Here is a 143236-nt window from a genome sequence, read left to right as displayed (position 1 = left end):
GGGCCTAGTAAGAGTGGGTCTTGCACACACAGGACAAGGCTGGATCTTTTTAGCATGCATTTCTTGATCATTTATGGGTAATCAGCATTTTTCCTGCCAGTCACTTCACCTGGATGTTACTGACTCTCCTTCCGTCTGTGGCTATGTCAGCAAAGTGAGGCTGGGCAAGCTGTGGCTTTGTGGCCTGGCCAGCCTGCTCCTCCTCATCATGAGACATTGGGTCAACAGATTGGTATGGTACCAGTTCAGCCTCTGCTGAGGACTTGTGGGCACCGTACCCCTAGGAAGAAAGCCTGCGGGTCCCCAGACCCCTGTAGCTTTCCCTTCCGCACTTCAGGGAGTCAGGTTCTGCCACCACTTCTTTTGGAACCTGAATGGTGGTCTCTGTTTCCCTGTGTGCACTCACCTGCCAAATTCATCCTATGCAATTCTCAGAATCTCCAGTTTATCAGTAGCCCTTTATTTTCATTTTTAAAATTTTTATATTTGGAGAACAGGTCTCACTCTGTTATCCAAGCTGAAATGCAGTAATACAATCACAGCTCACTGCAGCCTCGACCTCCCAGGCTCAAATAATCCTCCCATCTCAGCCTCTAAAGTAGCTGGAACTACAGGCACGTGCTACCACTCCCACACTCCCAGCTGATTTTTTTTTTCTTTTTTTTTTTTTATTTTATCAGAAAATGTAATTTCAGCCACATATCCACTGTTAGGACTTTATTTCAGTGCCTAAGGTAGCACATTATATATTGTTGGTTCCTCATGAATATTAATTGCTTGATGAATGTTTACATATTGGTTATCTTCCATACTCAAATTCAGGGGCTCAATTTTGTTTATGAAGAAATAGCCCAGAGATTCTTAAACTGGTCAATATCAGTAATGTTGGAAGACACTGTCTAGAAGATTAGTTTCCAAATTCTACTGTGCATCAGATTTATTTGAGCAGATTAAATACACACAGAAATTCTAAGAGCCTCCAAATTCCAAGATTCTAACTCTAATCTAAGTTAGAATCTGTGGAAGGTAGGGCTTGAGAATTTGTATTTTAGATATGCAAAAATAGCTAAGGGGATATGATTTGGCTATCGATGTCTGGACCAATGTTTGTGAATTGTTGATTCTTCCAGTTCAGGGATCTTTCTTTATTACTATTTTTTTCTTCTTTGACTGTGTTTCTTCTTAGCCAATCCAGAGCATGCTGACTTGTTTTTAAAGCTTTTTTAATTTTTATTATTACAATTATTATTATACTTTAAGTTCTGGGATACATGTGCAGAACGTGCAGGTTTGTTACATAGGTATACACGTACCATGGTGGTTTGCTGCACCCATCAACCCGTCATCTACATTAGGTATTTCTCCTAATGCTATCCGTCCCCTAGCCCCCCACCCCCTGACAGGCCCCAGTGTGTGATGTTCCCCACCCTTTGTCCACGTGTTCTCATTGTTCAACTCCCAGTCATGAGTGAGAACATGCAGTATTTGGTTTTTTGTTCCTGTGTTAGTTTGTTGAGAATGATGGTTTCCAGCTTCATCCCTGTCCCTGCAAAGGACATAAACTCATCCTTTTTTACAGCTACATAGTATTCCATGGTGTATATGTGCCACATTTTCTTTATCCAGTCTATCATTGATGGGCATTTGGGTTGGTTCCAAGTCTTTGGTATTGTGAATAGTGCCACAATAAACATACATGTGCATGTGTCTTTACAGTAGAATGATTTATAATACTTTGTATATATATCCACTAATGGAATTGCTGGGTCAAATGGTATTTCTGGTTCTAGATCTTTGAGGAATCGCCACACTGTCTTCCACAATGGTTGAACTAATTTACACTCCCACCAACAGTGTAAAAGCATTCCTATTTCTCCACATCCTCTTCAGCATCTGTTGTTTCCTGACTTTTTAATGATCACCATTCTAACTGGCATGATATGGTATCTCATTGTGGTTTTGATTTGCATTTCTCTGATGACTAGTGATGATGAGCTTTTTTTCATATGTTTGTTGGTCACATAAATGTCTTCTTTGGAGAAGTGTCTGTTCATATCCTTCACCCACTTTTTGATGAAGTTGTTTGTATTTTTCTTATAACTGTTTAAGTTCCTTACAGGTTCTGGATATTACCCCTTTGTCAGATGAGTAGATTGCAAAAATTTTCTCCCATTCTGTAGGTTGCCCGTTCACTCTGATGATAGTTTATTTTGCTGTGCAGAAGCTCTTTAGTTTAATTAGATCCCATTTGTCAATTTTGGCTTTTGTTGCCATTGCTTTTGGTGTTTTAGTCATGAGGTCTTTTCCCATGCCTATGTCCTGAATGGTATTGCCTAGGTTTTCTTCTAAGATTTTTATGGTTTCAGGTCTTACATTTAAGTCCATCTTGAGTTAATTCTTGTATAAAGTATAAGGAAGGGGTCCAGTTTCAGTTTTCTGCATATGGCTAGCCAGTTTTCTCAACACCATTTATTAAAACAGGAATCCTTTCCCTATTGCTTGTTTTTGTCAGGTTTGTCAAAGATCAGATGGTTGTAGATGTGTGGCATTATTTCTTAGGTCTCTGTTCTGTTCCATTGGTCTATATATCTGTCTTGATTCCAGTACCATGCTCTTTTGGTTACTGTAGCCTTGTAGTATAGTTTGAAGTCAGGTAACGTGATGCCTCCAGCTTTGTTCCTTTTGCTTAAGATTGTCTTGGCTATATTGGCTCTTTTTTGGTTCCACATGAAATTTAAAGTAGTTTTTTTCAAATTCTGTGAAGAAAGTCAATGGTAGCTTGATGGGGATAGCATTGAATCTATAAATTACTTTGAGCAGTATGGCCATTTTCACAATATTGATTCTTCCTATCCATGAGCATGGAATGTTTTTCCATTTGTTTGTGTCCTCTCTTATTTCCTTGAGCAGTGGTTTGTAGTTCTCCTTGAAGAGGCCCCTCACATCCCTTTTAAGTTGTATTCCTAGGTATTTTATTCTCTTTGTAGCAATTGTAAATGGGAGTTCACTCATGATTTGGCTCTCTGTTTATCTATTATTGGTGTATAGGAATGCTTGTGATTTTCACATTAATTTTACATTCTGAGACTTTGCTGAAGTTGCTTATCAGCTTAAAGAGATTTTGGGCTGAGATGATGGGGTTTTCCAAATATACAATCATATCATCTGCAATAAGAGACAATTTGACTTCCTCTCTTCCTATTTGAATATCTTTTATTTTTCTCTTGACTAATTGCCCTGGCCAGAACTTCCAATACTATGTTGAATAGGAGTGGTGAGAGAGGGCATTCTTGTCTTGTGGGTTTTCAAAGGGAATGCTTCCAGCTTTTTCCCATTCAGTATGATATTGGCTGTGGGTTTGTAATAAATAGCTCTTATTGTTTTGAGATATGTTCTATCAATATCTAGTTTATTGAGTGTTTATAGCATGAACGGGTGTTGAATTTTGTTGGAGGCCTTTTCTGCATCTATTGAGATAATCATGTAGTTTTTGTCATTGGTTCTGTTTATGTGATGGATTACGTTTATTGATTTGCGTATGTTGAACCAGACTTGCATCCCAGGGATAAAGCCAACTTGATAGTGGTGGATAAGCTTTTTGATGCACTGCCGGATTCGGTTTGCCAGTATTTTATTGAGGATTTTCACATTGATGCTTATCAGGGATATTGGCCTGAAATTTTCTTTTTGGGTTCTGTCTCTGCCAGGTTTTGACATCAGGATGATGCTGGGCTCCTAAAATGAGTTAGGGAGGATTCCCTCTTTTTCTATTGTTTGGAATAGTTTCAGAAGGAATGGTACCAGCTCCTCTTTGTACCTTTGGTAGAATTTGGCTGTGAATCTGTCTGGTCCTGGGCTTTTTTTGGTTGGTAGGCTATTAATTACTTCCTCAATTTCAGAACTTGTTACTGGTCTATTCAGGGATTCAACTTCTTCCTGGTTTAGGTGTATGTGTCCAGGAATTTATCCATTTCTTCTAGATTTTCTAGTTTATTTGCATATAGGTGTTTATAGTATTCTCTGATGGTAGTTTGTATTTCTGTGGGAACACTGGTGATATCCCCTTTATCATTTGTGTGTGTGTGTTTACTTGATTCTTCTCTCTTTTCTTCTTTATTAGTCTGGCTAGTGGTCTATCTATTTTCTAATCTTTTCAAAAAACCAGCTCCTGGATTCATTGATTTTTTGAAGGTTTTTTTTGTGTCTCTATCTCCTTCAGTTCTGCTCTGATCTTAGTTATTTCTTGTCTTCTGCTAGCCTTTGAATTTGTTTGCTCTTGCTTCTCTAGTTCTTTTCATTGTGATGTTAGGGTGTTAATTTTAGATCTTTCCTGCTTTCTCCTGTGGGCATTTAGTGCTATAAATTCCCCTCTAAACGCTGCTTTAGCTGTGTCCCAGAGATTCTGGTACATTGTGTCTTTGTTCTCATTGGTTTCAAATAACTTATTTATCTCTGCCTTCATTTCGTTATTTACCCAGTAGTCATTCAGCAGCAGGTTGTTCAGTTTCCATGTCGTTCTGTGGTTTTGAGTGAGTTTCTTTTTTTTTTTTTTTTTTTTTTTTTTTTTTTTTTTTTTTTGAGGCGGAGTCTCACTCTGTCGCCCAGGCTGGAGTGCAGTGGCCGGATCTCAGCTCACTGCAAGCTCCGCCTCCCGGGTTTACGCCATTCTCCTGCCTCAGCCTCCCCAGTAGCTGGGACTACAGGCGCCCGCCATCTCGCCCGGCTAGTTTTTGTATTTTTAGTAGAGACGGGGTTTCACCGTGTTAGCCAGGATGGTCTCGATCTCCTGACCTCGTGATCCGCCCATCTCGGCCTCCCAAAGTGCTGGGATTACAGGCTTGAGCCACCGCGCCCGGCCTTGAGTGAGTTTCTTAATCCTGAGTTCTAATTTGATAGAACTGTGGTCTGAGAGACTGTTATGATTTCTGTTCTTTTGCATTTGCTAAGGAGTGTTTTACATCCAATTACATGGTCAATTTTAGAATACGTGCAATGTGGTGCTAAGAAGAATGTATATTCTGTTGATTTGGAGTGGAGAGTTCTGTAGATGTCTATTAGGTCCACTTGGTCCAGAGTTGAGTTCAAGTCCTGAATATCCTTGTTAATTTTCTGTCTTGTCAACCTGTCTAATATTGAGAGTGGGGTGTTAAAATCTCCCACTATTATTGTGTGGGAGGCTGAGTTTCTTCATAGGTCTCTAAGAACTTGCTTTATGAATCTGGGTGCTTCTGTATTGGGTACATATATATTTAGGATAATTAACTCTTTTTGTTGCATTGATCCCTTTACCATTATGTAATGCCTTTCTTTTACTTATTTTTTTTTTTATCTTTGTTGGTTTAAAGTCTGTTTTATCAGAGACTAGGATTGCAATCTCTGCTTTTTTTTTGCTTTCCATTTTCTTGGTAAATGTTCCTCCATCCCTTATTTTGAGTCTATGTGTGTCTTTGCATGTGAGATGGGTCTCCTGAATACAGCACACCAATGAGTCTTGACTCTTTATCCAATTTTCCAGTCTGTGTCTTTTAATTGGGGCATTTAGCCTATTCACATTTAAGGTTAATATTGTTATGTGTGAATTTGATCTTGTCATTATGATGCTAGCTGGTTATTTTGCCCATTAGTTGATGCAGTTTCTTCATAGTGTCAATGGTCTTTACAATTTGGTATGTCTTTGCAGTAGCTGCTACTGGTTTTTCCTTTCCATATTTAGTGCTTCCTTCAGGAGTAGGCCTGGCGGTGACAAAATCTCTTAGCATTTTCTTGTCTGTAAAGGATTTTATTTCTCCTGTGTTTATGAAGCTTGGTTTTGCTGGATATGTAATTCTGGGTTGAAAATTATTTTCTTTAAGAGTGTTGAATATTGACCCCCACTCTCTTCTGGTGTGTAGGGTTTATACAGAGTGATCTGCTGTTAGTCTGATGGGTTTCCCTTTGTGGGTAATCTGGCATTTCTTTCTGGCTGCCGTTAACATTTTTTCCTTCATTTCAACCTTGGTGAATCTGACAATTATGTGTCTTGGGGTTGCTCTTCTTGAGGAGTATCTTTGTGGTGTTCTCTGTATTTCCTGAATTTGAATGTTGGCCTGCGTTGCTAGGTTGGGGAAGTTTTCCTGGATAGTAGCCTGAAGAGTGTTTTCCAACTTGGTTCCATTCTCCCTGTCACTTTCAGATACAACAATCAAACGTAGGTTTGGTCCTTTCACATAGCCCTATATTTCTTGGAGGCTTTGTTCGTTCCTTTTCATTCTTTTTTCTGTAATCTTGTCTTCATGCTTTATTTCATTAAGTTGATCTTCAATCTCTGATATCCTTTCTTCCGCTTGATCGATTCAGCTATTGATATTTTTGTGTGCTTCACAAAGTTCTCATGCTGTGTTTTTCAGCTCCATCAGGTCATTTATGTTCTTCTCTAAACTGGTTATTCTAGTTAGCAATTCCTCTAACTTTTTTTCAAAGTTCTTAGCTTCCATGCATTGGGTTAGTACATGATCCTTTAGCTCAGAGGAGTTTGTTACTACTCACCTTCTGAAGCCTACTTCTGTCAATTCGTCAAACTCATTCTCCATCCAGTTTTGTTCCCTTGCTGGTGAGGAATTGTGATCCTTTGAAAGAGAAGAAGCGTTCTAGGTTTTGGAATTTTTAGCCTTTTTCCACTGCTTTTTCCTCGTCTTCTTGGATTTATCTGCCTTTGGTCTTTGATGTCAGTGACCTCCGATGGGATTTCTGTGTAGACGTCTTTTTTGTTGATGTTGATGCTATTCCTTTCTGTTTATTAGTTTTCCTTCTAACAGTCAGGCCCCTCTGCTGTAGGTCTGCTGGAGTTTGCTGGAGGTCTACTCCAGACCATGTTTGCCTGTGTATCACCAGCAGAGGCTGCAGAAGAGCAAAGATTACTGCCTCTTCCTTCCTCTGGAAGTTTCGTCCCAGAAGGGTACCCACCAGATACCAGCCGGAGCTCTCCTGTATGAGGTGTCTGTCAACCCTTGCTGGGAGGTGTCTCCCAGTCAGGAGGCACAGGGATCAGGGACTCACCTGAGAAGGCAGTCTGTCTCTTAGCAGAGCTCGAGTGCTGTGCTAGGAGATCCGCTCCTTTCTTCAGTGCTGGCAGGCAAGACTGTTTAAGTCTGCTGAAGCTGCACCTACAGCTGCCCCCTCCCCCCCGGTGCTCTGTCCCAAGGAGATGGGAGTTTTATCAATAAGCCCCTGACTGGGGCTGCTGCCTTTCTTTCAGAGATGCCCTGCCCAGAGAGGAGGAATCTAGAGAGGCAGTCTGGCTACAGTCTTTGCCAAGCTGTTGTGGGTTTCACCCAGTTTGAACTTCCTGGTGGCTTTGTTTACACTGTGAGGGGAAAACCAACTACTCAAGCCTCAGTAAAGGCAGATGCTCCTCCCCCCCACCAAGCTCGAGCATCCAAGGTCAACTTCAGACTGCTGTGCTGGCAGTGAGAATTTCAAGCCAGTGGATATTAGCTTTCTGGGATCTGTGGGTGTGGGATCCACTGAGCTAGACCACTTGGCTCCCTGGGGTCAGCCCCCTTTCCAGGGCAGTGAATGGTTCTATTTCACTGGCATTCCAGGTGTCACTGGGGTATGAAAAAAAAAACTCCTGCAGCTAGTTCAGTGTCTGCCCAAATAGCTGCCCAGTTTTGTGCTTGAAACCCAGGGCCCTGGTGGTGTAGGCATCCAAGAGAATCTCCTGGCTTTGTAAAGACTATAGGAAAAGCATAGTATCTGGGCCTGAATGCACTATTCCTCAGGGCATAGTGCCTCACGGCTTCCCATGTCTAGGGGAGGGAGTTGCCTGACCCCTTGTGTTTCCAGGGTAAGGCGACACCCCACCTTGCTTCGGCTCACCCTCCATGGGCTGCTGGTCTAACAGACAATGTGTCTGCTGGTCTAGACACATTGTCTAACCAGTCCCAGTGAGATGAGCCAGGTACCTCAGTTGGAAATGCAGAAATCACCCTCCTTGTGCATTGATCTCATTGGGCCATCTTGCCAGTCCCCCTACTTTTTTTTTTTCTATTTTTTGTAGACACTGGGTTTCATCATGTTGCCCAGGCTGGTCTTGAACTCCTGGGCTCAAGTGATTCACCTGCCTTAGCCTCCCAAAGTGCTAGGATTACGGATGTGAACTGCCACACCCAGCCTATTATCAAGGGCCCTTTAAAGTGAAATTCGATAACTTAGTAGTTACTAAGAATCTACCATGTGACAGGCCCTGATCTAGATGCTGAGGCTGCAAAAATGTGTATGATATGATGCCCTGGGGAGGTTACAACTGTAAAAATCCTCAATAAACAAGAGTTGTTATTGTTCCAGACTCATGTAGTCAACAAAATTTATTCCACTCCTGCTTTGTGCTTAAGGTACTCTGATGAATCCACTCAAGGGAAGGAATCGAGATTTATTGAGGACTTAGAACAAGCTGAGCACTCTGCTGAGTATTTGGTTTGATCTTGTTTAATCTTCAAAATTATTTTACAAATAAAGAACCTGAGGCAGTAGAGGGCAGGAGCAATTGACCCAAGAATGCACAGATAGTGACAGACAGAGACTAGGTTTCTGTCTTGATTTTCCAACTAAACTATACCGCCTGTCCTGCAGCAGCAGAAGATGAAATGATACGATGGGTTCCAGCCTGGGCAATATATCGAGACCACCATCTCCACAGAAAATGTAAAAATTAGCCAGACGTGGTGGCACACACCTATAGTCCTCACTACTCAGGAGGCTGAGGCAGGAGGATCCCTTGAGCCCAGGAGTTCAAGGCTGTAGTGAGCTATAAGCACGTCACTACACTTCAGCCTGGGCAATAGAGCTAGTCTCTAAAAAAAAAGAAAATAAACTAAAATTACAATGAGATATGTGTTATGACACAGAGGAAGGCATCCCCTTCTTGCTCTACTCCTAACCCTCTTTTTTGAGGTCCCCAGCAAATTTCATGAACTTTGATCTCTTCTATCACCTAGCTGGAGATGAGAGGGTTGCACAGGCCCAGGGTGAATCTGGGGCTCAGCTGCTGCTGCTTCCAGGTACCCCTTCATGGTCGTGCTTGGCATTCTGAATTCTTAGATTACTGGTGAAATTATTCACCAGTTGGTCAGTATGTCATGGAAAGAGATTAGGTCATATCAGCCTGCTGGGAAACGCTTGGCTTTCTAAGCCTGGTTAGCACTTTTTCCCTTTGAATTGTTTATACATTCATTGCATTTCATCTTTATTTGTTCTTTCAGATTTGGCAAGTTACCAACTATATAATCTGCAGCTTCTACCATTACCCATAAAGTTAAAATTTTGAACAATTCTCCCTTGGCACAGCTAAACCCACCTCAGAGAACCCAAGCTGGCTAATTTATGTTGGTGTTATCTTGTGCATTTAGTATGGATCTCCATTTGGCCTATGATTCTAGACATCTCTGGAGGAAATTTGTAGCCAGAAGATTGCTCAACCTAAGTAAAGGGGGATAGATGGATCTTTCCATTTGTAAAATCAGCCTGGTTATGTGACCAGACATCAGAGTTTCCCATATTTGGCCATTATTGAAGAGTGTATGTTTTACAAGTGATTTTTTAAGCACTCATATAAATACTATTTTTTATACTGTCAGAATCCCATTTAAAATTTTTCTACCATTAAATGGCAAATGCAGTCTTGCATTCCTTTTGGGTACCTCCAGAAGGTTTCAATTATTTATCCAAGGGTCAAACAAGCTCTGGAATTAAATGGAATCAATCCTTAACAAAGTGATGAGTAACTTGCTGCTTGAAACATTTGTTTCTTTCCTTTTCAGGATTGAAAGGAGAAGAAAAATGACAGCCAGAGAGTAGAGATCACCCAGAGTCATAAAAGCCCATGGTCTGTTTTTGTAGCCCTTGGAATTACACGTTCAGATCATGACTCCTAAAGTTAAAAACACCGGCCAGTTTTTCAATCCAGGATCCAAAACTTCCCAGCTTCCTCCGACGCTTGAAGGTCAGCCCATGGTGACCAGCACTGAGCACACCAGCCACCCAGGTGGTCCTGTGGAGGGTGGCCTACAGCCCTGGAAATGCACTCCTGCTATCTGATTCTCTCAGGATTACCGGGAGTACTTCCCCCGGGACCTTGTTGGGCAGAGCACATTGTGAAGATGGGGTACAGAGAAGCCCTTTTCTCCATGGGTGCTGCCGGTGCCCAAAGCCTGGCCTTCAAGGAGAATAAACTTTCTTTCTCTTTTCTCTTCTTTTCTTTTTTCTTTTCTCCTTCCTTCTTTGCTTCCCTCCCTCCCTCCCTCCTGCTCTCTCTCTTTCTTTCTTTCTTTTTTTTTTTTTTTTTTTCTGGTTTTGCTCTGTTGCCCAGGCTGGAGTACAGTGGCAGAATCTTGGCTCATTGCAACCTCTGCCTCCTGTCTCCCAGGTTCAAATGATTCCCGTGCCTCAGCCTCATGAATAGCTGGGATTACAGGCATGAACCACCATGCCCAGCTAATTTTTGTATTTTAAATAGAGTCAGGGTTTCACCATGTTGGCCAGGCTGGTCTCCAACTCTTGACCTCGTAATCTGCCCGTCTCAGCCTCCCAAAGTGCTGGTATTACAGGTATGAGCCACCATACCTAGCCAAGGAGAACTTTCTTAATTTCCCTGTTCTCATAGCACAGGCATTCTCGAGCTCATCTTCCTCTTATTGCATATGGAAGCTGTTCCAAACTTTTGTCACTTCCTCAGGTCTCTGAGAAGTTGATGCTTCCTAAATTTCTGTAATTTATTTAATTAACTCATTCATTCAACTACTATTTGAGGTCCTAGGAGATGTCAAGCACTGTGTAGGGCATTAAGGACACAGCAGTGAACGAGCGGACATGGCCCCACGCTTGTTGTGGAGCTTCTAAGCTAGCTCACAGTCCCTTCCAACTCCACTGACTTCCCAGGTCATCCCATCCCTTCTCCAAGCCTTCGGTCACCATCTGTACCCTGAAAACTCCCTCTTTCCTCAGCTGACCCAGAAATCCATCCAACTGGGCCAGAGAGTGTCACATAGGCATCCTGGCTTCTGGCTGGCAATGAGGAAAAGAATCTCCTTACAAAGAGGATGGTTGAACAACCCAGCCAAGACTCATCCCAGAGTGCCTTTATCCTGGGGATACCTGCTCTGATCCCAGCTGAAATCTCCATGCTGGAAACCCTTAGGAAACCATTTCCCCTTCCCACCTGCCTAGGCAGGGATAATAGTCTTCCCTTATATCTCCACAGCAGCACTAAAGCCAGGCTACAGCTTTTAGCAGAATTTTCTTGAAAGTTCCTAGGGAAGAAAATTAATTATCCACCAGGTGGAACTTACAGCTGGATATTGGATATGTTTTCTCCTAGGGTACACTGGCCTGGATGGCTCTCATAGGCTCTCTCTGCCTACCCTGGTCAACTATGTAGAAAAGAAGTCGCCTCCCCTCCCCATCTTATCCCCACCCAGAAATACTTGCAACACACCTAGAGCATGTTCTCAGAGAGGGAGGCCGAGAGCAGTGGCTCATGCCTGTAATCCCAGCACTTCGGGAGACCAAGGTGGGAGGATCACTGAAGCCCAGGAGTTTAAGACTAGCCTGGCCAATATACTGAGACCTCATCTCTATATAACATTTTTTAAAAATTTAGCTGGGTGTGGTGGCAGGTACCTGTAGTTCCAGCTACTCAGGAGGCTAAGGTGGGAGGATAGCTTAAGCTCAGGAGGCTGAGGCTGCAGTGAGCCAAAATCGTACCACTGTACTCCAGCCTGAGAGACAGAGTAAGATTCTCTCTCAATAAAACAGAGAGGGGAAGGAGGCCCCCTTTCTCTGCTGTTTCTGTTTTTTGTTGTTGTTTTTTTTCTTTTTTTGAGTCAGGGTCTCACTCCATTGCCCAGGCTGGAGTACAGTGGTGCCCTCATATCTCACTACAGACTCCCGACTCCTAGGCTGAAGCGATCTTCCTGCCTCAGCCTCCCTAGTAGCTGGGACTGCAGGCACATGCTGCTATGCCCAGATACTTTTTTTGTTTTTTATTTTGGTAGAGATGAGAACTCACAATGTTGCCCAGGCTAGTCTGGGACTCCTGGCCTTAAGCAATCCTCCCACTTCAGCTTCCTGAAGTGCTGGGATTACAGGTGTGAGCCACTGTGTAAGGTCCGCTTTCTAAGACCACAGTTCCCATCCCAGGATTTTCCTCTTCCCAAGAAGGTTGTTCTGACAAAGTCCTCTCCCTGCAGGGGGACTTCTTTCATCCATATAGATTGTGGCCTTTCTGCCTGCTGGACACTACACAGTAGTCTAACTCTGTAGAGAAAGTACACATATTGTGATATGGGGGTGGGCGGGAGGGAAGGAGGTTGAGAAGGATAGTGGCTATTTGCAGAGATACTTTGCACTCAGTATCTATAAAACCAAACTCAACATGTCCTTGTGGTGCCCTCCCCACAAATCTACTCATCTTTTGCTTATTCTTGTCTTAAATAATGGCATCAGCATCCTCAAAGTCATCCAAGTCAGAGTCCTGGGGGTCACCCTGGTGCCTCCCACTCAAGTTTCCACACCTTATTTCTCCTAAATATCTTTCCAACCTGTCATCTCCTCCCCATATCTGTACCTGGGTTCAGGCCTTCTCATCGCTACAGGAACCAGGGCCAAGTCTCCCTCAACTGATCTTCCCGCCTCCAGTTCCCTGCTCCAATCCATCCTCCACACTACAGTCAGGGTGATCCTTCTCAAACTGGAATCCCACCATACATGTAGGATTGTTGTCCTGGAGCCAGACTACCTGTGTTCAAACCTGTATAAGTTTTGTGACCATGGGCAAGTTAATTGACCCCTCTGTGGCTCAGCTTCCTCATCAGTAAAGTGAGGATAATGGTGCCTGCCCCAGAGAGACTGTGGTCAGCTGCTTCTAAAATGGCTTCCAATGAGCCCACCTTCTGGTAGTCATGCCCTGTGTAATACCCTCTCATCATCATCACGATTATGACTTGTTTAGGCACACTACTACGCTAAAAACTCCAAAAGGGTAAGGACGGTTACTGTCTGTTTAGCTGATATATCTCAAGCTCTTAGCATTGTGCTAGGCTCACAATCTTATAGTCAACGATAAAAGAATAAACAGGAAGAAACTGAACTGGGGTCCTCCAGACTCTTACCTCTTGGGCCAGAAAAGGAGCTGCTGAGAGTCGAGGGGCACTCTGAGGGCCCAGGTGCTCCTTCCAGCCAGAAGATGGACCAAGTAAGTAAGGACCACTGAGTGTGAGGTAGACCCAGTTACTTGATTCTAATAACTATAACACAGCAAAATAATGGGTTGGTACTTCCAAGATTAGCTTACGGAAGTCTGACTTCTATCTTGTTTGCGCTCTCTGGCCCTTCTCGCTTGCTCGTGTTGATGAAGCAAGCTGCCGTGTTGTGAGCTGCCCTGTGGAGAGACCTACATGGTAAGGAACCAAGGGTGGCCTCAGCCAGTGAGGAACTGACTCCTGCCAGCAGGTGCATGAGTGGGTTTGGAGCAGATTCTTCCCCGTTTAAGCCTTGAGATAAACCCAGTCCCAGCCAACACCTAGCTTACAGCATCAGGAGAGACCCTGAGCCAGAGGACAAAGCTAAGCTGGGCTGCATTTCTGACTCACAGGAACTGTGAGGTAAAATGCATTTTATTCTAAACCACTGAGTTTGGGGATAATGTATTATTGAGTGATGGATAACTAATACAAGGATTAAATAAAATAATGCAGATGAAGAGTTTAGTACAGTGCCTGATGCATAGTTAATAAATATTAGCTCTCATCATCATCATGACTATGACTTGTTTAAGCACACCACTAGGCTAAAAACTCCAAGACGGTAAGAACGGTGCCTGTCTGCTTAGCTGCTGTATCTCAAGCTCTTAGCATTGTGCTAGGCTCACAATCTTATAGTCAACAATAAAAGAATAAACAGGAAGAAACTGAACTGGGGTCCTCCAGACTCTTACCTCTTGGGCCAGAAAAGGAGCTGCTGAGAGTCGGGGGCCACTGTGAGGGTGCTCCTTCCAGCCAGAAGATGGACCAAGTAAGTAAGGACCCAGCAAGCTGGTGCCCAAGGTCCCTTTTGGTTTCACAGCCTCCTTGAGGCCAGGATGGAGGTTTCTCCAGAGCCCAGGGATCACAAAACTAGCCCTGTGTCTGCATCACATCCCTGGAAGGCACAGAGGAAACAATGAAATCTTCATCACCAACCCCCTCTCCTGGCCTGCCAGATAGATGCTTCTTGTGTTGTGAACAGGGAGGGAAGAGGAGAGGCTGTGTTTTACTTGGCTAGGTAATACCACTTTTCTTGACTGAAGAAATATATGCTAGAGGGACTAAAAGTAGAAAGTAGTTCTCACCCAAGACAGCTTTATTCCCAGAGGCGAGGCCCTACAGTAACATAAAGAAGCTGTATGTATCCTCGATGTGCTAATGGCCCAATTATCTCCCTCCCCACCCTACCCCCAAGATTTTTTCCATCTACACATCACCCACTCCTGCTTCAAGATTCAGCTCAAATGAGTCCTCCTCCAAGACACCTTCCTAGTCTTCCCGGGCAAACATAGGTACCTGTGCCCTAGGCTCCTGTCGTGCCCTTGCCTAATGCCTCCACTACAGCATGCCATAATCGTGGTCTTGGTGGATGCCTTCTTGCAACTGTCAGGGGGCCACCAGGCTGTGAATGAGCTCCTGGAGGGCGAGGACTGTGTGTGTTGCTTTTGTATTCCCACCTCATCAGAGTTCACAAAGTAGGTGCCAACGCTGATTAAATTAGAGTGCTGTTGCATTCTGAATTCAGGAATGGAAGAAATAGACTGGGGCCTGGTGAGGCTCATACCTGTAATCCCGACACTTTCGGAGGTGACAGGACTGCTTGAGCCCTGGAGTTCGAGACCTTCCTGGGCAACATAGCAAGACTTTGTCTCTACAAAAAAAAAAAAAATTTAAACTTAGCTGGGCACACCTGTAGTCCCAGTTACTTGGGAGGCTGAGGTGGGAGGATTGCTTGAGCCCAGAAGGCAGAGGCTTCAGTGAGCTATGATGGCACCACTGCACTCCAGTCTGGGTGACAGAGCAAGACCCTCTCTTAAAAAAGAAAGAAAGAAAGAAAGAAAGAAATGGCAGAAATGAATCTCTAGAAGGGCGTTAAACCCATTTTTGCACAAGAATGTAGGGAAGAGAAGATAGGAGTTATGTGTGGCTTAGAAGGAAAGCTCTCTGGAAGCTCTGTACTCCGTTGCGTAAGGAAGTTAAAACTGCAGGGCACAGCACCATAAGTCTGTGGAATTTAATCTATTTTCATAGGAAACCACCTCCTTCCTCTGTACATTGACAATGACTCTCCCTTATTCGAAGCCAGTAGTTCTCAAAGTATGGTCCCAACCAGCAGCCCGTCATCACTTAGGACCTTGCTAGAAATTCAAATTCTTAAGCCCTAGCCCAGACCTACTGGATCGGAAACTCTGGGGTTAGGCCTAGCCATCTGTGTTTTAACCAGCCCTCCGTGTAATTCTAATACTCACTTGACTTTGAAAACTGAAATTCTAAGTCTACTGAAACTCATGTGAAAAAGACCTTAGAAATACAATCCAGATTGATTTAAGATTAAGATTAAAGGAGAACTCAAGACAATGCCCCTTGCTCTAAAATGCCCAGGATCAATGCAACTTCCCAGTATTTTTCACGAAACTGTTCAACAGGCAATTAAATCAACTCAGCACATTTATTTTAAATGTGCAAAATGAATTTTCATATTCTAAGAGTAACACCAGATGTTTTACCTCTTTTTCCTAATTGATTTTCCAGCCTACAGCAATTCATCTTTATGTTTTCCAGTTGGATCCTAATGCAGCAAGAAGAGTGTGTTCCGGCAGGATTATGAAATGCCACGCATTTTCAAACAAGCGTAACTCGGGCAGCCATGCGTCATCTGAGTGTTTGTCTGCCCATAATATAAAACACACACAGTTATGGGTACCAGGCAGATCAGAGCAACTCAGAAAAGGCCCTTTCAGGGAGTTGGGCCTCCAGGCTCTTGGCTGGTTGCAAAGCGAGTCCTGGGCATTCAGCCCAAGCTTGAGCTCTTCCCCCACTGTGTCCTGCGTTCCCTGGTACCAAAGGATTTGCTAGCTGTAAAACCTACAAATAAACATGCTGTTTGTCAATGGGAAGTTTTGTCTTTAAAATGAAAAAGGAGGCTGCAGGCTGGAGGTGAGTGGGGCCGAGGGACTGAGGAAGGAGTCAGGCAGTTGCTCAAAGCAGGCAGCCTGGATAGACCCCTCTCCCCTCTGCTCCTAGAGGAGCCCAGACAATTCCCTTCTGTTGGTCAACGCACCCACCCAGCTGAACAGGATGTAGTTACTGCCAGCATTAAAGTGGGTGAAAGGTCACTACCAACCAGGTTTTCTTCACTCAACAAAAGCTCTTGGAGTCTGGGTAAAACCAGGAAACAGAAGCCTCAAGCTTTGAAGCAAACAACTTCAAAGCAGACCTTCTCCACCTTTGTCCTGGGAATGGGGAGGAGGGGGAAGGAGAAGGTGGCAACTAACTGCTAGAAACCCAGAAAATGCTGATTCAAAAAAATGAAAACCACACTTCTCAGGCAGCTGGCACTCTCCGCTACCTTCACTGGAAGCTGCTGAGAGCTGGCAGGTTTGAGCCATCATGCCTGCAGCAGGATTTTAATGTGGTCTCCCACTATAAATCAGCCCGTCTGGTTCTAAGAACCATTGCAGCAAAGCTAAGTGTCTGCAATTAGAGCTCATCATGACTGAATCTCAAAAAGTAGCAGCTCCAACTTTAAGAACCACCAAAACATCCAATGTTCTTTCCACAATATGGCCCTTCTCTAAACTTAGAATAAAGCATTCTAGGTTACTTATAAAGACATATTGGGATCAAAGTTTGCTAATTTTAAAAAATCACTTTATCTGAACTCTCCCACTTCTGGAAGCTCCAGCACCAAAGGTAACGACCTACACAATCTCCTGGGGTATTTTGTAAACCCCTTGATGGCCTGAACGAAACCCAGTAAACAGGCTTCCTGATAGCCTGATCCCACACCAATGATTAATTTAAAAGTTACCTAAATTTAAAATGCACAAATGATAACTTTCCAAGACTCAAAGAATAAGCAAAGCCCCATAAAAGACTTAGACACAAGTGTTTTTAAGACACACAGATGAATAAAATCAAGATCTTCATTCTCACCTAATTGAACTAAGTACATAATAGGTCAAGGTTTTTGCACTGGGTGTTGGGTTATCCATTCATTGTCCTCTAGGAATGTGACAGGAACAACCTGGTCTCCCTTGGTCACCCAACCCCCAACCACCAACCCCCAACCCCCACATGCTCCCAAAGGGACTTCATCCTCATTTACTACATTTGCTATAAGGAAAACAGGGTTGGCAAGAAAGGATCTCGCCTAGGAGAATGTCTCCCTTGTCCCAAATTCCCAAGGGTATTTTTACACACTATTAAACCACAAGAGCCATTTTATAAATGTCATCATCATAGTCTTTTAATATTTTACATAAAAAACTGTATACACAGCTTATAGAACTTTTATGTAAACATCATAAGCTCACCATTTTGTCATTTGTCAGTTTATTTAAAAAATAAAAAACAAGACAACAATTTAGTAGAAGTACCACTGGGAAGGAGGGGAGGGGAAGAAAGGATATACAAGGGCAGGTGTATTCTCTGTACAGAGATGCAGAGAAAATTTCACATAGCTTTAGAGAATGCCTTGTGAAGAAAAAAAAAATATAGGCCCCAATACTTGGTACTGCCCTTTATCAAAACTGTGTGCATGACTTGCACAAACGAAATCACAATACCGTGTTGCCACTTTCTTCAAGAAAACAAAGCAAAATTTGGTGGATTTCTTCTCCCTTTCCTTGTTAAAAGTCATTTTTTAAAAACATCAGAAGTAGATGAGGTTACAGCGTACAAGTGTGGTCAGAATGCTACTGTCTTATGCAAATGACGAGTGCATTAAGTGTCAAACAATGAAACAATTGTGCAAAGAATTTTAAAAAAACAAAATTTAGCCTTTAAATAAATCAAATAACATCATTTTCTTGGACTGAACAATTTTCACTTGTAGGACAGGCACAAAGTTCGTTTATGGCAAAAACAATCCCACAGCGCACCCTCCCTCCTCCCGCAGGTGGCTGGAGGTTCGCCGGGGGCTGGCCCAAAGGAGAGGCCGTGCTGGAAGCTGTGTCCTCCCCAAGTCAGTTGCAAATGTCTTCCCCAGGGGTCGGAAAGATGGCCAAGTCCTGTTCATGCTTGGACGGGAGTCTGGCCCAGCCTGGGCCAGAGCGCTCACCCGTCACCACCATTAAATAACACCATCTTAGCTCCGAAAATAAAATTATATCTATACTTACATAACATTCCCCCATCCTCCCCAGCCCTCCCCTCCCCCAGTACCCGGGGTCTATGTTACAGACAAGGGATATCAGGCGCCCTGAACATCTGATGGGGCGCGGCCACACTCCCGCGCCAATCTCGCCCCCGGTGATCAGAGGCGGGGGTGGGGTGAAAATGGGGCGAGGGGAGTCGAACAGACACACAGCCACACACTCTGAGGCCCGGCTCTTCAGAAAAGCATGCTCAGGGGACCCTTGGCACTCAGCGGGGAGCCCAGGCCTGTGCAACACAGCTGGACGCACAGGCACTGGGAAAGGGGCGCCCGGTGCCCACGCCGAATCCTGGCGCGAGCCAGAGGCGCCAGCAGACAGATGCCAGGCAGTCCGGTGAGGTCCTTGTGGGACACGAGTCTCCCCTTCTCCGGGCTCGGGGGGTCCTGGTCCAGGAGGGGGAGCCGCGCAGGCAGGGGCAGGCGCGACGGGCGCGGCCCTCATAGCACCTTGCAGCAGTTGATGCAGCCGTTCTGGGAGCCGTAGCGCTTCTGCAACGCGGCGCGCGTGGCCGTCTCGAAGACCTCGCGCACGCCTTCCTTGGTCTTGGCCGAGCACTCGAGGTAGTCGTAGGCTTGAATGCGCACGGCCATGGCGCGGCCGTCATCCGTGCGCACGGGTTCCTGCTTCATGCGGGCCAGCTCTGTGCGGACATGCTCGTCGCTGCGCAGGTCTTTTTTGTTGGCCACCAGGATGATGGGCACGTTGGGGCAGAAGTGCTTCACCTCGGGCACCCACTTCTCGGGGATGTTCTCCAGCGAGTCCGGGCTGTCCACCGAGAAGCACATGAGGATGACGTCGGTGTCCGGATAAGAGAGTGGCCGCAGGCGGTCGTAGTCCTCCTGGCCCGCTGTGTCCCACAGCGCCAGCTCCACCTGCTTGCCGTCCACCTCGATATCGGCCACATAGTTCTCGAAGACGGTGGGCACGTACACCTCGGGGAACTCGTCCTTACTGAACACGATCAGCAAGCACGTCTTGCCACACGCGCCGTCGCCCACCACCACCAGCTTCTTGCGGATGGCCGCCATGAGCGGGCCGGGCCCGGGCAGCAGGAGGGGGCCCGCGAACGCCTCGCTGCCGTCCCGCTCGCCGCTCACTGCTCACCTCGGGCCGGGCGCAGGGGGCGAGGGTCGCTAGCTGCACTCGGGCCCCGCGGTGGCGCGTTCTCTCACTGAGCTCCGGCTGCCGCGGCGGGGGCGGTGGGGGCGCGGGGGCATAGGGCGCACCGTGCGTCTCGCCGCGTTGTTCCCGAGCGGTGGTCGCTCTGCTAGCCCCGGGCCGGGAGTCGGTGGCTTTGTGCGTAACGCGGGCTCGGGCGGCGGACTCGGCCTAGCTCCCTCCCGGGTCTCCCCCGGCCTCGCCGAGCATACAAGAGAGCGATCAACTCCAAACAGACTGCGGTGGCAGATGAGGGCTGCGGCCCTAGCGCCCGCTATTTAAAGAGTCCGGCCACTTTCTTAATATAGCCGTCCAATGGGAAACGAGCCGGCTGAGCTCATCGCTGCGGAGCTTGGCTCTGATTGGCCGCCCGCTGCAGCCCGAGGGCGGGGCAGGGCCAGCTTGATTGACGGCCCAGGCCGCCGAGCTGGGAGAGGCAGCGACCTGGGAGTCTGCGCCGCTGCTGGCGCTGCGGGGCTCTAGCGGCACCCGGGTCCCCTCCTTCGCCGCAGCGTCTGCGCGCGGATTCCCGGAGCTGGCTGCCTGGAGCCTACAGGGTCTGGGCGAGCGGTTCCGAAACAGGCGGCACTCAGTGGGGCGTTGGCGACTCCCATTCAGAATTGCCCCTCTTCCTGGCAAACTCCCGGCGGGTGGTTGGACCTGTGGGGGAGGGGCGGCTCTTTTAACCTGGTTTTGTTTTTGAATAAACACACACACACCACACACTTTTGTTTCCAAACAAAAGTGTTTTCTCCTTTATTTTGGAGGCGGCCCCTCCTGTGGTCTAGGGCCCCACCCGGATACTCGCCCTGGGCCAGCCTCGGGTTTGGACCCGAGAGGCGACCGGCTGGCTGCAAACTGGCTCTTCCAAGTCCCGCCGCCCCCACCCTTCCCAACCCCCAGCTTAGGTCTCTAGGTGAAGATTAAGGGAAGAGGTGCGGAGCGGCCGAGCTTGACAATGGAAAGGAAAGGTCGAAGCTGGAACACTTGGAGGAAGTTACTGGGCAGGGAGAAGCCCCCTCGGCCCCGCTTTTCACAATGAAGTCTGATCCCGGTTCTTAAAACAGAGAACTGTCTGAGATAAATTGTACAATAGAATATACAGTATTGTACAATAGAATGTACAATATTTTGGGTTCAATAGAATCCAACCACCCCAAGATCCCTGAGCGGGGGAAAAGGCTCCAGGCTGGGGAAGACGGGCGGGGTAAGGGGCTAACAAATGGGGCACAGCGGGTTAGTGGGTGTCCCCTCTAGTGGGACGCCAGATCCCTAGTCTCCTGATGCACACTAGGACTGAACTCATTTATCCTATAGATCCTACGGGAGATGACAGTACCTGTGATCCTGGAAGACCCAAGTCAACCGATTTCTACGGATAAAAGAGGAAGAAGGGGGTAGGGGGACAGGAGGAAAGGCGAGTCGGGGAGAGCTCCCGGGAAGGAGAAACAGCCTGAACACAAGCAGGAAGGTGGGAAAGAGTAGGGCACACTCTAGGAGCTGCGTATGCTGGGGTTCATGAGCGCTAAAGCATTAACAGCAAGGGGTGGGCTCTGTCCATCCATTGCAGGGGAAATGTATGCAGACTGTTTTTTCCTCTGAGGAAGGACCCACCACATCACCCGGAGGTTGTTGCCTCCTGTCTCCGTCTCTGCCTCGCTCTCTGTGAGTTGTTGGAGGGCCAGGATTCTGTCTTATCTCCGCATCTTGAAGACCCAGTACAATGCCTGGCATTTACAAGAATCAGTACATGACTGTGGAGAATTAACCCGAATGCTCAGAAACGCAGGTGGATCTTTCTGGGGGTTTCTTACCTGAGTTCCACACTTTGCTTTAACAATTATCTAACCAAGCCAGGCACAGTAGCTCACGCCTGTGATCCCTGGGCCTGAGACACCCAGGCTGGAGGACTGTTTGAACTCAGGAGTTCACGACCAGCCTGGGCAACATGACAAAACCCCGTCCCTGTCCCTGAGAAAAATAAAATGGGATGGGGTAGGGAGGAGAGTGGTCTGCGCCTATAATCTCAGTTACTCAGGAGGCTGAGGTGGGAGGATTGCTTGAGCCCAGGAGGGCAAGGCTGCGGTGAGCTATGGTTGCAACACCCTACTCCAGCCTGGGTGACAGAGTGAGACGCTGGGTCAAAAAAAATAAAAAATAAAGAACATTAAAGAGAAAATCATCTAAGCAAACCCATGCAGCCAACTGTGACTGAACCCCGGTGTTTTCACATGTAATTCATATGTTAAGAGCTAGGTCCCCGTATGGCTCCACAGATGAAATCAGATCAAATAAGGCAGTAGTGCTGCTAAACCTAGAGCCCTTCCTAGAGGGAACGTCTTATTTAGCCTGGAAGTGCTGTGCTTCCCTCCAACTGGATTTGCATCACTACAACAAGAAGTCAACCAGTTTTTTTTTTTGTTTTTTTTTTTTGGCTGGCGAGGGTGGGGGCGGGGGTGGGGGCGGGGGTGGGGGCGGGGGTGGTGGTTTTTGTTTTTCAGATCTAAGGAACTGATCTGTCAGCAAGTAAATAGTTTTTCTGCTCATTGATTTGGGGATGCAATCTGGAAGCTTTTTTTTTTTTTTTTTTTTTTTTTTTTTGCCTATTAGAAAAATCTTATTTACACAAATTTTTCTTCTTTTAGTCAAAACCTTTTATAGCTGTATTGTTAATGCCGCTTTCCTTGGTCTTAATATAGCTTGGGAATCTTGGCTATGTCCTTAAACTTCAATTACTAAGAAACATGAAACAAAGTTTTGTACCATGTGTTTTTTTCTTTAAAAAACAAAGAATCCGGAAAACGGATTGAACTCATTCGTGTTCTGATTTCCAGGAATATTATATGAGGTGTTCCAAGCTCAAATCTCAATATTGCAATAATTTCTAGAACTATGCAGTTGGTAAGTATGCCAAAGTAAACAAATAGAACGATCTGTATTCTGCAGTAACTTCTTTTCATGGCATTTTTTTTTTTTTTTTTTTGGTCCAGGGTACTTTGACAAGCTCTGCAGGGACTGGCTGCTTCCCAGACTGCCCCACATACAGGATAAACTTTTCCCAACTAGGTGATATGCCAGACAAGCCCCTCCCTGCTCCTCACCCTTCATAATGCACTTCTCTCAGACAGGGATAAAATTTGATTCTTCTGTGAGAACAAGTTATTTTATTTTATTTTTTGAGATGGAGTCCTACTCTGTCACCGAGGCTGGAGTGCAGGGGTATGATCTTGGCTCGCTGTAACCTCCGCCTCCTGGGTTCAAGCAATTCTCCTGCCTCAGACCCCTGAGTAGCTGGGATTACAGGCGTCTGCCACCACGCCTGGCTGATTTTTGTATTTTTAGTAGAGACAGCGTCTTCCCATGTTGGCCAGGCTGGTCTCGAACTCCTGACCTCAAGTGATCCACCCACTTAGACCTCCCCAAATGCTGGGATTACAGGCGTGAGCCACTGCCACCGGCCAAAACCAAGTCATTTTAACCATTAACGTTATTAACATATTCCTCTTATGACATAATATATCCACACCTGTGAGACAGGGAAGTTGTATTTCAGACAAAAGGAGGATATTAATCTATCTCCAATCTTTAACCTAATTTATTTGGTTTTGTTTGCCAAGTGTCTCTTGTAAATCATTCTCCACTCCTCAAAGACCAGACCAGAGTTGGAATTTTCATTAGATTTTAGTGCCACCTTGTGGCAATCTTTATGGGGGTCTTTTACTAAAAAAAAAAAAAAAAAAAAAAAAGTAGAAAACCTTTAGTCAAAAAGTAGGAATTTTATGGATATTTTTATTTTAAAATATTTCAGAGCGTATAAAACTCTGAATATTGTTTTACAAGTAGATTCTTTAGAAATTCTTCATATATATTTATACACATGTAACTTTTTCATGTACACTTTACAAAAATATTAATGAAAATGCCATTCAGTGAATAAAAATTCCTTCCTAGTTAAATAGTAACTTCTAAAAGAAATTAGAAGAGAAAGATAAAGTTTACGGATCTTTACTAACTTACAGACTAAAGGACTTCATTTTTCCTTAATTATAATGTACAGAAATGTAAAACAACTTTAGCCACAAAAATCATTCCATTTTTGCCCCAGTTAGGAAAGGCATCGTTGGATACTCTGGTGTAGTTAGAAGTAATGATAATTCACGTACTACGAACCAGCAATGCAATAGACATTCCTGACAGGCATTTAATTTAAAAACATTTCCTAATTGAGGAGTAGTTTCATGTCTCTAGGAAAATTGTCAATCTTCCATCTCTATGCAATGACCTTAAAAAATGGAAAAGTTGACCTTAAAAAACATGAAAAAATGACCTAAAAAAAAAAAAAAGTCAGGCGTGGTGGCTCACGCCTGTAACCCCAGCACTTTGGGAGGCCGAGGCAGGCAGATCATGAGGTCAGGAGATTGAGACCATCCTGGCTAACATGGTGAAACCCCATCTCTACTAAAAACACAAAAAATTAGCTGGGCGTGGTGGCGGACACCTGTAGTCCCAGCTACTCAGTAGGCTCAGGCAGGAGAATGGCATGAACCGGGGAGGCGGAGCTTGCAAGTGAGCCGAGATCGCACCACTGCGCTCCAGCCTGGGCGACAGAGTGAGACTCCGTCTCAAAAAAAAAAGGGAAAAGTTATACTAGCTATATTATTTCACGTGGAAGAACTGAGGCATTCCCATCTGGCCCATTTGGAATCCGTTCAGTCAGGAGTTACATGGCTGCGGGGCACTCAAGCTGCTTTCTGGGTGGGGTCTCCAGCTAGGAGCAACAGCGGATAAAATATCCTTCTCTTCCCCTCAGAGTGTCCCAGAGCTAAGAAGGAGAAGGCTGCACTCAAAAGAGAACCACCATTGCTAGACTATTAAACTTAGGCACATGGGCATTGAACTCTGATCAAACTCCCACTTGTCCAGCCCAGAGCAAGGCCAAGGGGAACAGGCAATGGGCAGTAGGACCGATCCTGATCTCTCTAAAACTGCAGTCAGTACAGTAGCCAGTAACCACATGTGGCTATTAAGTACTTGAAATGTCACTAATGCCACTGAAGAACTAGGCTTTTAATATTATTTCATTTTAATTACATTTAAAAACTTATTTGATTCAATTTGATGGAAACTTTTAGGTATGTTTGAAACAACTTGGGTATGTAAATCTGCTTTTTCAACTGAAAATTTTATGAAATCTAAATACAGATTCTTTTTGATAAAAATTTAGTGTCCAAATTGAGATGTGCTTTAACTATAAGCTAAACACTAGAATTTAAAGACTTAGATTGAAAAACATGTACAATAGTTTATTTTTACATGTTTATATTAATAACATGTTGAGATGGTAATACTTTGGATATAGCAGATTTTTTTAAATGTATGAGATTTAATATGTTGACCATGTTATTCAAATTAATTTCATCTTTTTAGGTTTTATTATTTTTTTTTTCTTGAGACAGAGTCATTCTGCAACCCAGGCTGGAGGGCAATGGTGTGATCTTGACTCACTGCAGCCTCTGCCTCTCAGGTTCAAGCGATTCTCATGCCTCAGCCTCCAGAGTAGCTGGGATTACAGACGTGCGTCACCACATCGGGCTAATTTTTGTATTTTTAATAGAGACAAGGTTTTGCCATGATGGCCAGGCTGGTCTCGAACTCCTGGGCCCAAGTGATCTGCCCACCTCTGCCTCCCACAGTGCTGGGATTACAGGTGTGAGCCACTACAAGCCACCTTTTTAGCTTTTAACGTGTCAACTAGAAAACTTAAAATTACACACTTGAGTCACATTGTGTTTCTATTTGATAGCACTGGGCTAAAATGTCCACAAGTTCAGATGGTTCCCTGGCTCCTCCTTCAGCCACCATCCTCCCAAGGGAGAGTCACTGCTGACGTGAGTCCCCTAAAATTCGTTCATCTTTCGGCTAGTAAGACTTCTTTTCATTTGTCCTAAGCTCATCACTGGGTTTCAGAGAGGTTCAGACACAGATGAACGCTGCGGTTTGGAGCAATTTGGAGACTGCCCTCTTGCATTGACTGACTGCTTTCTATACCCGCCACCTCTGTCCTTTTCAGCTCCTCCTCTATAGCAACTCCCTCCTCAAGGCTCTCCAACTCATCCCAACACCAGACAGCATTTTCCTGAACAGGAGAGGCTGTTTGGGCCTTTTTGTATGGTGACCTATTTTCCTTTCCAAAAAAGAGAATCAAAATCTAGTCCTTGTTCAATTTTGGTAGAAAAGTGGTGGGTGTGGATTGTTTTCAGGAAGTCTCCTATGAGCCTCAATCCTCTCAATTCAAGTCAGTAAACACAGATGGAGGGGACAGAGTAGACAAGGGGAGCTGAAGAAGGGAATGGTGAGGTCAAGTAGGCACACACACCCCACACCCCACGCTGTGCTACATGATGTTACAAATAAGTAAATGAATAGTGGAGTTGGCGTCTTACTGGACACAACATTTGAATAGGGCCTTAAATAACAAGTAGGATTTTTCCAGAAAGAAAAGCTTTGCTGGGCACAGTGGCTCATGCCTATAATTCCAGCACTTTGGGAGCAGAGGTAGGAGGACTGTTTGAACCCAGGAGTTTGAGACCAGCCTGGGCAACATAGGGAGACTTCATCTCTATAAATAAACAAATAAATAAGCTGGCTATGGGGCACGCACCTGTGGTCCCAGTTACTTGAGAGGCTAAGGTGGGAGGATCACTTGAGCCCAGGAGGTTGAGGCTGCAGGAGTCACAATCACGCCGCCGTACTCCAGCCTGAGCTGCAGAGTAAGGTCTTGTTTCAAAAAAAAAAAAAAAAAAATTCAAAACAAAAGACAAGCCCATTTGTACCATATGAAACATTGACTGTGTGGATTTTATATGGAGAAAGATTCTGCTAGTGCCATTTGATAGAAAGGAGGAACTGTGATGGGCAGAAGTGGAAAAATGATGCTCCTTGTCCATGCATGAGGTTTGCCTGATGACAGCAAAGTGTGAGTTTCCTCCAACCCTGAGAAATGGGAGGGCAGAAAGGAAAGAGGAAGGTTGCAACAACTTCCCATTGGGTAAGTGCTGTCACTACAAAATCTACCCCTGCAAATGCTTGCCAGTTTAGTGGTGTACGCTGAAATTGCACATTTATTAATTTAACAAAAGCTCCAAGAAAGTGGGTATGGAGATGCAGTAAGCAGAAGGGAGGGAGTCTTGTGCCAGGGAGCTGGAGACTTGCTTTTTAGCCTGGCATGTCCTAGCTCCATGGCCTTGAGCAAACCATCCTTTCTAGGTCTCAGTTTCCCCATTTGTAAAATGAGAGGTAAAACCCAGGTGTCCTGCAGGTAACATAACTATGTGTGAGACATCAAGTAGTGGCAGCAATTATGGAGAACTGGAGAACATGGCATAATGCAGTTATAGAAGCTCAGAATTTAAAAATCAACTACTGTGTTGTTCAAACAATGCACAGGTGGGCCAGGAACTGTGGCTCATGACTATAATCCCAACACCTTGAGAGGCCGAGGTGAGAGGATCGCTTGAGCTCAGGAATTCGAGATCGATTCTGGGAAACATAGCCAGACCCTGTCTCTATTTCTTTAAACAAAATATACGAAGAAAGAGAGAGAGAAAGGAAAAGAGAGAAAATGCACAGGCAGCGCAGGCTAGATTTGGCCAACAGAACCAGTTCATAGCTCCTGAACTAGATGAATTTCATTTTCATTTTGAACAGATCAAGGGGTATCTCACCTGCTGAAAATAATACTGTCAGTCCTTTCATAAAGTGAAAAAAAGAACCCTTTAATAAAGCAAACACATTCTTTTATTTAGTTTTGTTATTCAAGACCTTCTTTTATTTTAGTTGGTTAAACTGAAGTCCAAAGGATGAAATATTTCAAAGAATGGAACCTAGAGGAATGTGGTCTTAGTAAGAAGTTGTTATTCCAGCTGAGGGGGGTTACCGCACAGAGGCGTGAAAAATCTTACCCCCAATGCCTACCCAGAGGGGAACAGAACACCCAGTTTTTTCTCTTCCCTTGTTTTAGCCTTGAAACCTAATGATCTAATCGAAGTATATTTACACAAGGATGATTCACTTGTTTTCTCTTATGATGTCAGAATATTGCAATAGGGAGGAGTTTAATTCACAATGGATTTCCACACTCCAGTGTGTTACCACTGAAGATGTGTCTGTAGCTATTTATAGCATGAGACAGAACCTATATTAGGAGCCACTGCTCAGAACCAGGAAATAGGGAAGCAGAGGACGCATTCGTGGGAGGACCCTGTGCTTCTGCTCCAGCCGGGCTGCTCAGCAGAACGTGGCACAGCAAGGGCAACTCTCCTTCCTCAGGGTCCTCAACTGGAAAGGAGAGAACTGAAAATCTCTTTTGTTGACAACTCTTTGATTGACCTGCTTTATTTGTGGACTGTGGGGTAGTGTGATTTCTCCACAGCTTCATCACAATGTATGTTTAAGAAAGCAGTTGATGCATTTTTAAAATTTGTATAAATTTAAGGGGTATGGATGCAGTTTTGTTACATGGATATATTGTGTGTGTAGTGGGGAGGTCTGGGCTTTTAGTGTAACCATCACCTGAATAATGTACATTGTGCCCATTAAGCAATTTTTTATCCCTCACCCACTCCCACCCTTCCAAGTCTCCAATGTTTATTATTCCACAGTCTATGTCTGTATGTACACATTATTTAGCTCCCATTTATAAGTGGAACATGCAGTACCTGACTTTCTTAGTTGTTTCACTTAAAATAATGGCCTCTGGTTCTATGTATGTTGCCTCAAAAGACTTTTTTTTTTTCATGTTAATGGGTGAGTTGTATTCCATTGTGTATGTACACCACCTTTTCTTTATCCCGCCATTCATTGATGACACTTAGGTTGATGCCACATCTTTGCTATTGTGAACAGTGCTATGATAAACTTAAAAGTGCAGGTAACTTTCCTTTGGGTAGATACCCAGTAGCGAGACTGCTGGATCAAATGGTCGTATAGCTTGGAAATCTCAATGATATGCCTAGAAAGTTCACTCATTCATTTATTCATTCCACTAATGCCTGGTAAGTGCCTTCTGTATAGCAGGGACCTAGGTATGGGACAGGCTGCCATGCTTTAAGGAGCTCAGGGACTATGTATAGTTAGCATCTTACAGCTATTGAACGTCCTAAGCCTAAATGAGGTAGAGACAGGGCTTGAACCTGGCAAATACGAAGGAGGTGATGATAGTTGCTGCTCTGATTCAAGCACTCATTCTGCAAACATATTCTGGGTCAGGAATGAGATACTGGGAGAAATTAGGTACAGACCCTGCTCTCAGAAGAACTCCAGTTGGTAAATATGGAGCTCCAGTCCATAAATAGAAGCACAACACTCAACAATTAAACTACTTCAACTGAGTGTGGCAAGCATTGTAATGGGTAAGCACTGGGAAGGGGCTTAAGGATGCCAGAGAAGGCTTGTACTGTGTGGTACATTGCACATTGGTGGCCCTCTATGAGCTGCACCCTCCAGTGTTCATCTGCTTGCATAGTTCTTTCCCGTGATGATCTTGAGCTTGGCCGTGTAACTAGCTTAGCCAGTGGGACATCAGGATTCATTGCATGAATATGCAAGCTGAAGCTTGATAAGTACTTGCACTTTGGGGCTTGCTCTTTTGAAATGCTTGTTCCTGGAGAATATCCACCATGGTTTCAGGAAACTCAATTAGCCATGTGAAGAAACCCATATTGAGAATTGGGCCTCTGACCCACAGCCTCAACTAAGCTATCAGCAGGTGGCCAGCACCAACTGCCACCTCCATGGGTGGGACCATTTGAAGTCTCCACTCTAAAACCCCAGCCAACCCCATGGGAAGAAGAACTGCGTGAGTCAACCTGCAGAATCATAAGAAATAATAAATTGTTGCTGTCTTAAGCCGCCATGTTTTGGGATCACTTGTTTCATGGCAATGAATAACTAAATCTAGCTGAGTTCCTGATGACTGCATGGAAGTTAGTCAGGCGGAAAGAAAAGAGGGCATTCTAGATATGGAGGCTTTAGACTGCATGCATATCCAGGTACTAGGCAGCTCAGTACCATGGGAATGTAGGGTATAAGGTGGCAGTTACTGGAACTGGGGAGGCTCACCTGAAGGTAAATCTGGAGTCCGCAAGACCACCCCTCATTTTGCAGATTTGCTAAAAGGATCATAGAACTCAGCATGTAGCTGTGCTCACAGCTATGATTTATTACAACAAAAGGATCAAGGCAAAATCAGCAAAGGGAAAGGCACACGGGTGAAGTCTGGGGAAAGTCAAGTGCAAGGGAAATTGTTCTTCTCGAGAATCCTGAGTTCTCTCCCAGTGGCATCACACAGGACACGCTAATTATCCCAGCAATGAGTTGTGACAACCCATGTAGAACATTGCCACCAAGAGCACTCGATGCCTAGGATTTTTCTTGGGTGCCTGTGCTGATTACAGTTTTTTTTTTTTTTTTTTTTGAGACAGTGTCTCACTCTGTTGCCCAGGCTGAAGTACAATGGCGTGATCTCAGCACACTGCAACCTCTGCCTCCCAGGTTCAAGCAACTCTCCTGCCTCTGCCTCCCAAGTAGCTGGGATTACAGGCACCCGCCACCACGCCTGGCTAATTTTTTTGTATTTTTAGTAGAGACGGGGTTTCACCATGTTGGCCAGGCTGGTCTCGACCTCCTGACCTCAGGTGATCCACCCACCTCAGCATCCCAAAGTGATGGGATTACAGGTGTGAGCCACTGCGCCCAGCAGTGCTGGTTAATTTTTATGCCTAATTTTTATAACTTTGTTAGGCTATGGTACCCAGTTGTTTAATCAAACACCAGCCTAGATATTGCTATGAAAGTATTTTTTAGATTTGATAAACATTTAAGTTACTCAAATACTTTGAGTAAAGCAGATTATGTTCTATAATGAGGGTGGGCTTCTTCTAATTAGTTGAAGGTCTTGAGAGTAAAGACTCAGGTTTCCCTAAGAAGAAGGGGGTATTCTTCCCAAAACTGCTACGTAGACACCCTGCCTGAGCTTCCAGCTGCAGAATTTGGGCTCAAGGCTGCAACAACAGCTCTGAATTTCCAGCTTGCCAATCTGCCCTATAGATTCTGACCTTGCTAGCTCCCACAACGACGAATCAATTCCTTAAAATAAACCTCTCTCAGCCGGGCACAGTGGCTCATGCTTGTAATCCCAGCACTGTGGGAGGTTGAGGCGGGCAGATCACGAGGTGAGGAGATCAAGACAATCCTGGCCAACATAGTGAAACCCTATCTCTACTAAAAATACAAAAATTAGCTGGACTTGGCGCATGCCTGTGATCCCAGCTACTAGGGAGGCCGAGGCAGGAGAATCGCTTGAACCGGGGAGTCAGAGGTTGCACTGAGCCATGATGGCGCCACTGTACTCCAGCCTGGTGACAGAGCGAGTCTTATGGTCTTTTGAGACAGAGTGTCTCAAAAATAAAAAATTAAAAAATAAACCTCTCTCTCTCTCTCTGGTCTGGAGAACCTTGACTAATTCAGGGGTGGTCAAATAGGTAACTTCTGCCTGGCATGTACCCAAATTCCAGACTTTCAGAAGGAAGGCAGGTGTTCAGCATAAACCATATTGTTTAGACAAACAATTTAGGCATAGCGAGCCACTCTTGTCAGTTCCTGGTAAGAACTGTTCCAAACTCCAGGCAAGAACCAATGTGCTTCTTATGAAGCAGGCCTTCCTAAGACCAGGCAGTGAGGCCTACCATGTTTACTCTTTTCTGCAGAGAAGGTAAACAATTTAAATTGAGGGAACAGGGAGTCAGTGAGTTTTTTTACGTAAATATATTCCTCCACTGAAGGTTTTAAGAAGGAGGTGACGTGTTTTGTTCCCTGAGGTGGCAGCGGTGTTGGGGATGGTTCACAGAGGGATGAAGGAGGGAAGCAGGCTTCAGATTAGGAGGCCTAGGCCAGGCGCGCAGTGCCACACATCTATAATCCCAGCACTTTGGGAGGCTGAGGTGGAAGGTTTATTTGAACCCAGGAGTTTGACATCAGCCTGGGCAACATAGGGAGACCCTGCTTCTACCAAAAAAAAAAAATTAAAAATTAAAAAATTAGCCAGGCGTGTGCTTGTAGTCTCAGCTACTGGGGTGGCTGAAGTGAGAGGATCACTTGAGCCTGGCGAGTCGAGGCTGCAGTGAGCCATGATCGAACCACTGCATTCTAGCCTGGGTGACAAAGTGAGAACCTGTCTCAAAAAAAAAAAAAAAGAGTGGCCTGTCCGGCTATCAGGCAGAGCAAGGGTGGAGAGGTGGGGATAGATTTGAGAAAACAACAGGACTCTTGGTAGGAATGTCCCTACCTCCCGAGCAGTCACTTCCTCTGCCATTCAGTGGGAGCCTGGGAGCCTCAGAGAAAGTTCTGTGTGTGTTACGTGTGTTTTGTGTGCTTTGTGTGTGCTGTGTATGTGCTGTGTTGTGTGTGTTTGTGTGTGAGAATGTTGTGTGTGTGGTGTGTGTATTTGTGTGTGTGTGTGTGTGTGTGTGTGTTGGGCCATCTCGAATCTCACTCTCCTCTCCTGGGTTATCAGGTGAGAGATGATGAGGGCACCTGCCATGGCTGACAGAGAGGAGGCGGTTGGGGGGGGGGGCTGCATCTGTATCCATGGTTGAGGTCGGTCAACCACCTGGAGACCTGAAGCCCCCACAGAGCCAGGCCCTTATCCCCTTCCTGCCTCCCATCTCAATCCACATAGGGCTTGTGCTCTCTGGGACCTCAGGGGTACACCTAGAACTTCATAGCTGAAGGGATTTGGTGCAACATTAGGCTTTCATGATTCAAAGTGATGATCCCTGGACCAGCAACACTGGCATTTCTTGGAAGCTTTGTAGAAAAGCAGAATCCAGGCCCCAGCCCAGTCCAGGCCCTACAGGATCAGAATCTGGGTTTTAACAAGATCTCCAGGCAATTCATCTGAACATTAAAGTTTGAGAAACGCCACCCTCCGCTTGTCCTGCTGGGCTGGTGATGATGTGGCTGTGGTGGTTAAATCGAGTGCTGGGTACCATGAAGGCAGACTGCAGCCTCCTGTTTAACTTTTGGCTGATGTTCTTGGAATTATAATAAATTATACTATAAAATAAATAAATACTTAAATACTGCTAGTAGTACTAATGATGATGATTCTAATGGGAATAATCGTAACAATTTGAGGACTTCATGTGTTAGCTCCTGTTAAGGTCTCGATGCATGCAGTATCTCATCTAACTTCATAACATAACTTCATCTAACTCCTGCCCCTAGTGACAGAATGTGTTCATAATGAGCACCTTTTTCAGCAGCCGCCTCCCCCTTGTGCCTCTTCCGGGTGGATTCCAAGTTGGCCTGCCGACCCTTGCCCTTTCTTGTTGTCCTTAGTGGAGAGAAGACTGGAAAGGAGGCTAAAGGCTAAATTGATGCACATTTTTAAAGGGCCTGGAGCTTGTCCCAGAAGCAAGCACCTGGTCCAGAAGGCCAGGAAGGAGTCAAGAGAGAAGTGGAGGGAGAGGAGGGAGCCAGCCCAGCACAGAGATGCAGAAAAGAGAGGAGGAAGATTTGTGGGAGAGGCCACCTTGACAAGCAAGCTCTGGAATGGGGGAAGGAGAATGTTCAGGGAATTTTGTGTTTTGCTCTGTAGCTCTCCTTTGCCACTTCCTTGGAAGAGTTTTTTGTATATATCTACATTTCTTTTCCAAATATTTTTTGAGCTGGAATGATGTGCCTTCTGAATGCAACGTGGAACTGAGCTTGAACCCAAAGTGATCTGACCTTATTTGTGTTACACTCTTAGCTCCACAATTTACAGATAAGGAAGCAAAGGTTAGAGAGTTTAAATAAATTGCCTAGGGTTGCACAGCCAGTAAATGTTGAAACCGGCTTCCCATAAGCAATCTGTGCCGGTGGACAGCAACCATGTGCCAAGTGGTTGGTTCAAATAAGCATTAAACCTCTTGTTACTATTCCCATGGCTATTTTCAGACTCCTCCAAGCGGCGGGTCTTCTTCCTCTTCCTCCTCTTTTTCTTCTTCTTGTTTGTGAGACAGGATCTCACTCTGTTGCCCAGGCTGCAGTGCAGTGGTGCCATCATAGTTCACTGCAGCATCAACCGCCTGGGCTCAAGCAATCCTTCCATGTCAGCCTCTGAAGTAGCTGGGACTACAGGTGTGAGCCTACATACCCAGATACTTTTTGGATATTTTGTACAGATGTGATCTTGCTTGTTGCCCAGGCTGGTCTCAAACTCCTGGGCTCAAGTGATCCTCCCTCCTTGACCTCCCAAAGTGCTGGGATTACAAGTGTGAGCCACCACAGCCAGCCTGGTTGGAGGGTCTTCGAATTGCCAGTTCACACGCAGAAGTGACTCTAGAGCTCTTGGACTGTGAATGTCATTTTGTGCACTCCCTTCCTTGAAGTATGTTTCCCAAATTGTCCCCTCATCTTCCTTTCCCGTCTCAATGAGCCACCCACTCCCTTCCTGAAACAGCCTCTGTATGGGCCTCTCACAGGTGCTGTCTGTCTGAGTGGACATTTCCCGAGGTCTTCATCAAGGTTTGCCCTTGTACCTTAAAGCCAGCAGCTGGGATGGCTGATCAGAAAATGGCGGGCATTTAGAGCACAGTTGGTATAGGAGGTCTTGCCAAAACCATGCACTCCCTTAGCGATTTTTTACTGAGCCCCTACTGGGAAAATAGCCCTCCCTGGAGGCAAAGCTCTCTGCTGCCCCTCTGAAATCCTCTCTGACTTAAAACTCTCTTGTCATTAAATAAAACTAAGTTCACCATGGACCTCTTTCCCCACCAAGGACAGAAGGGCTTCAGGTAGGCAATGTTGAAGAGACTGGACTGCGGAAAAGGTACCTGGCTGGTAAAACGAGGGAAAGGGAAACTTCTATACTTTTTATCCTATAATGACTCAAGTATAAGAAAAATGTAGATAACAATATCAGCCACTCAGCTTTGCCAATCTTCGAATTTCTCACATTTATTTCAAATCACTTAGGTACATGTGAAACTCCTATGTACCTCTCCCCAATCCTATTAAACATGTTATTTAATATCCCTGTGCATATATTTATACCTTTACCACATATGACTATATCAGAAAGAATATCTGGTTGGGTTTTGCATGCTTTTAACTTTTGTGTGGATAGTACTATATATAACTTCTACAACTTGCTGTTTCTACTCAATGGTATGTTACATTGAAATTTAGCAATGCAAATACATGTAGCTCTTGTTTATTTATTTTGCCTGGATAGTATTTCATTTTGTAACACTTATCCATCCTCCCGTGGTTGGACATTTGGACTATTTGCAAGTTTTTTCTGATACGCACAGTGCAAAATGACCAATATTGCAATTGCATATGTGTGTGTATGCAGGTGGAAGACATTCTAGAATATATACATATTCTAGGAAGGAACTTTTCATATGACAAGAATTCTGGATTGCATTTCAAGTTTAGAAATTGTAGCCAAGGGAGTATGAGGTGAGCACAGTGACTGCCTCCAGCTTCCATTTTGGGAGACTCACGTCCTAAGTGAGTGAATGTGGCCATGTTTCAGCAAGAATGTGGTACGTGACAGTGCTCTTATATCCAGACCCTGCAGAGTCACACCTGTAGACCCTGCTGCGAATCATCTGTCTCATCTGTGTTCCTTTTGGATCTACAGTTGGGAACAGTGACAATTTGGAGGGTTCTGATGAGTCACACTGAGTGACAGCGAGAGAGCGGGGGAGAGGGCGTGACTGTTTCGAGGAGGGGAAATGGGTTTATCATGGGGAATTCAGGAGGACTAATGGCCATTAGCCTTTTTTGGGTAATCAACCACCCAGCAAAGATTTCTTATTCTCTTAATTCTGTGGGTTCCTCTGTTGGTCTCTCCTGGGCACTCTTGTGTGGTTAGTTTCAACTGGAGGTTGGCTGAGCAGGAGGGCCCCATAAGGTCTCACTCCCATGTCTAGAAGTTGGTGCTAGTTGTTGGCTGGGTCACTGTGAAGCCACTGCCCGTGGCCTCTCACCCTCCCAGAAGTAAACCCAGCTGCCTTACATGGTGGTCTCAGGGCAGTATTCCAATTGAGCGGAAGCAGATGAAGGCGGGGCCTAAAACTCACATATTAAATAACATCACTTCTACTGGATTCTGTTGGCCCAAGCAAGTCACAAGGCCAGTCCAGATTGAAGGAGAAGACAAGTGGATGTCCCCTCTTGTTGGAAGGAGCAGGAAAGACACATTGCAAAGAAGCATGGGATGAATTGCTTCTGCCATCTTTGAAAACAATCTCCCATGGTTGAGCAATTTGGGCAGAGATGGAACTTTAACATTCACCCTTGAGATTTTAGCTAGAGTCTTCTGTGCCACTTCCTAAATAGATCAGGATGGCTTTCCTGACTGGAAGGTGGTTCACAGGGCTGCTGGTCCTCCTCTTTATTAGAAGCCCAACAAGGCATCTACCTTCGCCTTTGTGAATTCTTAGGATATTTATTTTTTAAGCACTTCTTGTATACAGTGCATTGTGCTCGGTGCCTGGCACACCACAGTGAACAAAACAGGCGTGGTCCTACTCTCTTGGAGCTTTAATTCTGTGGAAGGGAGAGAAGTGTCATACAATTAACTGTATAGTTACATATTTGATGACTGTGATGTTCAGTGCCATGGGATAAGTGAGGTATGTGCAGAGGAAATTTAAGTGGGTGCTCTGACCTGGTGCCATGGGAAACTTCCCAAGGAAGATATGTGAGCTAAATTTTGAAGAATAAATAGACATTATGCAAGCTGAGGGAGTGGGGAGCGTGGTAAAAGGGAATATTTCAGGCAAGAGAAACATTATGTAGTAGGGTCCTAGAGAGGCAAGAAGCCTGCATGTCTGAGGAACTGAGAATTAAACAGAAGAAAGGGGAGAATTGACCAGATGAGATCAGAAAACAGGCAAGTGCCAGGTCGTGCAGGGCTTTATAGACCATGTAAATAAAGGGTTTTTTTCTATCCTGAGAGTAACAGAAATGTGTAGGCACGTGTTATGGACTGAACTGTGTGCCCCCAAATTGATATGTTGAAGCTCTATCTCACAGTGTGACTATATTTGGAGACAGAGCCTTTAAGGAGATAATTAAAGTTAAATGAGGTCATAGGGTGGGGCCCTCACTCAATAGGACTGGTGTTCTCATAAGAAGAGGGATAGACACCTGGACAGCCGCGGCACAGAGGCAAGCCCGTGTGAGGACACAGGGAGAAAACGGCCTTCTGTAAGCCGAGAAGAAAAGCCATAGGATAAACCAACCTGCTGGCACCTTGATCACGGACTTCTAGCCTCTAGGTTATAAGAAAATAAATTTCTGTTGTTTAAGTCACCAAGTCTCAGATAGTTTCTTGAGGCTGCAGAGGCCTCAAGAAACTTATACAATCACGGTGGAAGTATACTTTGTTATGGCAGCCACAGGGGACTAATGCAGCCTGTGAAATACTGAGATTTATGCTCCCAAGAAATCACCCTGGTTGTCTGTTGGGGATGGACCCAAGGAACAAAAATTATCACAGGAAGATAAGCTAGGAGGCCATAGCAAATATCTGTGCAGGAGGAGGGCTGGCCTGCAGCAGGCTGGCTGCAGTGAGGATGGAGAGAATGGAGGCATGACCGAGAGGGGAGGCAGGGACTATTTAGAGGGAGGATGGGGTGGAGGCCTGATTGGAGGAGACACATTGAGGAGTTCTGGGGAGGAATGCCAGTGCTCTTCAGTTTGGCTGCAAAGAGAAGACAGATGGGCAATAGATAGAGGATGAAGTGGAATAGAGTTTTGTTTTCTTATAAAATGAATGACACATAAGAATTTGTTTGTTTTTGAGACAGGGTCTCACTCTCACCCAGACTGGAGTACAATGGTGTGATTATAGCTCCCTGCAGCCTCAAACTCCCGGGCTCAAGTGACCCTCCTGCCTCAGCCTCCCGAGTAGCTAGGAACACAGTTGCACCCAGCTAATTTTTAAAATTTTTTAAATTTTTTAAATTTTTAAAATTTAATCACCACACCCAGCTAATTTTTAAAATTTTTGTAGAGGCAGGGTCTCGCCACGTTGCCCAGGCTGATGTTGAACTCCTGGCCTCAAGCAGTCATCTTGCCCCGACTTCCCAAAGTGCTGGGATTATAGGCATGAGCCACCATGCCCAGCCCCATATAAGCATTTTAAATGCCACTGGAAAGGGTGACTAGAAAGAAGACTTGAATAAAAGTGTTAGGTTCCACCCGGGGAGATAGGAGGGATCAGGTCCAATCTGCATGTGCTTTATGAGGGAGGGAATGAAGGAAAGAAAGTAATGTATAAACAAGAGAATGAATGAATGAATGAAAAGCACCTTCCTGTATGCACTAAACTATATTGTCAGTTAGAGGCTGCAGTGCAGCAGCCATCCATTTTCAGTGTACACCACCTACCCAGTGAACCTATTCATAAAGCAGCTTGGGCTCTTTCCTCCTCCTTCAGCTGGATGTTTCCGATGCCCCACATGGCCATGGGCATGAGCTAAGGGAGCTACTGCCCAGGGATCCTGCTTGCTTGTGCCCTCCGGTCCTGTTCATGCCCAGTTCCAGGGGTGCTTCTTCCATCTCACTATGGCCTGCAGCTGGGCCTGCTCCACTCTGATTTGGTGGTTCTGATATGACTCAGTTCACAATGGGCAGTTTCAGCTTCATGGTCACTTGGTGTCCCATGTTCAGGTGATCAGTCTATTGTAGGGCCAAGAAGCACACCAGTTGTTCAAGAGGCATTTAGTTCTCCACTGCAGAGGCCACGGCCTCATTCCAGTACCCAAGGGTCTGCACTGTGATTCTCCACTGGGACTGGCTGCAAACCTCACACGGCAGCTTTTCCCATCACTGACATCTTCCCCTCCTCCATAGGTCTAGAGGATCACATGCCCCAAGAGGCAGAGGTGCTGGCGGCTGCAGCCGGGCCATGCCCCAGAGCCCTTTCGTGTCGTCCAGTGGATGGGCCTGGCACAGTCCACTCAGCCTTTCCCACCCTTCTGGTGACACATGATTTCCAGATGTCCATGGCCACCAAAAGGGAGTAAATATATAATTTTAACAACCACCCACCCCCACAATGTGTTCAGCCCTCAGAAGCTTGCTAAACACTTTCTTATTCCACCCTTGCAATTTCCCTGGAAGCCCAGGCTTAAGCTTTTTGTCTTTCAGATGAGGAAACTGAGGCCTAGAGAGGTAGAGACTTGTTTATGAATGCTATACAGTGGGAGACAGAACCAGCAAGAAAACCAGGAGCCTTGGACTGAGCAGTAAAATGTTTTAGAAACAGGGAAAGTTGGGTAGAGTGGAGGAGAGCATGGTAGCGGGTGCCCAGGTAGATTAACAGTCAGCTCCAGCCTGCCTGACTGGAGGAAGATATCAGGCTCTAAAAGTTGCCTGATTAAACCAAGGTCATTGTATTGGTCAGTTATCATGCTACTATGAAGAAATACCTGAGACTGGGTAATTTATAAAGAAAAGAGTTTTCATTGACTCACAGCTCCACACGGCTGGCTGCAGAGGCCTCAGGAAACTTATAGAGTCACGGTGGAATGCACCTCTTCACAGGGCAGCAGGAGGGAGAATAAGTGCCGAGCGAAGAGGGGATGCCCCTCATAAAACCATCAGATCTCGTGAGAACTCACTATCATGAGAACAGCATGGGGAAAACCACCCCCATGATTGAATTATCTCCACCTGGTTCCACCATTGACACATGGGGATTATTATAGCTCAAGGTGAGATTTGGGTGTGGATACAGAGCCAGACCGTATCAGTCATCCTTTAGCACATGGAAGTGGATGATGTGGGCTGGGCAATCCTCAAGACTCTGCCGCAACCTTCATCTCCCTCTACACTCCCCCTCACCCCAAAATCCAGGCTATTTAGAAGACCAAGTGCTTGGCACCCACTTACAGATTGATGAAACCAAATTAGGTGCTCAATGAAACCCAAGAATATTCTGATAAAAGATAAGAAAACTAAGTTAAGGACTTTGAGCTCCCTTTTCTCTCCTAACGTTTATTTTAAAAGCAGCAAACTTAACTTTTAGCAGAATCACCTGCAGGGTTTTCTCAAACTCAGATTCTGGGTCTCGCTCCCAGGGTTTCTGATCCAGTAGGTCTGATCAGGGCCCAAGGAAATGTACTTTTCTCACAGGGTCCAAGGTGATGCTGTATTGGTCAGCATCACCAAAGAAGCAGAACCAATAGATGTATATGTGTTATAAGAAATTGGACCCAGTGCTGTGGTTCATGCCTGTAATCCCAGCACTTTGGGAGGCCGAGGCAGGAGGATTTATTGAGCCCAGGAGTTTAAGACCAGCCTGGACAATGTGGCAAAACCCTATCTCTACACAAAAAGATACAAAAATTAGCTGGGCATAGTGATGTGCGCCTGTAGGCCCAGTCACTCAGGAGGCTGAGGTGAGAGAATCGCCTAAGCCCAGAAAGTCAAGGTTGTAGTGAGCCATGATGGCACCACTGCACTCCATCCTGGGCAACAGTGTGAGAACTTGCCTCAAAAAATATATATCTATTTCCTTGGAAAGCCAGGCTTTCCAGAAAAAATTGGCTCACAATTATGGAGGCTGACAAATCCTAAAATCTGCAGTCAGGAAGATGGAGACCCAGGAGAGCTACCGGTGTAGTTCCAGTCTAGAAGTCTGCAGGCTCAAGACCTAGGAGGAGCTGATGTTTCAGTTTGAGTCTGAGAACTTAAACAAAAATGACGTCCCAGCTCAAAGGCAGTCACGCAGGAGGCATTCCCGCTTACTTGCGGCAGGGTCAGCTCTTTGTTCTATTCAGGCCTTCAACTGATTGGATGGGGCCCACCCACACTGGAGAGGACAATTTTTATTCAACCTGCCAATTCAAATGTTAACATCAGCCAGGCGTGGTGGCTCACACCTATGATCCCAGCACTTTGGAAGGCTGAAGAGGCAGATTGCTTGAGGCCAGGAGTTCAAGACCAGCCTGGGCAACATTGTGAAACCTCCTCTACTGAAAATACAAAAAATTAGCTGAGCATGGTAATGTGTGTCTGTAGTCCCAGCTACTCAGCAGGCTGAAGCACAAGAATTGCTTGAACCTGGGAAGTGGAGGTTGCAGTGAGCTGTCTTTAAAAAAAAAAATGTTAACATCATCCAGAAACTCCTTCACAGACATACCTAGAATAACATTTGGCCATATATTCAGGCACCCCATCACCCAGTCAGATTGACTCATAAAATTAATTACACAGATGCTGCTGCTGCTGCTGCTGTGTGGCCAAACTTCGAAAATCACTGCTTGGGAGTGTCTGCCTCTCTTTGAGTTGGGGTTAAATCATTATCCCCCTGTCTCACAATCTACAGGGGGAGCACCTATGATCACCGGACAGGAGTCACAGCAGGATAGGCACAGCCAACCACAGTAGCAAAACTCAACTGGCTGGCAGACTGTCAGGGGCATAGAGTCCTCAGCTGAGTGGCTGGAATCCTGTGTTGCTTGTCATCAGATCCCAAAAGTCACTTCATCTCCCTGGGCTCGAGACTCACTTAGGATCCGTGGATAAAACACAGGACTTAACTAACACTAAAACCTTATTTGCTATTTATCTGAAATTCAAATTTAACCTGCATCCTCTTTCTCTTTTTTCTTTCTTCTTCTTTTTTTGCTAAATTTGGCAACAGGGCAGGCCACTGCTGCTGTCATTAGAAAGACTACTTCCAGCCCAGGCAAGGGGAGGAGAGCAAATCTGGAGATGGTAACCTGCTCCCCTGGGCCAGAGGAAACAGAGACCTTTTCATGAGGACCAGGCGAGCAGAAATGTGAGTCAGCCTGAAGGGAGGGTGGGAGATGTCCGGGCTCACTTAACCACAGAAGGGTGGCCCTCTCAGACCGACGATGACACCAGCAGTAAACAGGAAATGTCCTCCGACCGCAGGCCTCCTGCTCTTCCTGCCAGGGTGGAGAAGATTCTAGTCCAGATTCAGAAGAGGAGCTGACTGGCCTGTGGCAACCCCAAGCTAGATGGCCAGCTACGGAGGCAGAGGTGCCTCAGGTTTCTCAGCCCCCAGGCTGAGGAGGCTCCTACACCCACTTCCCCCATGAAGCTGGGGCCCAGGCCAGAGAGAGAGCCCCAAAGCTGATTTGGGGGCGGGGAGCTTCCTACAGGCCCTGGAGGTGCCAGGAGTGGGTGAGGTGTGGGGTGGGTGGACTCTACAGCCTCGGCACACAGTTTGTCCAGGGGATCTCTTGGTTGCTGCTATGGTGGGGAGGTGTTCTTGTAGCTGCTGCAGGCACCTCTGTTTCCGTGTGAGCTCCATGGATGGGAAGTGGGGTTGTGGAATGTGTGTCTAGAATGTGCCATCTCCAGCTCTGTGCCCATTTCTCCCAGCCCCATAGGCCCCAAGACAAAGCAAGAGAAATGAGAGGAAATCATAGCTGGCTCAAAGCTCTGGGCCACGAGTACCGAGGCAGGTGGTGGCACCCAGAACCCCTCTCCATAGTGCCCGTGAGAGCACAAGCCGGAGGAGAGGATAGACCCCTGGCTTGAGGGGCCAACCACCAGCTTCCCAGCCAGCTCTGTCACTCGCTTGCTGCTTGGCAAGTCACTTAACTGCTCCAAGCCTCAGTTTCCACTTCTGGAAATGGAGATATGGCCCCCTGCCTGCTTCTTCATGCTGGCATAAGAATCAATGACATGGTGACAGGACTTTGTAAATTATAAGTTGGTATTAGTTAGGGCTCTTTAGTCACAAATGTGAGAAACTAGACATTAAATGAGGCAATGTAAAAGGGGGATTCACCAGCTCAGAGGCCCAAGACCCAGGGCAGGGAGAGGAGGCGCTCTTATTCCCTCTCACTCCTGCGGGTCAGTCTCTTCTTCCGCGAGCCTGGAGCCAACTTCACCTCCTAAGAGGAGCTTCTCTGCTCTGTCACTGCCAACTTTAACAACCACGGGGAGGGCCCTGAATTGTGTCACATGTCCACCCATGGTTGTGAGACACTATCTCATGCAGCTTCTTCTGGAAGTCCATACTGCAGAGCTGGGAAGCTGGGTTTTCCCAAAATAAGAGAGGTATTGTTCCCTAGAGCGGGGGAATGTGCTGGGAAGACATCCATTGTCAAGGTACTATTTTATCAATCTTCTGGTTTTGATTGTTGGCATCAGCATTATAAGTCTGCCACATTTTCCTGATTCCCATCATCCTTGGACAAAATAACATAGGGGCTAAGGGCACAGGCTCTGGAACCCAGATTACCTGGATTCAAGTTTTGGTTCTGCCATTTTCTCACTGTGTAACGTTGGGCAAGTTGCTTAACTTCTCTGCACCTCAGTTCATAAGTTTGTGAAAATTAAATGAGTTGATACATGGGAAGTATGAAGAATTGTGCCTGGTGCCCGCCAGGGGTTCAACAAATGCTAATCATTATTACTGTCAGAAAAAAAGGGGCAGTGCCTGGGAATCCCAGGATGAGAGACAGCCTAAAGAAAAACCATCCTCCTCCACCTACTCCTCAACCTTCTTCCGGGGAGCGCTTACAACTGCAGGAGCTACGGCTCAATAAAGATGTACAGAGCTATGCAGTAAGCCCTGAGAATTACAGAAGTTGACAGAGAAAGTCGCTTTTTCTCCAGAAGCTCATTGCCGAGTAAGGGAGACAGAGGCATGAAGAGATCATTTCTGTCCTGTGCTGGGTAGAAGCGTGTTGTAGGTCTCTGTGGGAAGCCACAGTGGGACAACCTGTCCAGAGAGAGCTGCCTGGAAGAAATGACAGCTGAGCTAAGGCTTGGAGCAGGGGCAAGAGCCTGCCAAGCAAGGAAAGGAGGGAGGGTGTTGTGCTGCCCATTGGCTATTGAGTCTCGGCTCCAGATCTCCACCTGTCAGGTTGGCGCCACTAGGGCTTGATCTGTGCAAATTACATGTGCCCTAGGTCAGCTGGTTCTGGCAGGTTCTTCCAATAAGGGGCACTAGGAGACTGAGGTCAGGAGGAGAGAAGGGACTTGCTCTTTCGTGTTTGCTTACTTCTCCCCCAGCAAGCTTTTTGCGGCAGAAGCATCCATTGAAGCCTCCAGCTTTTTTCAGCCTCAGCAGCTGGAAGCCATTTGAAGCAACTGACAAACAGCTGGAGGCTGACATGCCTGCTGTGGGGGGAGCAACAGTTTAAACCAGTGAGCATGTAGCATCAGAAAGCTACATGGATGATATGTAAGGTCAGGTGTGCAGATAGCCTTCCTCTCCAGCACTGGGTACCAGAAAGAGGCAGCTAGGGGCAGGGTCCAGCCCAGGGCAGGTTCAGAACCTAGATCCGATGTTGTGGGAGAATGGGGTCCATCAGGCAGAGCCTGGGCCCAGGGAGCTCTGGTGCAGATGCATGGAACCAAAGCACCCAGAAACTCCTTTGAGTTGCCAGCACGGATGGTGTTTTCAGAGATTACCATGGCTCCCAGCCCTGGGAAGCCAGACTCAGGGCCAGGACTCTGAGTGGGGGGGTAGGAGAGGGGACAGCTCTAAGGATGGAAGTTGGTGGCTGACAGCAAGGGGCTGGCTGTATCCTTTGAGTATCTGGGAGCCATCATGGATCAAGGTCCCACTCCCATATTAGGAAAATTCTTTAAAAATTCCTCCGTGCAGTGCACTCTTGATTCTCCAGTGTGGGATGGGAGCATTGTGCCCCAGATGTGGGAAGTCCTGGGCCGGGCCCCACTTCTCTGGACCAAAAGTGCCGTGTCCCCACAACCCATCAGAGAGCTGGGGAAGTGCCATCCAGGCGAGCCTGAGCAGGTCCCTAGCCTTTCCCAATTCCCACGTGTGCAATGGGAATGCAGCCAGTCAGAAGCAAGGGCCTCTGGCTCTATGCCTCCGCAGGGCAAGGCTGGCCACAAGGACTTGTCAGCCACGGTTCGTGGACCCCTGCCAGTGCTGGCCCTGGCTCCAGGAGAGGAATGTCCCTAAAGAGCTGAGGACCTTCCTCCTAGTGCTGCTCCCGGATGGAGGATTGGGCACAAAGAACACAGCATGGACACGGAGGACCCAGGCTGTGAGCTGTCACCCTCCACTGGGCCTGGGGGTGGTGGAGGGGGAGGATGGATGGAGAGACGGGAGAGGGAAGTGAGGGAAGGAGGAAGGGAGGGAGACAAGGAGGTGGAGGAGAGGAGTCACATTGACGTCCAGGTTACGGACAGAAACAAACAGCTGAGGAGCCCATCGAGGCATAGCAATGCTGCGGAGGCCGAGCACGCGTCCCCTCCCTCGAGCAGCTCCACTTCTTCTTATGGCACCTGGCTTGCACTTCAGTCTCTGTGAGTCCATCCAAGAGTCAGTCCTACACTCCTATTCAGCCCTGGGGGCCACAGCCTGCTCAAAGAGCATCTGAAGCCACCGAGGCAAGCAGCAGACCTGGTGGCCCCGCTGTGAGCGGCTTAGCTCATCTTCCTGGGACCCACAGAGCTGTCGGCCATTCCAAACCATCAGCCTCCTCACTGGTTTCCACCCAGCTGCCCAGGGACTCCCCATGGACTTGGGGGTTGACCTTCCACTGCCTCCAGGTCATGGGGATGGACTTCTGCTCTATAGGCAAGGCAGCACTGCCAACCCCCTGCCACTCCAACAAGAGGGAGCTGTTCTTTTTCACCGTAGGGATTAAAACTTACAACAAAAATACTCAAGAAGCAGGCCAGGCACGGTGGCTCATGCCTGTAATCCCAGCACTTTGGGAGGCCAAGGCAGGCGGATCACCTGAGGTCGGCAGTTCAAGATCAGTCTGACCAACATGGAGAAACCCCGTCTCTACTAAAAATACAAAATTAGCTGGGCACAGTGGCACATGCCTGCACTCCCAGCTACTCAGGAGACTGAGGCAGGAGAATCACTTGAACCTGGGAGGCAGGGGTTGTAGTGAACTGAGATCACGCCATTGCACTCCAGCCTGGACAACAAGAGCAAAACTTCATCTCAAAAAAAAAAAAAAAATACTCAAGAAGCTGCAGCTCCAATGCACCATCAGAGCCTTCCAAAGTCCTTGTTTGTCACCACCTCATGGGGGTGGCTTCCAATGACTACCGAGCAGACCATCAGGCACTTATTCTCTGGTCATTCCAGGCATGTGACACATTGCCAGCCACTGGCATTGCCAAGAAGCTTGGGATGGACTGCTACCATAGTCACCTCGGGGGCATTACAAGCAGATGTGCCCGAAGTACTAAAAAGTTAATATTTATTTATTTATTTACTTATTTTTGAGATGGAGTCTTGCTCTGTCGCATCCAGGCTGGAGTGCAGTAGCACCATCTTGGCTCACTGCAACCTCCCGCTCCAGGGTTCAAGTGATTATCCTGCCTCAGTCTCCCAGGTAGCTGGGATTACAGGCACCTGCCACCATGCCCTGCTAATTTTTTGTATTTTTAGTAGAGACGGGGTTTCACCACATTGGCCAGGCTGGTCTCAAACTTGCGACCTCAGGTGATCCCCCCGGCCTTGGCCTCCCAAAGTGCTGGGATTATAGGTGCTAGCCACTGCGCCTGGCCAAAGTTAATATTTATATTATCCAAAACCAGACGTTCTACAGGAACAAATATTTACTTCCCTTTTTACAGAGCCCCACCTGCTAGGGCAATGTTTAGGTGCACATGACATAAACCAGGCAATGCTAGAGGTACGTGCATATGGTATCTGTGCAGGGGTAAGCGATGGTTTTAACACAGCCCTTGGAGATTTCTATGAGATTGGTCATTTCCTTAAACAGCTTATTTCTGGCATCAAAAACTTCCGTCTTCAACACTCTTACTCCCTCCCATTACTTCAGTTTCTACCTTTACTCCTAAATATGCAGCTAGAGCCTTTACTTGGTTCTTGAGCTCCAGATTTGCAAACTCACCTATCTCCACAGGGAAGCCTCATGGCCTTCCAAGATGAATAAAATGAAACGTCTCTCTTTGCTGTAAGCCCACCTCCTCCTCCCATCTTCCCTGTTCCTGTGAGCCATAACGCATTCACCCAATCACCAAGGGTCACACCCTTAGAATCCTCAGGACAGCTCCTCACCCACAAGCAGGAAGGCTGGGCAGTGAGCCCTCACTGCTTGTCTCAGACCCCTCACATCCCTCATACCTGCTGTCACTGCTCCAGGTCACCTAGAAATCTGCTCTCCTCCCTCCTTTTCTTACAGCACAACAAGCCAGGTTCATCTTCCAAAGCACCGCTGTCCTCTCCAAGCTGCAGTCTCTTGCTCTCTTGCCCTTAGAGTAAGTCCAAATGCCTCACCCAGGCCTCCATGATCCAGCCAAGCTGCCCTTGCAGCCTTTCCTCCCCACACCCCACCGGTATCCTCTGGGCTGCCCAAACAGCTTCCACCAGATTCCCGGGCAGGGGAGCCATGGGGGAGTGTCCAGTGTTGGAGCTGGAAGCCAGGGACGCTGACTTTAGAACTGGCCGGTTGCTGTGGAGCCGCATGGAGTCTTCCCAGGTTTGTCTCCCTGTTTGAGGCTTGCACTCCAGGGGCCGCTCTGGGCAATAATGAACCACCGGGAGTGGTGCCAGGATAGCGACAGAGACGGACTGCCTGGAGCAGGGTCACCAGGACCAAGGCAATAACTCAGGTCTGTCGGCGACTTTGTCCACTTCGTCTGTCTCTCAGGCAATTCCTAGAGCTGTGGGAGGGCCCAGGACATGCCCACACCTAGCCGCAGTGAGGATGAGGCTGGTTACTCCTCACTTCTGTTAAATCAAACTAAATTTGGCCTGAGAAAGCCTCTGTACTCACATACTTGAGTTCTTACTTACGAACAACAAGCTAACTTAGTACCTAAACAAACTGAAAACTCAACTCAGCAGTATGCTTCTGTAACAATAGCTAAGTCTCAGCCAATCACAGGCAGCCAGCTGTTCAGCCCTTGTTCCAATGAGGAAAATGCTGAGCTGTAACTAACCCAGCTGTTTCTGTAGCTCACAATTTCTGTATGTCGCCTTCCTTTTTCTGTCCATAAATCTTATCTGACCACGTAGCAGCCCCAGAGTCTCTGAATCTATTCTGATTCTGGGGGCTATCAAATTCAGAAATCATTTTGGTTGGTTTTTTTTTCTTTTCTTTTTTTTCAATTAAACTCTGTTAAATTTATTATATCTAAAGTTTTTATTTTAACAGATTTGGTGTCAGAAGTGAGAATACAGAATAAAACTTCAGCAACCCCCAGGAACACCAGGGAACCAGACCAGATACCCGTGGAGCCAGCTGTGCCCACTGATCGCTTGTTTGTAACTGGAGGTCATGGTTGAATTTTCTCTCAGATTCCAAGATCCAAGAATTTGTGTTCTCAGCTCTCCAAGTTGGTTTGAGCAATCTTTGGACTGGGCTGGGTTTGATATTGGATTGGATTTGATAATCAACTGGATTAGATTTGGTTAGAGGCTGAGGGCCTCAGGTGGGTTCCTTTTTGATAATGAGTTCATCTCAATTCGAAGAGTCTGGGTCTCCACCTTCTGGGACTCCAGCTACTTTTATGTATAAAATTATAGACCCAGAACATGTGCATTTTCAGAAAAATGGGTTAACCTCACTGAGACAACTTAGAAAAGATAATGGGGAAGTTTTAATTTGGTTAAAATTATTTATTTGCAAGTCATATGAGAAAAAAGGTATCAGAATCCCACACAAAAACAATAATATATATTCTTCAATTAGTATGGGTGGGGGGGGGCATCTAAAAGACTAAACAAATCAAAAATTGCATCCCTAAAAGATTCTTTGCAAAAAGCAAGTGAAAATCTTAAACAACAGACTAAGAACATCATGAAAGAGGACTAAGGCCGAGCACAGTGGCTCACACCTGTAATCCCAGCACTTTGGGAGGTCAAAGTGGGAAAACTGCTTGAGTCCAGGAGTTCAAGACCAGCCTGGGCAACATAATGAGACCTCATCTCTACAAAAAATAGCCAGGCATAGTGGTTTACACCTGTAGTCCTAGTTACTTGGGAGGCTGAGGTGGGAAGATTGCTTGAGCCCAGGAGGTTGAGGCTCAGTGAGCCAAGATTGCACCACTACACTCCAGTCTGAGCAACAGAGTGAGACCCTGAATCAAAATAATGATAAATAGTAATAACAATAAATTATTTTTGTTTTTGTTTTGTTGAGATGGAGTTTTGCTCTTGTGGCCCAGGCTGGATGGAGTGCACTGGCGTGATCTCAGCTCACCACAACCTCTGCCTCCCAGGTTCAAGCAATTCTCCTGCCTCAGCCTCCCAAGGCTGGGATTATAGGTGCACACCACCACACCCGGCTAATTTTGTATTTTTAGTAGAGATAGGTTTCACCATATTGGTCAGGCTGGTCTCAAACTCCCACCCTCAGGTGATCCACCCGCCTCAGCCTCCCAAATTGTTGGGATTACAGGCATGAGCCAATGTGTCCAGCCTATAATAAATTAATTTTTAAAATTTCCACTGGTAAGATACTTTGAAAAAAATAAGGACTATGCTCTTACTGAACTAACCACAACTATTTATTCTCTTTATCCATCCCTAACTAAATATTCTGAGTCCACTAACCTTGCTAAATTACCCTTTCACCCTGAAGACGATTGACAAAAGAGAAGGCAAACAGATGTCTTTACAAAATAAGACCTCCGATCAGCCAGGCCTTCTTGCTGTAACCACTTTAACTCCATGATCTAAAATTGAGCTTAGAGTCATTGTAAAGGACTTCCCTGATGCCAGGAGAAATCCTCAAAAATTTACTGAGGAATTTAGAATCTTTCTAGGAATGTAGGATCCAGGACTCTTTGATCTTTACCAATTTATTCACATGATATTGGGGCCTGGCAAATAGATGCCAGCAACAGAATGGAACACATGAGGAGGATATTAAAGACCCCTCCAAGACCTCCTCATGGGAAGGGCCAAAAGGAGCATGAAAAAATGCTGAACCCCTTCTAGATTCAATTTCTAAGATTTTTCACAGATTTTTGTCTGCTGGTTTGCATGATGGACCAATCACATTCACCGAAAATTGATTGGTCCATGATGCAATCCTGCAGACAAGAAAAAAAAAAAAAAAGATGAACCAGTTTCAGATTATAGAACTCACTTAGAAACACCATTTCAGAAATATTCTGAGCTCAACATATGGCAAGGAGCATTTCCTGCAGAGACTGAAATGGCATTAACTGTTCTATTTATAAACAGACTTTGTCCTGAACTTCACAGTTTAATTAAAAAGCATAAACCTAGATGGGAAGTGACAGATATGACTGAATTGGTGGCTGTAGCTGAACATTTTGAAAGGACTCTACAGGAAGAAAAAACCCAAATGTTAACAAGCCTATGTCCCTTCAACCTTCAAAAAGCTGCAATCTATGAAGCTTTTTCAACCAAGAGGTCCTAAAATAAGAGATTCCAAAGTATCTGCCTTTATTGCAAATGACTAGAAAGAGACACTGGAAAAGAAATTCTCTATTTTTCTGTCAGTCCACCAATAAGCCTCTTTCCTTTAGGCTAGAGAGAGCCCAAGAGATTTTAGCTCTTGTGATAATTGACCAGACTCTAAGAGAGTCCCCTGGTAAAGTGCTGTCCATAACACCTCTAAATAAACATAGAGAAACAAGAGTTAGAATAAAGGAAATCTTGTACAATCCTGGTGGATACCAAAGCCTCCTATCTACCGTAAAGCCACTTTAATAGATCAACACATCACTCAGATAAAAAATTTTTGTTTGTTTGTTTTTGGTGGGGGTTTTGAATGAATTTCAAGAGGTTCTTATGTTTGAACTCGTTCAATTGACTTTGGGGCCATTTTCAGAAAAAACATACTTTTGTACTATGGGATACTGCTCCAGTAAACTTGCTAGGCAAGACTTACTTTCAAAGCTAAAAGAATGCGGGCAAGATGGCCGATAGAAGGCAGGACTAGCTTGCAGCTCCTGCTCCAACTGACAGAGCAGCATGCGGAGACTCACACTGTGAACTTTTTCTCCAAGAACTACTGCAGGAACATACCAGGAAAGCTAACAGAGTCCACAGACGTGTTGAAAGAACTAGATTACTGCTGCAGGGCCCCTGAGACGTTGAAAAACTGTGAGTTTGCTTGCTTGCTTCCTCAATGGGGAAGCTGGTAGTCTAGGGCAAGTTCTCAGCCCTGGTCACCAGCTGCCTGTTAATAGAGTCCGTGATGTTGGGGGGCCACGGTGAGAATGAGACCAGCCTTTAGGACTGCAGGCTGCATGGGAGTGGGGTGAGATCTGTGATTGCTGGCTTTCCCCCACTTCCCTGGCAACCAGTATGACTCAGCAGAAGCAGACATACTCCCCATGGGAATACAACTCCACTGGACTGGGAACCACACCCCCATCTCCCACAGCAGCCACAGCATGCCCCAACCAAGGAGAGTCTGAGATCAGACATGCCTATTCCTGCCCCCACCTGGTGGTCTTTCTCCACCCATGCTGGTAGCAGAAGACAAAGATCATAATCTCTTTGGGAGCTCTGTGGCCCTGCCCACTGCCTGAGAAACCTGAATATTTAACCAGGTGTCTCTAGGGCAATTTTACATCCTCCCTATATGATTGCAGCTGATGTGCTCTTGGAAGCCCCACCTCCTGGCCAACCAACACAAAACCAGTGCACTAAACAGAAATACAAAGAAGAACCTACACAAAGTCCACGTCACTGCCCTGTTACCTCCACTGGAGCAGGTGCTGGTATCTATGGCTGAGAGACCTGAAGGATCACATCACAGGACTCACATCACAGGACTCTCCAGTGCCAGCCTGGAGCCCAGTAGCTCCTCTGGGTGGCTAGAGCCAGAAGAGCAAAAGCAATCACTGCAGTTCAGCTCTCAGGAAGCCCCATTCTTGGGGAAGGGGGAGAACACTGCATCAAGGGGGCACCCCGTGGGACAAAAGAATCTGAACAGCAGCCTTGAGTCCCAGATCTTCCCTCTAACATAGTCAATCCAAATGAAGAGGAACCAGAAAAACAATGCTGGTAATATGACAAAACAAGATTCTTTAGCACCCCCAAAAGATCACACCAGCTCACCAGCAATGGATCCAAACCAAGATGAAATATCTGGATTGCCAGAAAAAGAATTCAGAATGTCAATTATTAAGCTAAACAAGAAGGAACCAAAGAAAGGTGAAGTCCAATTTAAAGAAATCAAAAACATGATACAGGATATAAAATAAAAATTCTTCAATGAAATAGATAGCATACATAAAAAATAATCACAACTTCTGAAAATCAATGACCCACTTAGAGAAATGCAAAATGCACTAGAAAGTCTCAGCAATAGAACTGAGCAAGCAGAAGAAAGAACTTCAGAGCTGAAAGACAAGGCTTTCAAATTAACCCAATCTGTCAAATACAAAAAAAAAAAGAATTTTAAAAAATGAACAAAGCCTCCAAGAATTTTGGGACTATGTTAAATGCCCAAACCTAAGAATAATTGGTGTTCCCAAGGAAGAAGAAAAATCTAAAAGTTTGGAAAACATATTTGAGGGAATAATCAAGGAAAACTCCCCTGGCCTTGCTAGAGATCCAGACACCCAAATACAAGAAGCTCAAAGAACACCTGGGAAATTCATCACAAAAAGATCATCACTAGGCCAGGCGCAGTGGCTCATGCCTGTAATCCTAGCACTTTGGGAGGCCAAGGCGGGTGGATCACCTGAGGTGAAGAGGTCAAGACCAGCCTGGCCAACATGGTGAAACTCTGTCTCTACTAAAAATACAAAAATTAGCTGGACATGATGGCGGGCACCTACAATCCCAACTACTTGGGAGGCTGAGGCAGGAGAATTGCTTGAACCCAGAGAGGAAAGGTTGCAGTAAGCCAAGACTGTGCCACTGCGTTCCAACCTGGGCAAAAGAGTAAAACTCTGTCTACAAAAAAACAAAGAAAAAAAAATCATCACCTAGGCACACAGTCATCAGATTATCTAAAGTCAATATGAAGGAAAGAATCTTAAGAGCTATGAGGCAAAAGCATCAGGTAACCTATAAAGGAAAACCTATCAGATAAATAGCAGATTTCTCAGCAGAAACCCTACAAGCTAGAAGGGATTGGGGTCCCATTTTTAGCTTCCTGAAACAAAATAATTATCAGCCAAGAATTTTATATACAGCAAAACTAAGCTACATTAATGAAGGACAGATATAGTCTTTTCCAGATAAACAAATGCTGAGAAAATTTGCCACTGTCAAGCCAGCACTACAAGAACTGCTAAAAGGAGCTCTAAATCTTGAAACAAATCCTCAAAACACACCAAAATAGAACCTCCTTAAAGCATAAATCTTGCAGACCTATACAAAAATAACAGTGAAACAATAACAATGAAAAAAAACCAAAATATTCAGGCAACAAGTAGCACAATGAAGAGAATAGTACCTCACATCCCAATGCTAATATTGAATGTAAACAGCCTCAATGCTCCACTTAAAAGATACAGAATGGTAGAATGGATAAGAATTTACCAGGTTTCTGCTGTCTTTGGGAGACTCACCTAGCACATAAAGACTCACATAAACTTAAGGTAAAGGGGTGGAAAAAGATATTCCATGCAAATGGACCCCGAAAGTGAGCAGGAGTAGCTATTCTTCTATCAGACAAAAGAAACTTGAAAGCAACGGCAGTTATAAAAGACAAAGAGGGACATTATGTAATGGTAACAGGACTAGTCCAACAGGAAAATATCACAATTCTATGTTTGGTGCATACCAAACACTAAAGCTCCCAAATTTATAAAACAATTACTGCTAGACCTAAGAAATGAGATCGACAGCAACACAATAGTGAGGGGCTTTAATACTCCACTGACAGCACTAGACAGGTCATCAAGACAGAAAGTCAGCAAAGAAACAATGACTTATACTATACCCTACAACAAATGGACTTAACAGATACTTACAGAACATTCTACCCAACAACTGCAGAATATACATTCTATTCATCAGCACATGGAACATTCTCCAAAGCTAAAAGAATGTATATATTCTTGTCAGAAAGAAAAATAATCTTCCAGTTTCCTGACTCTTCTGCACCAGAATTGTTATGTTCTCTATGGGCAGAAATTGATAAGATTAAAAATCAGGACTGTAATGCCCCTGATGTTTCTAAAATACCTGAATGTTTATGGGCCTTTTCCTCAACTGACACAGGAAGGATTGAAAATGTGGAACCCGCAAAAATCCAAACGATTATTCTAAACCTTTCCCTAAATTACTCCAGTAGTCACTAAAACCCAAAGCATTTCAAGGGCCCTCACCAATTGTGGAAGATTTAATTAAACAAGGACTTACAATTGTATGTACTAGTGCTGGTAATTCTACAACCCTACCAGCTGAAAAACCAGAGTCCAGAGCAAGATGGCCCACTAGTATCCCCTAGCACTGGTCTCCTTCATGAAGACAGCCAGAACAACGAATAAACAACTACATGTTAGTGAAAACAACTGAGAGAGAGTGCTGGAGTGCATCAGAGGCACAATAGAAACCCCAGTGAGCTCAGAAACTTGAGGTGGCCACATAAAGAATGGAAGGAGGCCGGGCACGGTGGCTCACGCCTATAATCCCAGCACTTTGGGAGGTCGAAGTGGGCGGATCATGAGGTCAGGGGATCGAGACCATCCTGGCTAACACAGTGAAACCCCGTCTCCACTAAAAATACAAAAAATTAGCCGGGCCTGGTGGTGGGTGCCTGTAATCCCAGCTACTCGGGAGGCTGAGGCAGGAGAATGGCGTGAACCCAGGAGGCGGAGCTTGCAGTGAGCAGAGATCAGGCCACTGCACTCCAGCCTGGGCGACAGAGCAAGAGTCCATCTCAGAAAATAATAATAATAATAATGGAAGGAAATGCCAAACCTCCACCACCGCATCTCCCAGCTGGGGTCAGCTGAAAACCAGGAGGGACTTCTTTGTATGGTGAGGAGTTAAGCATGAGGATCCCAGCGACCCTCATCACCACCTTGGGCACCTGTAGACCTCACCACTGTAGTCCCTTGCATTCCTTACAGGCACTAAGCCCAGCTCAAGGAGCTACCTGGAGTTCACATAGCTGTGCTTCCTCAGAGAGAAGGAGCCGATACTGTGCTCGCCCCTGTGTGGCCCATGCAGCTACTGCACTATGTCATCTTGGAACTGGGACTACAGCTGGAGTATTATGCTGCAGGGCTAAGTACTAGCCACGGCTTCCCTTTATCCCTGAGGCTAAGATGACAATGAACTATCCCTGGCCACTGACCCAACAGCCCCATGCTGAGCTGCAACTGAAAGCAGCTGTTGTGCCCTTCCCAGGAAAGCTAAGCAGAGGTGGAGCTGCTCCACCTACCCCTCCCTCCAGCCCCTTGCGCCAGAATTGAAGCAGTATTCTTCCTGGGAAAACAGTAGCTGGGCCACGCAGAGAAGTCACATCTCCCCAGTGCCTAAGGTAAAGCAGTGTCCCACATCCCAGGAAATGGTGCCCTAGCCACCTGGAGTGGTCACACACCCCAGTACCTAAGCTGAAGTGATACCCTGCATCTCAGGGAAACAGTGCCTAGGCTTTCCAGAACAGTTATGCTCCCATCACCCCAGGCTTGAGCTGAAATCACACATAGTCCCCTGGAGAATATGTGCCTTGGTCAAGCTGAACAGCTGCATATTCCAGGGCTGAGCTGGTGTGGTACCCCACATCCCAGGGAAACAGAGCAGTGGCTGAGCAGAGACACCCTGTTCTACAGGCCAAACAACTTTACTACCCTGTTTTCCTGCAGCGAGACTAGTTCCTTAGAGCCTGAGCTGCTGAGACAGTCCTTTCCCTGAGGAGTGGAGTCATCTCTGTATTGTTCCCTGCCCCTCCAGAGCCCAAATGACAGCTGTGCTTTACCATTCTGGAGCACTTGCTGCCACTGCCCCTGGCCTCACAGAGTCTGGGATGCTGACAAGCCCCACCATCCTAGGGTCTAGAGTCACTACTACATGGTGCTTCATCCTCTGGAACCTGAGTTGTCACTGAGCTCATTGACTCTGGTTCCTGAATTGCAGCCCAGGCCCACACCGCCAGAACAACTCTTCTTCCCTGGAGTCAGGCCAGCACTATACCCTTCCCCCCAGGGGCAGAATCACAGGCATAACTTGCCCACCTGGACCTGAGATGCCAGGGAGTTACTGAAAGTCAGATATCCTGACTCTATGGGCAATCAACATCCAACTCTGCCTCAGAAAACAAACCTGCACCCCAAGACCTGGGTGCCACAATAGGTTTGTGAGACCCAGAGCCTAGAACCCTGATCCCACAGCCACTCAGAGCACATGAACGTAGAACCCAGTGCCTCTGCATCTGCCTGTAGACTATGTCAGACCTGATACTAAGAGTGATCTCCTCAGCTAAGTCTCTCCACTGTGGAGAAAATGAGACTAGGAGGACCCTAAAAGCCCTTGACACCAAGGACATTCACAACCTACACTGCTGCTGCCACAAACTTCTACAGCACAGGTACTAAGGTACCCACAGCTATTGCTGTCGTAAAACACAGCTGAAGAAACTCCACAGAAACTAAACCACTGCACCTATCTAGAACTAGAGTGACCACACCTTTCCCAACTGGCACACTAAAACCCAAAACTGCAAGTGAAAATCCTTCTCTACAAAAACCACACTAGGAAGTTTGGAAGAGCTGATTTTTCCACCAGATGCACAGACGTCAATGTAGGGACACAAGAATCATTATAGGATATAGAAATATGACACCACTAAAGTAACATAACAATCTACCAACAGACCCCAATGAAAAGGAAATCAACAAATTGTTGGAATAAAAGAATCCAAAATAATGATCTTTAGGAAACTCAATGAGATACAAGAAAATATAGATGATTCGATGAAATCAGGAAAACAATTCACAATACACATGAGAAATTCAACAAAGAGATGAAAATCATAAAAAAAAAACAGAAATCTTGCAGCTAAAGAATTCAATGAGTGAAATAAAAAAATACAATAAAGTGTTTCAACAGCAGACTTGATCAAGCAGAAGAAAGAATCTCTTAACTTGAAGATAGGTCATTTGAAATTATCCAGAAAAAGAAGTTACAATGAGAAAGAATGAAGAAAACCTACAAGACTTATACGATAGCATTAAGTGAACAAATATGCGTTTTATGAGAATACCAGAAGGAGAAGATAAAAGATGTAGAAATTTTGTTTAATTAAACAATAGCTGAAAACTTCCCAAGTCTGGGAACAAATATGAACATCCAGACCCAAGAAGCTCAAAGGTCCCCAGATAGATTCAACTTGAAAAGATCCTCTCTAAGGTACATTGTAGTCAAACTATCTTAAGTCAAAGACAAAAAAATTCTAAAAACAGTAAGAGAAAAGTGTCATCATATACAAGACTGAAGCAGATTTCTCTGCAGACAACCTTGTAGGCCAAGAGAGAATGGGATGATATAGTTTCTTTTCTGGCAGAAAAAAACAATTGGCAACAAAGAATACTATACCCAGCAAAGCTATCCTGCAGAAATGAGGAAGAAATAAAGTCTCTCCCAAAAAAGCAAAAACTAAGTGAATTAATCACACTACACTGGCCCTACAATAAATGTTTAAAGGAGTCCTACATCTGGAAATGAAAAAATGATATCTACCATCATGGAAACACACAAAAGTGTGTAAAACTCACTGGTAGAGGAGATGCACAAGTGAGAAAGAGAAAGGAGTCAACTGTTAGAGTCAACTGTTACCACTATAGAAAATCACCAAACTGCAATGAAAATAAGAGGAAGGAACAAAGCATATACAAAACAATCAGAAAACAATATAGAACATGATGAAAATAAATCCTCACCTATCAATAACAACCTTGAATGTAAATGGATTAAATTCCCCACTTAAAAGATACAGACTGGCTGAATAGATTTTTAAAATGATCCAACTATATGCTGCCTACAAAATAAACTCACTTTATCTGCATAGATACATATAGATTGAAAGTGAAGGACTGGAAAAAGGTATTCCATGCAAACAAAAGTCAAAAGCAACCAGGAGTAACTATATCAGAAAAAAACTAACTTTAAATAAAAAACTGTAGAAAGAGACAAGGTCACTATATAATAATAACATAACCAATTCAGTAAGAGAATACAAAACATTTTCCAGGATAGACCACATGTTAGGTCACAAAACAAGTGTCAACAAATTTAAAAGAAGTGAAACGATATTCTTTTTTTGTTTTAAGAGATGGGGTCTTGCTATGTTTCCCAAGCTGGAGTGCAGTTGCCATTCAAAGGCATGATCATAGCACACTTCAAGCTTGAACTCCTGGGCTCAAGTGATCCTCCCACCTTAGCCTCCCAAGCATCTGGAACTTCAAGCACATGCCACTGTGCCTAGTTTTAAGTATCTTTTCTGACCATAATGGAATAAAACTAGAAATTGGTAACAAGAGAAACTTTTGAAATTCTACAAATACATGGAAATTTACATGGAAATTCTACAAATACATGGCTCCTGAAAAACCAATGGGTCAATGAAGAAATTAAGAAGAAAATTTTAAAGTTTATTAAAACAAATGAAAATGAAACATAACATACCAAATCTATTGGATACAGCAAAAGCAAAGCAGTATTAAGAGGGAAGTGTATAGCAATAAATGCCTATATCAAAAAAATAAAGAGGCTTCAAATAAATATCCTAATGATGTATCTCAAGGAACTAGAAAAGCAAGAAGAAAACAAATCAAAAATGAGTAGAAGTTAAAAAAAATAAAGATTAGAGCAGGAATAAACAAAATAGAGACAAAAATACAAAATATCAATGAAATGAAAAGTTGGTTTTTTGAAAAGATAAAATCAACAAACCATTAGCTAGACTATCCAAGATAAAAGAGAAATGACTCAAGTGAATGAAATCAGAAATTAAAAAAAAAAAAAAAAAAAAAACACTGGTCGGGCGCAGTGGCTCATACCTGTAATCCCAGCACTTTGGGAGGCTGAGGTGGGTGGATCCCTTGACCTCAGGAGTTTGAGACCAGCCTGGGCAACAGAGGGGGACCCTGTCTCTACCAAAAATACAAAAATTAGCCCAGCATGGTGGTGCACACTTGTGGTCCCAGCTACTCTAAAGGCTGAGGTGGGAAGATCACTGGAGCCCAGCAAGTTGAAGCTGTACTGAGCCATTATCACACCACTGCACTCAGCCTGGGTGACACTGAGACCCTGTCAAAAAAAAAAAAAAGAAGGGGAGAGAGAGAGAGAGGAAACAGAGAGAGAGAAAGAAAGAGAGACAGAGAAGAGAGAGAGAGAAAAAGAAAGAGAGAGAGAAAGAAAGAAAGAAAGAAAGAAAGAAAGAAAGAAAGAAAGAAAGAAAGAAAGAAAAGAAAGAGAGAGAGAAAGAATCACAACAAATATCACAGAAATACAAAAGATTGTTAGAGACTCATACAACTATATGCCAACAAATTAGAAAACCTAGAAGAAATGAATTAATTCCTGGACACATACAACCTACAAAGATTGAATCAAGAAGAAATAGAAAGTTTAAACAGGCCAATTACAAGTAATGAGGTTGAATCTGTAATAAAACGTCTCCCATTAAAGAAAAAAATCCTGGCTTTCTGATATTCAAGTGGTTGATAAACACAATGACTTTCGTACTCTTAGAAATAGAAGAAACTAGCACCCATTGTTTCACTCCTCTGTTTATTCTATCTAGTTATATAAAATATGACATGCCTACTTATTTAGAAAAAAAGTGTCTACAAAAAGTGCATCGGTAGTGGTAGAGGTCAGGACAGTGGCTATATATGGGTCTGGTTGAAGTATTGACTGAGAAGGAACATGAGGTGACATTCTGGGGTGATGAAAATGTTTTTTTTTTTATTTTAATTTTATTTATTTATTTATGTAACATGGAGATGGAGGTCTCACTAAGTTGCCCAGGCTAGTCTCAAACTCCTAGACTCAAGTGAACCTCCTGTCATGGCCTCCCAAAGTGCTGGGAATACAGGCATGAGCCACCACGCCTGGCTGAAATGTTTCAAATGTTAATGTGGATGGAAAGAGTAGGTGTATATGTAAGTAAAAATTAATTGAGATATTCATATGATTCATGCACTTTATGTACCTCATTGAATGTATTTTATACTAAATTTTTAAAATAATAAATAGAAGGAAATTTAAAACTAAAAAAATTAAAACAACCAATTGGATGAGGTTAGAGATTTGTTGACACTTTACAGGCAATTAACAAACTTGTAATACCAAATTTCCTGTAATTTCAAATCCTAAAACTTTATTATCTAATGTGCCCACTAATTCAATGTGGCTTATGGTAATATACCTTTGATCAACCTTCTTTAGCATTCCAGTTCATAAAGAGAGTCAACTTATTTGCTTTTACTTGGAAAAATCAGCAGTATACCTTCACTATATGAATTTTTCCCAGGCAGTACACCAGAACTCAATGACCCCACAGTTTCCTCAAAATTTTACTTTTTATTCAGTATGTAGATGGCCTGTTGCTATGTTCTCCCACTGAAAAATGACTGCTTTGAAATGGATTCCATTTACCTTTTACAGCAACTCATACATAAAGGTCACAAGGTTTTGATGGAAAACTTCCATTTTCATGAGAAAAAGTCCACTATTTGGGACATGACTTAACTACTGAAGAGTTTCTCTCTCACCTGAGAGAATAAAAACTATTTAAAGTTGTCCTCAGCCTGCAACCAAACGACAATTAGCAGGTTTTCTTGTATTTGCAGGATATTGCAATCCTGGGTTCTGAATTGCTCCTTAATGGCCTCACCATTGTATGAGCTCATTAGAAATGCAGCACCAGATCCTTTACTTTGGGAAGATAGTTGTGAACAGGATTTTAACCAAATGGCATTGACCTCACAACAGTCCCCAAGCTTTAGGACTTCTAGATTACACTAAACCTTTAACCTTGTTCATTTGTCAATGTAGCAATCAGTCATTAGAAGTTCTTACCCAAGAACATGGCAGAGCACATAGGCCTATTGCATATTATAGCCTGCAATTAGATTCAGTAGCTAAGGTATATTTGAATTGTATTAAAACAGTAACAGCAGTCGAGTTGGTGAAAGCTTCATCTGAGCTGGTGAAGGAACTTAATTTGCAAGTCCCATTATGCTGTGGAAAGTCTATTAAATTCCAGCCAAACAATATTTTTCAGCAAATAGGCTAAACTCTTATGAAATTCTTTTCCTGTCTCCTTCTAATCTTGGTATAAAATACTGCTATCTGTTTAACCCTGCTACTCTATTAACTCTGCCTGATGATGGTGAAGATCACAATTGGGCGAGTGTAGCATCAGAAATAGTCACCCCTTGTGCTGACTTACAGGATACTTCATTGGATCATCTTGAGTTAATACTTTTCTTGATGAGTCCTATGCCATAACCTCAGAAGGAAAAGATCAGGCAGGGTATGTCATTACTACTCAAAATGAGTTAATAAAGATGGGATTTCTTCCTCAATTTAAGTCAGTTCAACTTGTAAAGCTTTTTGCTCTCACCCAAGCTTGTCATATAGCTAAGGACAAGTCAGTCAATATTCACACAGATAGCAGATATGCTTTTGAAGTAACACATAGTTTGGGCATGTTCCAGAAACAATGAAAGCTTCTCACTGCTATTAGGACTCCTATCAAAAATGGGCTCCTTTCTGCTATGCTATTACCATTACAGATTGCCATTATTAATATTGAAGCTCAACCTGTAAACCTGAATCTGAATATCAAGGGAATGCCCTAGCAGATTTTTATGCTAAATCAGTGCTGAAATGTTTGAATGTGCAACTTGAATTAACTCTGTAAGATTGATCCAAGTCAATTCCCTTATGAAGACCTATTTAATAAAGAGTGCAGTGCATCTGATTTGGAAAAACAAAATTGGTATCTGAAAGTACATAAGTTCAATTTAAGCATGGAATCACAGAGGGCCTGGACAGCCACCTGGTCCCTCTTGAGTCTTTGAAGTTTCCATTGTTAAAATCTCTGCACTCCAGAACTCATCATGGAACAGAAAAAATGATACAAATTATGAAAAAATATTGGTGGGGTAATTGTTCTAAAATTACTAAAAATGGGTTATAACCAATGTTTGTTTTGTCAGACTCACGATTCTGGGAGAACAAAACTTCAGGCGGTATATTTCTGCTACACGATGGACCATTTGAACATTTAGAGATGGACTTCATTCAGTTGCCACCCTCAGTGGAGTATCAGTACGTTTTTGTAGCAGCTTGTATGTTTTCCAGTTGGTTAGGGGCTTTTCTATGTAGGAAGGCCAAAGCTGTGGCAATAGCTAATAAATTATTAGAAAATGTGTTTCCTTTATGAGGCATTCTTAGAGAAATCTCCAGTGATAGGTAAACTCACTTTATGGGGCAAGTTATTATAATGCAGTTTAAAAAGGTGTTATAGACACATTGGCACTACCATTGTGTCTATCCCACTCAGTCTTCCGGAAAGATTGAAAGAACAAATGGTAGGCCGGGCTCAATGGCTCACACCTGTAATCCCAGCACTTTGGGAGGCCAAAGAGGGCGGATCACAAGGTCAGGAGATCAAGACCATCCTGGCCAACATGGTGAAACCCCATCTCTACTAAAAATACAAAAATTAGCCAGGTGTGGTGGCAGACACCTGTAATCCCAGCTACTTGGGAGGCTGAGGCAGGAGAATCGCTTGAACTCCGGAGGCAGAGGTTGCAGTGAGTAGAGTTTGCACTACTGCACTCCAGTCTGGTGACAGAGTGAGACTGTCTAAAAAAAAAAAAAAATTAAATAAAAAAAAAAGAACAAATGGCATCTCAAAACCGAAACTGGAAAAGTTAACTGAGTCACTTGGCCAAAATGTACTACCATTAGCTTTAATGGCAACCTGATCCACTCCCACTGGAAACCACAAGTTGACCTCCTATGAAATAGTCACTGGAAGGCCTATGCCCCTAATAATAGAACTTCATGCATCTCCCACTCTCCATTTAGTTTGACTAAATAGTGCAAGGCTTTAATGCGTTATGCCAAAGCGTATCTTCCCCAGGTAAAGGAAGATTTTTGTGATCCACTGACTGAGGACAATCAAACCATTCATGATCTAGGACCTGGTGACTGACTGGGTCTTCTGAAAACTACGTCAGAGGAACACCGCTCTCGAACTCCCTTGAAAGGAACCATACCAAGTTCTTCCACCACCCATACTTCAGTGAAACTTTGGGGCTTTGAAACTTGGGTTCACATCTCACAACTCAAAAGAACTGCTTCAGACTTTTAGAACGGTATACCTGTTGAAGACTTTAAGGTAAAGCTATTAATAGAAAAATGTATCCCAAAAGCAGATGACATACTAGACTTGAACAACTTTCCTAAGATAACAGATCAAGACTTTTATGCCATCATGGAAGCTTTATGTTTTTTCTTTTTTCCTCATTTTCTGCTGTCCTAATCCTTTCCTTTTGCCTTCAGGAAAATCCATGGGACCATAAGAAGTGGATGGCTTCAACTCTAGCTTATGCTCTGGCTGGGTACAATGGTGCATGCCTGTAGTCCCAGCTACTCAGGAGGCTGAGACAGGTGGACGCTTGAATCTAGGAGTTTAAGTATAGCCTGGGCAAGACCTTGTTTCCAGAAAAAGGAAAGGAAAGGAAGGGGAGGGGAGGAGTGGGGAGGGGAGGAGAGAAGAGGAGAGGAGAGGAGAGAAGGGGAGAGGAGAAAGGAGAGGGGAGGGGAGGGGAGGGGAGGGGAGAGGAGAGGAGAGGAGGAGGGGAGGGGAGGGGAGAGGAGAGGAGAGGAGAAAAGCCAAGTAATTGTTGGGTTCGTGGGCTAATGCCAAGGAAAGGAGAGGAGAGGAGAGGAGGAGAGAGGAGGGGAGGGGAGGGGAGGGGATGGGAGGGGAGGGGAGGGAAGGAGTCAAGTAAGGGAAGGAAAGGAAAAGAGAAGAAAGGAGAGGAAAGGAGAAGACAGAAGAAAAGCCGAGCAATTGTTGGGTTTGTGGGCTAATGCCAGGGTCAGAAAACAATTCCACTGATGTCAATGCCTCTCCATGTTCCCAATGAGAGTCACCCTGAAATTTCAAAGGAAGAATGGAAAGCTATCCTTGATATTTATTTTAAAGATGACTGCAACTTACTTCACTGCACTTGCTAGAAGCAACACTCTAGGTCAAGCATAGTGGCTCATGCCTGTAATCCCAACACTTTGGGAGGCCAAGCAGGGGTGGATCACTTGAGGCCACGAGTTCGAGACCAGCCTGGCCAACATGGTGAAACCCTGTCTCTACTAAAAATACAAAAATTAGCCAGGTGTGGTGGCACATGCCTGTAATCCCAGCTACTAGGGAGGCTGAGGCAGAAAATCGCTTGAATCCAGGAGGCGGGGGTTGCAGTGAGCTGAAATCCTGCCACTGCACTCCAGTCTGGGAGATGGAGCAAGACTCCGTCAAAAAAAAAAAAAAAAAAGAAAGAAAGAAAACAAAAAGAAAAAGAAACAACACTCTAACTTGAAAAAGAATATTGTGCTTCCAGGTATCATGCACTGAAGACCTGGGAATTACCTGTGTGGGTACAAGTATTGCTTGTATCATGTAACCAGATTAAATTCAGTAGGATCCTTTTTTACTAAAGGTGGTTATACACCCTTACAGCGTGTTATTAAAAGACTACAAAGAAGTGAATTTTTCACAGGAACTTGTGTAGGAGGTATGCGGATTTTGGGGTGAACACATTTAACTGACCCCCGCTCCAGCACAATTAAGTGGCCCTCTTTTCCAATGGCTTGGGGCTTCTACTGGGTCTGGGTGGTATGCTTATTCTGTTCTGCCTGCTCACTGGTTTGGATCTTGCTTTCTGGCTGGCTCCCTTCTGCCTTTCAAATAGTTTCCTCTGAATGTTCCCATAGTAGTTTCTATGATCGAAGGCCAAAATGGTCAATAATCAAAATTAGCACCAACTTTGAAACTGATGAAGATAAGCTAGTTTCCACTGAGAAAAGAGTCCAGTGGGATTCCTGGGGGCCCACTTTCAGCAGTAGTGAGGTACCAGAAGGATGCAATGTAAAGCTAATCCATAAATTAAGAAAAATCTTGAATTTTGCAGTGAATCAGACTTCCTAAGGTTTCAAACAAGTAGAAGCCCCTCTCTGAAAATGAATGATAATGTATGCATTCAGCAAAGCCACTCAATGGAACATCATGTAGCTTAAGTTCCCTTTTTATTTGAGTTGAGGGCTTCTGTTTGCTATTGAGCAACACTGAATGTTCTACCTATTTCTCCCTTGATTTTGTTATTACAGAAAGCTATATTTAAAAGGTGGCTGATACTGCTGTTTTCTTAGATACTGCCACCAGATACATTAAGGAAATCTCTCAAGAGAAAGGAACAGATGATGTGTTTATGGGAGCAACTGACAGGTGGTTTGTAAGCATTCTGAATGGTAAATGGCAAGCTTGCCTTTTTCCAAGGTTTTCTAAAGTACAAATTTCTTCCCTTAGGTCTCTAGGTTATTATGACTTGTGTTTCCAGGTAACAACAAAAATGGCCTTTTAAAATCAGGCCATTTTACAGCGAACTGTGGTTCTTAATCATCAGCAAATCCTGAACGAAGGACTATGATTAATTAGTCAAATATTGTTGAACTGCCTATATTGTCTAAACTTTGACCTGTTTGATTTTGTTAGGTTTGTTGAGTTCACTTCTTAGAATTTGTTGAGGAGTACACTTTGTGTTTGTTTGTTTTTGTTTGTTTGTTTGTTTTAAGAGGTAGTGTCTATGTATGCTGCCCAGGCTGCATTCAAACTTCTGGGCTTAAGAGATCCTCCTGCCTCAGTCTCTCAAGTAACTGGGACTACAGGCTCATACCACGGCAACCAGCTGGTCTTTTCCTATTATTTTCTTGATAGTCATAATAGTCCCCTGATATGATTTGGCTCTGTGTTCCCACCCATATCTCACCTTGAATTGTAATAATCCCCACATGTTGTGGGAAGAACCTGGTGGGAGGTAATTGAATCACAGAGACGAGTTTTTCCCATGCTATTCCCGTGGTAGTGAACGAGTCTCATGTTCTCCCACACAAGCTTTCTTGCCTGCCACCATGTAAGATATCCCTTTGCTCTTCCTTCATCTTCCTACATGTTTGTGAGGCCTCCCCAGCCACGTGGAGCTGTGAGTCCATTAAACTTCTTTCCTTTATAAATTACCCAGTCTTGGGTATGTCCTTATTAGCAGCGTGAGAACAGATGAATATATCCCCCTGGTGCACGGCATCCTCTCAAGTCTTAAAAGTTTTCTAGGCAGCCAGCCACTGAGCATTGAACAGTCCCACCTCAAGTACATCAGCAAGAACATTAAAAACTTGTTTTACTGATGTGATGTTGTGACTTATGAATCCATGCCAAAACCAAATAAGTCATTATGATAGTGACAGGATGGTGTCAATGCCCAGAGTTTTGGTCAATCTCTCAAAATTGAGAGGCTGGCCCAAAGGAGGGTAATTATTAAATCAACCTAAATTCAGCCTGAGAAAGCCACCATATTTGAGTTCTTTTTTCTTTTTTTTTCCGATGAAGTCTCACTCTGTTGCCGAGGCTGGAGTATAGTGGCACGATCTCGGCTAACTGCAACCTCCGCCTTCCAGGTTCAAGCAATTCTCCTGCCTCAGCCTCCCATGTAGCTGGGATTACAGACGTGTACCACCACACCAGGCTAATTTTTGTATTTTTAGTAGAGACGGGGTTTTCCCATGTTGCCCAGGCTGGTCTTGAACTTCTGACTTCAAATAATCCACCCGCCTCAGCCTCCCAAAGTGCTGGGATTACAGGCGTGAGCCACCACACCTGGTCACTTAAGTTCTTATGTATGAATGGCAAACTAACTTAGTATTAAACAAACTGAAAAAGCTAATTTAGGAGTGAGCTTCTGTAACAATAGCTAAGTCTCACCCAATCACAACAGCCATGCATTGGTCAATCACAGGCGGCCATCTGTTCAGAGCGTGTTCAAATAAGGTGAATACTGTGCTATGACCAGTGCACCTGTCTCTCTACCTCACTTTTATTTTCTGTCCTTTGCTTTTCTTCTTCTGCCGTAAATTTATCTGCCCATACAGCAGACCTGAAGTCGCTCTGAATCTGTTCTGATTCTCGGGACTGCCAGATTCATGAATCACTGTTTTTTCTTTTTCTTGCTCAGTTAAACTCTGTTAAATCTAGTTTGTCTAAAGTTTTTCTTTTAACCCTGCCAAGTAGCTCTTTCCATCTGGTTCTTGTCTCACGATCTAAGTGTTTCTGTGCCTTTTCATCTATGAAACAGAGTCACCTGGCATTGGTAACACTCTGTTCTGATCATCTCTAATGGGAAACTAGCTCTAAAGAAGCTGTTTACTATTACAGTCAGAAATTCACATCTTTTACTGTTGTGCTTTTGTGTTGTGTTTTAAAGATAGCATCATGTGGCCTTCTTTCTCAAGAGCCTGAAGGAGCCTTTGGACTAAAGCAATAAAATTCTGACCTTTAAAAATATATAATATCACATAACTTTCTACCTTTAAAAATTGTATAACATTTTTTATTCTAAAATAAAAAGCATAGGTACACAAACCTAAGCTTTATTCCCAAAAAAGATGTTTCCTAAGGGAATATATTCAGGTTACAAAATGCTGTTTTTAGGGAGCTAAATGATAACTTATGGACACAGAGAAGGAAACAACAGATACTGGGGCTTACTCGAGGGGGGAGGGTGGCAGGAGGGAGAGGAGCAGAACAGGTAACTATCAGGTACTGAACTTAATACCTGGATGATGTAATAATATGTATACCAAAACCCCGCGACAGGTGTTTATCTATGTAACAAACCCTCACATGTACCCCTAAACCTAAAATAAAAATGTTGTTTTAAATGCTGTTTTTTTCTTCAATGTATTTAGCTATTTCAGTGATTCCCAAATGATTTATAATCTATTTCTCATTACATGTTAGATTGTCGGGTCAGTGAAAAAAAAAATCAGTTAGAAGCTTCTTCTTTCTTTTTTTTTTTTTTTTTTTTTTTGAGATAAAGTCTCACTCTGTTACCCAGGCTGGAGTGCAGTAGTGTGATCACAGCTCCCTACAACCTCCCCCTCCCAGGTTCAAGTGATTCTCCTGCCTCAGCCTCCCAAGTAGCTGAGACTACAGGTGCCACTATGCCCGGCTAGTTTTTGTAGAGATGCGGCTTCACCATGTTAGCCAGGCTAGTCTAGAACTCCTGGCCTCAAGTGATCCGCCTGCCTCAGCTTCCCAAAGTGCTAGGATTACAGGCGTGAGTCACTGCACCTGGCCTGGAAGATTCATTTCACAAAAATTTTAACTTAGAGTTTATATAATTTTTAAAAATAATTGAAGAGTATCTCTATTCTATAGGCAAATTAACAATTAATAGCGCCCTCAGTATGTGTCACAATAGCTATAGCTTAGATATACCTCACTATATCTAAAGCATATATTTAATTTATAGGAAAGAAAATCATGAAAAATGAATTCAGGAGGAAGACTATAACTTAAAACAAGGTGAACAGTGATGATTCAGGGAAGAAAGAGGATGCCTGTGGTCTGTTCATCACTTTCCTCTATACCAAGAGGGCCCCTTCAGCTTTGCTTATAATAAAGAGAAAACAACCAAATACTTTTGAAGAATAGGCCAATAATACTAAATAATCATTAAAAAGAAGTTATGTGCTAACGTAAAAAGTATCACGTAAAAAGCCCTTCCAGATAAATTGTGGGTTTTGTATTGTTTTTGTAGATTTTTATATTTTTTTTTTGTAGAGAGGTCTCACTATGGTGCCCAGGCTAGTCTTGAACTCCTGGGCTCAAGCTCCAGCGCTGGCCTCCCAAAGTGCTAGGATTATAGGTGTGAGCCACCACACCCAGCCCCAGATAAATTGCTGGGGAATTTTTAGAAAAATCCAGAATACGCCTGTAATCCATCCTGGCCAACATGGAAACAAGGGATCAAAGAGAACCAAAGTCTAAGAAATTTAGGAGGCACACATGGACAGGACTTAATGATGAATTAGATAGGAGAGGTGAGAGAAAGAGAGACGTCAAGGACGGATCTTAGGTTTCTAACTTGGGAAATTGCATGGATGCTGCGCCCTGAGCCATGAGACTCTGGAGAGAAGCAAGATTGGAGGGGAAAAAGGTGAGTTCATTTTTTGAACACATGAGGTTTAGCGCAAGTAAGATATTCAAGTGGAGGTTTCTAGTAAGGAATAGGTCAGGAAGCCAGAGGGTTGAGCAGGAGAAACTGCAGGGACCTGGAAACTAAGGGCATCATGTAAAAAGCCGGAGGTATAGCCCAGGGAATAGCTGAGATTACCCGGAGAGAATGAGTAGAATGTATGGAGAAAGACTGGACAGATTCCTGAGGAATACTAGCAATTAAAGTGCCTGTAGAGAAGTCAGAGTTTACAAAGGAAACTGAGAATAAGCCACTAGAGAAAAGAGTAAAAGATAGACCAAAGGGGCATAATCAGGAAAGTAAAAGTAGAGAACAAAGGGAGGGTTCGTAGTGGGAAACGCCCCCACTACCGTTGAGAGGTCAAGAGACAAAAATCCCGTTGAATAGAGTGTGGTGACTCAGATTCTCACTGCTACTTACTCAGTGACCTTAGACCTGTTATTAATTTTACACTGAGCCTCATCCATAAGTTGGAATGATTGCATTGTATTTAGATTGGCATCTTAATACATGTTCAGTAAATCTTAGCCATTATTATTCAATGGCATGAAAAACTATTAGGGACTTTGTTAATCGGGAAGTGCCAAATTAGAGTGACTTTTAGCTGAAGGGGACAGTGCAATTGAGCACTTGAGAGAGGTTGTTTAAATGCAAAGAAGCAGTTCCAGGAAGGAAGAGATAGAAGATAGAGAAGGCAGGCTTTCAATGGGAATAAAGTAAAGCAACACAGAAGGACAGGCATGGCAAGAAGCCATGTTGTATGTCTCTATAGAAATACAAAAAATTAGCCAGGCGTGGTGGTGCGCACCTATAGTCCCAGCTACTCGGGAGACTGAGGCAAGGGGTGTCACTTGAACCTGGGAGGCAGAGGTTGCAGTGAGCTGAGATCGTGCCATGGCACTCCAGAACCTGGCAACAGAGAGACTCCGTCTCAAAAAAAAAAAAAAGAAAAAGAAAAAGAAAAATCCAGGACATCACCCATTTCTATTTTAAAAGGGCTGTTCTGTGGGCACCAGGGTTATAGGTCGAAGTAATAATCTGGCCTATGGCCATACCACCCTAAATGTGCCTGATCTCGTCTGATCTCAGAAGCTAAGCAGGGTCAGGCCTGGTTAGCACTTGGATGGAAATAGTAATCTGCCTGTTTTTTCTGTGTGTTTGCCTCCTCTCTCAATGGTGCCCCAAGGGCTGAGTGGCAGTGTTTTCTCCTTCAGCCCATGCCTAAGCAGGAACAATGATTTAAAAGCCCTCACTAGAGAAAATTTCCTTTATGCATATTTGTAGAATCAGTTTTTCCTCTCCCAGAGGTAATGTAAGACTGTGCCTGTGGAAAGGAAGAAAAAGGCAGGGTGGTGCCAGATGAAGGGCAGAGAAGATGGATGAGGAATCAACGAAGTGTGAGGGAGGAGACCAGGGAGAGGATGAGCTCCCATCAAGTGTGACTCCATCACTAACTCCTCAGCTGACATCCACCAGCTGGTCAACAGCTCTAGGCACTTGTAAGACTCCTGAACAGAAGAGAAATGAACAGTCGGGATGAACTAACTAGATTATGCTGCAGTAACACCCTCCAACTCTCAGTGGTTTAAAACAATAAAAGAAAACCCTGTATATCTCTACTCACAACATCAGATGTGTGGATTTTCCACACCAAGCAATTCTCCAACTCTCCTGACACCAACTGCATGTCCTGCAATTCAATTCTGATATTATCCACACAGAGTGGGCAGAGATCCCACACATTACAGGCTCAATTACACAAGTCCCGGGCCTCTGGTACTTCTGACCAACTTGACTAAAAATTAGGGGTTTCCACAACCCTCTCCTTGTGTTTGATAATCTGCTTTCGTGACTCACAGAACTCAAGAAAACACCTTACTTATGTGTGCTTTTATTTATTTACTTAAATTTTGTAGAGACAGGGTCTCACTATATCACCCAGGCTAGTCTTGAACTCCTGAACTCAAGGGATCCTTCCACCTCAACCTCATGAGTAGCTGGGACTACAGGTGAGCCTGACCACTCCCAGCTCCTAACTTATGGTTACTGGTTTATTATAAAAGATACAAATGAACAGTCCAGATGAAGAGGTACATAGGGCAAGGTGGGAAAGAGGCATGGAGCTTCCCTGCCCTCTCCAGATACACCACCCTCCCAGCACCTCCATGCGCTCACCAGCCTGGAAGCTCTCCAAACCCCTTCATTTAGGGTTTTTATGGAGTTTCCATTATGTAAACGTGATTGAGTCAACCATTGGCCACTGGTGATCAGGCTCCATTCCCATCCCCCTTCCTCTCCCTGGAGGTGGAGTGCCTGGAGCTGAAAGTTCCAGCTCTCTAATCACATGGTTGCTTCCTCTGGCAACCAGCCCCTCTCCTCCTAGAGTCACCCCATAAGCTCATGGTTGAAAGGGCTTATTATGAATAGAAAAAGATGCTCCTTCTACCAGTACCACTCAGGAAGCTACAAGGGAACTAGGGACTAACACCAAATACATATCTCTTATTACACCATGATATCACAAAAGGTTAATTATGCTCACACTATATGCCCATAAAGGGTTGGCTGGGGGCTAGCTCTCCTCCATGTCATTCATCTTTTGAAGACAGAGTCTCGCTCTGTCACCCAGGCTGGAGTGCAGTGGCGTGATCTTGATTCACTAAAACCTCCACCTCCCAGGTTCAAATGATTCTCCTGCCTGAGCCTCCCAAGTAGCTGGGATTACAGGTTTGTGTGTCACCGTGCCCGGCTAACTTTTGTATTTTTAGTAGAGACGGGGTTTTCACCATGTTGACCAGGCTGGTCTCAAACTCCTGACTTCAGGTGATCCACCAATCTTGTCCCCAAGATTCAGAACACTTTTTTCCAGACCGAAGGCCAGAACCATGACACTTACTATGTCATCCCTGACCTTATAGCAGAGAAATAACTATGGAGACTCTGATCTTGACTTGGGGCAAGAAAGTCCAACATATTAATTCCCTAAGAAGTCTCAGATTTCCATCTGGGATCACTCCCCACTACCATCCTGGGGCCCATGAAAGGGCCAGGGGCAGGACAGGAGCTCAGGGAAGGTGTGCCAGGTAATTTGAGGGGTAAGAAGCTGCCCTCACAGAGCCCTGCCTTACGTACTTTCTTCCACCTTGGTGCTTTCTTCCATCACAAGAGGACTGGGAGTCGAAAGGCAGTTGGTTTGGGGAAGGAGGCAGATTGAATAACAAAGTGAGACTCAGTCTAACAGGTGCATGACCCAGAACCTAGCCTGTGCCTGGTTCAGCCACATGGTCTGCCTCCCACCTCCAGGCATGTGTCCATGATAGTTAGAGAGGACTGCTCAAGACATGGAAGATGTCCTTCCTCCTTAGAGAACCTTCTCAGGACAGCGTCTTGGAGCCAGGGCCATGGGGAAGATGAGCATAAGTGCAAGTCTTAAAAATAGAAATGTGATTCATTCTCTCCTCATTCAACAAATATTTCATTATTTTGATTCACCAAGTATTATTGATTAGCAAGGAGCCCAGATCATGATGGGAACTGAGGGATGTACAAATGAGTCTGAGAACGAGCCCCCATACTCACCAAACCTTCAGCCCAGAGGGCAATAGGACACGCAGCCAAACCCGGCGTCCAGGACCCAGAAAAGCTCACAAACGGCACGGGAGCAGTTTGGTGGGAGGCCAAAGGAAGAAAGGACTAATTCCTGCTGGAGACCCCAGAGCCTTTCCTGGCAAATGTTAAGCCAAATTCATGGCCTCTTTTGAAAGGAGCTGGATAGGACCAGTCTCTCTTGTAATCTTTTTCTCTAAGGCAGGCTGTCCTGCTGGGAGGAGAAGGAATGTGAAGATTTTCCTAGAATTTCACTGGCAGCTGTGTTCTGGGGAACAGGACTAATAAAGTGTTTAAAATTCAGAAGCGTGATGAAACAAAAAATAAGTATTTGGTTTATGTCCCCAGTTCTTGGTACACTGTTCCTAAAACCCTTGGAATCTCCATAATGATAAGAGTGACTTTTGTATGCTAATGAGATGACAGGTGGCTGAGGGCCCCTGGATAGTTTTAGGATGGGGTCTCCTTGCCAGAAAGCCCAAGGCATGATTAGAGGGTTGGGACTTTCAGCCTCATCCCTGAACCTCTGGAGAGGGGAGAGGGGCTGGAAAGTGAGTCCAGCCAATGGCCAATGATTTAGTCAATCATGGTTATGTAATGAAACCTCCATAAAGTCCCTACATTACAGGATTTGGGGAGCTACCAGGTCGGTGAACGCCTTGAGGTGCCAAGAGCGTGGCTACTGGGAAGAGGGCGTGGAAGCTCTGTGCCCTTCCCAAATGCTCTGCCTGGTTCAGCTGTTCCATCTGGCTGTACCTGAGTGGTGTCTTTTGAAATTAACTGGTAATAGTGAGTTAAGTAGTTTCCTGAGACATCTGAGATATTCTTGCAAATTTTCAAACCTGAAGAGGGAAGCTGTGGAAATCCCCATCTTTGTAGCCAAGTCAGACAGAAATGTGGGTAACCTGGGTACCCAATACTTGCAACTGGTGTCTGAAGTGAGCACAGTCTTGTGGGACTCAGTCCCTAAACCTGTGGAGTCTAGAATTGAATTGAATTGTTGGGCATTCAGTTTGTGTCAAAGAAATGGAGAATTCATTGATGTAAGCAAAAAACCTACCAAGACAAAGGTTCAGGAGGCAGGTGTTGCCACGTTTTCCACGTCAATGAGCAAAGCCACGCGCAGGCTGCCCAGGCCCAGTTTTCAGGAGTGTAGATGCTGAACAGTGTCCTCAGTCCCTCTCTTGAGTCACGTCCAGGGATGCACCCAGGAGCTGCACTCCCAGCCTCTTTCTAAGCCCTGTGTCTATCCTCTGCCATCTTCTCCCTGGGGAAGCCAGATTTCTCTACTCCTTTGTCTCTATTTAGTCCCATAACCAGGTTAGCCTTCTGGGGTTAGCTCTAACTTTTCATCCTTTCTTCTAGAAATGTGACTGTCCTCTCTTCTACTCAAAACCGATAACCTCTCCTTCCCAGGGATATGTCTCTTGCTTCTTTCGCTATTCAAACTAATAGGCAGCTTCAAACAGAGACTAAAGTACCATAGTCTCCTCTTATCCAATGTTCCAGTTAGCTGTGATCAACAGAGGTCTGAAAATATTAAATGGAACATTCCAGGAATAAACAATGTATAAGTTTTAAATTGCACACTGATCTGATAGCAAGACAAAATCTCTCACCATACCACCTCATCCCGCCAAGGACATGAACTATCCCTTTGTCCAGTATATCCATCTTGTATATGCTCCCCATGTGGGAGTCACTTAGTAGCCATCTTGGTTAGCAGGTCTAGAAAACATAGTATGTATGGGGTTTGGTACTATCAGTTGTTTCAGGCATCTGCTGGGGGTCTTGGAATGCATTCCAGAAGGATAAACAGAGAACTTCTACTATCGTTTCTTCCTGAACAAGAAGGCTTATCACAGCCAAAATTTTTCTAGTTGCAAGAAATAGGAGCCTGTTCCAATTAACCTGAGTTAAGATGGGAAATTTATTTCAAGGTATCACATTGTGTTAGACAATCAAAAACCAGGAAAGATCATTAGATGACAGTTAGACCATAGAAAAACAGGGACCAGAACTGGAAAACAATCAGAAATCAAAGCCGTTACTTTCTCAAATTTCCTTCCCAGATCCTCGGGATCACAGAATTTCTCAGCACATGTCATTATGAATCTTCTTTCTCCCCGCCACAATGACTTTCTCTACTTCTCTGCCCACAAGATAAAAGATGGCCCCACATAGAGCCTAAGATTGACAATGCTTTAGCTCAAGCAAACATCCAAGCCTGAATCGGACTGTAGAATTCTCATACCCAAATACCAAAGAAGGAAACTTATTCCATGCTGCCCACACAGGCTACAAAAAAACTATGAAAGAACTATGACCCAGAGAGGCCATCATGTAATACCAGCTTGGCTGTGTCGAAGGAAGAGTTCTTAGAGATGGGGAGCACTCTCAGGAGAGGGTAGCCCAGAACTCTATGACAGCTGAGCTATCATAGAGTTACAGCACTAAGTCAACCTACAGAAAACCAGGCAAGGCCACTTGTGTAGGGATAGAGGTGGTTGCAGAAAAGAGGGCAGTGCAGAACCTGTCCAGTCCTTCAGCCAGTATTTTAGTGTCTGGAGCAACTTCCAGGAGCATCTGGAGATGTAGAGTGACCAGTTGCAAACACCTGGGCTGGCACTGGAAGTGGACAAGTGGGAAGTACACCAGGAAGCCACTGAGCAGGAAGAGGAAGACGTACAGGAACTGTCTGGGGATGGTTGATGATGGGCACCGGCAACAGTAGAGATAAGCCAGGAGCGTGATTGTGGGAATGAAGGTGGGAACCTGCAGTGGGCACAGTGGGGATTTGGCCCCTGAGACCTGGATGATGAAGGGGGAACAGGAGGTAGCTTATGGTCCCCAGGCTCTGTCCCTCCTGCCTGCCTTCCTGTTGTTTACACCAGCCGGCAGCTCCTCTCTTCCAGGCCCTGCCTTTAAACTTCGCCTGGACCAGGGGAGCCACCTGCTGGGCTACTAGAGGCTCTCCAGGGAGCAGAGCCTTGGGAGCCAGCATTCTGCTCTCTGTGCTGTGTGAACCCAAGTGTGTACCTGGATTCTCTCTGCATCTGTTTTCCCTCCGAATCCTCAAGAAGAGAAATGAGTCCCTGGCAAGCAAAGTTAATGCCTTGTGATTCAACTGTCCCTCCAGCCCCAGAAAAATATGGAAATTCTCTACCAAATACAAGGATTGTGGCAGCCCCTTACAGTCTTCTTCTTGGCTCTGAAGGAGGCTGTGGCTCAAAGACCTGCCTCATGCAGGAGCGTAGGGTTGGAAAAGTCCAAAGTCTGTCTCAAAGTCTACCTTGTAAGGTCGGGGAAGATTCTTCTTCTTTATCTGCAAGTACAGGAGAGCTGATGGTGGTTCTGCTGATAAGACAGGCTAGGAAAATGTGGGCTGCTCATTACCGGATTCTGCTGTAGGTGGGCTGACCCAGCAGGTGCAAACCTAGGGCAGAGGTGTCAGCTCATCCAGGGCCATTCGGCCACCTCAACTCCCCGATCCATGCAGATCAAGTAGCAAAGGCAGGGTCAGGGCCCTAAGGAAAAGTATGCACTGGAGGTTAACCAGTAGCCTATTCCTCCCTTTGTCTTCAGCATATAGTGGCGTGCACACAAATTCAGTTACCCACATGCCTTCAGATCAGGCCTCTCTGACTTGCCCTGGCTGGATAACGAGGACATTTTCAAAGGGAAGGAGTGTTTGTGTTTCTAAAAAACGAAAACGTGGGCAGGACGCAGTGGCTCATGCCTGTAATCGCAACATTTTGGGAGGCTGAAAAGGAAGGATCACTTGAGCCCAGGAGTTCGTGACCAGCCTGGGCAAGAGGGAGAGACCCTGCCTCTTTAAAATTATCCAAGCGTCATGGTTCATGACTGTAGTTGCAACTACTCAGGAGGCTGGGGTGAGAGGATACCTTGAGCCAGAAGTTCAAATTTGCAGTGAGCTATGATTGCACCATGGCACTCTTGCTTGGGTGACAGAGCAAGAGCCTGTCTCTTTTTTTTTTTTTTTTTTTTTTTTTTGAGATGGAATCTCATTCTGTCACGCAGGCTCACTGTAACTTCCGCCTCCTGGGTTTTGTGATTCTCCTGCCTCAGCCTCCGGAGTAGCTGGGATTACAGGCATGTGCCACCACTCCTGGCTAAATTTTGTATTTTTAGGAGAGACAGGGTTTCACCATGTTGGCCAGGTTGGTCACAAACTTCTGACCTCAAGTGATCCGCCTGCCTCGGCCTCCCAAAATGCTGGGATTACAGGTGTGAGCCACATGCCCGGCAATCCTGTCTCTTAAAGACAGAATAAAGAAAATCTTGGTAGAATCTCAGGGAAGTCTGTGCTCTCTTCAGGGACAGCACGCCCACAGCAGAACCCCCGCAACCACCTATCATTTCCCTCTGGGCTGGTGGCATGGTGACCTGGGCCACTGGGCACCCAGACAGACCCTTTGCTGTGCCCTCCCCAGTGCTTGTAGTTGGGTGACTGACGTAGGTCTGATAAAAACTCCTAACCCTGGAGGCAGTGTCCAGACCAGGTTATCTTTGGAGGCAGTCAATGCTAGGAGATGTTGGGTCCTACTTGGGATGGACCATTCTGTAATCCTCATTCTGCAGAGATATCCTCAGCCACATTCCCCAGTCTCAGCCTTAAGTCCCCCTAAGCTCACTATGGATTTGATTTTGTTCTTACCATATACTGATTTTACTCTTTCTTATAGGAAAAAGATAAAAGAAAAAAACCTTACATGTTACTTATTGTTCTTAAGAGAGTCGCATCCAGCACAGTACAAGCTGTTCCAAATTAATTAGACTACGACAACAAAGAAAGAAAATGGGCAATGCTTAAAAACGTCTTCCAGGCCAGGTGCGGCAGCTCACATCTGTAATCCAGCACTTTGGGAGGCAGAGGTGGGAGGACCACTTGAGCCCAGGAGTTTGAGACCAGCCGGAGCAACATAGGAAGACCTCATCTCTATTTATTTAAAATATGTATATAAATAATAATTTTAAAAACTTCTTCTGAGAACTCCCTCTGCACCCAGACATTACGCTTGCCTGCTGCCCATTGACCCTGCTTCAAATGAGGTTATTATAAACTGGATATCACAATAGCCCATCAATTTCTGCCCTTGAGAAAGTAATAAATGGAGTCAGAACATGGTTATTGTGCCTGCCCAGATTGATTGTGGCTCTGACCTGCATTCCATAGAGATCATGTTAGGCCAGAGTCCAGAATGCAGACCTCCACCACAAAGGAAAAATCGTACCACAGCCAAGGGCTACAGGTAGTGAGAATAATGCCTGAACATCCTTTAAATCATCTTAGCAACAGAATAAAGGAACAAGAAAAAAAGGAAAAATGACAAAGACAGCACAAGCCTTTAATGTGTCTGTCTCTTGGTAAACATATGTCTTACTGAATTTTTAGAAACAGGACAAGAGAGGAGAGAGCCATGTTTAATTTTGGAAACACGACTGGGAGAGCATGGCTGAAATGTAGACGCATGTTCAGGGGACCTGAGCCTGGGCTTGCAGAAGTGTGCATGGATGTGTTTATGTCTGTATGCACATGTGAGTGTGACTGTGTACACATGGGGTCTCCAGAAGTGTGTGTGCATGTTTATGACTACATGTACTACATGTGTGTGTATATGGTGGGAGGGGTCCAGGGGTGTGTATGCATGTGTTTATGTATACGTGCGCGTGTGTGAATGTGTACACATGGGGGCTTCAGATACCTGATGTGGGAGGACTGACTCACTTGCCTTATGAAGTTCACGGTGGTACTGAAACTTCCTGGAATGCCCAGGGCCAAAGCCATGGCCATGGTGAACATCAGGGCTGGAGTTGGTGTGGAACGATAAATATGACCCACGGACAGAATTCAGGGCTAAAAAGCAGAGCTGAGTGTCAAGCAGGCCCCAGGGGAGCCATAGGGAGCATCTCTTCCCCTGTCAAACACTCTGGACACCAGAATGACCAACCTAACAGTTACTTGTCACCACAGCTTCCAGAGGTAGGTCTCTGTGGTTCACCTGGGGTAACCAGATCCAGGGAGGAGAGGACAGGGCAGGTATGGATGGACCATGGAGAGGAATATGGGATTATTGTGGAGACTGTTTTTGTTGTTGTTGTTTGCTTTGTTTTGTTTTGTTTTGTTTTGTTTTTGAGATAGAGTCTTGCTCTGTGGCCCAGGCTGGAGTGCAGTGGCTCAATCTCGGCTCACTGCAACCTCCGCCTCCTGGGTTCAAGCGATTCTCCTGCCTCAGCCTCCTGAGTAGCTGGGATTACAGGCATGTGCCACCATGCCAGGCAAATTTTGTGTTTTAGGTAGAAATGGGGTTTCACCGTGTTGGCCAGGCTGGCCTCGAACTCCTGATCTCGAGCGATCCGTCCGCCTCAGCCTCTCAAAGTGCTGGGATTACAGGCGTGAGCCACCGCGCCCGGCTTAGCACACGGCTTCTGAATGGCCTGAGGGCAGGGCCCAGGCATGGAGCCTCCTGCACCCCCAAGGCTTTTTGGCTGTATTTTATGGTCTTTGGCTTATGCTCAACCCAATTTTACAAGCATGAACTTAGACTTCTCTTTAATATTTCTGTATTTAAAAACCACCTTTGAATTAACTCAAACTTGACAGCAACTAACCTTTTAAAAAAACTTTAAAGAAAATTGAAATCTTCATTCACAAACATGTTCTTTCCTCACTGGCTCCTCCCAGGTTTTATCCTGGGCCCAGCTTGGGTGAGAGACCCGCTGTTTCTTGGGCCTACTTGACATTACGGCTCCCCAGTGGCAGCTTCATCCGGAGCACTGTCTGTGAACGCTGGTTCTGTGACTTGGCAGTCGCCTCCCTGGAGCATCTTTCCAGAGCCAGCATTAGAACCAGAGACCCCCAGGTCCACTCAGTTGTTTCTGCCCCTCATCCTCATCCTGTGAATAGAGAGACAGAAAAGGTGCAGGTTCCTGCTGCTTAGACTCTGCTGTTACCTCTCCATCTAGCTTTTCCTTTCCATCACTGCTGCTTGGCAAAAAAAAAAAAAAAAGTGCTTCTTTTGAAGAACTGGTCATTTTTTGAGTGCCCTCTTCTCAGTTTCATTTAAACTTACACTCAGTAGAGTGTTGGGTAGTCTGCTGACATGGAGTAGAACCTGGATTCTGGCCAAGTAGGCCAGAATCAGAAAGGTGAAGGTGAGTGTGATAGTAGGTAATCTCCTCACCCTAGCACAGGCCCTGAGAGACAGGCAAAGCAGTTTGACGGGATCCAGAGGGGAGGGAAGCACCCCAGCCCTTGGCCTAGCATCAGTGAGTCCTGCCTTCCAAGCCCCCGGAGGCTGATGGCACTGCCTTGTGCCCCTTTTTGCCACCCTTCTCTGCTGTGATTTTAAGCGAAGAGGAGTCAGTAAGCCCATTGAGACCAGCTGCTCCCAAAGCCCAAAGACTCCGGCTCTGTAGGGAAGGGCTAGCGTTGGTCAGGACTCTGCCTACTGAGTAGGCAGGAATGTATTTGAGATTTGGAAGTTCTGTTAATTTGGTGGAGTCAGGTGAATGGATAAGAAGCAGATCGGCAGAAAGCACCAGTGTGGTCCCGAGGCTCCCTCTGTTTTCCTTTCCTTGGAGTCCCCAGCGCCTTGTGCCTGTTTCCATTTCCCTCTTTGAAAAGTAGAAATCAGTGGTTTCTTAACTCCTGAACAGCCTTCTCACTATAGAAGGAGCCTGAGCAGGTCAGAAGACCTAGGAAAGTCCTCAGATACTCCACTCTGTCCAACCCCCTTTCTCATATACAAATATAAATGAATGAGCAGGAAAAGAGGAGGTCTGGACCCACTAAAGTACTTGAAGAAGCACAAGTGTCGTAGATATACCGCCTTTTGCCCTGGGTATTCTAGATCCCATAGAACACGTTTCAGCTGGACTCAGAATCAGACTAGCCAGGAGTTCTTCTGAACAGCTCAGGCCAGACCTCTGAGCTCCTCTGGGGACCCTGGGATGTGAGGCCTTGCAGTTTCCATTCCATTGTCCCCAGGCCTCCTGACCTGGTGACAGAGAATGCCCTGGAAATGTGAGTCTGTTTTTCCCAGTTCCTCTTCATGACCAGGAAATGGCAGCTGGCCGGTTGGGGTCCTGGGGGAAAGGGCTAACCTGGGCTGTTAGGTAGATACTAGGTTTAAAGGTAGACAGGGAGATGTCATCATCAGGGCAGACCAGGCCCACTTCCTGTGACCCCAGACCTTGGCAGGCAGGTCTTGCTGAAACCAGGCATCTCCCTCACACCTGGGGAAAAGTTTAGGGCTACGTGTTGCCTCTTCATCCCATTAATCCTAGAAATCTTCTGGTTAGAGTGGCCCCTTACCCCAAATCTGGCCTAGGTCTGAAGACGGCAGAAGGATAGTCATGATGGGCCCATCCTAGAGCCTGACTAGCTGGGTATGGCGGGGACAGGAGGGCGGGGGGACAGGAGGGCGGGGACAGGAGGGCAGCGGGAAGGGCCTGAGGCCAAAGCCAGTTTTCTGTGCTCCCTTTAGCCCCAGCCTGGCTGGCCAGATCTCCTCTCCTTCAGGGGACCATGGGGCCACCCAAGCCAGTCACCTTCCTCTTCCAAGCTCTACCCCCATGACTGTTGATTTCTGGCACGTGGAGGCAGAGTTATGAATCCACAAATGCTGCAGCCCATACCTCGTAATGTGTCTGTGTCCACTTAGAGCCTCACAACCTGGCTGAGTGTGTGTGTGCATGTGTGTGTAGTATAGTTTGTAGTTGACAATATGTGTATATAATAGCTTGTGTATTTATATGTGAGTACAGAATTAGTGCCTGTGGCGGTTTTCTGTATTTTAAACCCATTGAATTGATTAGTTTTATTTTAGGGAAGTGGGAAAGGGGGAGTGGGGGGAAGTGTAGGAAGAAGGACTCTTAGCAAAATCATTCTCTAGGACTATTAGTCGCAATCTCCCAGTGAGCCGTCATGATGCCCTTTTCAAATAAAGGTTAATGTTGTCACCACATGGCTGTTTGATTTTTTTTTTTTTTTTTTTTTTTTGAGACGGAGTCTCGCTCTGTCGCCCGGGCTGGAGTGCAGTGGCCGGATCTCAGCTCACTGCAAGCTCCGCCTCCCGGGTTTACGCCATTCTCCTGCCTCAGCCTCCCGAGTAGCTGGGACTACAGGCGCCCGCCACCTCGCCCGGCTAGTTTTTTGTATTTTTTAGTAGAGACGGGGTTTCACCGTGTTAGCCAGGATGGTCTCGATCTCCTGACCTTGTGATCTGCCCGTCTTGGCCTCCCAAAGTGCTGGGATTACAGGCTTGAGCCACCGCGCCCAGCCTGTTTGATTTCTTTAAAGCAAATGGTTTGTTTGAGAAGCAAATGCGATCTGAAAATACCAACAGTGTACTACTGACATTTAGCCACCTCCACCAACCATGGCTTTACCTGTCTCAGAGGGAGAAGGTGCGGAGGAAAGGAGGCTACCAAGAAGGAAACCTCAGGCCCAGCATGCCCAGCATGGGAGCATCCTGTTAGGAAGGCCTAGGCCATTATTCATTCTAGCACATTCCATGTAAGCCATACTGGGGACCATCTTGTCTTAAGAATCTGGCTTTCTGGCCAGGTGCAGTGGCTCATGCCTATAATCCCAGCACTTTGGAAGGCCAAGATGGGTGGATCACTTGAGGCCAGGAGTTTGAGACCAGCCTGGCCAACACGGTAAAACCCCATCTCTACTAAAACTACAAAAATTAGCCAGGTGTGGTGGCGGGCGCCTGTACTCCCAGGTACTCGGGAGGTTGAGGTGAGGAAATCACTTGAACCCGGAAGGCAGAGGTTGCAGTGAGCCGAGATTGCACCACTGCACTGCAGCCCGGGAGACAGAGCGAGACCCTGTCTCAAAAACAAAAAAAGAATCTGGCTTTCTGACTCACCACATATCAAAACTACACAGGGAGAATTCCCAATTATTTTTTCATTGTGAACTCCCAGAGCATCAAAATAACAAGGGGTGCATATGTCAGCGCCACACACAGAGGCTTCCCAGCTGGCTTTGCTCCATACTGCACTGGTCTATCTAATGCATTTGACATGTATGTGTGCATCTCTATGTGGTAAGTCTCATGTGAATTGTAAATGCATGTAAATGTGCAAATCTGTGGTCCCAGCATTGTGACAGCACTATGGGGAGATACAAAAGAAACACACACCTGGCTTCTGCCCTTGCAGAGCTTGGAATTTTCCTGAGAGAAGATAGGCACGGATGCAGCAAGGAACTTGCCATCCAAGCCGGACAGCACGCCCTCTAGTGTGGAAGGGGCTGACGGCAGAAACACTGAAAATGAACAGGGCACCCGGCAAAGGGCATCACTTGCCCCACAAAGGTGGACATGAACCTGAATTCATACTGAAAAAGAGAGTTGCATTCAAAATGGTAGGGGAGCCAGGGGCGGTGGCTCACCCCTGTAATCCCAGCGCTTTGGGAGACCGAGGTGGGCAGATCACATGAGGTCAGGATGTTCCAAACCAGTCTGGCCAATATGGTGAAACCCTGTCTCTACTAAAAATACAAAAATTAGCTGGGCATGGTGGCACATGCCTGTAATCCCGGCTATTTGGGAGGTTGAGGCAGGAGAATCACTTGAACCCGGGAGACAAAGGTTACAGTGAGCTGAGATTGCGCCACTGCACTCCAGCCTGGGTGACAGAGCGAGACTTCGCCTCAAAAACAACAACAAAATTGCAGTGGAGGGTGGGGGATTCCAGGCAGAGGGTATAGGAGGATGCGAGGCCTGTGAGGAGACCAGCAAGTGTGAGGCAGCGCCTTCATCTGGGGAGGCTTGGGAAGCAGGGTTTGGTAAAGAGAGAGTGCCCATCTACAAGGGCCCTACCCACCATGCTTAGTAGTTTGGAATTGACAGAAATTGGGGTGGGGGCTCGAGTCTGGGGCTGTGGGGGAAAGCAAGATTTTGTATACACTAATATGAAGAATTCATATATGATGGGCTGGGGAGAGGGCTGGAGACTAGGAGACTGGTTGGTTAGGAAGCTGTTATCAGAGAGGCCTGGGGGAAGTACTAAGGATGAGGAGAAGGGTTGGAGCTGAAACATGTGGGGAGGGAGGAGCTTGGGCATAGGAGAGATCAGAGGGCCTCAGTCAGGGCTTAAGCCCTAGGGCCTGGAAGAAGCAACTGTGTAGAGTATGTTGTATTAAAACAGACGTGTGTCTCCATGAGTGTGTGTGAGACAGACGGTATGTTTGAGCGTATCTGTGAGTAGCCTGGGAGTGCAAATTGGAATTGATACCAACTCTCAGCTCTCACACTTAGCTTCTGTGATGAAAAGATTGTCCATTTTCTCCTTTAATCTTTACAATAACCCTCATACTGGGAAGAGAGGGATAGATGACAGAACTAAATTTTGGAGAAGTTCAGAGACTTGCCTAAGGTCCTATGGATTGCCAGGAGCCGTCAGGACTCAGTTCCCCGGAGACATTACAAAGACTTCTCACATGACAGTCCAGAGCCCTCCCAGGCGTGGGTAGGCCTCAACCTGTACAACTGGCTTTTGGAGGTGGACAGGAGCTGGGGAGCCCCTGAGCGCCCGGGGTCACTCTTGCAGGAATCCTGCCTTTGCACGTGTGCTAGCAGAGCAGTCTCCCACTCAGTGGAGTGTGTGGAAAATACGGCCATCCTGGAGGTGTTGGAGCCACCCTGAGCCTTCACCCAAACTACCTGATCCCTTGAAGATCCATTTGGGGGTAGGGGGAGGAAGCACATTTTCCTTACACGCTCACTACGTCCCGGGAAATATCCTACCGAATGGAAACCACTGTGCTTCTCCAACCCGTGCTGCTGTTATTTGACGGCTACGTATTTTTATTTTATTCACACAGTTTACATTCAAAGTCAGAGACGGATGTGAAATTTGAAAGGTTTTATTCCCTAACTACAGACAGCTTTAAGAGGCTGAATATCTGCCGCGACCACCGCCCCCAGGCTGGGAGGCAGCAAGGCAGGGGAGAGCGAGGGGCTTTGGGGTCGACCTCCCCGGGGAGGGTAGCCCCAGGGCCCCGATGTGCCCTCACTGGCCCTTCTTGTAGGCGTTCTTGATGATGGCGTTTTTGAACAGTGTCACCAGGGGAGTCTGGCTCTTCTCGGAGGTCATGAAGCCGCCATAGCGCTTGTCCTTGGGCGGGCTGCCCCAGCGGAAGTGCTCCATCCTGTAGGGGCCCTCATCCTTCTTCTCGGCCGCCACCAGCAGGCTGTGCTCCAGGTCGTCGGCAGGGCCGTTGGGGCCATCCCCCGCCCGGGGCCGCTGGCCGGTCACCTCCCTCTTGAACTCCAGGGGGAAGGCCTCGGCCGACTCGTCCTCGGCGCCACTGGGGTACACCTTCACCGGGCGCCGCTTCTTGCCCACCGGCTTGCCCCAACGGAAGTGCTCCATGGAGTAGGAGCGCTTGCCCTCGCGCGGGCCCGGCTCGGGGCCGCCCTCAGGTAGCAGGCCGCGGTCTTCGCCAGCCGCGACGTCCTCGCGCTTCTGCGCTGCGCCGCTGCCGCTGCTACTGTTGCGTCGGCCGAATCGGTCCCAGCGGAAGTGGCCCATGACGTACTTCCGGGGGTTCTCGGTCAGAGGCTGCTCGTCGCCATTGCCCGGGAACACTGGAGTCTCGGCCGAGAGGTCGGGCTTGCAGGCCCGGATGCACTCCTGGGGGAAGACGCGAGGGCATGAGGGCAGCCCGTGCCCTGCACCCCTGCCCGGCCACTGTGCGCGTCACTGCACCTAGGCCCTGGCTGCCCTCACCACGTGCCGGGGACACAGGGCGTAGTGTCCGGCGTGTCAAGCGTCCAGGCTTCCCTAAAGAGCAGGTCTGCCCACCTGCTTTCTTGGCACTCGTGGGCATCTAAGATCTTGCCACCGACTCTCTTGTCCCATTCCCTGCATGCTTCTGCCTGGCAACTGCAACAAACTCCCCATCCCATTCCGTGGTTTGTCTAGCCATCTACCCATTCCTAGCTTTTGTGAATAGGACCAAAGTCTTATTGTTATATGCCTGACATAAAGGAGTGGCGCCAGGAAAGGCAGACAGGTGGTAGTTGTTGGCGCTTAATGAATATTGAGGGCAGGGCGCAGTGGCTCATGCCTATAATCCCAACACTTTGGGAGGCCAGGGCAGGCAGATCACCTGAAGTCAGGAGTTCAAGACCAGCATGGCCAATTTATGGTGAAATACCATCTCTAGCATAAATAAATAAATAAGCTGGGTGTGGTGGCGGGCGCCTGTAATCCCAGCTACTCAGGAGCCTGAGTCAGGAGAACCACTTGAACCCGGGAGGTAGAGGCTGCAGTGAGCCAAGATCACACCACTGCACTCCACACTCCAGCCTGGGCAACAGAGCAAGACTCCATCTCATTTAAAAAAAAAAAAAAAGTTGAATAAATACATATGGTTTAATTCAAGTCCAGGAGGGGAGTGGGGCTGAAATTTGGGGGATAATCTCTCCACGTGATAGAAGTCTGGCTACTAAGGCCCATATTTTTAAACATATTTTAAATAATGCCCCAACCTTACCTCAGTGATGGAAAACCTACTTTATGCCCTACCCCAGCTCCATCTCTGCACTAAGCCTCCAAAACTGCACCTTGGTTCTTTCACGACTTCTGAGCTGATCTCTGAGAGATACCCCAGTGAGCTCTGGGGCAAGCTCATTTCCCTGTAATCTCATTCTGACTGGAGGGAGGGGTGGAAAGCTCGGGTTATTTCCACCTATGTGGAACCTGTGTCTCTGCTCCTTGTCCCTGGAGGACTCAATTGTGGTACATATTTGCTTAGGAAAATGGCTGCGTAGGTTGCAGCCTTGAGTTTTCAGTGATAAAAAGATGAAAAGCTCACTGGCTGCTCTCTTACTTGAGAATAACAAAGGAGAAAATAAAAGGATTCTACCCACTCTGTTGAGCTGGACATTGCTGACTCCAGGTGTTTAGAATTACAACTCTGTGGAATGTTAACAATGGAAAAAACTAACTTACACTCCCCTCTCCTGGATGGATAATGAAACAGGAGACTCAGAGAGATGATAGGACCTGGTCAAGGTCCCACAGCTCACGACTGGGACTAGAACCCATGTGTCCTGACTGTGTCCAGTGCGCCCTCCCTGGTGAGCTGTGCAGTGGGTGTCTCAAGTCAAGAGACTCTTGAGTCTTTCTGAACTGGAACTCACAGAATTCCCTGGACTCTTCGTTTCTATTTTATATTACACATGAAAATTGGTCTGTGTCTTTGAGGACCTCATTCTATCTTCACCTTAACTCAGCTTCTGCATTGACAAAATACACAGAATGTAATTATGTACATTCCACCCTCAGCACCTGCCAGGTGATGGTAACAGGATTAAAATCCCAGTCACTGATAATAACAGTGTGGGTTTTTTGTTTGCTTCTTTGTTTTGTTTGTTTTGTTTTGTTTTGTTTGTTTTGAGACAAGGTTCCATTCTGTTACCCAGACTGAAGTACGATGGCATAATCATAGCTTACTGTGACCTCCAACTCCTGGCCTCAGGTGAACCTCCCAAGTAGCTGAGACTACAGGCACATGCCACCACACCTGGCTAACGTTTTTATTTTTTGTAGAAATGGGGGTCTCATTATGTTGCCCAGTCTAGTCTTGAATCCCTGGGCTCAAGCAATCCTCCCACCTTAGCATCCAAAAGTGCTGGGATTACAGCCATGAGCCATCTTGCCTGGTCTCAGTGTGCCTTTTAATCTCTGGATTTGGCATCATTACTCATTTATGCCCCCCACCACACACACACACACACACACACACACACCCCACACACGCAGATACATACACCCTGTGGTGACCTGGAGGGAGCTCCTATCTGACACAACGGGCCTTCACATGCTCTGGAAAGACTGCAGGGGAACATGGGGAAGGCCAGTCCTCCAGAAGTAGCATGAGACATTTGGCACAAATTACAGGAAAAAAAACAAAAAACAAACAAACAAAAAAAACGGTCCCCTGGTTTTTCCTTCTTCCAGAGATGATTTGAAGAACTACCTGGCTGGTTTTGCAACTGGTAGTAGATAAAAGGGTAAGAAATATGGAATGAAAATGGCAAGTGATATGAGCTTCTTAAAAAGGAATAGTTTGGGAAGCTAAAGATTTAAAGTACAGAAGAGATTGAGGGAGCAATTATTGTTCTTATAGCACCATCTCTAGCTTAAGGGGTTCAAGGCTCCATAGAAGATGGGGCAGGAAGTAAGGATAACTAAGCAGAAATTGTGGACTCAACCCCTCTCCCTGAAGCTGCTTCCTTCCCTCATTCCTTCTCCCGTTTCTTACTTCACTGCAAAGTTTCGCTCCTGCCCTGGGTTGAATCACGCCTATCACTGGGAATGAATTTCCTTTTCCCCACACCCCTTTCTTTTGAGCTTTCCCAGCTCCAGTCCCATCTGATGTCTAAGCCAAGATGGCAGTCATGGCCCACGTACCAGCAGGTTGCTTTCCGTGGTGAGGTCCTGACACTGGCTGCTCTCCAGGCACCAGCCACGCACTTCCGTGGAGGCTTGAAGCAGCAAGGCCAGCAACAGGGCCCCCGAGCGGCTGCAGCACGATCTCGGCATCTTCCAGGCAGGCTGAGGCACTGCAGAAGCAAACAAGATTGGTGGGACCCCTGCAAGGAGCAAAACAATGTTGGCCACTCACCAGGAAGGACCTTGAGCCAACATTAACAACACACTCTCTTGTGGAGTTAAAGGCATTTTAAGGACAGGAGCAATGCTGAGAAAGGAGGTGTGTAGTAGGGTGGTGGTGTAAGTTGTGGTAAGGAGGAAGAAATGGACCTGGGTAAACTGTGGCCATTTCCCTGTTGTCTTCTATTAAAATGAGACGCCTAAAAAGGTTAAGGCTGGAAGCTATTTTGGGGATTGCTTGGTTCTGCCCCTCCCATGAGAGATGGGAAAATTGAAGCCCAAAGAGAGACAATTACTTTAATGTTCGTGACAAGGTAAGGCTAAGCTCCTAACAGAGAACTCTCCTATTTCACTACATGAAGCTGTAGTTCTGACATGCCAGATCTAAGGGGTGAAAGCAACTTGGGGAAAACAGAGGACCCTGAAATTCCTGCTCAAGATGGTCTTTTCCCCTTTTATTCCACCAGGATCCTATCATTCCTCTGAAACTCTATTTCCTATGAATATTGGGTTGACAGCAAAGCAAATAAAACCACTGGCCAATTTAGGCAGCATTTCAAGCAACCTGATTTAATGTCCTGCACACAAATTACTCTGGTGATCACTATTATCCAGACTCCAGTAACTTTGGAGAGCTTCATTTATAAAGAAGATCTCAGTTCTTTTAAATCTGGCTCATCTTCTGAATAAATCACATGTCAGATGTCTTGTTCTCTAGATCTCTGAAATGTGGTCTGAAATGGCAGGATTTGAAGAGGATGCAGGTGTGGAGGGGAAAGAGCAACCAGAAGGGAATTACCTCCTGGGGGAACAGCCGCTGCAGATACTTTTGAAGAATCCAGAAAGTGCCTGTGGGCAGAAGCTGAGGTCAAGATACCAGGGGACAGTAAAGAGGGGTCATCCATGATGCCTCTAGTCCCTTGCGCCCACCCCTTTCTCCAGCACTACCCTCGCACTGCCAGATTTCCCTTAACCAGGTGGACACCCTGAAGCCGTCTCGAGGGCTGAGATCAGCTCACCACCAACCCTACAATCATTTTGGATTTCAGAAGATCTTCTCAGCCAGCTGCTAGAAAGAAATGTAATTAGATGAGAAAAGTGATTCACATTAAAGTGTGGATGACTAAGTGTCTTGTCACTCCTAATGAACGCTGGCATTTTAAAATAAGTTTGCCTAAAAGAAATCTCTCATTTGGGGAGGCGTCGGCCAAATCTTTTTTATATAGGGGAGGCTTTGGAAATGAAAGTCCTCCGAAGCGCTCATTGTCTACTTCAGGAGGCCACTTCCTTCTCTCTGCCCCACCCTTGCCCTATTCCCCAGGCGCTGGGCCAGCGCAGGGCTCTCTTCTGAAGCGTTGCCGGGCAAGGCTGAGCATTTTCAGAGCAGCCATTAGATGGCGCTGGCAGCCAGTGACTGGCCCAGGGGCGCTTCTGCCAAAGGGGCAACTGAACGAGCGTTGGTCCTCTCCTGGCTCCAAGAGACAGGCTGTTCCCATTGTAGCCTGCCAATGATCCAGTTAAAGCACACAGTCCGAACTTGGTGGACCAGGCAATTAGATTAAAGCTCCAAGTTGACCATAGCACATTTAGCTCTGAAAAATGCCCAGATGTTACAGTCACAGAAAAACGGTAGTTACATATGTCACCAAATGCAAATGTAAAGTAACATATTAGTAGAGGGAAAAAAATAAAATCATACAGGTCTGATGGTTCCCTCAACTATATTTCAATTGTCGTCAAAGATAACTACTCTGGAGTGATTTCCATTTGCTAGAAGCAATGACTTCAGGCCTTCCTGGAAAGCCCCAGAGAGCATTTCCCCTCCTTATGCCCTGTGGGCTGTGTTGTACAATTTGGTAACATATTCACTCCCACCCTCTCAGAGCTTATATTCTGATGCTCAACCGTTAGATGGTTGCTATTGCTAAAGTTTCAGATTCCTCCCTGAAAGATGGTTTTGTGTTTGCATTGTATATTTTGCTTATGTATATGTGTATTTGCTTATGTGTATTTTCAGTTTTCTACAATGAACAAATATTACCTTTCTGTGTCATTTTTTAAAGCAACAAATTATTAGGGAAATATCAAATGTTGTGCTTTTTAAAGTAGGGCAAGTATTATAATCCAAAAATGGAATACTCTGGAAAAATAGAAACTTGCAATTTGCTCATCCAAAGATTAACTTTATAATAGAACTACACTTATTAGAACTTCATAGGTGTGAGCTCAACAAATCATTTTGTTTGTTACTCTAAAACTGCACGCTAGCCTTGCCCTTCTGTAAAGATTAGAGGAGCACAGGGGCGGAGTTTTGTCCTTACACCATGACATACATGCATCGAGTCCTATAACAAAAGTATCAAAGGAATATTAAGTCATTAAAGTGGCCATATTCTGTGCATAGCTTATAAACTGACAAAAAAAAATCCACACACACTTTTATTTTCCTCGGCTTCTTCCAGCCATTCTGTAAGAACCCTTCCTGCCCCATTTAAACATGAAGAATTTGGGGAATCCAAATGCCAAATGGACTGTCTCTCCTTGACTGGAAACGCCCCTTACCTGAGCCTTGATCATTGCAAATGGCTGCCTGCGCCCTGAACCCAGGGTCTGCTCCATAAACGGTCCACCCCTGGTTCTGTTGAGGGCATCCGAAACTGGACAGTGCGTTTCAGGACCTGGGACAGCTCCCGCCCGGCCACCTGTTTTTAACCCCAGTTAGGTCTTGGAGAGAAGAGACCCAACTATTCTGCATTGTAATTCACCCAGGAATTTATCATAGCGCGGCCACCTCGGGTGCGCTAGGGTGGGCAGGGAAACAGGGATTCAGGAGTCTGAATCCAAAAAACTCTGGAAGGTAGGGCGTTCACTATGACTTTTATCCTTTTTTTTGCTGCCCCGTTTCCAACATTAATTTGTGAGAGCGTGTATGAAATTTGACTTTCAAGAAGTGACATCTATCCTGGAAATTGGGAGCAAGAGATACTAAAAGACCGGGCTGGCCGGGTGCGGTGGCTCACGCCTGTAATCCCAGAACTTTGGGAGGCCAAGGCGGCGGATCATCTGAGGTCGGAAGTTTGAGACCAGCCTGACCAACATGGAGAAACTCCGTATCTACTAAAAATACAAAAATTAGCCGGATGTGGTGGCGCATGTCTGTAATCCCAGTTACTCGGGAGGCTGAAGCAGGAGAATCTCTTGAACCCGGGAGGCAGAGGTTGCAGTGAGCGGAGATCGCCCCTTTGCTCTCCAGCCTGGGCAACAAGAACGAAACTCCGTCTCAAAAAAAATAATAATAATAATAAGACCAGGCTGTCCCAGGACCTCCTAGCAGGCGCTCGGAGCCTCCAGGGCCCTAGCAGCCTGCGATCCCGGTTTCCCCACATGAGCGCCGTGAACCCAGACCGCGACGAGCCCCTGGGGGATCGGAGGCCGCCGGCTCCCTGGAGGCAGCGCCTGCAGCTTCGCGGCCGTTCGCCCAGGGGCCGGACGTGGGCCCTCCAGCTCAGCTGCCTGCAGCTTCTCACGCCGCAGTCGGCACAGAAAGTTTGCGGAGAACTCGGGACCGCGGAGAGCCAGAGGCGCTCAGGTTAGCCTTCGGAGCCGGAGCCGGCCGACTGCATCGCAAGGACGCGGACAGGGAATCCCGGGGAAAGAGCGCGGTTCTCCCCGGCTGCTTCCTTACCTGTCCCGGGAGGCTGGCTGCTCTCTGAGGACGGAGACGCTCGGCGGCCTCTCTCGCTCGCTGCTCTTCTGTCCCTCCTTCGCCGTCTCTTGGTCCCGCGCTCCTCTGTCCTTATATACTTACCGAGCTCTCCTGGCGGGCGCAGGACCTTGACCTTCCCGGCAGCGCACGAGCAACAACCCGGGCCCGGGGAAGGGGGGCCGCGGGGCGTGGGAGGGGGGCTTCCAGACGGGGGACGAGCGCAGGGGAGACGCGCCTGGAAAGGGGCTGGAATTAGCACTGTCCTGCCGAAGGCGCACCTGGCGGCCCGCCCTCAGGAAGAACTTAATTATGGATGGCATTGGGTCTCCGCTTAGGACGGGCGGGAGGCTTAGCACCCCCGTGTGGGGCAGGTTAGGCAGCCTCTGAGGTCATTGAGGAGAGAGTGAAGTTACCTGCGTGCGTGTTGGGGCTGGCATCTGCCTGGTTCTCATTCGGGGGTAAATATCACCGCAGACGGAATGTGTCCGTCTGCACTCGGGAAGGCCTCCGATTTCCCCATTGTTTGGAAACTGTGATGCGGAATTTGTGGGGAATCATATTCTCTCTGTTCCATTTTGGGAGGGGAGGAGGGAGCAGAGGTCAGGAGCCGTCTTGGGGGTGTGAAGGTGAATTGCACTGCTCCCCCCCGGGCCTGCTCTCCAAGGGCCTAGTTTGGGGGAGGCTTCCTTCTGTGCTCCAAGCCTCAAGGAAAAAGTCCTGTTAACCTTAAACCATTAAATGGAGAGAGGGTGATGCTGTGAAGAGCAGCTGAAGTGCTGATAGGGTGGTCTAGGGACTCAGACAATTTTCAGCATCCCCCTTGGCCCTGGTGTTCTGGCTTGGCTTTGGTTCCAAATGTCAGACCAGAGAGAAGAGGACAGCACTCAAACCAAGCCTAAGAGACTCTACCTTAACCTGGAGTAAATACACAAAACCAAATGTGCGATGTGGTGGGTGTGGGAGGGAGTATTGGGACTAAACTGTACTTCAAGTGAAGACACTTGCTTAGTCTGCCAAATGCCAGAACTTTCCTGATTCCGCATGAGATGCTCTTTTAGACTCCAGGACTCTCTTGTGGATTCAGCTTTTCTGGTGACATTGGCTTTACATTCAGCAATCCTTTCCTTTTGGACCACAAGAGAAATCCAAGCTCCTCCACAGTAGACACGGTGCTTCATCACCCAGCCTTGGCCCCTTTCCAGGGCCATTTCCCAGTTCTCCACCTTGCATCCTGGCACTTCAGCATGCACAAACATTCACACTGCTAGAACATGGCTTTCCTGGGTCTCCATTGTCCAAACTGTTTCCCCAACTAGAACATCCTTCCTCTCTCCAGCCATCCAGGAGCTTGACTCACATCAAGATGTAGCCCATCCATCGGTCCCTGTTCTCTGAAGCCCTCTTTGGCCACTTTTCCTACCAGGGGCATGAGGTATGACCTCCTCTGACTTCCACAAAAGTCCATCCCCATCTTGTCAGTGCATGTGGTTGTTTTAGTCAGATATGTATTTCTTGAAATTTGTCTATTTCATCTAAATTATTTAATTTATTGTCTTAAGATTATTTATTATATCTTTTAAGTATCTGGGATCTATAGTTTTGTCCCTTTTCATCTCTGATATTGGTTATTTGTGCTCTCTTTTTCTTGACTAGTTTTTTTTTTTTTTTTTTGAGACAGAGTTTCACTTTTGTTGCCCAGGCCGGAGTGCAATGGCGCCATCTCGGCTCACCACAACCTCCGCCTCCCGGGTTCAAGCAATTCTCCTGCCTCAGCCTCACAAGTAGGTGGGATTACAGGCATGTGCCACCACGCCCGACTAATTTTTTGTATTTTTAGTAGAGATGAGGTTTCTCCATGTCGGTCATTGCTGGTCTCAAACTCCCGACCTCAGGTGATTCACCCGCCTCAGCCTCCCAAAGTGCTGGGATTACAGGCGTGAGCCACGGTGCCTGGACTCCTGATTAGTTTCCTTAGGGGGTTATCCACTTTATTCGTCTTTTTAATAATGCATTTTGTTCTGTTAATTTTCTGTACTATATGTACACTTTTTCATATTTCTGAAATTTTTACTCTTATTATTTCTTGCCTTCTACATCTAATTAGCTATTCTTTTTCTGTACTCATGAGTTGGACATTAAATAAATACTTTTACTTAGATAATTGATATTGAATCTTTTTTCCCTCTTTTTTTTTTTTTTTTTTTTTTTTTTTTTTTTTTTTACATTGCCTGGGCTGGTCTTCAACTCTTGGGCTCAAGTGATCCACCTGAGCCTGCCTAGTAGCTGGGACTGTAGATGCATACCACTGTGCCCAGCTCCTTTATTCTTTTTTTTACATATGTATTTATGGCCATATTTTCTAAGTACAGCTTTTATGCATCCCACAACTTTTGATATGTCACATTTCGATTACCATTTGTTTAAAATATCTTTTTATTTTCACTGAGATGTCTTCTTTGACCTATAGGTTATTAAAATATATTCTGCTTAACTTCTAACCCTTCCAATTCATACCACCAACTTAGAAAAAAAGAAAAAATTTCTAAACCTTGGGGATGTTCCAGTCATGTTTTTAAACTAATTTTTTGCTTAACTCCCTAGTAGTCAGAGAACATGCTCTGTTTGATTTCAGATCTTGAAAATTTTTTGAGGCTTGCTTAACAGATAAACGTAGGGTTCGTTTTGATTAGGGCTTCGTGTGCACTCCAAAAGAAGTGTCTCACTGCGCTGTATTCTGTGACTCTGTATATTCTCAAATATTCTATATCCTTGCTCTACCTATATCCTTGCTGACTATTTGTCATCTTATTATGTTAGGTACTGAGAAAAGCATGCTTTCGAAATCTCTCCACTATTTTTGTGGATTTTTCTATTTGGTCCTGGCATAAAAACAACACAACTCAGCCAGGCACAGTGGCTCACGCCTGTAATCCTAGCACTTTGGGAGGCCAAGGTAGGCGGATGACCTGAGGTCAGGAGTTCCAGATCAGTCTGGCCAACATGGTGAAACTCCATCTCTACTAAAAATACAAAAGTTAGCCAGGCGTGGTGGCACGTGCCTGTAGTCTTAGCTACTCCGGAAGCTGAGGCAGGAGAATTGCTTGAACCCGGGAGGCGGAGGTTGCAGTGAGCCAAGATCGTGCCACTGCACTCCAGCTCGGGTGACAAGAGCAAGACTCTGTTTCAAAAAAACCAAAACTCTATGAATTAAATGGTGAATGTGGGTGGAGGATAATGTAGGATTAAGGATAAAGATGGCAGAAAGGGCCAGGCGTGGTGACTCACGCCTATAATCCCAGCACTTTGGGAGGCCGACATGAGCAGATCACGAGGTCAGGAGTTTGAGACCAGCCTGACCAACATGGTGAAACCCCACGTCTACTAAAAATACAAAAATTAGCCAGGCATGGTGGTGCGTGCCTGTAATCACAGCAACTTGGGAGGCTGAGGCAGGAAAATCACTTGAACCTGGGAGGCGGAGGTTGCAGTGAGACAAGATTGCGCCTCTGCACTCCAGCCTGGGCAACAGAGCAAGGCTCCATCTCAAAAAAGAGGAAGAAGAAGGAGAAGGAGAAGAAGAAAAAGAGAAAAAAAGAAATTCTGAAATCCAGCCTGGCACACGTGACCACGTGACCAGTTCCTTCAGGATGCAGTTCCACTGCCTAGAATGATCCTCCGAAGCTCTTGGTTCCATCCTCTGGGCTCTTGGTTCCATCCTCTGGGCTCTTGGTTCCATCCTCTGGGCTCTTGGTCTATTCTGTGTGTTAACATTCCTTTTCCATAATAGCCAAGATTTGCACCTGAATAATTTTCTTGTTTTTTTTCCTGCCTATGATATTTCAGGGGTTCAAAAGCTTCTTTTTGTTTGTCCAGCTTGACCACTGCTTGTCATATGGATTAAAAGGGGCAATTCATGTAAAGCTCTTAGAGCAGGGCCTGGCCCTAGTTAGTCCTGTACAACTGCTAGCCCTTAACCTTAATACTATGGGAGTGCTGGTGAGAAGGGAGGAGGGAAGAGGAAGGAAGGAAAGAAGGAAGGAAGGAAGGAAGGAAGGAAGGAGGAAGGAAGGAAGGAAGGAAGGAAGGAAGGAAGGAAGGAAAGGAGTGAAGGAGGGAAGGAAAGAAGGCAAGGTTGGAAGGAGGAAGAAAGGGAGGAAGAAGCAAGGAAGGGAGGGAAGGAAGAAATAAAGGAAGGGAGGAGGGAAGGAATGAAGGAAGCAAGGAAGATAAGGAAGGAGAGAGGGAGGGAGGGAGGGAAGAAAGGAAGGAAGGAAGAAATGAAAGAAGGAAAGAGGGAAGAAAGGAGGAAAGGAGGTAAGACAGGAGCAGACACAGGGTCTTTTGGACAGGGTAGCTGATGGGCTCATTGGGAGACCCTGCTTGTGAGGACTCCTGGGGCCAGGGCGATTCACCTGCACCTGGCTGCGGGCGTGCCAGGTGGCTGTAGACGTAGGGCTGGGGCTGCTCTCATCATCCCAGCTTTTCACCTTTGAGGTTTTAATTGGAAAAGAGATGTCACCAGCGTGTGAGTGCGTTACAAGGGCAGGTGCAGGGGAGGCTGATGACTGAGAGGACAGCAACAAGGACAGGGTGGTAGAGAGCCCAACATGGGGCAATGGGTGAGGAGGTACAAGGAGGGTGGCCTTGCTGTCAGCCTCCAAGTATTGGGGCTGGTAATGGGGGACATTACACTGGGAGAAGAGAAGACTTAGGGATGAAGCTGCCTTGTGTCTGTGTTTGGGGGACCTTGCTGGAGCAAGCACCAATTCATGCTTTGAGGATCTGAGCCAGGAGCCCCAGCTCCTCCCTGGGATGCCCTTCTTCACTCTCTCTCCATAGTCTCCATGGACAAGCTGGGGGCAGCTGCCATCCCTGCCTCATGGAATAACAACTGTCCCTCCTCGGAGCTCCTTAGTCTCAGCCAGGGTCTCTTCATTCCTGCTGTTGTTTGGTCCAGAGGGGCCCTTGGGGCTGCTCAGCTGGTGCCCGTTGCCTGCAAGGACACAGCTACCATTATCAGTGCCTGGTAGAGAGTTGGCGCTTGAAAAATATTTGTAGAGCGAGGGTAGAAGGGGATGAATGAGGAAGGGAGACCCTCTCCCTCTTAACCCTCAGTTTGCAGAAACTCATGATTCTCTAATACCCTCTTTGTCAGAGGCGTTTGAAACAGAGCAACTCCATCTTGAATAGGGACTGGGTAAAATGAGGCCGAGACCTACTTGGCTGTATTCCCAGATGTTTAAGGCACTCTAAGTCACAGGATGAGATAGGAGGTCAGCACAAGATACAGGTTATAAAGAACTTGCTGATAAAACAGGTTGCAGTAAAGAAGCTGGCTAAAACCCACCAAAACAAAGATGGCCACTGAGAGTGACCTCTGGTACTCCTCACTGCTACACTCCCACCAGTGCCATGACAGTTTACAGATGCCATGGCAATGTCAGGAAGTTACCCTACATGGTCTAAAAAGGGGAGGGATAAATAATCCACCCCTTGTCTAGCATACCATCAAGAAATAACCATAAAAATAGTTAACCAGGCCGGGTGTGGTGGCTCAGGCCTGTAATCCCAGCACTTTGGGAGGTCGTGGTGGGTGGATCACGAGGTCAGGAGTTCAAGACCAGCCTGGCCAAGATGGTGAAACCCCACCTCTACTAAAAATACAAAAATTAGCCGGACATGATGGCAGACGTCTGTAATCCCAGCTATTCGGGAGGCTGAGGCAGAGAATTGCTTGAGCCTGGGAGGTGGAGACTGCAGTGAGCCAAGATTGCGCCACTGCACCCCAACCTGGGCGACAGAGTGAGACTGTCTCAAAAAAAAAAAAAAGTTACCCAGCAGCCCTCCAGGCCGCTCTGCCTATGGAGCAGCCATTCCTTCATTCCTTTACTTTCCTAATGAATAAACTTGCTTTCACTTTACTCTATGGACTTGCCCAGAATTCTTTTTTGTGTGAAATCCAAGGACCCTCTCTTGGGGTCCGGATTGGGATTCCTTTCCGGTAACATTTCCGTACTCCCTCTGCACAACACATGAACCTGAAACAGAAGTGCCTCCTCTTCGTTGTGTCTGAATGAGAAATAGTCCAGTATCTTCCCCTTTATGTGCACGTTCAAGTAATCCTGACTACTGCTAAAATTGCACTGGGGTTCAGAAAATGATACCCCAAAATATGGAACTAAAGAAGCAGCTTCAGTTCCTTTGAAGAACCTTCAAAATCTCACCCTGATCTTCCCCTCACTCCCTGTCTTTCTGATTTTTTCCAAAACACCAGAAGGTACTGTCTTTGGCATTTCCATATCTGACTAAGGAAACTTCTTTCCAAAAGAAATACAAGTGTCTGAAGGCTCCCTTCATAGGAATCTCATCAAATAGCCAGAAAAGAAAGATTAACCACCTGAGAAGAGACTGGGAGTATCACCACCTCCAGACAGACTTTTCATCCATTTTCCTGAGGGCAACTCCCAGAGATAGTCTGGGGGGGCGGTTACCTGCGTAATAAGACAGCCTGCTTTCACAGTGATTTTTCTGTTTCTCACCTTCACACCAACTACCCAGAGAATAGAGAGGAACTTTGTCCCAGGCCATTGTTCCTTGGGCGCATTCACTTTCCCAGAAAATCATTTACTCAAATGCCCCTCATTTTCCCTTCCCCTATCAAGAAATATATGGAGGCATCTAGACCTCATTGAGTTACTGGGTAATCATTCTCCCGCCATTCTGCCGTGCTATACACATGAAATTAATTTGTTTATCTTGTTCCTCTATTAATCTGTCTATTAGCAGTTGATTTTCAACAAAACTTCAGAGGCAGAGTGAAGGGAGGAAACTTTCTCTTGGCACCCACAATTGTCAATAGAAACCCTAATTAACAATCTCTCTGAGGGAAGCCTGATGGGGTTTGCAGGGCAGACATGGAACTGCCTCCAGAAAAGGGCCTGAAGCCTGAAGCACAGCAGAGGAGAGGGTTATTGGTGCCCCAGATGGCCCGACAATTCAGGCGGATCCCACTGCCCTGCTTCATCCCTGCAACATGCCCTCCCCAGTCTCAGCCTTTTCATTGAGCTTCTCCCATTCAGCGCTGCAGCTGGGCCACTTCACCAGCCTTCGGTTTGACCTCAAGGGCAAAGAGGAATCAATTTGTGCAGAGAACTGGAATGAAAGAGATTTCAACTGACCTTTGAATGGGGTTTTAATTTGCTTTATTCCAGCCAAAGGGGCCTCGTGAAGAGACCCTTGAGACTGCTTTTATCCACTAATGCGCACATTAGTGCAGCAGTCTGGGCCAAGGTCTGCCTGGTGTGGGTGCCACGGAGCACAGGGGGAGGGCCAGAGTCCATGCCCCTCCCTAGAGCAGGTTTTCAGCACCCTCAGGGCCCAAAGCAGAGTCAAGAGTGGAGGAAGGGCCTGGGTAATATGGTGGAACCCCATTACTACAAACATATATATATATATGTATATATATATACACACACACACACACATACACACACACACAAAAAATTAGCCAGGTGTGGTGACGCACGCCTGTAGTCCCAGCTCCTTGGGAGGCTGAGGTGGGAGGATCCCTTGAACCCAGGAGGTGGAGGCCACAGTGAGCCGTGATCGTGCCATTGCACTCCAATCTGGGCAACAGAGCCAAACCCTGTCTTAAAAAAAAAAAAAAAAAAAGAGTGGAGGAAGAAGCAGTGGGAGGGGGTGAGGTGACCTGGGTTCTGCCCCAGCTCTGTGGCCAGCAGACTCAGGGACCTGGGCCAGTCACTCCCCTCACCCGCACTCCCACCCCACCTCCAGGCCTCTCAGCCTCCTCATGTGAACAATGGGGGCGGGGAGGATGTGGTCCCTTTCAGGTCTGTCATTCTATGATTTTAGGCTCAGATCTAGAGTCAAGCTCTGTGATTAAAAAACAAACAAGCAATAGTCTTCCAGAAAGTGGCCCCTATTGGGCACAGCAGAGTCCTCTGGGCTGAGGAGCTAAGCTCTGTCCCTCTATCTCTCTTGCCTTTCTGGTGTCCTGTTTCTCTCTGAGAATCTGCTCCAGTCTCCACATGTGGGTGGGCCGGTTCTCTGCTCTGTTCACTCTGAATCCCAGAAAAAACCAATGGGGCCACTAATTACCAGCACTCCTGCTATAGGCAGCCACCCACGGGGTCCAAGTGACCTGTGGAAAGCCAGCCCTGGTCAAAGAGCCCTCTGCAGCCACTCCTCACACAGGGCCGGTTCCGTGGGACACCCCAGTAGAGAGCCTGTAAGTTTGTGTGCACAGTCCTGCATCAGCAATGGCAGGTGCTCTCTTACCCTGAGCTTATTACACCTGGGTGTATTGCCATGTGGAGCCACATGTATTCTTTTAGAACCACTCCCTTATCCCAAGCCCTTTTTTCACACTGAAGGCTTGCTCCTCTGCAATCCAAGTAGACTTCCTGGAAGTGGTGTCTTTGCTGAAGATGTTGTGGACACTGTTAACAGACACACCAGCCTCTGCTAGATGACGTCCCTGCTGCCGCTGTTTCCAGACAGAGCTCAGGTGCCAGCAGCCACCACTCTGACTCAGTGGAGATCATAATGGTCCTTTTGTGGGGGACAGGACTTTGTTAGAGCCTCAAGCATGACTGCTTCTTTTCCAGAAGAATGCAGAGTTCTCCACCAGCAGTTGAGGTAGGAAGACTGACGTGGTGGCCAGGAAGGACGCCACTAATGCACATCCATTAGTGAGCGCATCACAGGGTGGCATTCAGAAGCTTCTGAGCGGTCCTCCTTCCTCCAGACCCAACAATGGCTGTGTGGAGGGGGCTTGAAGTGGCCTTTTTACAGGCATTCAACTTAGTCCCCCTCTCAAGCCCCCGCCCCTGTTAGGTGCCCGTCTTCCATTTCCATGCCTGCTGCTCAAAGGAATGGAGCAGCCAGGACGGTGAATGCAAGCAGCCCACCTGCGACCCAAAGAGCCCTCACTGTGCCCTCAGTCCCATTGCCCCAGGAGAGGGACACCAGGCTGGGCAGAGCCGGTGCACAGTGACCTGCTATGCAGCAGCTCAAAGAGCCTATGACTCTGCATGTGTCTGTGCGTGTGCACGCACGTGTATGTGTGTGTGCGTGTGTGTGTGTGATGGGAAGGGCTCAAGGACCCCTGAAATGGGTTTGAAAGGTAGTTTGGTTTGTTTTTAACACACTGTCCAAAACCTTTATGTGCAGTTGAAAGTGATTCCTTTCCCAACATCCCCATAGGCAGCTGTCCTTGGTGCCATTGAGGGGCCAGGGCTGGAGCCTTTGGCAGACTCCTTGGGGGAAACCCTTCCAGGCCAGGTCTAATCCGCCTGGAAGGCCAGTCTCTGACTTCAACATCTCATTTCAAAAAACATGTATTGGCTGGGCATGGTGTCTCACACCTATAATCCCAAAAGTTTCGGATGCTAAGGTGGGTGGATCTCTTGAGGTCAGGAGTTTGAGACCAGCCTGTCCAACATGGCAAAACCCCGTCTCTACCAAAAATACAAAAAATTAGCAGGACATGATGGTGCGTGCCTGTAATCCCAGCTGCTTGGGAGGCTGAGGCAGAAGAATCTCTTGAACCCAGGAGGCGGAAGTTGCAGTGAGCTGAGATTGTGCCTCTGCACTCCATCCTGGGCAACAGAGTGAGTGAGACTCTGTCTCAAAAAACAAAACAAAAACATGTATAAATTATGTTCCTTTAATTTATCCTTTATATTATAGTTCAACCTTCAGGTCGAAATTATTTTTCTGTGTATTATGAACACGAGAAGGTAATATTATCAATGAATTTCATTTCAAGATAATAAATAAGATCTCACTACTTACTCATTTACCCTTAAAAGGGTATTTTGCTGCCAATGGGAATGTAAAATATTACTTTGGCAAAGAGTTTGGCAGTTCCTCAAAATGTTAAACATAGAGTTACCATATGACCCAGGAATTCCCTTCCTAGGTATATACTCAAGCATTTTTTCACAAATTTTGAATTTGTATGCTCACAAATGCATTATTCATAAGAGCCAAAAAGTGGTAGCAACCCAAATGTCTACCTACTGATAAATGGATAAATAAAAAGTGACATGTCCTTATAATGGAATATATTCGAGAACACAAAAAATGAAATTCTGGCCAAGCACAGTGGCTCATGCCTGTAATCCCAGCACTTTGGAAGGCCGAGGTGGGCAGATCACCTGAGGTCGGGAGTTCGAGACCAGCCTGACTAACATGGAGCAATCCCGTCTCTACTAAAAATACAAAATTAGCCGGGCATAGTGGCACACACCTGTAATCCCAGCTATTCGGTAGGCTGAGGCAGGAGACTCGCTTGAACCTGGGAGGCAGAGGTTGTGGTGAGCCAAGATCGTGCCATTGCACTCCAGCCTGGGCAACAAGAGCAAAACTCTGTCTCAAAAAAAAAATTAAAAAAAGAAAGAAATGAAATACTGATATATGCTACAACATGTATGCATATTTAAAACAACATGACGCTAATTGGAAGAAGTCAGACACTAGAGGTCACATGTTATATGATTCCACTTACATGAAATACCCAGAATAGGCAAATCCATACAGCCAGGAAGTACATTAGTGGTTGCTCGGGGTTGGGAGTGTCAATGGGAAATGGAGAGTGACTGCAAATGGATACAGGTTTTCTTTTTTTCTTTTTTTTTTAATTTCAATAGTTCTTGCTTTGTTTGTTTTTTGAGATGGAGTCTCACTCTGTCGCCCAGGCTGGAGTGCAGTGGCATGATCTTGGCTCACTGTAACCTATGCCTCCCAGGTTCAAGCAATTCTCCAGCCTCAGCCTGATGAGTAGCTAGGATTACAGGCATGTGCCACCACACCCGGTTAATTTTTGTGTTTTTAGTAGAGATGGTGTTTCACTATGTAGGCCAGGTTGATCCTGACCACAAGTGATCCTCCTCCCTCAGCCTCCCAAAGTGCTGGGATTATAGTCGTGAGTCACTGCCCCAACCTATTTTAATAGTTTTTGAGGTACATGTGGTTTTTGGTTACATGGATGAGTTCTTCAGCAGTGACTTCTGAGTTTTTAGTGTAGCAGTCACTTAAGAAGTGCACACGGGTACAGGGTGTCTTTATTGTACTGATGAAAATGTTCTAAAATTGATGATAGTTACACAGTTTGGCAAATATACTAAAAAGCCATTTTATTGTATACTTTAAGTAGGTCAATTGAATGGGTATTAATTATATCTCAAAACTATTATTATTTGAGACGGAGTTTTGCTCTTGTCATCCCAGGCTGGGGTGCAGTGGGTCAATTTTGGCTCACTGCAACCTCCGCCTCCCAGGTTCAAGCGATTCTCCTGCCTCAGCCTCCCAAGTTGCTGGGATTACAGGCACACACCACCATGCCTGGTTAATTTTTGTATTTTTAGTAGAGATGGGGGTTTCACCATGTTGGTCAGGCTGGTCTTGAACTCCTGACCTCAGGTGATCTGCCCACCTCGGCCTCCCAAAATGCGGGGATTACAGGCGTGACCCACCATGCCTGGCCTCAAAACTGTTATTTTAAAAGTTATGATTTTGGAGGAAAATGGGTAAACAAATTGTGGTGTATTCATAGGCTGGAATACTACTCAGCAATAGAAAGGAGCTACTGATACGTGTGACACCATGAATGAATCTCAAACCATTATGTTGCATAAAAGAATCCAGATAAAAGACAACTTACCTTGTGATTCCATTTTCATGAAGTGTGAGAACAGGTAAAAGGAAGCTATTCAAATGGGGAGTGGCTAGAAAAGTTTCTGCAGTGATGGAAATGTTCTGTATCTTGCCTGGTGGATCAACTTTCGCTGAACTGTGAACTTTGTTCACACAATGCAGTGTGCATTATAATGTATGTTATTACACACTGGAGGAATATGTAATAAAGCTGAGAATCTCTGTTTTAGACACTTCATTCAAAAAATATAAAAAACAGCTTCTCTCTTAAGAAATCAAATTCCCCTTTTGAGTAGTTGCCCTTCCTTTTTTTTTTTTCAAACACACAAAATATAGAGAGAACCCACAAACAGTGAACCCATGTGCCCACCAGTCATCAGCCTTTTGTTATTCTTGCTTTAAATATTCCCTCCAAGATTTTTTTGAAAGTTGTAAGACAAATCCCAACCATCATGTCATCATCCCTATAAATACTTTGCATGGATTGCTGAGAGAGAGAACTTTCAAAAATAACCCAAAGACTCAAGAGCAAACTCAAAGAAGTCAACAAAACCTTCATCTCATCTTATATCTTCTTTCTTCACTTACATCTGGACTGTGTTCAACTTCCTCACTTTTTTTTTTTTAGACAAAGAGTCTTGCTCTGTCATCTGGGCTAGAGTGCAGTGGCATGATCTCAGCTCACGGCAACCTCTGCCTCTTGGGTTCAAGCGATTCTCCTGCCTCAGCCTCCCTAGTAGCTGGGACTAGAGGTAGCCACACCTATGCCCAGCTAATTTTTGTATTTTTAGTAAAGATGAGGTTTCACCATGTTGACCAGGTCACCTCGGGTGATCTGCCAACCTGAGCCTCCCAAAGTGCTGGGATTACAGGTGTGAGCCACCGCACCCAGACTTCACGCTTGTTTTAAGTGCCCTGTTACTTTTTTTTGTTCCTATCTGGATCCAGGCAAGGTCCATATATTGCATTTGATTGATATGTTTCTGAAGTCTTTCTAGATCTGTAACAATTTCCCTTCTTTCTTTTATGTCATTTATTTTTGGGGGAGCATTTTTTTTTCACATCAGCCAGGTAATGTGCTGATGTGGTAGCAAGGTTTGAGGAGGCACATTTCACACCGTAGCATGAAAACTCAATCACCGTGAATATGAACCACAGAAGAACTGGGAGCACTATTTAATTGACCTCAGATGATATATTTTTGTTTTATGCGTGTTATTTCATAATCATAAACTTAATTCTGCAATCCGGCTAGATGTGGAAGGGAATAAGGAAAACATGGAACCCAAAGAACTGCAGTGAGAGCACAAAGACCATAAGATACTGTGAGCAAATGGGGAGCAGGGGTGCTCTCCTGAGCTATAGAAGGAATGGTCAGGAGATGAAGATAAAACACAAGTCAAATTTACTGGAGATGTCCACAGTCAGCAGTGGTGATCTTCTTGCTGGTCTTGCCATTCCTGGACCCAAAGCGCTCCATGGCCTCCACAATCTTCATGCCTTCTTTCACCTTGCCAAAGACCACATGCTTGCCATCCAACCACTCAGTCTTGGCAGTGCAGAGGACAAACTGGGAACTGTTTGTGTTGGGTCCAGCATTTGCCATGGACAAGATGCCAGGGCCTCTATGCTTCATGATGGAGTTCTCATCATCAAATTTCTCCCCATAGATAGACTTGCCACCAGTGCCATTATGGTTTGTGAAGTCACCACCCTGACACACAAACCCTGGAATAATTCTATGAACGCAAGAACCCTTATAACCAAAGCCTTTCTCTCCAGTGCTCAGAGCATGAAAGTTTTCTGCTATCATTGAAACTTCATCTGCAAACAGCTCAAAGGAGACACAGTCCAAAGGCTTACTATCAATGGCAATGTTGAAGGACATGGTGAGGTTGACTATGGCTGGTAACAGGGGGCTCCAGGCAGCAGTGGTGTCTGGAGAAGCCGGTATCCTTTACTTACCTCTGCTTCCACTGTCTCCTTTCCTCAGGGTAACTTTGGGCCTTGGCGGGGTTAAGACCTACTCCTCGGTGGCTCAAGCCTGTAATCCCAGCACTTTGGGAGGCCAAGGCGGGCGGATCACAAGGTCAGGAGATCGAGACCATCCTGGCTAACATGGTGAAACCCCGTCTCTACTAAAAAATACAAAGAAACTAGCCGGGCAAGGTGGCGGGCACCTGTAGTCCCAGCCACTTGGGAGGCTGAGGCAGGAGAATGGCGTGAACCCGGGAGGCGGAGCTTGCAATGAGCTGAGATCTGGCCCCTGCATTCCAGCTTGGGCAACAGAGCGAGACTCCGTCTCAAAAAAAAAAAAAAAAAAAAAAAAAAAAAAGACCTACTCCTGCATGGGCCAGTGACCCTCTGCCTTGAAATTCTAAAAGCTTCCCAGAGCAATAATGGGTCATACTATAATTGCCCAATGGCTTCATCTTGTCTGTTGCCTAGAAAAGCCAATGCACGGAGAACAGCAGGTTTTAGCAACAGAGAAATAGTTTAATAATCACAGGGCTAGCCAAGCAGAAGGACAAGAGTTTGTTATTATTCAAACCAGCCTACCCCAAAATTTGAAGACTAGGATTTTTTTGTTTTTGTTTTTGTTTTTGTTTTGAGACAGAGTTTTGCTCTTGTTGCCCAGGCTGGAGTGCAATGGTACAATCTCGGCTGACTGCAACCTCCGCCTCCTGGGTTCAAGCAATTCTCCTGCCTCAGCCTCCCAAGTAGCTGGGACTACAGGCATGCACCACCATGCCCAGCTAATTTTTTGTGTTTAGTAGAGATGGGGTTTCACCATGTTGGTCAGGCTGGTCTTGAACTCATGACCTCAGGTGATCCGCCTGCCTCAGCCTCCCAAAGTGCTGGGATTACAGGCATGAGCCACCACACCCAGCCGTGGAGACTAGGGTTTCTAAGGATAATTTGGTGGGCAGGAAGCTAGGGAATGAGGAATGCAGATTGGTTGGGTCAGGGATAAACTCATAAGGGATTGAAGCTGTCTTTAGTTCCTGGGCAGGATCACAAAAGTAGTTGAGCCAGTTTACCAGTCTGTGTGGTACCAACTGTTTCATCAGAATGCAGGATCTGAAAATACCTTGAACACCAATCTTAGGTTTTATAATACTGGTGTTATCTATAGGAGCACTTAGGGAGGTTAGGAATCTTGTGGCCTCTGGCTGCATGACCCCTAAAAATGCATAACTTTTTAATCTTGTGGCTAATTTGTTAGTTTTCCAAAGGCAGTTTCGGTCCCCAAGCAAGGAGGGGATAGTTTTGGGAAGGACTATTATCATCCTTGAATACAAACTAAATTCCTCCCAGAGTTAGCTTGGCTTATATCCAGGGATGAACAAGAACAGGTTGGAGGTTAGACACAAGATCGAGTCAGTTAGGTCAGATTTATTTTACTGTCATAATTTTCCTATGTCAGATTTTTCTCACTGTCATAATTGTTGCACAGTTTCATTATCCCTAAGGGGCCAACACTGTGTGGGCCAGTAGCTCTGTATCCAAACATACATGCACCATTTTGGGGACTTTCAATGTGGGCTATGCACATATGAGAGGACTGGCCTGGGTGATACTGGGGAGACCTCTGACCTGAGAATGAAACTGGTCTCAGTAAGTGGAAGATGCATTATGTTAAGATTCTCTCCCAATCGTTCAAGTATCCATTCAACAAATACTTACAGGACAGGTGCGGTGGCTCACACCTGTAATCCTAGCACTTTGAAAGGCCAAGGCAGGGGGGACCACCTGAGGTCAGGAATTCGCGACCAGCCTGGCCAACATGGTGAAACTTTGTCTCTACTAAAAATACAAAACATTAGCCAGGTATGGTGGTGTGCACCTATAATCCCAGATGCCTGGGAGGCTGAGCCACGAGAATCACTTGAACCTGGAAGGTGGAGGTTGCAGTGAGCCAAGATTGTGCCAGTGCACTCAAGCCTGGGCAACAGAGTGAGACTCTGTCTCCAAAAAACAAAACAAAAAAAAACTTACAAATCTCCGACTATGTGCTAGGCACTGACTAGGAGGCAGCATTCAGCAGACAAGACAACAAGCTCTCTCCTCCTGGGGCTTCCGTTCTGGCAAGGGGAGGGAGGGAATAAGCACAGGTGAACATCCACTAAGTCTGATGGTGATCTACACTTTGGAGAACCATAAAGCAATAGGGATTAGTGGAGCGTGGGGTGGTTAGGGAAGCCTCTGTGATAAGGTGACACCAGAACAGAAACCTAAAGGAAGTGAGGGAGAAAATCATTCCGATTCTGGAGCAAAGGCACTCCAGTCAGGAGAGACAGCAAGCACAAAGCTCAGAGGTAGTTGCAACTTTTGCATGTTTGGGCAACATCAAGCATGTGGCTGCTGGACCCAAGGGTGCCAGAGAGGGAGCAGCAGGGGTGCAGAGCTCCGTGGTGCCTCTGAAGGGCCCGGGCTTTTACTCTGAGCAAGATAAAAACAGGCCCTGTCCTCCTAGGGCTTCCATTCTGGCAAGGGGAGAGAGGGAATAAGCACAATGCTTGTGCCATGCTGGACAGAGGAGCGGCCCCATCTGATCATCTTCTCAGGGTCATGTGGCTGCAGGGTTGAGGACAGACTAAGGGAGGGAACACAGCTGGGAGACGACTGCAGACACCCAGGGAGCAGATGATGGTGACACGGGCCAGGGTAGATGCAGAGGAGGAATGAGTGGCTAGAGTCAGACACGCTGTGAAGGTACAGCCAGCAGAATTTGTTAAGGGATTGGATGACAAGTGTGAAAGAAAGAATCTAGAATGAATCCACATTTTGGGCCTGAGTAACTGGAAAGACAAAGACAAGTTTCCATTTACTGCTGTGAGAAAGACTGAGAGAAGAGCACGTGTGGGGGAAAGATTAGGAGCTCTGTTTTGGACATGTTGATTTAAGTTAGATAACCAGTGAAGCTTAAGTAGGTAGTGAGATTTCTAAGTCCGGGGTGCAGGAAAGAAAGAGGCTCAAACTGGAAATGTGAGTGTGGCAGTCATCAGTGTATAGATAATATCAGAAGCCAAAAGATGGGAATTCAATGAGGTCTTAAGAAAAATTCCCAAAGGATTTCTTTTTCTTTTTTTTTTTTTTTGAGACAGAGTTTCTCTCTTGTCACCCAGGCTGGAGTGCAGTGGTGCTATCTTGGCTCACTGCAACCTCCGCCTCCTGGGTTCAAGCTATTCTCCTGCCTCAGCCTCCCGATTAACTGGGATTACAGACATACGCATCACACCCAGCTAATTTTTGTATTTTTAGTAGAGACAGGGTTTCTCCATATTGGCCAGGCTGGTCTCAAATTCCTGACCTCAGGTGATCTACCCACCTTGGCCCCCCAGAGTGCTGGGATTATAGGCGTGAGCCACTGCGCCTGGCCTCAAAGGATTTTTTTTTAATTGACAAGTTGATTCTAAGATTCATCCAGAATAATACATTTTTTTTAAGCCAAAAAGATTCTGAAAAGGTGACATCTGACCTCCCACTAGATGACTTGCCTTGAGGGGTTGGGCTTGATGTTCTGTCTCTGGCTCTGCAGCAATGGTCAAAAGAGAAGTCTGGAGTTTCCAGGATCCAGCCAACACCCTCCCAGTGGGACAAGCTGGTTCAGGGCTCACACGCCTATTAATGTATAGATTCCTGCTCTCACTTGCATCTTGTTCTTCTCAGATTCCTTATTTTCTTGCCAATTTGGCAAAGCTTTTTTTTTTTTTTTTTTTTTTTGAGATGGAGTCTTGCTCTGTCGGCAGGCTGGAGTGCAGTGGCGTGATCTCGGCTCACTGCAAACTCTGCCTCCCAGGTTCAAACGATTATCCTGCCTTAACCTCCCAAGTTGCTGGGACTACAGGTGCATGCCACAACACTCAGCTCATTTTTGTATTTTTACTAGAGACTAGGGTTCACCATGTTGGCCAGGTGGTCTCAATCTCTTGACCTCATGATCCACGTGCCTTGGCCTCCCAAAGTGCTGGGATTATAGGCATTAGCCACTGCACCTGGGCACAATGCATTTTTTTAAATGGTTTAAATATATTGTTTTAGGCTGGGCATGGAGGCTCACACCTGTAATCCCAACATTTTGGGAGGCTGAGGCGGGTGGACCACCTGAAGTCAGGAGTTTGAGAACAGCCTGACCAACATGGAGAAACCCCGTCTCTACTAAAAATACAAAATTAGTCAGGCGTGGTGGTGAATGTCTGTAATCTTAAGTACTTGGGAGGCTGAGGCAGCAGAATCGCTTGAACCCAGGAGGTGGAGGTTGCAGTGAGCCAAGATTGTGCCACTGCACTCCAGCCTGGACGACAAAGCAACGCTCCATCTCAAAATAAATAAATAAATAAATAAATAAATAAAAATAAATAAATAAATAAATTTAAGCTTTTTCAGTCATGTTCATTGGGAAGGGACTTCAAGGTACCTTGTCTGCCATACTGATGGACACAGAAGTTTCACATGGAAACTTGCTGGCCAGGATGCATATTCCTTTTTTCAAATATGTTTATTGTTTGTTTAGAGGCATTTCTAAACAACTTTTTTTGAGGCTTATTTTTTTTTTTTCTGAGACAAAGTCTCACTCTGTCGCCCAGGCTGGAGTACAGTGGCATGATCTCGGCTCACTGCAACCTCCGCCTCCTGGGTTCAAGCGATTCTCCTACCTCAGCCTCCCGAGTAGCTGGGACTACAGGCCCGCCCCACCACGCCCAGCTAATTTTTTATATTTTTATTAGAGACAGGATTTCACCATGTTGGCCAGGATGGTCTCGATCTCCTGACCTTGTGATCTGCCTGCCTCAGCCTCCCAAAGTGCTGGGATTACAGGCGTGAGCCGTCGCGCCCAGCCGAAGCTTTTATACTTCTGAACTCCATGTAAAAACTACTCACTTACAGCTGGGCACGATGGCTCATGCCTGTAATCCCAGCACTTTGGGAGGCTTTTGTATTTTTAGTAGAGATGGGTTCTTCATCATCTCTACTAAAAATACAAAAAATTAGCTGGGTGTGGTGGCACACACCTGTAGTCCCAGCTGCTTGGGAGGCTGAGGCAGGATAATCGCATGAACCCTGGAGGCGGAGGTTGCAGTGAGCCAAGATCGAACCACTACACTCCATCCTGGGTGACAGAGCAAGACTCTATCTGAAAAAAAAAAAACAAAAAACCTACTCACTTACAATATATTTTGGAGACATTACAGTATATTTTGGAGACATCACTGATTCCAACAGCACAGGTCTTTTTCAGCCAGGGTAGATCCTTGTCTATATAAGCAAAACGATCTGGTCACATGTGTTATTCTGGAACAATCTTTTTTATTTTTCTTCCCATCAAAGCACACTGTGGCTCCTCTACATTCTTCCTTCAGTGCCATGTCAATTGGGTGGTTACGTCTGAGGGGGCTTCTGCATGCAGGGAAGAATTTCATTTTGGTTTTGATCAATATTCAGTAAAGTACAATCTAGGTTTCTTCAAGCCTTTATAGACAAAAGTTCAAAATCTTAAATTTACCTGTAACTCAAATTATTATTCATTTTCACTTAATCTTGAATGAAGGCTCAACTAGCATATAAATATGGTAAACAAAGTCTCTCAGACATGAACTCAGTTTGTGCTTGATTCTGTTTTCTTAGACACTTTAAGCTGCATTTACAAATGTGACATATCTGATTCTGTTAAACACTCCACACATGAAGCCTCAGCAAAGCTAGCAAGCAAAAGCCTTCTTAACCCTTAAGCAACTCTGAAAATCTAATAAATCAATCAGATTAAATTCAACTTCCTTAAGGGTTAGAAACATTTTTTAAAACAAAAACATAGTATACATGAAGAAACACACTTGTATAAATAGAACTTTTAAAGAGTATCAATATCACATGTTACAGTTATCTGGAACTCCTGGTCTGCAGAGATCCTCGCTTTTTTGTCTCCCAAAGCGCTGGGATTCCAGCCATGTTCCAACTATCTACGACTGCTTAACAAACCATCCCAAATTTTTCTTTTTTTTTTTTGAGATGAGTCTTGCTCTGTCACCCAGGCTGGAGTGCCGTGGCACAATCTCAGCTCACTGCGACCTCCACCTCCTGGATTCAAGTGATTCTCCTGTCTCAGCCTCCTGAGTAGCAGAGATTACAGGTGCCCGCCACCATGCCCAGCTAATTTTTGTATTTTTAGTAGAGATGAGGTTTCACCATGTTGGTCAGGCTGGCTCATCCCAAACTTAATGGCATCAAACAATAACCAATGTATGCTGCTCGTGAATTTTCTGGAGATCAGGAATTTAGACAGAACACAGCAGGGATGGTGTGTATTTCCTCCACAACATCTTGGGCCTCAGCTGAGAGTTCTTGAATGACTGGAAATAATTCAAATATCTGAGAACTGGGGCTGGGCACAGTGGCTCACACCTATTACCCCAGCACTTTGGGAGGCTAAGGCGGGAGGATCACTTGAAGCCAGGAATTTGAGACTAGCCTGGGCAACGTGGGGAAACCTTGTCTCTACTGAAAATACAAAAATTAGCCAGGTATGGTGGTGTGTGCCTATAATTCCAGCTACTTAGGAGGCTGAGGCAGGAGAATCACTTGAACCAGGGAGATGGAGGTTGCAGAGAACCGAGACCGCTCCACTGCCCTCCAGCCTGGGCGACAGAGCAAGACTCGGTTTCAAAAAAGAAAAGAAAAGAAAAACACTTTAAATGAATAATGAATAAACAAAAAGATCCCTCCCTTACATTCTGTCACAGTATCTGAAATTCCCATATCCCAAAACATCCCTTTAGGTTAAGGCCTTGTCCTGAAGAGTACAGGAGCAGGCTTTGAGGGGACTGTGCGCATGCAGCCGAATGTCCCATCTGCTCATGCTTTTGACTTTGTCATGAAGGCCATTCTCCACCAAAGGTACCTCTGTGAACACATGCCACCACATGAGAAGCATGTGAAGTCATTTACAGGCAACGGGCATGACAGAAAGATCAAAGGCCTTGGCGGAGAAGGGCATATCTCCTTAAGAATCCTGAACAGTGGGGCATGTGCAATTACTGGTCCTTGAAAGGCTTCTATCGGTGACCTTGAAGAGAGGCTGCCAAGTGATGTTAGCTTTTAAGGTTGCAGGTGACACTAAGCCCTGCAGGAGAGCGAGATTCCACGAACAGATGGCCAAGTGAGGAGGCCGGTGGGGCAGAGGGAAGGTCTGAAAGGAGCACCGAGGCAAAGCGCAAGACCACGTGTTTCCCACAGACTGGGCTCTCTGCTAAGCCCCAGCTAGAAAGAGTCAGAAAGACAGTCTGTTCCCTAACAGATCACATGGTTAGTCTGCCCAGGGAGACCAGAGCACAATAAGGGTATCAGAACAAAGAGTGGAGCCAGGAGCACCCAGCCTCAGGAGCCCGGCCGACCATTGCATCCCACACAAGACACAATGGGAAAACAAGCCCACCACTAGATAACCATTTCCCACCGCTCAGATCAACATAGGTCGTTAACTGTGCTCATATCCAGCATTCAGCAAGATGCAAAGAAACTGATGCTCCCAATCATGGCTCAGGGAATGTAAAATGAAACAATTTTACTGGAGAGCAATCTGGATTTATGTATCCATATTTTCTTTCTTCCTTTCTTTCATTCTCTTTCTTTCCTTCCTTCCTTCCCTCCCTCCCTTTCTTTCTTCTTCTTCTTTTTTTTTTTTTTTTCAGATGGAGTCTTGCTCTGTTGCCCGGGGTGGAGTTCAGTGTCATGATATCAGCTCACCGCAGCCTCTGCCTCCTGGGTTCAAGCGATTTTCCTGCCTGAGCATCCCGAATAGCTGGGACTACAGGTGCGCACCACCACGCCTGGCTAATTTTTGTATTTTTAGTAGAGGCAGGGTTTCACCATGTTGACCAGGCTGGTCTCAAACTCCTGACTTCAAGTGATCTGCCTGCCTCAACCTCCCAAAGTGCTGGGATTACAGGCGTCAGCCACTACACCCAGTCATGTATCCATATTTTCAATGGCCCATTACCACAGGTATCCCAGTTTTAGAACCTGATCTTAAGAAAATAAAGATATATGTAGAAGGGTTTTTGTATTTATAAAAGAAAAAATGGGCTAGGTGCAGAGGCTTATGCCTGTAACCCCAACACTTTGGGAGGCTAAGGTGAGAGGATCACTTGAGGCCAGAAATTTGAGACCAGCCTGGGCAGCAGAGGGAGACCCCATCTCTACAAAAAATAAAAATAAAAAAATTAGGCGGGCGTGGTAGCACACACCTGTGGTCCCGGGTACTTGCGAGGCTGAGGTGGGAGGATTCCCCCAGATTCAAGGCTGCAATGCACCATGATCATTCCACTGCACTCCAGCCTGGGTGACAGAGCAATACCTTGTCTCTAAAAAAAATAATAATAATAGTAGTAGTAGTAGTAGTAGTAGTAATGAACTAATTAAAAAGAAAAAAATGGAAACAACATATCCACCACTGGGGATTGGTTTAATAAATCATGATGCTAATACTTGCCTGACTGTAAGCCCCAGGAAAGCAGGCAGTGAGCGTTTCACCAGCCCTATACACCTAACACATAAGACAGTGTCCGGCACATAGTGGGCATTTGTTCAAAGAAGGAAGGCAGGACCAAGTGAACACAGAGGAAAGCAATGTTCCGTAACATTTTAAAGGAACGACACTGAGCTCTAGTACTAATGCAAAGAGTTACCCACAGTATATTGTTGAATAGAAAATACAGGTCCCAACAGAGCACGATGGGTTTATACATGCATTTGTTTAAGCCTGGAAGAATTCACAGGAATATCAAACTCAAAGGGTTTGGAAAGGATACTTTGGAGGTATTAACAGTGCTTATTGCCAGGTGGGTTAGATTGTGGGGTCTTTTCTATTTATTCTTTTTGTCTACGTTTTCTGACTATTCTGTGATAAGCACATTTTGATCTTATAAGAAAAACAAGGCTGGGCACGGTGGCTCACACCTGTAATCCCAGCACTTTGGAAGGCCAAGGCAGGCAGATCACTTGAGCCCAGGAGTTCAAGACCAGCCTGGGCAATACAGCGAAACCCTGTCTCTACTAAAAATACAAAAATTAGCTAGGCATGGTGGCGGGCGCCTGTAGTCCCAGCTACTTGGGAGGTTGAGGTGGGAAGATCTCCTGAGCCCCGGGAGGTCAAGGCTGCAGTGAGTTGTGATCACACCACTACACTCCAGCCTGGGTGACTAAGCGAGTCCCTGTTTCAAGAAGTAAAAGAAGAAAAAAGAAAAACAAATCTACGTTAATTTGTAAAAACAATAATGTGGATGTAAATTCCTGACCCACAGAATCCTTGAGCATAATACAATGATTATTCTGAAGCTCCTAAATTTAGGGATATTATCGGTAACAGTCACCAAAACAATGATATCTGACAGAGTATTCAGCCTTTGTAGCTCATTGTTTCTAAATGCTGGATACTTTTCCACTCTAGAGCTATGCTACAATTTGTCCAACCAACCATCCACCTATGCTCATACATGTACGTTTCTGGATTTTATTCTTCACTGATTCAATAAATGTGTGTTGAGGATCCGCTATGTGCCAGGCAGGAGAGAGGGGCCAGGTGCTGGGAATCTCCAGTAAACAAAGCAGGCTTTGTTCTTTTTTTTTTTTTTTTTTTTTTTTTTTTTTGAGACGGAGTCTCGCTCTGTCGCCCAGCCTGGAGTGCAGTGGCCGGATCTCAGCTCACTGCAAGCTCCGCCTCCCGGGTTCACGCCATTCTCCTGCCTCAGCCTCCTGAGTAGCTGGGACTACAGGCGCCCGCCACCTCGCCCGGCTAGTTTTTTGTATTTTTTTAGTAGAGACGGGGTTTCACCGGGTTAGCCAGGATGGTCTCTATCTCCTGATCTTGTGATCCGCCCGTCTCGGCCTCCCAAAGTGCTGGGATTATAGGCTTGAGCCACCGCGCCCGGCCAGGCTTTGTTCTAAAACCTTATGTTCCAGTGAAAGAGACAGACACTTAAGAAAGTAAACAATCAAATAACTATATAATTACAAATTGTGATAAGTACCACGGAGGGAAACAGAACTCCTAAGAATCTCTAATATGGTGCCATATTGGAAAATTATCAGGATTATGATAATAATAATAAGCATTGCAGGGAATGAAACAGGCAATTAGAAGCTCTAGGGAGAGAAAAATGCTGTATGAGGAAGGAAATATAATCAGAGTACAAATTTGTCTTTGCAGTGAACAATATTTACATAGTCCTAATGATTTAACTAAATGCAAAATCACAGTTTTGGGATGATGGAAAGGAAGTGGTAAGATCAGAGAAACAGAGTAGATGTTTAAAATGGATAAATCAAAAACAGCAACAGTAACATGTTATTTAGAGAAACTGAATTAAATACCCAGAGAAACAATGAAAAGTGGTTACTTCTGAGGACAAGGACTGGAGGTTGGGAAATAACTAAATAGTGGAACTGATGTTTCTCATTCATTCATTGAACACGTATTTACTGATCTCCTTTGGTGCCAGGTCCTGTTCTAGGCACTAGGGACACAGAAGTAAATAAAACAGTCAAAAAATGGAGTTTATATTCTAGAAGGGGAAATGAAAAATAAAACAAGTAAAATCCATACTGTACTACATAGCGGTTGGGATGAAGCAAGAGAGAAGGTTGAGATGGAGGGGAGGGGTTTAGAGAGATGGGCCAGAGATGGCATCACTGAATAAGTGACATTTGGGTGAAGACACGGAAGAGGCAAAGAAGAGAGCCACGTGGATGTCTGGGAGAAGAACATTCAAATACAGGGAGCAGCAAGTGCCAAGGCCTCTAGGGAGGAGTGGTCCTGCTGGGCTGGAGGAACGGTGAGGAGGCCTAGCTACACTGCAGTGGGACCAGGAAGAGAGGCAGGAGACGAGGTTAGGGAAGTGACTGGCAGTCAGATCAGGGGAGGCCCTGTGGCCCATGCACCTTCTGGGAATCGTTGACTCTCTTCCCTGTATTTGCATTATACATGCATACATATCTATAAATATATGTGTATGTGTGTACACACACATAAATATATAGATGATTTTGATTTAAATCTTAAAATATTATTTTATTTTTATTTTATTTATTTATTTATTTTGAGACAGAGTCTCACTCTCTCACCCAGGCTGGAGTGCAGTGGCCTGATCTCGGCTCATTGTAACCTCCACCTTCCAGGTTGAAGCGATTCTCCTGTCTCAGCCTCCCCAGTAGCTGGGATTACAGGCATGCACCACCACATCAGGCTAATTTTTTTGTATTTTTAGTAGAGACAGGGTTTCGCCACGTTGGCCAGGCTGTTTTCGAACTCCTGGCCTCAGGTGATCTGCCCACCTCGGCCTCCCAAAGTGCTGAGATTACAGGTGTGAGCCACTGCACCAGACATTAAAAATGTGTTTTAAAGAAATAGCTCTGCTATGGAGTAGATTGGCAGGAACAAGTCTGGAAGTGGGGACCCCCAGCAGAAGACTCTGATGCAGTTCAAGTGAGTAATGCTGGTGGCTTGGTGAGGGTGTTGGCAGTGGAGATGGAAAAATTAACAGGTTTGAGATTTATTTGGGAGGTAGGATTGAGAGGTCTTGTTGATGGCTGGAGGGGTCAGAAATGTTGTTGGTTTGAAGAATGGCCCCTAAGTGTCTGGCTTGAACAGCATGTGCCATTTACCAATACGAAGGACAGAAAGTGTTCAGACATTGACATATGAAGTGTGACCACCCGCTGGAACCCCCAGGGAAAACTTCAAGAAGCCTGGCTGCAACCTCGTACGTCGTTGATAGGAATGCAAATGGTGCAGCTGCGGTGAAACGGTCTGGCGGCTCCTCCAAAGTGAACCACAGAGTTACCATCTGAGCTGGCAACTGCATTCCTGGGTGTGTATGCAGGAGAATCCAAAGCACATTCACATGAAAACTGGTGTATGCAGGCCGTGTGCAGTGACTCACGCCTGTAATCCCAGCACTTTGGGAGGCCGAGGCAGGCAGATCATTTGAGGTCAGGGGTTCAAGACCAGCCTGGCCAACATGGTGAAACTCTGTCTCTACTAAAAATACAAAAATTAGGCTGGGCGCAGTGGCTCACGCCTGTAATCCCAGCATTATGGGAGGCCGAGGTGGGCGGATCACCTGAGGTTGGGAGTTCACAACCAGCCTGACCAACATAGAGAAACTCTGTCTCTACTAAAAATACAAAATTAGCCAGGCATGGTGGCGCATGCCTGTACTCCCAGCTACTCGGGAGGCTGAGGCAGGAGAATCGCTTGAACCCAGGAGGCGGAGGTTGTGGTGAGTCGAGATCACGCCAGTGCACTCCAGCCTGGGCAACAAGAGTGAAACTCCGTCTCAAAAAAAACAAAAAAGAAATTAGCTGAGCATGGTGGCACAGGCCTGTAATCCCAGCTACTCAGGAGGCTGAGGCAGGAGAATCGCTTGAATCCGGGAGACCAATGGTTACAGTGAGCCAAGATCACGCCACTGTACCCCAGCCTGGGGGACAGCATGAGACTCTGTCTCAAAAAAAAAAAAAAATACATCTATATCTATCTATCTATCTATCTATCTACAAAATAAATGAATAAATAAATAAACTGATGCATGAATGTTCATAGCAACATTATTCATAATAGCCCGAAAGTGGAAACAGCCCAATGTTCATCCACTAATGAATGAATGAATGGACAAAATACAGTATCCAACAAAATTGTTTTTAAACATAAGGAATGAGGTACTGCTACATGCTACAACATGGATGTACCACAAAAACATTATGCTAAATGAAATAACACGCACAAAGGACTACATATTGTATGACTCCATTTATAGAAAATGTCCAGAATAGGCAGATCTATAAAGACAGAAAACAGAGTCCTGATTGCCAGGAGCTGGGAACGGGGGAATGGGAGCAACTGCTCATGGGTTTCTTTTTCGGGTGGTGAAAATGTTCTGGAATTAGCTAGTGGTAATGGTTGCACAGCCTTGGAAACATACTAAAAACCACCGAACTATGCACTTTATTTAGTTGTTTTTATTTATTTGTTTATTTTTGAGATGGAGTCTCTGTCATCCAGGCTGGAGTGCCGTGGCATGATCTTGGCTCACTGCCACCTCCACCTCCCGGGTTCAGACGATTCTCCTGCCTCAGCCTCCCCAGTAGCTGGGATTACAGGTGCCTGCCACTGTGCCCGACTAATTTTTGCATTTTTAGTAGAGATGGGGTTTCACCATGTTGGCTGGGCTGGTTTCAAACTCCTGACCTCAGTTGATCCACCCACCTTGGCCTCCCAAAGTGCTGGAATTACAGGCATGAGCCACCATGCCCAGCCCTGAATTATGCACTTTAAAATGATGAATTTTGTGGTAAGTGATTTGTATCTCAAAAAAAAAAAGAAGAAGAAGAAGAAGGCAATTGGCTGTGAGAAGCTGGACTACTGACAGGTCAGGACTGGAGACTTGACCATGAGAGAGTCAGCACGGAGGTGGCTTAAAACCAAGGGAGTGGGGAGTTGCACCAAAACAGCAGGCATAGGGTGAGAACCGGGAAAGCCTAGCACCTAGGGAGACACTCACATTTAGAGTGTGGTGACAGAGGAGGAGCCAGGAAGAGACAAGAAATCAAAAGAGTGTGGAGGGCTGGGTATGGGAGTTCATGCCTGTAATCCCAGCACTTTGGGAGGCTGAGGCGGTGATCACCTGAGGTCAGGAGTTCGAGACCAGCCTGACCAACATTGTGAAACCCCATCTCTACTAAAAATACAAACAGTAGCTAGGCGTGTTGACACGCGCCTGTAATCCCAGCTATTCGGGAGGCTGAGGCAGGAGAATGGCTTGAACTCAGGAGGCAGAGGTTGCAGTGGGCCAAGATTGTGCCACTGCGCTCCAGCCTGGGCGACAGAGCAAGATTCCATCTCAAAAAAAAAAAAAAAAAAGAATGTGGAGCCACAGGTTGCAGGAGTTGCTACAGGCAAAGCTGTTCCAAAACATGTTGCACTAAACAGTGATCCTGGTGCATAAACCCTTATGCATTGCTAATAGGATCAATCCTAGAGGTGGAACTCTTCCTGGGTCAAAGGCCATGGGCACTTTGGATAGATTCTGCAAATTTTCACTCATCCACATTGCAACTGTTCTGGATTGTGAGAGGGCCAAGATGCCTACCACGTGCAGAGAGGACAAGAGCCAGCTCAGCATCCTGGGAACACAAGGCAAGGTGTGGATTGCCAGGCATGACCTGGCAGAGCTGATAAGCTGATGGGCACAGCATGTGGCCAGAGTAACTGGGAGACTTCAGCAGAACCCGAGAAGAGAGGGGATTCGTACTGTGGGAACAGAGCAGACTCCTCCGAGGGCCTGGGAAATGTTTACCAAATTAACAAAGCAGCAAGAGAAACACAATTGCCGGGAAAGAGTCTTCATTCCAGAATCCCAGGTGGCCACGATGCTGCTGTATGACCTCAGATGAGTCACCTGGCCAACCTTCAGATAGCTTGTCTGTCAAACTGAAGGTCCGGATGAACATTTCTGGCCAGGATCCTTTCCTCTTTAGAACTCTGTGGTTCCTGCTTGAAAATAGGAGTGAAACTTCCTTTTAACACCAACTACCAAAATCAGGACAGTTTCTCTTTCGAAGGTTTGTTCCTATGGTGGTTTCCCCATTCTCTGCAAGGGGCCAAGAGGTCATGATTTTAAGCAAGCATTGACCAAAAGCCCAGTTCAAGTTAGCAAGCGTTTACGGAATGTCCCAGGTGAAAGCCACCACCATCACCATTACCTCTTGCTGACTGGAACAGCTTCCTAGCCAGTTTCCCAACCACCACCTTGCACCACTGCAGTTTATTCTCAACACAGCAAGTCACAGCCGGGCACGGTGGCTCACGCCTGTAATCCCAGCACTTTGGGAGGCCAAGGTGGGCAGATCACTTGAGGCCAGAAGTTCGAGACCAGCTTGGCCAACATGGCGAAACCCCATCTCTATGAAAAATACAAAAATTAGTCATGCGTGGTAGTGGGCACCTGTAGTCCCAGCTACTCAGGAGGCTGAGGCACGAGAATCACTTGAATCTGGGAGGCAGAGGTTGCAGTGAGCCGAGATCGCACCACTGCACTCCAGCCTGGGCAACAGAGTGAGACTCTGTCTCAAAAAAAACAAAAACAAAAAAACACAGCAAGTCACTCCAAGCAAAAGGCAAAGTCTACCATGGCCTACAAGGATCTGTGGGATCTTGCACCCCAACAGGGTCTGCATTCTACTGTACACACACACACACACACACACACACACACATTCCCACCCTCCTGCCTCCAGGTCTTTGCACATCCTGACCCCTTGCTCCCTCGCCTCATTAAGGTCTCTGTTCAAAAGAAACGTCATCAGAGATTTCCCAGACCTCCTTATACAAAATAGCACCCCTAGCTCATCACTCTCAATGTGCCTATCCTGGTTGGTTTTCTTCATAGCACTTACCACCAGCTTTACGTTACATATTTATGTGTTTATTGCCTATACCCCACTACTAACTACCACACTGTGAGCTTCCTGAGAATAGAAACTGTTGCCTTCACTAGTCCTGGAGCAGCACTCCTACAGAACAGGTATTCAGACATCTTTGTGGAGAATGAATGAACCCTCACACAAGCCCCAGCCACAGGAGTCAATACCAGGTGCCTTCTGAGTGGATACAGCAATGAATAAATCTAGGTTCCTAAGGTAACCTCTTGGCTTTTTTGCAGGGTTTGGCACCTCTCCAAACCTGAGCTTTCCTGTGTGAATCTGAGGGTTCGTAAGCCCGGGACACGCTCCATGAGGGTAGGAACTGCTTCCTATTCACTGCTCATCCCAGAAAGAGCACTCAGAAGGGCTCCGTACTTAAGAACGAAGGTGTGGGCCCAGTAAAACATACTGTATTCTTCACACAAGAGCAAGAGAGAGATGCTTTTGCCTCAGTCTAGGAAGCTGAGACTCAGTGAGGGAGAAATGGGGACTGATTGTCACGGTGAAGATCCCCAGGTGGGAGGCTCTATGACCTATACCTAAAGCCCTGCATTAAGGCTAGAAGACTTGGTCTGGAGGTTACAATTCCTGACAGTAGGGCAGCCCTGCCCTCTGGTGGCCACCTGGTGCAGTGCTATCACGGGAAACAAAACAAAAGGGAATTTATTTTTTTTATTTTACAAATTCCTTAATTCCCTTAAAGACATCCTGGGAGACATATAATACAGGAATACAAAGTAATTCCATTACCTTGATACCCTTGCTGCCACAGGAGCTTTCACTCATGCCTATTTTAAACCTAGTTCACTGATTCAGTGAAGTGTTTACCAAGCGTGTACTGTCTCAGGCAATGGCTGTGAACAAAACAATTAAAAACCACTGTGTTTGCGGGGCACAGTGGCTCACACCTGTAATTCCAGCACTTTGGGAGGCCGAGGCAGGTGGATCACCTGAAGTCTGGAGTTTGAGACTAGCCTGGCCAACATGGTGAAACCCCGTCTCTTCTAAAAATACAAAAATTAGCTGGGTATGGTGGCACACGCCTGTAATTCCAGCTACTTGGGAGGCTGAGGCAGGAGAGTCACTTGAACCTGGGAGGCAGAGGTTGCAGTGAGCCAAGATCATGCCATTGCACTCCAGCCTGGGCAACAAGAGTGAAACTCTGTCTCAAAAAAAAAAAGAAAAGAAAAGAAAAAAAAGAAGAAGCAGCTTTTCAGTTCGCTTGTAATCCCAGCACTTTGGGAGGCCAAGGCGGGTGGATCACCTGAGGTCAGGAGTTCGAGACCAGCCTGACCAATCTGGTGAAACCCCATCTCCACTAAAAATACAAAAATTTGCCGCTGCACTCCAGCCTGGGCAACAGAGCAAGACTCCATCTCAAAAAAAAAAAAAAAAGGCCGGGCGCGGTGGCTCAAGCCTGTAATCCCAGCACTTTGGGAGGCCGAGGCAAGTGGATCACAAGGTCAGGAGATCGAGACCATCCTGGCTAACACGGTGAAACCCCGTCTCTACTAAAAATACAAAAAATTAGCCGGGCGTGGTGGCGGGCGCCTGTAGTCCCAGCTACTCGGAGGCTGAGGCGGGAGAATGGCATGAACCCGGGAGGCGGAGCTTGCAGTGAGCCGAGATTGCGCCACTGCACTCCAGCCTGGGCGACACAGCCAGACTCCATCTCAAAAAAAAAAAAAAAAAAAACAGAAAACAAAACAAAACAATGAAGCTTTCAGCTTTCAGTCTCTTTTTTGGCAAGAGTGAGGGAAGCTGGCTGAGAGGCCTGCCAGCCAGATGAGTTTTCACTGTCCCCAAGTCCAGGATGCCAGGAAGCCCCAGGCCAGAAAACAGGGCATGCCACTTCCATTCCCAATACTGTGAATTTACTCAACAGCTGAGGAGACAGTGAGGAAGACAGGCAGGCCAGGTGCAGTGGCGCATGTCTGTAATCCCTAGCCCTTTGGGAGTGCCAAAGCAGGATTACCTTGAGCCCAGGGGTTTGAGACTAGCCTGGGCAACATAGTGAGACTCCTATCTCTATAAAAATTTTTTTAAAAAATTAGTCAGGCATGGTGGCACATGCATGCTACCAGCTACTCGGGGGGCTGGGGCAGGAGATCACTTGAGCCCCGGAGGTCAAAGCTGCAGGGAACCATGATTGCGCCATTGCACTGCAGTCTGGGCTACAAAGCGAGACCCTATCAAAGAAGCAAAAAGAAAGAAGAAGGAAGACAGAAGAAAGAAGAAGAAGAGAAGGAAGAAGGAGAGGAAGAGAAGGAAGGAGACAGGCAGAGCCCTGTGCCCTCCTGGAGTACAGGCTGTGGACAGGCAGCACGGAACACACGACCACAGGAATGATTCTCATCACATTGTCGTACGGGAGCATTCACAGGAGCCCTGGCTCAATCCCGGATCCACTTCCCTGAAGAAGTCTTCTTCAAGCGAAGAACTCAGGGGTACGGAGGAGCCACCTGACCCGGCAGTCAGAGAGCACCGTGTGAGCACCTGAACACACAGAACAGAGGAGGAAGGGGAGAAGGGGAGTGGGCCAGACCTCACAGGACTTTGTCAGCCGGTGAGGAAGTGTGAGAGATCCTTGCAGGAACAGGATCCCACTGAAGAGGCAGAGCACTTTTGAGCGCGACTGGCCTTTTAGAAAAGTCCCCTGTAACGACATTACCAGTTAGAAAATACACTAACTGGAAGAAAAGAGTCCATTCATAAGAGCGACACAAAGAACAAACTGTTTAGAAATTGATTTATCAAGGAGTATGTAAAACATCTCTAAAGAAAAGTTGTAAACTTTACTGAGGGACATAAAAGAAGACTTGCATAAATGGAAAGACACATTTTGTTTTAAACAAATGTCAGTACTGTGGAAATGTTAAGACTCCTTAAATTTACCTATATATTTGCCAGATACATAAAACCCAAATTTTAGGGCCCATGCTGTCTCCTTTCCCAATTCCCAGGACTGTCCCTCCACAGCACTTATGACAATATGATTAAATGACTTTTATAATGATGTGTTTCATGCTTCCTTCCCACTAGACCCATAAAATAACACGAAAATTCATCTGGAAAATACATTAAGTGCAGATAGCCAGTAAATCTCTAAAAAGTAACCCTACCGCATAGTAAAAATACATTAGAAACCTGGAGGAAATAAAGCAATTTGGCACACGTACAAGAATACGCAGTAAGATTAACAGAACACAGCAGAGACACTGAAATAGACCCAAGTATATGTGGAAATTTAGAATATGATAAAGGAAGAATGACACCAGTCAGGAAAATGGATTATTCAGTAAATAGTATTGGGGAAATGACTGGTCACCTAGAAAACAATTAAATGTGGATCCACACCTTTCTCCTTGACATCAAAATAAATTGCAGATAGACCAAAAACGTAAATGTACAAGTGGAATCATCAGTGCATAAGAACAAAACATGACTCTATTCTTAATTTGAGTCTAAAAGATATAAAACTCCTTATGACAAAAATATATAAAGACAACAGATTAGTTGGGGGAAACATTTGCCACAATATGAGAGTCCATGTGCCATATTCCTCAACTACAAAAAATGCTTAGAAATCAAAAAAACCAGGCCGGGCATGGTGGCTCATGTCTGTAATCCCAGCTACTTTGGAGGCTGAGGCAAGAAAATCACTTGAACCCAGGAGGCAGAGGTTGCAGTGAGCCAAGATCCCACCATTGCACTCCAGCCTGGTCAACAAGAGGGAGACTCCATCTAAAAAAAAAAGAAAAGAAAAGAAAAAAAGAAATCAATAAACTGGCCGGGCGTGGTGGCTCACGCCTATAATCCCAGAATTTAGGGAGGCCAAGGCAGGAGGATCACTTGAGCTCAGGAGTTCAAGACCAGCCTAGCCAATATGGCAAAACCCTGTCTCTACTAAGAATACAAAAATTAGCCAGGCATGGTGGCGGGCGCCTGTAACCCCAGCTACTCAGAAGGCTGAGGCAGGAGAATTACTTGAACTCAGGAGGTGGAGGTTGCGGTGAACCAAGATCATCACGTTACTGCACTCCAGCCTGGGTGACAGAGCAAGACTCCATCCAAGAAAAGAAAAGAAATCAATAAACCCCAGATAAAGAACCCAATAGAAAGAAGCAGCAAGAGAACACACAGCAGAAAAAGATTCACATGTGTAAGAGATATGTCAAATGCTCCACTTCACTCATAATTTTTTCTTTTCTTTTCTTTTTTTTTTTTTTTTTTGAGACAGAGTTTCACTCTGTCACCCAGCCTGGAGTGCAGTGGCGCAATCTTGGCTCACTGCAACCTCTGCCTCCTGGGTTCAAGTGATTCTCCTGCCTCAACCTCCTGAGTAGCTGGGACTACAGGTGCCCACCACCATGCCCGGCTAATTTTTTTTTTTTTTTTTTTTGTATTTTTAGTAGAGATAGTGTTTCATCACATTGGCCAGGCTGGTCTCGAACTCCTGACCTCAATGATTCTCCTGCCTCGGCCTCCCAAAGTGCTAGGATTACAGGCGTGAGCCACCGCACCTGGTCTCCTAATTTTTAAAAGACAAATGAAGGTAAGATACCATTTTTCACCTATCAGATGGGGAAGCGTTTTTAAGAGTGAGGAGAAAGATTGGATTATTTCTGCAAATGGAAATCAGTAGAGCCATTGTGAAAGGCAATTTGTACTAGCTATCAACATTTGAAGTGCGCATCCCTGGAAGCCTGCAATTCCACGTCTAAGGATTGATTTCACTGCAGCATTATCTGTAAGAGCAAAACCCTGGGAAACAAGGACGGCAATCCTCAGGCGTGTTGACGTGAACAGAGCCCCAGCAGGCACTTTCAAGTGAAAAAGACAAAGTGCCGAAGTCCGGATCATTTGATTTTTAAGGTTACATACATACGCACCTATAGAACGATATACATGCAATCACATATACACACACGTAGAAAATCACTTACAGACTTTGAAAAAAATTGGAAGCCTTACAGAATGAACAAGCTGCTCTGAGAAGCAGGTCTGGAGGTTGGGGATGAGGGAAAGGGGGAATCTGTCTTTGACTTTTACCTAAAATCCTATTTTAGTATTTGAGTTATTGCCCTAAGAAGGTACTGCTTTTGAGGCGAGGTGAGTAGCTCATGCCTGTAATCCCAGAACTTTGGAAGGCTGAGGCAGATGGATCACCTGAGGTTAGGAGTTCAAGACCAACCTAGCCAACATGGCAAAACCCCGTCTCTACTAAAAATACAAAAATTAGCTGGATGCAGTGATGCGTACCTGTAATCCCAGCTACTCAGGAAGCTGAGGCAGGAGAATTGCTTGAACCTGGGAGTCGGAGGTGGCAATGAGCCAAGACAGCACCACTGCACTCCAGCCTGAATGGCAGAGTAAGACTCTGTCTCAAAAAAAGAAGGTATTGCTTTTGAGGGTTTTTTTTTTTTTTTTTAATCATTGTTTGTTTGCTTGCTTTTTGAGACAGGGTCTTACTCTGTTGCCCAAGCTGGAGTGCCATGGTGCGATTATAGCTCGCTGCAGCCTGAATCTTCCAGACTCAAGCAATCCTCCCACCTCAGCCTCCTGAGTAGCTGGGACTACAGGCCCATATCACCACACCTGGCTAATTGTTGTTGTTGGGTTTTTTTCAGTAGAGATAAGGTCTCGCTATGTTGCCCAGGCTGATCTCAGGCTCCTGAGCTCAAGGGATCCTCCTGCCTTGGCCTCCCAAAGTGCTGGGATTACAGACCTGAGCCACCGCACCCCACCTACTTTTTGAAATAGTACCAAAAGTCGCCGCCGCTGCTGCTGCTACTGCTTTCAGATCACGCAGACTGCAGTGGCCTGAACTGACCACAAGGGCATAAGTGAGTTATGGGGAGATCCGTGGCCATCCAGGTACAACATGATGCAGCTGGAATGGTGGCACTGCTGGCTGAAAAGAAACAAATGGATTCCAGATTTGCTTAAAAGGCAAAACTGACAGGAGGGATAGCGAGAACAGAACTACTCTCTGTTTCCACGGCCACTCTCCCATCCCATCTTTCTGCCTCAGGACAAATGACATCCCATAAGACCTCAGTCTCAGAATCCAGGCTCCCATGGGCTAACGTAGTGCAAGACACAGAGCCAGAGTCTGGAAAAGCCTCAGAGATGACAGCAGAGTTTGGGCCAACTCTGCCCACCACCCGCCACTACCCACCCTCCTGGGCACAGGGAGGTAGCCAGGAGCCTGCATGGCACTTGCTGAATGAGGACTTGAATGGGTGCCTTCTAACTATAACTCCTTGGTTCATGCGAGATGGGGAAGATCTGCAGGCGGGGCCCCTTCTTGTCGGTCGCACCACCCGCTGTGCACACCTTCACTCTCCCCCTGCCCTGGTTCCTCTCCAGTGGGGAGTACCGACAGATTCTCCTGGCTGGGCAGACGGGCCCAGAAGGAAGGCTGCTCGGACCCCTGCCTGCACCCTGAGCCCTGGCCCCCAGCCTCCTGGGCTGACCCTGAACCTCCACATCCCGCCCTGCCGTTCGCATCTCCTGTTACAGGACATGATCCTCCCCTGACCCATCCCACGGCCCTTCCCACTGGGTGCCCCCTTTCTAAGACTCTGCCTCCCTCCAGCCCTCAGCACCTGCAGGCCCCAAGCCCAATGAGCAGGAGCCACAAATCTGTCCCAGAATCACCAGGAAAATCGGTGTGGCTTCTCAGAGGAGGCAACACCTGGGTTGGGCGTTGAAACATGGAAAGGAATGAGCCTCTGCCAGATAAAAGAGGAAAAAGGATGTGGCTTTGCACAGGTATTCTGGACCCAGCAAGGGTGGGACTGAGGGCTTGATGTGGCTGTGTTAGAGGTGGCCAGACTAAATGCTTAGGGCGTTACAGCCAGAAGAGTGGCCTCATACCTCGCTGGCCCCCGTGCTCCTTCCTGAGCCGCTGCGCACATCGGTGTCTGGTGGTCAAGCACACGTGGTCCGCTTCTCCACCAGACCCGGAATTCCTCAAAGAAGGGCTGTGGCCTTCAACTCTGTGAGCTGGGTACCTGGCACACCCTAGGGCTTAGGATATAGCAGATGCTCAGCACATGTTTGTTGACCTCAAATACATACATACATATATATGTGTGTGTGTGTATTTATATATATGCAATTGTGGTGGCCATACAACTGTAAACATCAGTCAAAATGCATTGAGTTGCATACTTAAAATTGGAGAATGTCACTGTTTGTGAATTATGCCTCAGTAAAGCTGACAAGAAAAAGTATGCTTTAGGTTCACCAGGCACTTTCACATAGCTTATCTCCAGTAGCCCAAACAACAGCCCCATTTCACAGATGGAAAAACTGAGGCCAGTGACTTGCCCACATCCCACAATGGCAGACCTGGGCCCCTCCTTCAGAGCTTGTTGCTCACAGGATATAGGCCTGAGGGACTTTTTTTTTTTTTTTTTTTTTTTTTGAGACAGAGTCTCGCTCTGTCGCCCAGACTGGAGTGCAGTGGCCCAGCAAGGGTGATGTGGCTGTGTTAGAGGTGGCCAGACTAAATGCTTAGGGCGTTACAGCCAGAAGAGTGGCCTCACTCTTGGTTCACTGCAAGCTCCACCTCCCAGGTTCAAGCCATTCTTGTGCCTCAGCCTCCCAAGTAGCTGGGATTAAAGGCGTGTGCCACCATGCCTGGCTAATTTTTTGTATTTTTAGTGGAGACAGAGTTTCGCCATGTTGGACAGGCTGGTCTTGAACTCCTGGCCTCAAGTGAGGCCTCTCAAAGTGTTGGAATTACAGGCATGAGCCACCATGCACAGCCCATGAGGGACTTTTGAAAGGACAGGAGCCAGCCATGGCTGGAATAATCCAATGTACAGAGCCTACCCGGTGAGGCTGTTGCTGACTTGCCCTCAGGGAGTTCAGCCGCTTAAGAGAGGTTCAGTGCGTCGGTTCTGCTCAGGAGGTTCCTCAGGCCAATCTAGGAGACACTGGGTGACACTCACATTCCTGCAAGTGAGTTCACACAGACCACCCACTGTCATTGGGTAGGTATTAGGGTTCTGAGTCAGATGTCCTCCAAAGAAGGGGTTCTACCACAAATTGGGTTGCCAGATTTAGCAAATAAAAATACAGGCCAGGCCAGGAGTGGTGACTCACGCCTGGAATCCCAGCACGTTGGGAGACCAAGGCAAGAAAATCACTTGAGCCCAGGAGTTCGAGACTAGCTTGGGCAACATAGTGAGACCCCATCTCTACAAAAAATACAAAGACTAGCTCAGTGTAGTGGTATACATCTACTCTGGAGGCTGAGGCAGGAGGATCCCTTGAGTCCAGGAGTTGGAGGCTGCAGTAAACTATGATTTTGCCACTGCACCCCAGCCTGGGCAACAAAGCAAGGCCTTGTCTCAAAAAACAAACAAAAAACCAGGACAAAACGCTGGCGACATTCTGATACTAAGTAGGACATCCTAAACAGGATAGATTTATACTGAAAATGTATCTGTTGCTTATCTGAAATTTGAATTTAACTGTACGTCCTGCATTTAATCTGGCAATCCAAACTGAAAAAAAAAAAAAACCCAAAATTAAAATTAAATTAACAAAATTTAAATTTAATGAAATAAATTAATAAAATTTAAAACAAAACTAAAATGAAAGAAAAAGTAAAATAAAAAATTTTTAAATGAGTTAAATTAAATGAAACATGAGAATAAAATCCAAAAGAGGTGAACACTGCACAGGCGCCCACGCCTGCGCCGGGCGCCCGCGGCCCAGCAAGATGGCGAGGCAGCGCCTTCCCCACCCTAGCGCTGGGTCCCCGGCCCTCTGCGCGACGCTTGCCCGGGACTGGGACGCAGAGCCGCTGACGGCTCTGGGGACGCCCGGGCCCAGGACTTCCCCAGCGGCGCCTCCCAGGCGCAAGCCTTGGGGCCCGGGACCCAGGGCCTCCCCACCGGGAGCCAGAGGGACGCAGCGGTCTCACCACTGCTTTAGGCCGAATCCGGTGCTTTCTGGAAACGGCCTCCTGCAGCTCCAGAGCGCCTGCAGGATAAGCAGAGGCTGCTCTGTTTTCAAGAAAGCCTCGCGCCGTCATGGCCCCGCAGGGCCCCTCAGGGCCTCTGCTGCTCTGTCTCTCTGGGGAGAAGGTCGTCCGCGCCACCGAGTCCCAGGAGGTCCCCGGACGCCCGCCCGGGCCCCGTGGGAGGGTGACGCCCGTGACTGCTCCTCTAGCTGCACTCTACTGCCCCTGCCATTCTGCCACTCCAATCTCTGGCCGGACACTGTGCAGGCGGAAACAGGTGGGGACCCCCTTGGTTCTCCCGCACAAATCTGAATGCTGAAAGGCGCGCCAGAGAACTTTTGCTCACTTGGGGAAAAGCCGATCTGTACCTTAGAAAGGGCAATAATAAAGACATAATATTAAATTAATAATATCTAATACAGTCATAAAGGTCCAGAACCTTATACCCAGGCATCCCACTCCCTGGGAATATATCTTAATAAAATGATTCAAAAGAATAAACGTGCCCTAGGCATAATCATGTTCATCATGGCATTATTAGCAGGAGTTAAAAACTGAAAACAACCTCACCTAGCAAGGGGGAATGGTTAAGGGAAAGGTTTTATACCCATTAGATGGAATGCCGTGTAGCCAGTAAGTGATTATTGCAAGGTCTGTAGAAACACGGGGAAATGTTTATAATGTAATCTTAATGAAAAATAGTTTAACATGAAATGGTACATTCTCATGGATCTCAACTCCTTCAGAATTGCTTTTTCTTTTAATTGAAAATATTATATAGATACTTGCAGATTCACATGCAGTTATAAGAAAGCATAGGCCGGGCGTGGTGGCTCACGCCCAACACTTTGGGGTCCAAGGCGGACAGATCATGAGGTCAAGAGATGGAGACCATCCTGGCCAGCATGGTGAAACTCCATCTCTACTAAAAATACAAAAATTAGCGGGGCATGGTGGCCTGTGCCTGTAGTCCCAGCTACTTGGGATGCTGAGGCAGGAGAATCGCTTGAACGTGGGAGGCGGAGGTTACAGTGAGCCGAGATCGCGCCACTGCATTCCAGCTTGGTGACAGAGCCAGACTCCTTCTCAAAAAAAAAAAAAAAAAAAAGAAATGATACAGAGATCCCACCTCTACCCAGTTTTCCCCAATGGTAACATCTTGCAGAACTATAGTACAATATCACAACCAGCAGGTTGACAGGGATGTAACCTGCTGATCTAATGCAGATTTCCCAAATGTTACTTATACTTGTGTGTTTTGTGCTATACAATGTTATCACAATTGTAAATTACAATTTTACTACAGCTAGGGTTATTTTTTCTTTTCTTTCTTTTCTTTTTTTTTTTTTTTTTTTTTTGAGACAGAGTTTCACTCTTGTTGCCCAGGCTGGAGTGCAATGGCACTATCTCGATCTCAGCTCACTGCAACTCCCACCTCCCAGGTTCAAGCGATTCTCCTGCCTCAGCCTCCCAAGTAGCTGGGATTATAGGTGTGCGCCACCACATCTGGCTAATTTTGTATTTTTAGTAGAGACAGGGTTTAACCATGTTGGCCAGGCTGGTCTCAAACTCCTGACCTCAGGTGATCCACCCGCCTCAGCCTCCCAAAGTGCTGGGATTACAGGGGTAAGCCACTACTCCCAGCCTAGAGCTGTTTTTTAAAGCACACATGTGCATATATAGAAATGTGTTATATAAACAGTGGTATTTGAAAGATTTTCTTTTCTTTCTTTTCTTTTCTTTTTTCTTTTTTTTTTTTTTTGAGACAGAGTCTCGCTCTGTCGCCCAGGTTGGAGTGCAATGGTGCAGTCTCAGCTTACTGCAAGCTCCACCTCCCAGGTTCACACCGTTCTCCTGCCTCAGCCTCCCGAGTAGCTGGAATTATAGGTGTCCACCACCACACCCAGCTAATTTTTTGTATTTTTTTTAGTAGAGACGGGGTTTCAACATGTTAGCTAGGATGGTCTCGATCTCCTGACCTCATGATCAACCTGCCTTGGCCTCCCAAAGTGCTGGGATTACAGGTGTGAGCCACCGCACCTGGCTGAGAGATTTTTGTTTAAATGTTTATCTTTAATGCTGCCATGTCATCTTATAAATTAAAAGAGGTGAAGTCCAGGTGCAGTGGCTCATGCCTATAATCCCAAACTTTGGGAGGCCAAGACAGGAATTTGAGACCAGCCCAACTAACATGGTGAAACCCCATCTGTACTAAAAATATACAAAAATTCTCCAGGCATGGTGGCGCACGCCTGTAATCCCAGCAACTCAGGAGGCTTAAGCAGGAGAATCGCTTGAACCCAGGAGGCAGAGGTTGCAGTGAGCCAAGATCACGCCATTGCACTCCAGCCTGGGCAACAGAGCAAGACTCCATCTCAAAAAAAAAAAAAAAAAAAAAAAAGAGGGGAAATGGGCTGAGTGTGGTAGCTCACGCCTGTAATCCCAACATTTTGGGAGGCCAAGGTGGGAGGATCAGTTGAGTCCCGGAGTTTGAGACCAGCCTGGGCAATATGGCAAGACCACTGTCTCTACAAAAAATACAAAATTTAGCTGGATGTGGTGGCGTGCATCTGTGTTCCCAGCTACTCAGGAGGCTGAGGTGGGAGGATTGCTTGAGCCCTGGAGGTCAATGCTGCAGTGAACTGTGATCATGACACTGCACTCCAGCCTGGGCAACAGAGTGAGACTCTGCCTCAAACAAAAAAAAAAAGGAGGGGGAAAGGTTGAGCTAGAAGAGGCAGGTGGAAGAGAGGAGGAAATGGTGGGCCAGGATGGCAGAAGGCAGAGATGCTGCCTAGCCTCGGCAGGACTAGCCATACCATCTTGAGCAAATCAGCGAACATTCTTTGAACTGCAGTTTCTCAACAGTCAAGCAGGGATAATTTCCCCTGCCGTATCTACCTAGCAAGGTTGCTATTAGGTCATTTTTACCAAACGCAGGTCATGTCCTCCAGGCCTCCCTGACCACAGCCAACTGACAAACACACTGGAAAAGGGAGCCCTCCGGGGGGTCCCTTGATCTTTTGTGGTCTCACCACTCACAGGCCAGCTACTACCGAAAAGGGAAGTCTCTGCACCAGGCAGGCAGGAGACATCACAAGGGGCTTCCCAAACATTTCCCACTGCAAGAGGCCTGGTCTCTGGAAGTGGACCGTCAGGCTCAGAAACAGGTCCCCTGGGGCAGCCAGAGAAAATGCAATCAGACAGGAAAGGAGCAAACAACACAGTGCCCCTGGGGCTCCCTTGGCTCTCCCAGAGAAAAACAGTCAGCCTGACTTGAGTTTCTCTCCAGTGGACCGGCTGAGGTCACTGCACACACATCCTGGGCTCCTCCCAGGCCTCTTCTCCTTCCAGATAATGCCCTGAGCTGCTTCTGTGAAAGGGTTCCAGTTCCCACACTGTCCTCTCCACCAGGGAGAAAAGCTGAAGTCATGATTCTGAGGGTATTCAACTCCAACTCAAGATGCTTTCTTTTTTTTTTTTTTTTTTTTGAGACGGAGTCTCGCTCTGTCGCCCAGGCTGGAGTGCAGTGGCGGGATCTCAGCTCACTGCAAGCTCTGCCTCCCGGGTTCACGCCATTCTCCTGCCTCAGCCTCCCGAGTGGCTGGGACTACAGGTGCCCGCCACCTCGCCCGGCTAGTTTTTTGTACTTTTTAGTACAGACGGGGTTTCACCATGTTAGCCAGGATGGTCTCAACCTCCTGACCTCGTGATCCGCACGTCTCGGCCTCCCAAAGTGCTGGGATTACAGGCTTGAGCCACCGCACCCGGCCTAAGATGCTTTCTATTTTAACTCAAACTCAGGAGATGCCTTGTTTTCCAGAGCTCCAGAACCACCGTCCACCAGCTGCACCACTGACCTTCGCTGTGGTTGCCCTTGCTGTCCTGTCAGCCTAGGACATCCTTGGCCTTCTCTGTCCTGTGAACTCCCACCCCATCCTTTAAGGCAGGGAATAGCACACTTTTTCTGTAAAGGCCTAGATCGTAAATATATTAAGTTTTGTGTATAGTCTCTGTCACAGCTATCCATAGAATAAGCATGGCTGTATTTCCACTACATTTTATTTATGGACATTTTAGTCTTTCTTTTTTTGAGATGGGGGTCTCACTATGTTGCCCAGGCTGGTTTCAAACTCCTGGGTTCAAGCGATCCTCCAGCCTTGGCCTCCTACATAGCTGGACTATACGTATACACCACCATACCCAGCATAGACACTTACAACCAGGTTGAACTGTATCTCCCTAAGATATAGATTGAAGTCCTATAGCTGTGAATGTGACCTTATTTGGAAACAGGGTCTTTGCAGATGTAATCAGGTTAAGGTGAGGTCACTGGGGTGGGCTGTAATCCAATAGAACTGATATCTATATAAGAGGGAAATGGGCCAAGCATAGTGGCTCACTTCTGTAGTCCCAGCTATTGGGAGGCTGATGGGGGAGGAGCCTGGGAGATGGAGGCTGCGGTGAGCCATGATTGCACCACTGCACATCAGCCTGGGCAACACAGCGGGAATCTGTCTCCAAAATAAATAAATAAATAAAAAATAACAGAGGGAAATGTGGATACAAATAAAGAGGAGAACGCCATATGAGGACGCAGACACAGAGGGAAAGTGGCCATGACCTTGATTTTGGACTTCTAAGCCTCCAGAACTATGGGACAATAAGTTTCTATGTTTTAAGCCACCTGGTTTCTGGTACTTTGTTACAGCAGCCCTAGGAAACTAACACCAAAATTTCAATTTCGAAGTGTTCACACATCACCAAATATTTCTTCTCCAGATGTTATCAGCCAAGCTAGAACACAAGGCAGCCCACCAACCCAGCACAGATTTGAACAGGCAGCTGAGGAGATAGCCTGGGATACCTATTCTCTGGCTATCCACCGCTAGAAGGGTTCCCTTGTCAAAGAAATAAGCCATCCCTTGTCACTAGATGGTCAGGAGTTCGAGACCAGCCTGGGCAACGTGGTGAATCCCTGTCTCTACAACAAATACAAAAATTAGCCAGGCGTGGTGGTGCATGCCTGTGGTCCCAGCTGCTTGGGAGGCTGAGGTGGGAGGATCACTTGAGCCTGGGAGGTCGAGGCTGCAGTGCCACAATGCACTTCTACCATCAATGAGCCATAGCTCATTGAACTCAAGTGACCCTGATCAAAGCCAGGCAACCACAGTTTCTGTCCAAGAAACTCGGTGTGGAGTCAGAGACAGAGTCAGTCGGTGCCAGCATAAGGATTGGAAGGTTGTGAAGGCTGGGACATGAGACCTTTGGGGTCAGTCATGAGGGTGCCAGGTGGAAATCAGTGACCGAGGGCAAGGGAAGGAACCCGATCAACAGAAGGGCAGAGGCAGAGCATACACAGTCCCCGACGGAAGGATGGACAGAGAGAGCAGCCACCTGGGAAACCGTGTTGACGCTGATGCCCATCCTGCCTCCTACAACTGAATTCCATGAAATGCTGTGATGGTTACTCTAAGTCCCCCTTGACTTCAGCAGCTTTAATGGGCTTCTGGGCCTTGCAGCCAAACTAGCTGCCAGGGATCCAGCCCAAAGTAGGTCCTCAAAATATCCTGCCCATCTGCCTTTTAGCGCTGGGATTCCTTACTTCTGCCCAGGAAAGGCATCTGGGGTAACACCTGGGAAGCAAGGATCACTCAGTAAAGAGGGAGGGAGCTGGGGCTGGGATTCCAACAGTTTCACTGTGACAGCATGTAGGGTCCAGCCCTACAGGGCCTTGTGGGTTTTCTCTTCATGTGCGAAGATGAGAGATTGTAGAAAAATAAGACACAAGACTAAGAGAGAGTATGAAAGACAGCTGGGCCTGGGGGCCACTACCACCAATGTGCGAAGTCTGGTAGTGCCCCGTATGTCTGGACGCACTGCTATTTATTGTATACAAGGCAAGGGGGCAGGGTAAGGAGAGTGAGTCATCTCAAGTGATTGATAAGGTCAAGCAAGTCACGTGTCCACCGGACAGGGGGCCCTTCCCTTTGTGGTAGCTGAAGCAGAGAGGGAGGATATCATGTGTCAGCATTTTTTCTACGCACTTATCAGAGAGATCAAAGACTTTAATACTTTCACTATTTCTGCTACTGCTATCTTCTAAGGACTTAAGTGGGGAACCAGGTGTATAGGCAGAACATGAAAGTGAACAAGGAGTGTGACCACTGAAGCACAGCACCACAGGGAGACGTTTAAGCCTCTGGATGTCTGTGGGTAGGCCTGGCTGATGTCCGACCTCCCACAAGAGGCTAGTGGAGCAGAGTGTTCTCTAACTCCCCCAAGGAAAGGGAAACTCCCTTTTATGGTCCGCTAAGTAATGGGTACCTTCCCAGGCACTGGCGCTACCACTAGACCAAGGTGTCCTCAAGCAGCCCTTACCCGGGCATGACAGAAGGCTCACACTCTTTTTTTTTTCTTTGAGACGGAGTCTTGTTCTGTTGCCCAGGCTAGAGTGCAGTGGCATGATCTTGGCTCACTGCAAGCTCCGCCTCCCAGGTTCACGCCATTCTCCTGCCTCAGCCTCCCAAGTAGGTGGGACTACAGGCACCTGCCACCACGCCTGGCTAATTTTTTGTATTTTTAGTAAAGACGGGGTTTCACTGTGTTAGCCAGGATGGTCTGGATCTCCTGACCTCATGATCCGCCCGCCTCCCAAAGTGCTGGGATTACAGGCGTGAGCCGCCGCACCCGGCCAGACAGAGGGCTCACACCCTTATCTTCTGGTCACTTTTTATAATGTTCCTTCAGCTCCTGACTCTCTACTAGCTGGTTATTCCTCAGTTGTAATAGTAAAGCAGAGATTAATACTAAAACTAACGATTGATAATATCCATATATAATCATCTCTATATCCCATTTCTAGTATAACTTTTCTTATTCTAAGTATTTCATTATATTGGAACAGTTTGTGCCTTCAGTCTCTTGCTTCGGCACCTGGGTGGCTTCTGCCCACAGCAGCAAGGGTCATTGTTAGTAGTAGGTCTTAATACTGTACCATAAGGTTGCATTTTGTTTATTTTTTTGAGACAGAGTTTCACTCTGTCTCCCAGGCTGGAGTGCAGTGACACAATCTTGGCTCGCTGCAGCCTCGACCTCCCAGGCTCAAGTGATCCTCCCACCTCAGCCTCCCAAGTAGCTTGGGACCACAGGTGCGAGCCACAACACCCAGCTAATTTTTGTATTTTTTGTAGAGATGGGGTTTCGCCATGTAGCCTAGGCTGATCTCAAACTCCTGAGCTCAACTGATCCACTTGCTTGGGCCTCCCAAAGTGCTGGGATTACAGGGGTGAGCCACTGCACCTGGCCACATCTCATTTATTGAGTAATCATTTATACCCTCTGTTGAACACTTAATATGCATATCTTAATCCTCACAACAGCCTAGGAAGGAGGCTACTAATTGTGTCCATTTTATTTGCTGAGTCTTTAAAAAGGTTGAGTTGATTATCAAAGCTGGTAGAGAGCTAGGATTTGAACTCTAATCTGTCTGCGTTTTCTGCTTTACCACACTGCACTCCTACCATAATTAGAATCCATCTTCCTAGGGTTGATTCATCCAGCTGCTGTGGCTTAAAAAATGTGAGTCAATTAGTTACAGAGTAGAGATATCAGTGTTTGTACTCTAATTTTTTCAAGAGCTGAGTAGTCTCAAAGTGGTCTGAGGACAGCCAGCCAGTACCACTTTGTGTTTGTTGCTCTCTGTTATTCCAAGTTCATCTCCCTAACTAGATGGCATGCTTTTTGATGGAGGGTCTCTGTTATCTTGATTTTTTTTTTTTAAGACAGAATCTCACTCTGTTGCCAGGCTGGAGTGCAGTGACGTGATCTCAGCTCACTTTAACCTCTGCCTCCCGGGTTCAAGCGATTCTCCTGCCTCAGCCTCCCAAGTAGCTGGGATTACAGGTGCGTGCCACCACGCCCAGCTAATTTTTGTATTTTTAGTAGAGACGGGGTTTCACCATGTTGGCCAGGATGGTCTCGATCTCTTGACCTCGTGATCTGCCCGCCTCGGCCTGTCAAAATGCTAGGATTATAGGAGTGAGCCACCATGCCCAGCCGATTTTTTTTACTTTATCCTGAAAACCATGTGTAATGGCCTCTAGCTGCTATTGTTTTAGTGCTGACCAGCCCCTTTCCATCCCATTTCTTTCTGGAAACAGGCTGCCCTTGGTCCTTCAGCCATAGCCCTCCAGCCTGGGTAATCAGAGTACGCAATAATGAGATGGTGCCAGATTGAGCAGGACCAGTCAGAATTCTTCTCTGGAGTCGACAGAAGGCTCTGGGGAGAATTCCACTGAGGCTGTAAGCTAGGAGCATGTAAATTCAGGGATGTCAGGGGGAAACGTTCCCCTACCTGCAGTCATACTGTTAACAAAGGAGGCCAAGCAGAGCCAAACAAAAACAACACAGGCTTGGAGAGAGCACGACAAAGCGAGAGCAAAAAAGGAGAGAGAGACAGAGAGAGACAGTGTGAGAAGAGAGAGAATCAAGTGTTAGTCCCAGTTCCTAAGGTCTGTTCAATTCTGCAAACAATCTGGGTATCGTTCTGGACTCTCTGAGTCCGTTTCCTTTCTCTTAAGCACTTGGCTCCGTAATATGTCACCATGACAAACACAGTATGATTCCCCTGCTAGGTTCAATGGGTGGAGGACCAGCTGATCAGAAAGTTTGTCATGGTGACAGCAGCCCAATTTCATGCTGGAGATGAAGGCAGCTCCCGCTACTCCATCCAGCATGTGAGGGGCCCCTCTCTCTGCCCTTTGGATGTAGATAGCCCATTCTACGCAGCCAGACCTTCGCATATGGCCTTCAACTATACAGAAATCCAGATGGCAGTTCTTGAGACCCTTTTCCTCTCATCAACCCCACCTCAAACATCTTCTGCCTCCCAGCTCTTAACCCTCCCTATCTATCCCAAGCTCTGCAAAGCCCCCTTTTATCAGCCAGACAGGATTCTGTGTTCTGCCTGACACATCTCATGACCCTAACCCATGCCACTGCCCTCCTCCAACTAGGCCTTCCTCCCACCCAGGTCATCCGCTTGTTTCTGGATGTTCTCACTTCGAAGTTGCGTCCTTATTGCCTTCTTTCCCAGGCTCATCCACAGGCCTAGCGCATCCTCTGAGGGGCTGACCAGAGAGGCTTGGCTGAGTCCAGGGGGTGCTGCTTTTGTGGTGCAGGTTGCCTCCCCATCCCAAGCGACTCCAGTTCAAAAAGCACTGTGGCATGGCTGGGGGTCCAGCAGGCCCAGCCCAACTCCATAGTGAAGAGTGCGTAAGGCCTCCTGAAGATGGAGACGCCAGCCAGTCACATCTACAGAAGCCCCAGCTCACAAAGAACAGCACATCTCGATCCATTTTTATTTACAAAACAAATTCTAAATGTGTTTGTGTGTATGCATATGTGTATATATACACAGACTTACATATGTATGTTTACATACATCTACATTTACATGTATATATACATCTACATTGTATATACGTTTACCTTCTATATAAATATATTACATTTATAGACATATACATTTATATGTATATACACACATATGTTTACACATGTATCTATAATATAATGTATACTATATATAAGAAATCGAGAAGTAGGCTGGGCACGGTGGCTCACGCCTGTAATCCCAACACTTTGGGAGGCCAAGGCAGGCAGATCATCTCAGGTCAGGGGTTCAAGACCAGCCTGACCAACATGGTGAAACCCCCATCTCTACTAAAAATACAAAAAGTTAGCCGGGTGTGGTGGCAGGCGCCTGTAATCCCAGCTACTCGGGAGGCTGAGGCAGGAGAATTGCTTCAACCTGGGAGGAGGAGGTTGCAGTGAGCCAAGATCGTGCCACTACATTCCAGCCTGGGCGACAGAGGGATACTCCATTCCCCCACCAAAAAAAAAAAAATTGAGAAGTAAATATTCTAAAATGTCAGTAGTGGCGGGATTTTTAAAATAAACTTTTAAAATAAAAACTGTATTGAGCTATACTTTGTATACAATAATCTGTACCTACATTAGTTGAGTTTCGATAACATACTCATGTAACCACCAGGTGGTTCAATATTTTTATTTTCTTCTGTATGCCTTTCTTTAATTTCTAATTTTTTATATTCAGTGGACAAATGTGATGAGTAATTAGGTAAGAACATGTACATAGGGAGACAGAGAGAAATCATTTCTAAGTCTCTGGCCTTGCAGTCAGAATCTAAGGGAGGCCAGTCCCTGAGACAGGACAGATTGGCCCTGGAGTAGGCTCTCAGCTGACCAGCAGCTTCTTTCTTTCTTTTTTTTTTTTTAGACAGAACCTCACTCTCTCATCCAGGCTGGAGTGCAGCGGCATGATCTCGGCTCACTGCAACCTCTGCCTCCTAGGTTCAAGCAATTCTCCTATCTCGGCCTCCTGAGTAAATGGGATTACAGTCGTGTGCCACCATGCCCAGCTAATTTTTTTGTATTTTTAGCAGAGACTGGCAGAGCTGCTGGCCAGGCTGGTCTCCAACTCCTGACCTCAAGTGATCCACATGCCTTGGCCTCCAAAAGTGTTTGGATTACACTGCGCCTGGCCCCACCAGGGCCTTCTATAAGCACTGCCTTATGTGCCTTCCCATAGCCACTCTTTGAAAAGTTGGTTAAGGCAGAATGTTCACCCACTGCAGGTGAATAATCCGCAGCTCAGAGAGGTCAAGTGACTGGCCCATTAAGAGGGGAATCACAGAGCCAGTTAAGTACAGGTGAGCCCAGGACTCTCTTCATTAGCCATTCTTAACGGGTGCAAGGAGCCCAAATGAACTTCGCCCAGGTCCGCAGGTGTCCCTGGCTCCTCAGAACTGCAGGGAATGAGGCCAACCCCCTGTCTGGACACAGCAGCCCACTCTGCTTCCCACTGAGGCTGGCCACTGACTTGATTCAGGAGGGGAACGGTGGAATTTGGCTCAGAGCGGGACTGCTTCCTCTGGGGACCTATTAACGCCTTGAGCACACTCAAAAAGGGTGACCCACCGCCTGCCCTCCTCCCCAGCACAGGCAAAAATGACCTTAATCTTGGCCAAGCCTACCCAAGAAGAGAAGGAAACGCCCCTCCTCAGCAGCAAGGCAGGGTGTGCAATCCCTCCTATTCTTTTTTTATTTTATTTTCATAATTGAGATTTCATTGGTTGAGGATCAGTACAGACATTTCAATTTGTACACAATTCTTAACATATGTAATGAAATTCTAAAAAGCCATGTATTGTAATTCTTTTTTAAAGTTATTCCAGTGACTTTCCAGCTTAAAATTTGGAAGCAAATTTTCCTTAAGAGGTTATCAAGTACCAGTTTCTTCACATGTTGGTCAGCTGTTACATATGGCCCACCAGTTCACAACTGGATAGCATGTACACTACATATTCAAATCCGTAATCTTTCACAGCACAGTAACAAAGTTATTAGGAAAACAGGACTACCACAACCAAAGATGTTATAGAGTGCACACAATTCTGACAGGAAGCGCCATGATCAAGGAGTGGTTTTCTTGAGGAAACAATTCTACTAAAAAACATGAGAATAGAAGTAAAATAAAATGTTCAAGACATTAAATGCAGGACTGACTCCATACTGCCATTTAATATGCTTTGTATTCTAGGATATAAAATCTAACCCCCCATCTATGGAATGTTAAGCTGACACCCGAGACAGTCAAAGCCTCCCATAATTCAACATCCCACACTATTTTCTGGTTGTACCAAAAAATAAACAACCAGCAAATGATTTCACCTCTTAAAAAAAAGCATTTACACTTAAAAAATGGGATGAGGTGGGATTCCCTCCTTCTTAAAAATGTTTCTAGAGCTACTAAAAAACTTGCATTTACAAAATAGTTGATAAAAAGATTCCTCTGGATTGTACAAGAAGGGAGACAGGGACCACTGGTAAGACACGGTATATGGTATTAATCAGACTTGGCTTCTTTCTCTCCTGCTTCATCAGAGGCTGGACTCTCCTCAGTTTTCGTTTCCCGGTTTTCTGCAGGTAAATCTTTAGTTTCTTGGTTAGCTACTTAAGCCTGTTTTCCCTTTGCTCCCCTTTTCCTTTTTGTTTGCACTTTTTTGTCTGAAGATTTATCCTTCGCTGCTGCCTTTTTCGACTTCGCTTCCACTTTTGCTGAAGGTTTAGCTGACAACCGCGCTGATCTCCTCTTGGGCTCTTCCTTGGCGGCCCCTTCTGCGGAGCTGACCTTCCTCTTGGGCGTCCTGGCGGCGGGGAAGGCGCGTGCTGGGTGCCTGCGGGCCACGGCGCGCCAAGAGCCTTCGCGAAACTGGGCTGCCTGGCCGCTGCCACTCCTCCCTCCTATTCTTATATCCACTTCTCCACCAGCGAGGGATCCTACCAGAGCCCCTTGAGGCTGCAAACCTAGAGGAGGCTCCTCCAGGCCCCTCTGATGCAGTGAAGCTAGAGATTCAGTGTTGAGGACTGACACGGAGAAAAACGCACAAATAGAAGGCCCTTGCAGCTTCAGTCTACCCTGGGAGGAAGCTGTGGGCCAGGATGACCCTGTATACATCCCAACCCAGCACCACCACCAACACCAGCATATACAGCATTGATTATGCTCCTACTACTTGTTGATTACACTCCTACTACAGTAGTTCAACAACAACGCCAACAACAAAAACTTCCTAGCGCCAAAGGTTACCGGAGGTTGCCACCCAAACCCTCCGGGGCCCCTCATCATTAGACTCCCGCCCCTGGCGACCGCCCGAGGCCACCCCCCCCCACCACAAGCGACTTCATCCGAAAGTTCTTCCTCTGAGAACTCCGAGAGACACCCAAGGGACTCCAGGTAAAGGTGAGCCCTTCCAGCAGTCGTCCTCTGGCTCGGCGCGGAGAAGAGCGCTCAGCCTTCTTGGGGCAAATTTTACTAATAAGGGACCCGAGCCCCTCGACCCGAAATACGCCCGAGACATTTATCCTAAAAAACGATAAGGCCCGGTCGCCCAGCAGAACGGCCCGGCTCGACCGCGCGCAGCTTGCAGGCAGGGGTGTGTGCAGGTCACCGGGCCGTCCCCGGCGAGCAGAGCCGCGGAGGGCGCCACGTCGGTGCGCTGGCCCCGCCCGGACGGGGCGGGACCTTCCTGTGCCCCCGGAAGCCCCCTCGGGCAGCTGGGGAGGAAACCGCGGCCACGCGCCCCGGGAACCCGGCTCGGGAAGGACGGTGCGCGCGCATGCCTTGGGGCGGGACGCTGGGGACCTGCGGGCCCCAGGCCCATTCCGCCGCCAGCCCGGGGTGCCCGGCCCCCGTGGGAAGGCGTCTGCG

At 46.2% G+C, this 143236-nt stretch overlaps 4 protein-coding genes and 1 non-coding gene across 5 annotated transcripts; all 5 read right to left on the bottom strand.

Moving 5' to 3' along the window:
- Nucleotides 1-17504: 17504 nt before the first annotated feature.
- RHOB (ras homolog family member B) lies at nucleotides 17505-19865 on the bottom strand. The gene has a single exon (XM_033176385.1). It carries the CDS (start codon nucleotides 19462-19464, stop codon nucleotides 18874-18876), a length of 591 nt encoding a protein of 196 aa, XP_033032276.1. The 5' UTR covers nucleotides 19465-19865; the 3' UTR covers nucleotides 17505-18873.
- A 64449-nt stretch (nucleotides 19866-84314) lies between these two features.
- On the bottom strand, nucleotides 84315-88083 carry POMC (proopiomelanocortin). The gene is made up of 2 exons (XM_033176384.1): nucleotides 87893-88083; nucleotides 84315-85105 (listed from the first exon to the last, which is right to left on the bottom strand). Exons 1-2 carry the CDS (start codon nucleotides 88022-88024, stop codon nucleotides 84482-84484), a joined length of 756 nt encoding a protein of 251 aa, XP_033032275.1. The 5' UTR covers nucleotides 88025-88083; the 3' UTR covers nucleotides 84315-84481.
- A 16456-nt stretch (nucleotides 88084-104539) lies between these two features.
- LOC117063177 lies at nucleotides 104540-104642 on the bottom strand. Its single transcript, XR_004428789.1, has one exon. It is a non-coding gene; the product is annotated as a small nucleolar RNA U13 (small nucleolar RNA).
- Nucleotides 104643-104883: 241 nt separating this feature from the next.
- LOC117062862 (peptidyl-prolyl cis-trans isomerase A-like) lies at nucleotides 104884-130011 on the bottom strand. The gene is made up of 3 exons (XM_033176746.1): nucleotides 129901-130011; nucleotides 127839-127869; nucleotides 104884-105383 (listed from the first exon to the last, which is right to left on the bottom strand). Exons 1-3 carry the CDS (start codon nucleotides 130009-130011, stop codon nucleotides 104884-104886), a joined length of 642 nt encoding a protein of 213 aa, XP_033032637.1.
- An 11058-nt stretch (nucleotides 130012-141069) lies between these two features.
- Nucleotides 141070-142984, bottom strand: LOC117062624. Its single transcript, XM_033176383.1, has one exon. It carries the CDS (start codon nucleotides 142481-142483, stop codon nucleotides 141980-141982), a length of 504 nt encoding a protein of 167 aa, XP_033032274.1. The 5' UTR covers nucleotides 142484-142984; the 3' UTR covers nucleotides 141070-141979.
- Nucleotides 142985-143236: the final 252 nt, after the last annotated feature.

This window comes from Trachypithecus francoisi, unplaced genomic scaffold (assembly GCF_009764315.1).
Source record: "Trachypithecus francoisi isolate TF-2019V2 unplaced genomic scaffold, Tfra_2.0 Lachesis_group17, whole genome shotgun sequence".
Classification (NCBI taxonomy): domain Eukaryota; kingdom Metazoa; phylum Chordata; class Mammalia; order Primates; family Cercopithecidae; genus Trachypithecus; species Trachypithecus francoisi.
This window is presented reverse-complemented; position numbering and strand designations above follow the sequence as displayed.

What these genes read in the sequence shown, in the direction of transcription:
- RHOB (XM_033176385.1), bottom strand. Translation starts at nt 19,464, where the DNA reads ATGGCGGCCATCCGCAAGAAGCTGGTGGTGGTGGGCGACGGCGCGTGT.
- POMC (XM_033176384.1), bottom strand. Translation starts at nt 88,024, where the DNA reads ATGCCGAGATCGTGCTGCAGCCGCTCGGGGGCCCTGTTGCTGGCCTTG. An exon ending in CCACGGAAAGCAACCTGCTG is followed by an intron (nt 85,106 to 87,892) that starts GTACGTGGGCCA and finishes GTCTTCCCCCAG; the next exon opens with GAGTGCATCCGGGCCTGCAA.
- LOC117062862 (XM_033176746.1), bottom strand. Translation starts at nt 130,011, where the DNA reads ATGACGGCGCGAGGCTTTCTTGAAAACAGAGCAGCCTCTGCTTATCCT. An exon ending in GGATTCGGCCTAAAGCAGTG is followed by an intron (nt 127,870 to 129,900) that starts GTGAGACCGCTG and finishes CGATGTGCGCAG; the next exon opens with CGGCTCAGGAAGGAGCACGG. An exon ending in GGAGCACGGGGGCCAGCGAG is followed by an intron (nt 105,384 to 127,838) that starts GTATGAGGCCAC and finishes CCCTGTTACCAG; the next exon opens with CCATAGTCAACCTCACCATG.
- LOC117062624 (XM_033176383.1), bottom strand. Translation starts at nt 142,483, where the DNA reads ATGTATACAGGGTCATCCTGGCCCACAGCTTCCTCCCAGGGTAGACTG.